We start from the raw sequence: 144,179 nt of genomic DNA on the forward strand, positions 1-144,179 counted from the left end.
ATGGAAGGATTGCTCAAGATAAAGGGGGCCATCAGAACAATATTGTGAAATTTCTTCATAATTACTTCAGAAACAGGGTCAATCCCTAACACTAGATGTGGAAATAAACAGTATGACACGTAAAACCCACAATGCACAGAACTCTTCTACAGATTTAAACACTAAACACAAAATATATCTTACAGATTGAAGAGGGCCCCATTTACCGTCCTCACATTTGACTTTCAAATCAAAACCCAGGTAGAGGATTTTACCAAAGTAACCAAACTACAAGGATAAACCACTTTAAATTAAGTGATTGGAATGAAGAGAAATCAGTTTGATCTCCTCCATTACTCGTAAATCCCAAAAATGAATCATGGCTGAAACTTTTCTTAACCAGATGATTTTACCAGCCAGCTAAACGCAGCTGCCTTTACTTTTAAGTATAAATAAAATCTCAGCAAACAGTAAGAATCATCAAACACTTATTAAGGCAACCAATTTTCATTTCCATTACTCAGAATTCGTGAACAAAAAAATACATTTTGGGCACTCACTCCTTTCTACTTTTTCAAACACAACAAACCAAAAAAAAAAAAAAAAAACTGATAGCTATAACACAAATCGAAATCCAATGCATCAATTTCCCACTTCATTTTACAAAAATTACAATCCATAACTACACTCTAATTCTCATCAAATAAGGGGAAAACACACAACCCCAATATACACAAAATCGTTCCCGATTTTCAAGCAACAACATATAACTCACTGACCTTAAACTGAGAATGAAATGGATGATACCCATGATTGCTATAACCAATTTTCGGCGCCACCACCGCGCCTACGTGGACACCGCCACCAATAACCTTCCCGGCATCCCCAGTCTCCTTCTTCTCTCCATCCGCTGCCTGCGCTGCATCTTCGCCCCATTCTTGCGCCTCCATCTCCTGATTCAGCTCCCCATCCGCCACAATAACCAGCGGATCCCCATCTTCATCATCATCATCTTCCTCGCCTCCAATTCCGCCTCTCTCCATTGCCATGGGCCCATGATTGTTATCATTCAACACTATCTGCAAATCGTCATCACTATCACTGTCCCAATCATTCTCGCCGCTGCCGCCACCACCTCCGCTGGCGTCGTCCTTTCTAGAAGCTTCCAGATTCACCGTCAAACCACGCACCATCGCGTCACCGCCGCTGCCGCTGCCGCTTCCGCCACCACCGGAGAGTCCTGGAATGATTGGCTCGGAGCCAATATCGTCGATTCCAGTATTACCCTCCTCAATATCAAAATTCACATCTTTATCCATCAAATCCACACCTCCTTCACCTCCTCCTCGGCTCAAAGCCTCCGATTCAACAACACCAGCCTCCGGACCAGTCCTTCTCGGTAATTCAACATCTCCGGCTTCCAAAACCCTAGCACCACCAGCTGAATCCTCGCGAGCGATCGAATTCGGCGCCAAATCGAGCTTGACGGCTTCGCGAACAGGCTCCTTAGGTTGAGGAGCTAGGGTTTGATTGGGCGCAGTGGAACTAGAGTGAGGAGCTCCGAAAACGATCCCATCGTCGTCGTTGCTGCTCTTTAGGTTGAGATCGATCGGACTGTGGAGAGACGGTGGCGCAGGCGACGGTTGGTGAGGCTGCGAAGCGGAGGATAGCGACGACGAAGAAGCAAAAGGCCTGAGCACGTCCGTGTACAGATCTCCGAACTCGTCGTCGTCTTCCATTAGAGAGAGAAAGAGAGAGAGTGTTTCTTTCTTTCTTTCCTTCTTTTTTTTCTAGAGAGAGAAACAGAAGAAGGGTTTCGAGTTTTTGTGAAAGGTTGTGTGAAGCAATGTGTTCGTGTTAAGAGTTACGCTTCTTTTTTTTGTTTTCTTTCTTTTTTTTTGTTTACGCCTAATAAATTGTGTGTTTCCGTTTCACAATTGTGTATTGACCCAGTGTTATTGTTATCTGCATTTGCTTTTAGGACACAATTTCGTTATTTCATTTCGGACAAACTTAAGGACAGTCCTTAACTAAAATTATACTTAAGTTTTATGGAGAAAAAAAAATCATATTGCTGAATTTTAAAAATGAAATTTAAGAAACAACACTTAAGATAATATACTTCAATTTTGTCATTTCATTTCCCTAAATTTTTTTTTTTTGTTGATAAACTTCATTTCCCTAATTTGGCGTTGTATTAGTTTGGTATGGAAATCAAATTGGGGGCATCTGGGCAATTTGGGATTTGTTAATTTGGACTGAGAAAGTGTTGGTGATACAATCTAGGGATGAAAGTAACTTCTCAATTTTTCTTATGGGTTGTGCTACTTCTATTTGTACTTGTGTTAATTCACTCCCAAAAGTGGCAAAGTCCAAACAAAACCAACAAGAGTTCAGGTACTTCAGGTTCTAAATTTGTTTACACTAAAAACTAAAAGGTCTATCGATCACACATTCTCCCTCTCTCGTTGTCTACCTAAAAAAACTTGTCTACCTAAAAAACACAAACTTGTTAACTTTATTGTTAAGTTAAAAAAAAAATATATATATATATATATATAGAAATATGTCTATAGAAATAATGAAATATTCAATTATCTACTATGAACCTATTGTAATTTAATATGGCACAATCCAATTCTCAAGTAAACAAGAATTTGGGTTCAACCTCCCTTGCCCACTTGTTGTAAGTGACGTTCCGTTTGTTTTGATGTAAAATATTTTCATATTTTACGGTATTTGTTTTACCGTAAAACATTTAGTCAAAAGTAAAATATTTTCAGTCAATCAATACAACCAAGGCAAATAAATATAAAATGTTTTACACTTAAAAAATTGGTAAAATATTTTACATTTGTTGTTGTCTCTCTCAGTCCCGATTAGTCCCTCTCTCACTCTCTCACGCTTTCAGTTTCTCTCCACAGGACCACAACCTAGCTCACCTTCACTCCTCTCCCACCCATCACCAACTCTACCTTCTCCAGCAATCCCTTGGAACTTTGACTCTCGGCATTAATGTTCCTAACTTGAACGTCAAGCGCAAGGACGGTATAAATCGGCGACTACTGCCTCTTTTGTGGTGCAAATCAGTGATAAGGTCGGTAGTGGGGTGGGTCATCGTCAGATCTAAGTGTTGGTGTCTCTCTCTCGGTGGTGGGGTGGGTTGTCAATGATGGGTTTTAGTGGGCTGGGTCATTGGTGTTGGGTTTTGGTGGGCTGGATTTGGTGTTTTCAAGTTTGGTTCTGAGGTTGGTGGTCAGAATTGCTATAGTTGTGGTGGTTCGTGGGTTTTGATGGTGGCTAAATAAGAGTGGGTTTCATTGATCTTTGACTTTGGAAATTTTGTTTTCATTTGGTATTGTTACTTCATGTTGGTGGTTGTTGTTGTGGTGGTGTGGCCGTGTGAGTGGTGGTGTTTAGTCACTAGATTTTGGTGGCAGCGGGGCGGTGGTGGCTTTTTTTTTTTTTTTTTTTTCCTTTCTTTTCTTTTTCCAATTTGGATTTTGAGTGGTTAGTGGTGGTGGTGGTGCTTGTATTTGGAAGCGGGTGGCTATTTACATTTTCAAGTGTCTAATCTTGCCAAACACTTGAAAATGTGTTCAATGAAAATATATTACAATAAAATTTTTTACATTGAAAATATTTTACATCGAAGCAAACGGAGCGTGAACAAATAAACAAAAGCAATTCCATGACTTATGAAAAGTGAAAACCTTTGACATCCTTATATGGACAAAATTTACAAAATAATATTATTTTAATAACAATTATTTATAAATCTATCCTCTCTTTTTTAAATTGTGTTTTTGAAAACACGATAAGTGTTGAAGTTGTGCTTCAAAAACACTACCTCACTTAAAATTCAACCAAATCCCGCTAAAATCATTTTTTGAAAACACAACTTTAAGTGATAAAATAGACATGATTTTTTTTTTAATTTTAAATGCTATACCCCAAGTAAATTCTAAATAATATCAATTTAAATAATTAATATTAAAAAATGTGTTATTTTGCAAATTTTGGCCCCTTATACAATTGATATTAATAAAATATCATGGGATAACAAAATGACACGATTCTTCATCTAAACGTTTTCTATATCAATGACTTGCACAAGTAAATAAATAATTGAAATATTGGCGCTATTGCTTGCAATTTAAGTCTTGAGAAATATTTTGCCCCCTTATATGATTGATATGAAAATATCATGTTGTAAAGCCTAGGCATGATATGCTTGGGTAAGTGTGACAAGTATTTATGAAGTTGTTTAAAAATTAGATTTATATATAGTCATCGAAAGGACCTTACGCCGAGATACATAAGAACCTCCTTGGTTGCTAAATACAATAAAGAGTCCATGACATGTGAAATATCAACCAAATAAAGCTTCCGGTATTTGCTCAATTCTCTAATAATGTGCTTGTTTTGGTTATGTTAATAGCAAATCCGGTGCATATGGAAATGCAATAAATTGTTTTTAAGAAATAGTAATTGAATTCTACTGTTTGTTTGTGAGTAACAGATGGATTCTACAGTTCACAAGAGTTTCATGCGTAAATCTCCATAATGAAGGTGAGATTTTGTGGTGCATGACATGATATATTTGTGCACACTTTTTTCTTTCTTTAGATGATGAGTATTTGTTATCACTCTTCAGTCTTCACTCATGTACACGACTAATGGCCTTAATAAATTTTTTAATTAAAATAGGAGATATTTACTTCAGGCGTTGTGCATTAGAAGCAAACATTCTGGAAATAGTCTCCATGAACATATTGAGAAGTATAATATGGATTTGTTTCTTTTTTTTCTTTTTAAAAATTTAGGAGTGATCACGGTCGAATAGGCTTGGATTGGCGGCGAGTTCGCCGTTAAATAGCCAAAAAGTCCTTCCATGTCAAGTGCAGAAAAATGAATTTTACTGCCAAGTGGCTCGAAGCTGCTTCTCAAGACTATTTATAACTCCATGGGTTGGTTGCCAAAACTGGTTTAAACTTGCTAAATTATGATGACAGTTGCAAAATTTGGCCCAAATGAGTGATTTGAAGAGCTTGTCAAAACTAGTGGCAACCGTATAGTTGTCAAAAATGAGTGACAATTGACAATTTAGATGAATCATGCTACAAAGGGCAATGGTACATGTAGATCCCATCCATGGACGGAGGGAGACTTTGACCTTGGCTGGCAATGGCCCCTCCTAAGGTTTTTGTAAAAAAATATTAGTATATATGTAGGTATAAATTTTAGCAATTTTGTTCTATAAAATTACACTTTACCCTTCCTTAACAATATTATCAATTCTTTTAACAGTAATACTATAACCACTGTCGGGGGCGGAAAAGTTTTCTTTTTAACAAATGAGATTTATGTTGAGTTGGGAGCCTAGACCGAAACTTGATGATGGGCTTGAAGCACAGCCCAAAAGCTATCGGTGAAGATTTGAAGACTTTGCCTTTTTTTATGCCTTGGGTCTAGGATGGGACTGACAAGGGTTATGAGATGGCCCAAAAAACACTCCCTACAGTAGACACGTTAGCACAATAAAAAGCATACTATAATAAAGAAATAGCCCAGCAATAAAATAATCCAGCAGTAAATATTCTAGCAGTAAAATACCCCAGAGCATAATGAAATTCCAGCCATTAATTATTTTACACATTAAGGAAAGTAGCTGCATCTTCAAAATCATCATCCGTTGGTTCTGGAGAAGAGTCCTTTAATACAATAACATGAGGGAAGAATTCCATAGTAACAATTACATCATAACTTTCAATAGTAAATGAATAAACAAATATCATGGGCTCCATTACAACAAATAATGAAGAAAATTAGTGTGAGATGAAGGGAGAGAGAGAGATTCTAGCTAGCGTAGCAAGATCATTATGATGCCAAGGCATGCTCATGGATATAGTATATGTAGTGAGCAGTGAGGGTCATTTTTTGGTAGTATGAGTAGTGAGTGAGAGTGAGTATTTAGTGAAGTTGCTGGGGCTTTCTGCTAGGGTTGAATAAGAACTTATAAGTAGGGGTGTGAGGGGTATTCATGAGCTAAGGGCTGAAGGGCTTAGTTTCTAAGTCTAAAACTAAGAACTCAGAGACTCAGAACCTCACTAAGAGTTTAAAGAAAGAGAGAGAAGTTTATGGGAGAGTCCTTCTCTATTAGTGTATCTATTGGTCTATGTTGGTCTATTTTGAAGGATTAGTGGAGAGTTTCATTTATAGTTGAGTTTGAGGGGGTAATTAGGAAATAATTTCTGCTAAATCTTCAGAAAATCTTTGGAGAATCGTTCCTAAGATTTGGCCAAGATTGATAAGTTCAGCTTTAGAGTATTCTTTGTTGTTTTGGGTAATGGCAGCTGGAGTTCTGACTTAGCATTAAATGCTAATTGTCCTTAGCTGATGGGATTAGAGCACGTTTTAGGCTAATGATCTTGATTTTGCTGCTACAAGAATCAGAGCTCCCTAGGGCAGATTGTATCACCCCAAGCCAGGTGTCAATCTTGGAGCCTTTGGCTTGAAACTCTGCTGGAGATCCCTTTGGGGCCCTCCAAACCACATTTTTCTAAGTTTTCCCATTTGGGTTCATGTGCTTGGTTCATAAACCATAAAATACACGTTTTTGGCATGATAATGAGTTGTTTTCCAGTTATTTCAGAAGTTTTCATGGTCTGGTTATGGCTGCCCTTAGTCTTTGACTGAATGGGTTGGAGAAGAAAGGGAAGATAGCTTGCTGAAGCTTCCCAACTTTATGACATGTCACCTCAGCTTTATGTCACATAAGAAATGATGAAAATCAACTTGGCAAGGAAGGGTTTAATCCCTGCTGGACACGTGTCCTCTGATCTGATTTGACAAGTTGGAACTGATGGTAGTGGGTCCTAGCTGTCAGGTTGTGTTGAACTTTGACTTGACAGCTCACATGAGCTTCAGCTGCTGAGATTTGTATATGAGTTGGGTTGGCTCAACTGGGTCTTGTAGTTGAGCTTCTTTGGGCTTGGTCATCCCTGCAAAATGAATAGTTTTGCCATGGGTGATATACGTGGGCTTTTGTAGTTATAAATATTGTAAGAGAAGTATTTTTAAGGGATGAGTAATTTATATTTCCCATGAGTTAGGGACTTTAGTATATGAAAATATGTTTTTGCAAAGATTAGTTTTGGGCTTTGAGTATAATGTAATTGTTTTTGCCAAAATAAAATTTGGGCTTTGTAAATATGTGCCAAAATAATATTGTGCTTTATAAGTAGTTGCCAAAATAATATTGGGTTTTTATAAATATGTGCCAAAATAGTATTTGGGCTTTGTAAGTAGTTGCCAAAATAATATTGGGCTTTTATAAATATGTGCCAAAATAGTATTTGGGCTTTGTAAGCATGTGCCAAAATAGTATTGGACTTTTATAAATAGGTGCCAAAGTAATATTTGGGCTTTGTAAATATGTGCCAAAATAGAATTTGGGCTTTTTGAGATTTTGTAAAAAATATTGCCATGTAGCAACGGACTTTAGAAATGCCATGTAGCAACGAGTTTTAGGGTGCCGTGTAGAAACGGGTTTTAGAGGTACTGCGTAGCAACATACTTTTTTTAGAGGAGTCGTGTAGTAACGGGCTTTAAGAGGTGCCGTATAGCAACAGGTTTTGTAAGAGTGTCATGTAGCAACGGGCTTTTAGAGGTGTCGTGTCGTAACGGGTTTTAGAGTGCCGTGTAGCAACGAGCTTTGGGGTGACGTATAGCAACAACCCTTGTAGAGAGTTTTGTTGGGCTTTTTGGATTTTGCCCATGAGGTAAATGAGTTTGGGCTTTTTATAGAGATGGTATAATTTTGTGGCTTAATATGGTAATAATATGATAAGTATTTTTGTGAAAACCCAAGTTGGATAATATATGGGATATAATGGGTAATATTTGTGAAAGGGCCCAAGATAATTTGTGGGGCTTATATGAGAAATATTTGTGAGAGTCCAAGTTGGGTAATAATATGGAGAATATTTGGGTAATATATGGGAAATGTGTAGGAAATATTTATGTGGGCCCAAAATAGTTTATGGGCTTGTGTGGCCATTTTTAATGAGTGGGCTAATGAGATTAAGGCCCGAAAATTTGTACCTCAATAACCACAAACTGTTTTTGTAAGATATGTGCTGAAGCAAATGGAATGCTATTGGATAATTGATGTGGCACTAAGGGCTGCAATTTACTGCTGAGAGTCACACAAGAGAAGGCTAAAATTAGAAAATGCATTGTAGTAAAGTCCAGCTAGCACTTCAAATGTATTGTAATAACATCTAGCTAGCACTTCAAACTTATCTCAATTTCTAACAAGAGATACTTTTTCGGTCAAGTCAATTAATAATTTGTCATTTGACTAAACTTTTTTTTTAAGCACACACCCATCAATCGACCACCCACTTGGTCAAAATTGTCCAAGATCTTAAATAAGAGTAGAGGGGAATAGTTACTCATTCACACTGTTTTGATGTTTTAACAATTAAGTCAAGGGACGGGGTATAGATATTCATCCCCTTTGTTTGGATGTTTTAAAAATTAAGTAGGGAGGTGAGAGGAGAAGAGAAAAATTGACAATTATGACCTTATTTTATTACTTTTAAAGAAATAAATATAAATTGATATTTCAATTTTTTTTTAATCCCTTCCCCCTCCAAATCTTTCTAATTTTGGGGAATTAAAAATGGGAGATTGGGAGGAGTAATAATAAAAATACCTCTTCAAATCCCTTCAAACCCTGCCCTCTACCCTCTTAAAGTATATCCAAGTATGGTTCATTAAATCATACTCCTCCAATTCACTCTACTCTCATCTCATCCCCCTCCATCTAAGAAAACTTTGGCAATTAGGTGGATCAGTTTAATCAGATTACTAAAACCCTAAGTGAAACTCATCTTTTTTATGACATTTTGAAGCAGCTATTATTGATCATTATGGAACCACCACATTAAGATTTGAAATAAGATTTTTGGAGTAAAGGACCGATGTCAAATCACTATGAAACTATAATATCAAAACATAATGGTATTTTGGCCTAGTGGTGCTTCCAACCTTGTGGTGGCTCAATGTAACAACTTGATTCCCAATAACTTTACCTAGCAAAATGAAGAACATATTAAACACACACACTTTTATACATCCATGAATATGTGTTTGTGTACAAGCATTTGTCAATATCGGATTCTAGATTAACCCCTTAGCAAGGTCTTCAGTTTGGATGGATGACTATAGTTACCACCAATCACAAGGGATTCTAAATGTGAATGGACACCCCATGTCTAATCAATTTTATTATTAGTTTTAGGTAAAGAGCATGTGATGTCTCCCATCATAAGTTAGGCAATAAAATGTCTACTATCTATTAAAATAAGTTTTTAAACTCATTTATGTGTGGATAAAGGGTTGTACACCATGAAACATATGCTTGACAATATATCCTCCCATTGCAACTAACTCTTTAAATAATTTACCATGTGCATAGGATAAGATCACCTATTTATGGCATTATTTAGACAACATCATGTTCATAACATGTCAATGTGTTTGGATTTACCAAGAAATTAGCTGAGTTCGTGTCTGAAATTCATAAGGGTACGAAGCTTTCCCTTATATTAAGGTCAAGTCCTAAAAGATAGTTTTTATATTTATGGTTTCAAGAATCAAACCATTATAAGAATTGAAAAATGTAGAGATTTAGGTTTTAAGTTGCAAAAATACTTTTTTTTTTTTTTTTGATACAGCAAAAATACATTTTGTTGCAACTTATATAAAGCAAATAAACAATACTTAAACATGTAAAGAATAATAATAATACACAAAGTAAATAAACGAAAAACCAAGAACAAAGTTGTATTACCAAATAGCCTCAGCAATCCTTGTGACTAAGGCTGTGTTTGGTTCCCGTAAAATATTTTCCGGAAAGGAAAATATTTTTAAGTGTTTAGTTGCATTATGAAAATTGTTGTAGAAAATATTTTCAAGTGTTTGGTTGCATTATGAAAATTTTTGTAGAAAATATTTTCATGTGTTTGGTTCTATTCTGAAAATGTTATTTTCCTACAAAATTTTCACATTTTCTCGGTTATTTTCTCAGCATCCAAACAAATTTTATTACAGAAAATTTCAAAATCACAGCCAAATCCCAATCCACAGAACAAATCACAGCCAAATCCTAACACCACACACCACCGAAACTCCAATTCAACCCACGGCAGCAAACTCCGGCAATCAAAAGCCACAACCACCAAAACACCACTACCACACCACCACAACAACAACAAAAATCAAAATCACAGAGAGAGAGAGAGATCGGTGGGTTGAAGGCTCTGGGTCGAAGGCGAGATCGCGCGGAGGCGAGATTGAGCGGCGCGGTGCGATTGGCGCGGTGCTGCAATCGACGAGACCAGTGCGATCTGGTGCGTGCGATCGTCGGACTAGAGCTCGCGAGATCGAGCGGCATGGTGCTGCGATCAACGAGACTAGTGCGATCTAGTGCGTGTGATCGTCGGACTAGAGCTCGGGGTTCGCCGGCGATGTCGAAGGTGTGATCTGGGATCCCTCTTCTTCCTCTCGCTCTTTCTCTCTCTCTTTCGGTCCGGAAACCATTTGAAGTGAAAATAGGAACGGAAATGAATTTCCGTGGTCAAAGCGTCTTTTTTATGGTCAAATGAAAATGATTTCCGAAAAATTCTATTTTCAAAACCAACCAAACACCCGCATTTACGAAAAAGCATTTACGGAAGTGATTTTCACCCAAAACAAACACAGCCTAAACGGTACAATCTTTATAACAATATGAGCGCACATAAAAAATTTGGTGTTGCTTGAGCTTTTAGTGATGTACGATGGCTCATGGTGGCATAACTGAGTTCATAGCTTCATGGCGTGGCTACTGATTTGAGTTGCAACAAAAGACAACCTCACATTGCTAGATTCAAATTCAACATGGACTCAGATTAAGCATCGCATTGCCCATATTTAGCTAAGATCCTTATTTGCGTTATGCATCCTTTATATTTGGCAAGATCTCAACATCAATAGCATTGCTAGAACTATTCAAGCCTGCAAGTGGTTGGCTGAACCGACTAGTCTAACCGTGGTTTGAATGCCTCCAACATCAATTTGGCAAGATCTCAACATCAATAGCATGGCTACTGATTTGAGTTGCAACAAACGACAACCTCACATTGTTAGATCCAAATTCAACATGGCCTTAGATTAAGCATCACTTCACCCATATTTAACTAAGATCCTTCTTCGCATTCTGCATCCCTTATATCTAGCAAGATCTTAACATCAATAGCTTCACTAGAACTAGAAGTGGTTTGCTGAATCGGCTAGTCCAATCATGGTTTAAATGGCTCACAACATCAATTTGTTTTACAGTTTTTGTTTTGTTTTGAAACCGAACTAGCGGTTGATTTTAGGTTAACCTAGTTCAACCAGTCGATTCAATTCGGGTTTTCAAAATCATAGCACCATCCATACCTAAGGCATGTGCAGGGGCGAAGGGAGGGGGGGCGATGGGGGGCAGGTACCCCTCCTGAACTTTCAAAATTTTCACTAAAAATAATATTATATTGAACTAAAATGTCTTATTTGCCCCCTTAACACAAAAGACAAAAAAAAAAAAAAAATTCTCAATTCACGGCAGCCTTTTCTCAGTAGACTTTCACTCCTACTACAACTCTAACATATAAAATCAATGGGTCTCACTTAGTAATGATTAGAAAAAAAAAAAAAAAAAATCTCTATATGGAATAGGAGTCAGAACACAATAGCCTAATGGATTTTTGAAAACAAAAACATACTACGACTCTAATATAAAACTATGGGTTCCACTTGGTAATGATTAAAAAAATAAAAAAAAAATAGCAACCTACTGCTACACCTGCACGGAATAGGAATCATTATTAGCATAGGACTCTGAAAAAAGAAAAAAAAGAAAGAAAGAAGGTGTATATATATAATGTAGGATTTTGAGGGCACACAATAATTAATCATTTTTGGAAATATTTTATCGGAAATTGAAAAAGCTGTTATATTTTTTCAATTTCCGAGAAAATGTTTCAAAAAATGAATAGTTTAATGTGTGCCCTAAGGGCACACATTAACCGAACCCTATAATGTAAACAAAGCACGCCTCCCATCAAAAAGAAAAAATTTCTTTTGAAACCAGTCTCTTTCGGTTTAGACCTCAAAGTTTCTGTGGAGTTTTTAAAATCCTACAAGCTGGGTTTTTAAGTCATGTGTTCAAATATTCACAGGTATGCATACTCTTAATACTTTTATTTTGATTTTTTTTTTTGGAAGAATCAAATTATATGTTTAAACTGTTTATATTTAGATGGATCTCTTAATTTGACTATTCTTAACCATAAATTTATAATTCAAATTATATGTTTAAACTATTTGTATTTATATTGATCTCTTAATTTGATTATTCTTAACCATAAATTGGTAATTATTTTTCTTTATTTTAATGATATGACATATACATTTGTAGTTAATTGAGATTATGGAGAATCCTGATCATAATAATGAGTCTGGATCAAATCCTAAACGAACTAGTATCGAAGTGGATGTTGCAAATCTTCCCACGGATCCTAGTTTAAGAATAAAAATTTCTAACTATCATCCTAATGAAAGAGATCAAATTAGAAGGCATTATCTACAAAATAAACATTGTCAACTAGTTGACCATGATTTTCCACAAAGTCAATTTGGCAAAACAAAGCGTCAATTTAATCAATTGTGGTTCAAAGAATATCCTAGTTGGTTGTAATATAGCATTATGAAAGATGTTGTATATTGTCTATATTGTTATCTTTTTCGACCTGATACTGGTGATTAAAGAGGGGAAGACTCATTTGTTACTGAAGGATTCAAAAATTGGAAAAAAAAATGAGAAATTACAGAATCACGTTGGGGATCACAATAGTGCACATAATATAGCTCAAAGAAAATGTGAAGCTTTGTTAAACCAGAGACAATGTATTCAAATAGTTATAAACAAGCAAATCAGATGTTGAGAAAAGGGAATATCAAACTTGTTTGAATGCATCAGTGGATTGTATTTGTTTTCTACAATAGCAATGATTAGCATTTCGTGGCCATGGTGAATCTAAAAACTCAAATAATCAAGGAAATTTTCTTGAATTATTACGGTTTCTTGCAAAGCACAATGAAGAAATTGATAAGGCAATCCTAAAAAATGCTCCTGAAAATCATCAAATGACCTCTCTTGATATCCAAAAAGAAATAGTAAATGCTACAGCCGTTGAGACAATAAATGCTATTATTAAAGATATTGGAGACTCATTATTTGCTATTATAGTTGCTGAATCACGTGATATGTCTATTAAGGAACAATTGGCAATTGCTTTGCATTATGTAGACAAATTGGGGCATGTGAATGAGTGTTTTTTAGGCATTACACATGTTAATAATACAGCAACAGTGACACTAAAGAGTGCAATTGAGGAAGTATTTAATAAACATAGCTTAAGCATTAGTAGATTTGCGAGGACAAGGCTACGACAGGGCAAGCAACATGCGAGGTGAGTTACATGGACTAAAAACTCTTATTTTGAAAGATAATCCTTCTGCCTATTATGTCCATTGCTTTGCACATCAATTTCAACTAACATTAGTTGCAATAGCAAAAAATTACATCCAGATTGCAACCTTTTTTTAACTTGGTTACAAAGGTATTCAATATTGTTGGAGCATCATGCAAACGTCGTGATATTCTTCGCGAAAAACGTAGTGCTGAAGTTATAGAAGCACAAAAAAATAATGAAATTTCAACTGGTCGTGGTTTGAATCAAGAAATGAGTCTAAAAAGACTTGGAGACACACGTTGAAGTTCTCATTATGGTGCACTTGTTAATCTTCACATGTTTTCTTCTGTAATTGATGTGATCGAAACTATTATAGAAGATGGTTTATATTCTGATCAGAGAGCAGAAGCAAATATCTTAATTGGTTTATTCCAAACATTTGAATTCGTGTTTGATTTACATTTGATGAAAGGTGTGTTGGGCATAAGTAATGAGTTGTAACAGGCATTACAACAAAAAGATCAAGATATTGTGAATGCTATGAAGTTGGTTGACATTTCAAAGCAACATTTACAGGTCATGAGATATGATGGGTGGAACTCTTTGCTAGAGAGGTTTCTACATTTTGTGCAAAAAATAATATTGATGTCCCTGATATGGATGATTTATATCAACCTCGGCCACGACGAAAAGCTCAAAACATGAAAAATTCACATCATTATCAAGTTGAGCTTTTTTATACTGCTATAGATATGCAACTTCAAGAACTTAATAGTCGTTTTGAAAATTCTGAATTATTACTTTGTGTTGCGTGTTTGAACCCAGATAACTTATTTTCAGCATTTAACAAAGGATAAATTGATTCGGCTTGCTCAGTTTTATCCAAGTGGTTTTTCAATAGTTCAAGTCTCTTTCCTGGATAACCAACTTGAGACATACATCCATGACATGCAGTATACTGAAGAGTTTCCAGCACTTAAAGGAATTGGACAATTTGCTGAAAAAAATGGTAGAAATGAAAAAGGATGTTTCATATCCGTTGGTTTACTCATTAGTGACCTTGACATTGATCTTACTAATTGCTACAACTACTGTTGAAAGAGCTTTTTCAGCAATGAACATAATTAAAAATCGATTATGTAATCGAATAGGAGATCAATGGATGAATGATTGCTTAGTCACATATATTGAGAAAGATATATTCAAAACTATTGAGTGTGAAGAAATCATGCTATGGTTTCAAAATATGAAAAATCGTCGAGGGCAATTGAGTAAATTAAGCTAAGTGTGAAAAATTAAATTAAAGTTTACATTTTATGTTAGATTCTGTATGACAATTGCATTAGCATATAGTTGTTTATTTATTTTGTTATTATTATTGATTATTTTTTTTAGATTAATTTTTTACTTTCAATCCTGTCTTTTAATCTTGCCCCTGACCTAAATTTTTGACTTCGTCACTGAACACGTGGTCTTGTTGTTGCGCTCACTATAATTTTGGCAAGTGCTAAGTGAACACTCCAACTTCGGGCCATAATAATCTTGCTCTTAAAATATTAATAAGTAATATTTTTTTTGGCACTGATTTTTTGGAAATCATATGGCTTGTAGTAAAAGTTCGGACCTCAAAAACACGATTTTGTGAGTGTATCTTCACGTTGTGGCAAGTGTTATTTATTTAAAAAATTAAAAATTAAAAACTATACTACTAAAATAAAACTCCTCACACATTCTAAGGAAGGGGAAAAAAACTTTATATAAAATACTATTTTTGGCTTCTGTGGGGGCCAGTTATCTAGAAGGTACTATTAAAACTGTATAAATTGGGCTTATGGTCCAATTCGAGGATATTAACCAATTCGAGGATAGTCAAATAGGGTTATAATGGGAATGAAATAAGAAGAAGAAATAAGGAGTGTATGTGATAGTCCAAAATATGTCCGAGGAGAAAAGTCATCTCGGAAACAAAGATCCGAGGTCAGTAAGAATGTCTTATCATCCAGACATCCTTCAAGATTGCATCACGATTAGAAGTTAGATATTGGATAAGGGATGAGTAAAGGAAGGCAACAAATATCTTCAAAGGCTGTTACCTCCACATTAAATGCATCATAACTAACTTTCTGGCCGTATTAATGTGGAGGTGATATCTGAACAGTGGTTAAGCAGCCTTACAACTGCTAGTTGAAGGTTCTAGGAGGTGTTGGATAGGACAATAAGGAGTTCTTAGAAATTAATATACACGTGCATGGTAGTGATGATACCAAAATTATAGTATATAGCATGGAGAAGTGGCCCAAAGGAAAGGGATCGAAAAATTAAGAAATCTTGGTAGTAATCCTTTGAACTCTTGTAACATTGATCATAAACTGGATATTATAATATAGCTCCTCGGATTGTGCCGGGGACAAATTTTCTCATTTCACCAGTATTTGATTCCCTTAAATAAACAACTGTTTTTGTCTTTCTTACCAAATAGAACTAGTTCTTTTACCCACACTCTATAAATTCATTGTTTGGGCTTATTGGGCTAAACCCAATCCTATATTGGGTCTAATCCAAATTCTGTCCTCACAATTGGCGCTGTCTGTAGGAAGAACTTGGTCTATTCTAAGAGTATTTCGGGTGCAACGTTTAAGATGGAAGAAGCAGGTTCAAACCAGGCAGCGACAGGTCCACACCAAGCGGATGCGAATCTACACCAAGCAGAATCAAGGGGGTCTCAACATAGTAATCCGCGTAGGAGCCCCAAACGGAGAGGAGATCATGAGGGAAGTGTGCACACAACTCATACTAGTAAAAGCCAGTTTCGAGGGAAGAGTCGCGTTTCCATGCAAAGAACGATAGGGACATGCAATGTGAAATTGATGAGTTGAAGAGGGAATTGCGCCACGCACGACGAAGACATTCATCACCCAACTCCGAGCTATCCTCTGAGGAGACAGATGGTGCTAGTTATAGATGAAGATCTAGAACTCCGCCTAGCGAGTCTTTCTCCTACAACGAGGAGTACCACCATGGACATAGTTACAAGAGCCCGCCTAGTAAAGGATTGAGGAACGATGCCATGAACAAAGCGTTGAGTCAAGTTTCTAAATCACCTTTCACATGAAACATAGAAGGCGCGAGTCTTCCTCGGTGATTCCATCAACCTACATTCACCATTTATAATGGTCGAACAGATCCAGTGAAACATGTTAGTCATTTCAATCAAAGAATGACCGTTCATTCCAAAGATAAGGCTTTGATGTATAAGGTCTTTTCATCTAGTTTGGGCCTAGTGGCGATAAGGTGGTTCAATGGTTTAAAGGCGAATTCCATTGATTCCTTTAAGAAGCTCACCAAGGCCTTTGGTGCTCACTTTATCATTTGTAACAGGGTTCCTCCGCTTTTAGGATCCTTATTATCTATGTCCATGCGGGAGGGGAAGACTTTGAAAGCCTACTCAAATAGATACTGGGAGATGTTTAACGAAATAGACGGAGACTATGACGATGTGGCCATTAGTACTTTCAAGTTTGGCCTCCCAGTCGAGCATGATCTGAGGAAATCTCTGACTGGTAAGCCTGTTACCAATGTGCGTCAACTTATGGATTAGATTGATAAGTACAAAAGGGTAGAAGAAGACCAAATGCAGGGGAAAGGAAAGGCTAAGGTGATCCCTCAAGAGATGAGGGATTTCAGGTCGGACCGGTACAATAATAACCAACCTCGAAAAGACTTTGTTGGGCAGCCAGGATTTGCCAACACCCAGGTGGTTAATGTTGTGTTCCGAGAACCAATACAATAGGTTCTGGAGAAGATTAAAAACGAGCCGTTCTTTATATGACCGAACAAGATGGCAGGAGATCCTATGAGGCGTAATCAAAACCTTTACTACCAATATCATCAGGACCATGGACACACTACCGAGGATTGCAAAAACTTGTGGGACCATCTAGACCAACTGGTCCGGGAAGGGAAGTTAAAGCAACTCTTGCATCATTCCAGTACCGGGGAAGCCAAACGGGTTCGGAGTTTTGGGGAAATGCTTCTTCAAGACTCCCTCTTGGCACAATAAATGTTATATTTATTGCCCCAGGGAGGATCAGATCTTGTCCCTCTAGAGTAATGTCAGTATCCTGTTACCCAGCTGAGGAATCTAGGTCAATGTTGAAGAGAGTCAAGATAGGCATCCCACTGGTGTTAGGTTTTTCTGTTGAGGATAAACTTGGAACCATATAGCTTCATGATGATGCTTTGGTGGTTACACTTAGAATTGGTGGGTACGATGTAAAAAGGGTGATGATTGACCAAGGCAGCGGTGGAGATAATGTATCCTGACCTATATAAGAGGCTAAATTTGAAACCTAAGAACTTAACAGCTTACAATTCTCCTCTGGTGAGTTTTGAAGGTAAAATGGTCATTCCGAAAGGTCAGATCAGATTACCCGTGCAAACTGGCCCAAATGTGGTGGAGGTGGACTTCATCGTGGTAGATGCTTTCTCTCCATATACGGCCATTATAGGCAGACCCTGACTTCATACCCTAAGAGCTATCTCCTCCACTCTTCACCAAAAGGTGTAATACCCCTTTGGAGGCCAGGTTTTGGAAATATTAGGAAGTCAGTCTACAGCCAGACAATGCCAGGTAGCAGCCATCCAACATCAGCTTGAGGCTGAGATCTCGGCCACCGCTGATAATGGTTTATAGCAATCAGAAACTCCGACGTTGCCCTTTAATGGACCAGTCAATGAAGCGAAATGTAAAGATCTAGAAAGGGTAATTGTTGGCAATGATCCGGAGAAGTTCGTTCAGGTCGGAGCTCAACTGCCTCTGCAATAGAAGGAGCAATTGGTTGAATTTCTTAGAAAAAACGTTGATGTGTTCGCTTGAAGCGCATACAAAGCCCCGGGTATAGATCCAAATTTCATTTGTTATCATTTGAATGTTAACCCTTCCATTACTCTGAAGAGACAACTACCTTGACGTCCGTCCAAAGAACACGTCGAGGCTGTCAGAATTGAGGTAACAAAGCTCAAACAAGCAGGGGCTATCAAGGAAGTTTTCTATCCTCAGTGGTTAGCTAATACGGTGGTGGTGAAAAAGAAAACTGGGAAATAACGTGTGTGTGGACTTCATAGATCTCAATAAGGCTTGTTCCAAGGATCCTTTCCCTATACCTCGGATAGATCAGTTGGTGGATGCGATGGTAGGCCATCCTCGGATGAGTTTCTTGGATGCCTTTCAAGGATATCACCAGATACCACTAACACTGGACGATCAGGAAAAGACAGGTTTTGTCACTCCTATTGAAAACTATCACTACAAAGTGATGCCCTTTGGTTTGAAAAATACAGGGTCTACTTATCAACGGATGATGACTAAGATGTTCGAATCGCAGTTGGGCGGGAGCATTGAAGTCTATATTAATGATATGGTTGTAAAGAGTAAGGTGGTGTCTGAGCATGTGGGAGAGCACATGAACATTTTTGAAATTATGAGGAAGCATAAATTACGTTTGAATGCATCCAAATGTTCGTTTGGTGTAGGTTCGGGAAAGTTTTTGGGCTACATGGTGACTCACAGAGGAATTGAGGTGAACCCAGATCAGATTAAGGCCATTAACGGCTTGCAATCACCTCAAAATCCCAAGGAGGTCCAGAAACTGACCGGGATGACTGTCGTTTTGAATCGATTTATATCCAGGTCAGCACATAGGTGCAAACCCTTCTTCCTTTTTCTGCATAAATGGAAGAGATTTGAATGGACCGAGGAGTGTGTTGTAGCATTTCAACGGCTTAAAGAGTACCTATCACGGCCGCCCATCATGTCCAGCCCTGAGGTGGATGAGGTTCTGTTTGCCTACTTGGCGGTAGCCTTTCATGCGGTAAGTTTTGTTTTGATACGAGTAGACAGTGGCATACAACGGCCAATCTATTACGTAAGCAAGTCACTTCATGAAGCCGAGGTGCAGTATTTACCACGGGAGAAGGCCATATTGGTGGTAGTGCATGCTACAAGAAAACTTCCCCATTACTTCCAGGCACACACCATGATTTTAGGAGTTTTTAATATCAAGTATATGCCTCGTACCTCTGTAAAAGGCCAAGTCCTCGCCAACCTTGTAGCCGAGTTTGCTAAATTTCCTGAAGAAATAGATGTAAAACAGTATGGCATGGATGAAAAATCGGTTGGCCTAATCTCCACACAATCCCCCTCACCCTCGAAAGTATATGTGGATAGAGCAGCAAACCAGTGGGGATGAGGAGTGGGGCTGGTTCTGGAATTTTCTGAGAAGATCACCATTGAAAAATCATTGAGGTTGGGGTTCTCGGCTACAAACAACGAAGCAGAATATGAAACTTTGTTGATGGGAATGACGATGGTCCAGAAAATGGGTGGAAAGACAGTGAAAATGTTCTCATATTCAAGACTGGTCGTAGGCCAGGTAAAAAGGGAATTGGAAGCTCGGGATGCAAGAATACAGGAATATTTAGGTCAAGTTAGGTGTATACAAACAAAATTTGAATTCTTCGACTTATCACATATCCCTAGAAGTGGAAATACCCATGTAGATTCCTTGGCTACCCTTGCCACTTTCTCGGCATAGGATTTGCCACGAGTAATACTTGTCGAAGACCTATGCACCCCTACCCCAATAAAGAGAGACTTGCTCCAAGTCCATCAAATCAAGGTAGGGCCGAGTTGGATGGATCCAATACTGCTATTCCTTGAAAATGATATATTGCCTGAAGAGAAGTCAGAAGCTGAGAAAGTACGAAAGAAAGCTCCTCGGTTTTGGCTGTCCGAGGACAAAAAGTTGTACAAACGTTCTTTTTCTGGACCATATCTGCTTTGTGTACATCTCGAGGCATCAGAATTACTCCTAGAAGAACTATATAAAGGAATTTGTGAAAGTCACACAGGAGGAAGATCTTTGTCTCACCGAGACATTACTCAAGGATACTGGTGGCCAGACACACAAAAGAAAGCACAAGAATATGTTAAAAAATGCGATCAATGTCAGAGATTTGCGCCAAACATTCATCAGCCTGGAGGAGTTCTTAATCCTCTTTCTAGCCCTTGGCCTTTTGCTTAATAGGGCTTGGATATTGTAGGTCATTTCCCTAAGGCAATAGGAAATAAAAAATATCTGCTAGTCGGCACAGACTACTTCACCAAATGGATTGAAACTAAACCTTTGGCTAATATCAGAGATGTGGATGTCAAGAGGTTTGTCTGGAAGAATATCATTACTCGATTCAAGGTTCCCCATACTCTCATCTTGGACAATGACCTTCAATTTGATAGCAAAACTTTCAGGAAGTACTGTTATGATCTTGGGATAAAGAATATATATTCCACTCCAGCCTATCAATAAGGAAATAGGCAAGCTGAAGCTGTCAACAAGGTTATAGTGAGCGGACTTAAAAAGAGGCTAGATGATGCAAAGGGAAGATGGGTGGAGGAATTACCATATGTCCTTTGGACGTATTGAACAACACCTCGCCGGTCAACAGGAGAAACCCCTTTTTCAATGACATATGGGGTTGAGGCTGTAATTCTTCTGAAAACTGGTTTCCCAACGCTGAGAACAAATGCATTTACCTCGGACGGCAATGATGGGTTGCTAGAAAAGAGTCTAGATTTGATCAAAAAGCGAATAGAGAATGCAATGGTCCAACTGGCCTACTACCAACACAAGCTTAAGTAAGGTTATGATACCAATGTAAAGTTGAGACCGTTAGCCCCAGGAGATTTGGTATTGGGAAAAGTTTTGGGTACTACCAAGAATCTAGTCTGGGGAAAGTTGGGGCCTAATTGAGAAGGACTGTATCACATCACTTCGGTGGCAAGAATAGGTGCGTACTATTTGGAGGATCTAGATGAAAAAACTGTACTTCATCGTTAGAATGTAAACAACCTAAAGAGGTATTATTATTAATAAAAACAGTCATGTTTAGTTCTTCTTTAATTCGTTCTAATCATGTATCATGTGTTTCCCTATCTATTGAAGTATTAAACAGAAACTAAGTCATGTCAAGTTCCTTAGACTACAGACTTAGTGGAAATTAATACCCCTTGACATCTATTGAAATATTAAACAGAAATTAAGTCATGTTAGGCTCTTCGAACCACAAACTTAATGGAAGTTAACACACTATGGTACCTATTAAAGTGTTAGTCAAACATTAACTCAAGCATTTAAAGGAAATAAACTCCTAATTCCCTCTCTCGGATCATAAGGTTTGTTATCACCCAGTAAAGATGTAAACCGCAGTAAGCCCATGAGCATCACTTAAAGCATTTTAGGGTGTCCTAGACTTGGCTGTTATTTGGTCAAACATTAGAACATTTTCTTAAAGTTAAACTTGTTAGAGTTGATAGATTCAAAATGTGTCTTAATAGTACTATGGATTCAATGGTTTTGATCCACTCCGATTACCAATTAAAAATATGTGTAAACTTTGTTCTTCTCTTGTGTAAGCAACTTTGTACTTTCATGGCATATGATTATGTTCAAACAAAGGACAGTCAAAATGAAAATTACATAAATAAAGAAAATAACTCATACAAATTTGAGAAAGTAAAAATGCATATTTCATTAAAACATGTCTTGGAAAAAACAAATTTCATTACAGAAATCGTAACTACATTACAAAAGTGAAGATTTACTGTTCCAATTTTATCTGAAACTTGTCCTTGGAAGTCTTGCTAGCTAGTTTAGCCACTTCAGTAGGAATCTTTTTTTCTTTCTCTTTGGGGGCTCCCTCGATAGGCATAGTAACTGAAACTAAGGCCTGTTCAAAACCTTGGGAAGCTGCCCCCATCTTGGGCAACCTCTGCGGCCTTGTCCGAGGATGTTTCATTGGAAACTTCAGGTTCTTTGGTTTGCTCCTACTGATTGGGAGGAAGAGGATCCTAAGGCTGTGTTTTTTCAACCGGGTCAGCAATTGTAGAGGCCACTTCACCTTGAGTGGAAGGAAGGTCCGAGGCTCGTATGACTGGTGGGAAGTAGATGTTTTCTGGCCTTCTCAGCTCAGAAGAAGCCTCAACCCCAACTCGGTTGAGGGCTTCCTCCCAAGTCTGAGCACAGTAGGTTCAACACACGGCAGGGACCTCTGCCTGAAGGGCTTCCTCGATCTCGGCTACGTCAACGTCGTAACCATGATGTTCAGCCTCGTCCCGAGCCTTTTCGGCCTCTATTTTTACCTTCTCGGCCTCTATTTTTACCTTCTCGGCCTCAGCTTTCAACTTCTTAGCTTAATCTTTGAGTTTCTGGGTTTCTTCTAGTTTCTTCCGGAGGGCGGCTATTTGCTCTTTGGAAGAAGCCAGCTGATCATTGGCATCACGCAAGAGCTGCCTCTGATCCTCGGCCTGCCTCTAAGCGCTCTCCAGAGCCGATTCAACTCTCTTCTTTGCCCTTTCCTCCTCAATCAGCTTATTCCTTAGATCTTTGTTGGATTGATCGGCAATGTTGAACGACTGCACGGCTGCTACGCACCTAGCCCGCTTGTCATCCAACAGCCGATAGCAAGAGTTTGTTATCTCCTCAACCCTGAAAGTGGCTTGGATAGCCTAAAGAAAAAAGGGTTAGTAACTTAACAAATAACAATAAAAAAGGGGGGGGGGATAGTATCATACCATACCCAGATAGCTTTTGAGGTTAAGGAAAACCTCATTCTTCCTGATAGACCGCAGCTCGACCATATCAGTAGGGAGTAATAAAGCCTTTTCCAAAGTCGAGGCCACATGGCACCCAACACTTCCATTGAAATTCCTAAGTGACGCATCATCCCTCAAGGGTTCACCATTGAGCATTGTAGCTGGAAGCCAAGCCTGAGGCTTAGTTGGCTGATTATCTCCCTTCTCTGAGGCTCTCTGCCCTGTTTGGCCAGTCTTTTGCTGCTTTGCAGCTCTTTGGGTCTCGTCTTCATGAGCAGGACTAGACCTCCCGGCCTCCACTATGTCTTTGCCTTTCTGCTCTCTCTTCCTTTTCGGATTAACAGGTTCAGGTCTGGATGGCAGAGACGGCTGAGGAGGAGGAAGAGGAGATTTGGGAGGAGGAGGAGGAAGTTTGGGCTATGTGGATTTCCCCGATGCACCTTTTCCGGGTTGAGATTCTATTAATTCCATCAAACTTCTTTGGGATTTCCTTTGGATACCCATTTCGTCCGAAGTGATGATGTCTGCTTGTTGCTGAAAGTCAATGTTAGCCGATGTATTCTCGAGGGATGGAGGTTGATTGAACACTTCAAATTCATCCGAGGAGTCTGACAAAGTCACAATCCTCTTTGGATTTTCTTCTTCTTCTTTTTTCTCTCTTTCTTCCTCCTCTTCCTTAGGAACGAGTTGGGACGATGATGCTTCTACTGAAGGGATTCCCACAAAGAGTGATTAAGTAAGGGGTGTACCTTCAGGAATTGGAATACCCTCAGGAATGACAAATCCCTTATAAGCTACACTAATACGGTGAAGCCGAGGATCGTTGGCTTTTATCACACACTTGGGGGCTTGAAATGCCAAAGAAATGGGCGTGTACCCAAGGATTATGTGTGCTGCTCGTAATTGACCGTCGATTTCGTTTACGAACACCTCAGACTGTAAAATTCTATCTAGGCTCTCTCTGTTGACTAAGCTGAGCCGAGGTTTGGTAGAACATTTGTTTGCAAAATCATTAAAAGTAAAAGGAAATTTTGTCAGAAGCAGAGATAATGTAAAACAAAAGGGAAATATAAGCTAGGGTGCATAAATTTATGACTGTACCCCCACCTGGTGCTCCCTTCTCAATCGGACAGGGTAGGCCATCATGCCATTCCCCAGAAAAAAAATTAAAAAATCCTCCTTTAGCCCTTTGTTTGATGTAGGGAGGCATTGGATTAACCTTACTTCGGGATACCTTGACTTAAGGTAATATCCCTGCCCTGTCAAATGGTGTAGATTATATACCCAATTCACATCATGATGGGTCAAATTTAAATTCATTCTCTCGTTTAGGACTTCTATACTCCCTAATACCCTAAACATATTTGGGGCGCATTGTGTGGGAGATAGTCTAAAGAACCTAAGATAGTTCCTAGTGATGTTACCCATGGGAATGGTCATCCCTCCCTCTATGAAGGCGATCATTGGGATGACCACCTCTCCTGTTTTCCTGGCATCTACCTATTCCCCCTGGGCAGCGTATCTCATGCCCACTGTTGGTGAGATCCTATACTTAGCCCTAAACCTTTCTATACCCTCCTCGGACTCAACTAAATGCTTGAACTTACCCATTTTCTAAGAAGTTTTGAAGAGAAATTAACAAGTTTGAAACAAAAACTAAGAGGGTTCAAGGAAACTTACAGGTTTGAAAAGAAGGTCCTTGGACAAATTTTTAGTATTTGTAGACGCACAAGGAAGTGAGAGAAAGTGACAAGTTTAGTGTATGAGCTCTAGGACTATGTTATTGTTGAAAGTAGGAAAGCGAATTGATTTGAAAAGCTATTTATAGTGGCACAGAAGTTACAAGCGGGAAAATTCCCACTTGTAAACCTAGGAAAATCCTACACCGTTGGATTTACATCTTGTCGTTGAACATGGGGGACAAGGGTGCCGCCAAAATTTAATGATGGCACGCTCTGGATGCCGAAGCGTCAGGAGCGTGCCTTGAGCAGGTAAAAAGGCATTTGGGAGTTTGGGTAGACAGGGTATAACCATAAACGGGATGGGTTGAGGATATCAAAATCCTCCTTTCCTCCCGAGGAGTCGAAAAGTAAGATTTTAAGGGGCTATTGTGGGGGCCAGTTATCTAAAAGGTACTATTAAAATTGTACGAATTGGGCCTATAGCCAATCCGATGATGGTCAAATAAGGTTATAATGGGAATGGAATAAGAAGAAGAAATAAGGAGTGTATGTGATAGTCCAAAATATGTCCGAGGAAAAAAGTCATCTCGGAAACAGAGATCCGAGGTCAGTAAGAATGTCTTATCATCCTGGACATCCTTCAAGGTTGAATCATGATTAGAAGTCAGATATTGGATAAGGGATGACTAAAGGGAGGCAACAAATATCTTCAAAGGCTGCTACCTCCACATTAAATGCATCACAACTAACTTCTTGGCCGCATTAATGTGGAGGTGATATCTGAACAGTGGTTAAGCAGCCTTATAGTTGCTAGTTGAAGGTTCTGGGAGGTGTTGGATGGGACAAGAAGGAGTTCTTAGAAATTAACCTACACGTGTATGGTAGGGATGATACCAAAATTATAGTATATAGCATGGAGAAGTGGCCCAAAGGAAAGGGATCGAAAAATTAAGAAATCTTGGTAGTAATCCTTTGAACTCTTGTAACATTGATCATCAACTGGATATTATAATATAGCTTCTCGGACTGTGCCGGGGACAAATTTCCTCATTTCACTAGTATTTGATTCTCTTAAATAAACAATTGTTTTTATCTTTCTTACCAAGTAGAACTAGTTCTTTTACCCACGCTCTACAAATTCATTATTTGGGCTTATTGGACTAAACCCAATCCTATATTGGGTCCAATCCAAATTCTGTCCTCACAGCTTCTATCTCATCAGTAGAATATATACTAGATTCTTTAATAAGGTATTAAATTAACTTATGCTTTCTCTCTAGATGAATTCAATAATTTTAGCAAACAAAATGGATTCAATAATTGAGCATAAGTAAACCATGTAAAAGAAATCATCACTAACTGGTTCGTTTTCATTTTTTATTTTATTTTTTTTATGTTGCAACTTGGTAGAATTAGAGAGATTGAGTTGTTGTTGTTGTTGTTTGTTTGTTTGTTTTTTTTTTCTTTATTGTATTAATTATCTTATTAAACTCAATTTAAATTGATTTAAGAGTAAATCCATTGGTGTATGTCTATTGCAAATTGTATAATTTTAATGGATGAAGTTAGAGGTAGAGTTAATTAGGGGTGGCAATTTGTGTTCACGTGACGGGTTCGTGTTGTATCGACTCATGAGTATTCGACTATATAGGTCAACCCTAACTCGACATGTTTATTAAAGAGGTCAGGATTCCTTAACTCTAACATAACCCATTTATTAAATGAGTTAGTCATGTTGACCTATTTATCAGATTTTATCAAAATGAAAAAAATAAAATAAAAATAATTTTAGTATTAACCAAATTGATATGAATTATGAAAAACCAAACAAATAAATATTTTCAATATAAAATTCAGAAATAATGAGTAACTATATCACAAATAATCATTCAAAACTAAAACATTTATCAATATCATAAATAATCAATCATAATATGTCAAAGAAAATAAACCACAACAACTAATAAGTTTATATACCTGGGGTTTGAAGGGTATATTGGTAAAATGTCATTTAATTAAACGGGTCAAACATGTTAAACGAGTTTCATGTGATGGACACTAACCCAACCCGTTTATTAAATGAGTTAGTTGTGTCAACCTGAATATGACATAAACCCATTAAGTCTCAACCCATAACTTACTAATTTCGTGTTGTGTCGGGTTCATGGGTCGTGTCAAATTTTGCCACCCCTAGAGTTAATGCAAAGTTAGAATTTTAATAAGACGCTTTAGAATTTAAAGACTTTTGATTAAGTATAATTGAAATAGAATATGTGGAATCTAAGTTAGTAAAAGTAGAAACATAGATGAAGAGGGTAGTAAGACTTGAACTTGATGGTCAAGAAATATCAAAGAGTGAGAGCTTTTGATATCTTTGATCAATAATTTATAAAGATTAATAAATTGAAAATGATGTGAATTATATGTTAAGAGCAATGTGGATGAAATGGAGAAGTACATCAAGAGTATTGTGTACATGATCATAGATACCTATTAAGTGAATTGGAAGATTTTATAAGACTCCCATTAGATTATCTTTGCCCTATGGTATTGAGTTTTTGGTTGTAAAGAAGCTGTGTACAAGTGAAAATACACAAAAATATAGGATTCAAAATGAGGAAATCGCTTAAAGATAACGGCAGCTCTAATTAATGAAAAACTGAGTGATAGTAAGCTTGAGATGATTTGGTTATATTAGAAGAGGGTGATTAATATATCAATGAAAAATAGTAAGTTGATTCAAGTTTTTTTTTTTTAATAAGAAGTTGATTCAAGTTAATGGGACAAAAAAAAAAGGGACAAAAACGAAGAATAACATTAGTACAACTAGTAAAAAAAAATGACTCAAAAAAAAAAAACTAGTAAAAAAATAACCTATCTATTAATTAAGTAACATAAAGTCTAACTTCAAATCTAATAAAACAATAGAAAAAAAAAAAATACACTTAACTAATCATGACCGTTCTTTTCCCCACACACACACAAAAAAAAAAAAAAAAAAAAAAAACCTAACCATTACTAATTTATTGAGAATCTATATTAAATCAAAAACAAATTTGGGAGTTTGGGACTATTCAATTTTAGAACATAATATTGCTAGTCTTCAAAAATGTTATCAATTTTCAAAATCACCAAAAAAAAAAAAAAAAATTAAAACATATATATTGCAGCATTAAAAAAAAAGAAAAGAAAAAAAGAGTGACCATTACACAACTCTAGTTAAACAGGCTTCTTCTCTCGATCTGCTGTACGTCCTTTCTACACACACACACATACACACACACAAAGAAAGAGAAGATTACGATGATCGGAGTTGGGAAGATCAAGCAGTACTCGAACGTTCTCGACAAGCCTCTCAGCAAGGGCAAGCAAGAGGTCTCTCTCTCTCTCTCTCTCCCCAACTTTGCTCATTTTTGTTTATTTAATTCCGAAAATGAAGCCAATTTTGAATTTCATTTTGTTTTTGCTTTCTCTGCTCTACAACTTCCATTTCCTCTTAGATCTCACTCAAAACCTTTCAAAGTATTTACACTTTTTTTTTATAGATTGAAATAGCGAAGCAGAGACAGCGAATTTGGAATTTTATATATTCTTTTGATTATCTGTATTTTTCATTTTTTACTTTTATGGATTGAGGTTTTTTTGTTTGGTTGCAGGTGAGTTTGAGTGCGTTTGCGTTCTTGTTTTCGGAGCTTGTGCAATACAATCAGACGCAGGTGGACAATATTGCCGAGTTAGAACGAAGGTTTCATTCTTAATTTTTATAATCAATCGCCCAATTTTGTACTACTTTTGCATTTTGTGTTTGATTTGGAGTCATTATTACATTGCAACATGTTTTTGAGAAACATTGATGAAAATGAAAGTTTCTAAGGTGTACCTTCCTAGCGCTAGGGTTGCACCCCTTTTTGTACTATTTCAATGAAAAAATCACTAATAAAGAAAAGAAAAAGAAGAGAGTGTAAAGAAGAAAGGAAAACCGTAGGAATTGTATGATCGGAAGATTAGGAAAACCTTATACTAGTTACTTACATTGAATTTTTCATTAAATTTTGGCTTGTTCAAATGGATCAGGCTGGAGGATGCTGGCTATGCTGTTGGGGCTCGAGTTTTGGAACTTCTTTGCCATAGGGATAAGGTATGGCATGCAACTGAAAGTTCTTCTTTGGATTGATGTCTTTCTGAATGCATTTCTATTGGTATATTACTTTGATTTTACTGGAATTGATTTATCATCAATCAAAGTAGGCTATTATTGTTGGGGTTTATAATGCGTTAGTGTATGTGTGATATGTATGTCTTCTTTGATGAGGTTAGCATCAATAATATGGTGATATTCTTCTTGATATCACAGGGAAACAGAAGGGAAACACGATTGTTGGGCATTCTTTCGTTTGTACACAGCACAGTATGGAAGGTGTTATTTGGAAAGGTGAATGCTGTTGTTTTTGTTATTGTTTATATTTTTTTCCGTAATTCAATGGTTAAATGTTAAAGATATATGTAAGTGCATTTTGTTTGTCAGCACTTAAATCAAATGCTTTCTCAGTAACATTGATTTTTTTTTTTTTTTTTTCCAAATATTTTTTTGTCACTCAGTTTCTGTATGTCCTGATTTTCTGGATGTTCTGATAGTTGGATTACTAAGTGTTTGAATGAACTAAAGTTAAGGAAATTTGAAGTGCCTTTTCTTTCTTAGAGAAAGGTGCTTCTTTACATGAATTACTTGCTACTTTAATATTATTAGTGTGTGCGCACACATCAGATTATCATATGAGCCTTATTGTAAACTACGTCCATTTTACCTCCTTGACTCGAAAGCTTTGCCTTTAATCGTCATAAAATCTGAAAATGGTATGTTTCTTTATGTGGTGGATATATGAAGTATATTTCATGGCACCAAACTTACAAGTTGGCTGTTTACTTGTTTTTATTTTCTCAGTTCTGTTTTAATGTAGTGATAGAATGAAAATTCATTTGGAAATGGCACAATTGTTTTTGAAAAGTTTTGTTATTGCTGTATCTTGAGAGAGAGAGAGAGAGAGAGAGAGAGAGAGAGATGTTTTGCCAATGAGCTATAGCTCAAATGAGGGCTATTCAACAACCCATGCAACCTGACCCAAACAGATTTCAATGGCTGTTTCAGTTGAAATCTTATTTCATTATGACAAAGTCCAATTGTCATTGGTTTAAGTGACAAAACCAAACGACTGATCTCTAAGACTCTCTCTAATAACACCACCATTTGTAGGTAAGATGATGCCAAATGTGTCTGAGGGAGGCCAGAATCTGTTGTGGGATGTTGAGATCTTGTTGTGGGAGGCTGGGATTTGCCAGTGGCCAGCCCCTTCTCTCCCTCCCTTGCCATCAATTTCCTCGTCTTTGTTGTTGACTTGCCAAACTGACTAAACTGTCAGATTTGATTGATAACTTGAAGATTCTATTTAGTTGATAACTTGGACATTGCAGGTCCAACATTGGTCATTGATTTTTTGAACATGATGTGCTTAGTTCAAGTGGTAGGTCAAACAAAAACCTGGCCCATGAATACTCATAGCTCTAATGTCACTCCCTTCTCCTTTAAGAATGATTGAAAATGAAGTGAGAGGTGCCTATCTTTAACATCCTCAATCCAGAGCTCCATGGCTCTAGCCAGTTGAAACAGAGCTGGAGTTGAGTGTCCTAATTTTGTCCTCAAAGAGCATATTTTGCAGTCTTTGTTTGATTGAATGCGTGCATTAGGAGGCATCTGTTCAATTTGTGATGGTAGATTTTATTGATTTCCTATCCAAGAATGGTTTCAGTGCCATAGAGAAGCTAAGGTGTGGTTGCCATGTCTCTATTTGTTAGACTCTGCGGTATGAAATAAATAAGAGGATTTTTCATGGAGTTGGGTGTCCTACTTTTGTCATCATAGAGCATATCCTGTGGTCTTTGTTCGACTGAATGCATGCACTAGGAGGCATTCCTTCAATATCTTTTGTAGATTTATTGATTTCCTTTCTTTGTGATTTGTATACTTTGGAAAGTGCCTGTTCACATCTATATACGTGGTATTTTATTTTCCTTTTCTAATAATAATATATATTTTGCATCTAATTCTCTAAGTTCCCACTTTTGCGGGGTCTAGGAAAGTTGATTGGTAGGCAGCATTAACCCCTTTTTTTTTTTTTGGAGAGGCTGATTCCCAGGTTTTAACCTGTGACCTGTCAATGTTTTGGAAGGCACCTGCCATCACAAGGCCCCACCTCTTCTAATAAGATTTTTTACTTATAAAACAAAAGTGCTGGTATTAATGAGGTTCCTTATTGTAGGGATGGTATATGTGGTATATTTACTGTGAAATGTGGTTATGTAGTACAAACAATGAGTTAGACAAATTCTCTATCTAATATGAGGATTATTTTATTTTATCTTTTTTTTTTTTGATGAATTATTTTATCTTTTAGTTCATCTTAGCATATGTAATTCTAACACTTGTCTTCTTTGGTAAGTAGGATTTTGGTTTTAATCTTGCTACCACAATAAGGGGAAAAAGTTGCACGTGATTATAAAATTATGTATATCAAGTATTTGTGTTAGCTTTTTTTAGCCTTTATAGTAATTGTGGATGATGCTTGTGAGAATTCAGAACTACACTAGATAATCACTGTTATTATTTTTGTTCCTAGTCAATTTTCACTAGTATGATGGTATATTTATGGATGTTGTTCTTGTTGTTATCAACTTATCATCATTATTTCTTATTCATTAAAAAAAAAAAGCATTACTTGTGTGCTGGTCAATTCCAATTATATTGTTTGAAGATCTGGTGCACTCAATGTTGAACAATTTACTTCAAGACTGTGGAACATTTAGACAGTGAAGGTTACTGCTTAGACTTCATGAATGATATAAATGATGATATTGCATGAATCTATATAAATATGGGCTTTGCTTAGTCATTGATTTAGCAGAAAATTCAGGGGTGTATTTCTGTTGGATATCTGTCCCTCTTCATTTTAAATACACAATTCAGACCAGAAATTCTTCATGCTGGTGTGTATTTCTGTTTTGTCTGCACTAGAAAACTTTAACTCCATGAAATACTCAAATTCAGAATCTTACCATATCTTTTGTCATCATATTAGGTGGCTGACTCACTTGAGAAAGGCACCGAACATGAAGATGAATACATGATCAGCGAAAAGGAACTCCTTGTGAATAGGTAAGAAATTTCGTGGCTCTTGTAATTTATATTGCTAATATTACAACTAGCTGAAAATGTAGATTTTTACAATATTTTCCAGCTAATACACCAATTTGGGTTGTAGATTTATTTCAATTCCAAAAGACATGGGGACATTTAACTGTGGGGCGTTTGTTGCTGGAATAGTAAGAGTAAGTGCTTCATTGCCTTTGTTCCTATTAATTGACAGTCTAGATGTTGGAGGCTCTAATGGGCTTTTTCTTTATCTTTGAAGGGTGTTTTGGATAGTGCTGGTTTTCCAGCTGTTGTAACAGCTCATTTTGTGCCCATGGAAGGTCAGCAAAGGCCTCGAACAACCATTTTAATAAAATTTGCTGAGGAGGTAAAAACAACTAATTTCCTTTTCAAATATATTTGTTTGCAGTTACATAAGTAAAGCTGTAAAAGACTTGGCAGAAGGCCTGGTTAGGACCCAGAGGTTTTAAGTCACAGTGATTACAGGCATAGTATAACAAATTTAAACAAAAAAACTGTTTGCAGTTGACAAAATGTTTTTTTTTTTTTTTTGATAGGTAAATAGGGGGAGGGGATTGGTGGGGTTCGTACCTCAATTTCCAGATACCACAAAAGGTGTTGGAACCACTGGGGTTTCCCTAGAATCCCTTGATAAGATGTTTTCCACACTCATAATGCATTTCTTTCTAAACAAAGCTGATGTCATCCTCTTGAAACACCCCCTGCCCCTACTCTTCCTCATTTATCTTCCTTTTCTTCTCTCTTCCCAAATTTATACCTGGGCTCATCTTATTCATCTCAACATGGAGTAGCCTTGATGTCCCAATAGATTCGAACTTGCATGTGTTTGCCACTGCAGTTCGCTTAATGTAACCTATACATATATATGCTTAATTTGGGAGATGATGAATGCTTGTAAGATGTGTTGTAGTTGAAGAATGCTTTGCAATTGCATTCAGATGCTGAGAAATTATAAAGTGAAAGTTCCTTGCTACTTTCTCAACTAGACTACCATTAGATCATTGAATTTCATAATAACTACCATTAGTTGCATACAAGTTCTAGTTTTCCAACAATTTTTTGTAGTTATGTCACTTAAAGAATGAATGAGTCTCAAAATTCCTTGCAAAATTATTAAGTATACCTACCTTTATCCTTGAGATATTTAATGCTGCTAAGGGCCATATGATGTGCTTAGGGTTGCCTTTAATACATAAGAGATTACGGTTGCCCAGAACTTTATGTTATCCACCCAGAAAGATGTTCACAACCTCTCTAGACACTTTTCATTCTGTTTTGTATCTCATTCTAGTTCCGGCTTCCAAGTTATGAAGACAGTGTTCATATGACAACTCTCCATCGTAGGAATGCCTTGGGTGATATTTTCGAGGCAAACAACTGTAGTTACCAAAGTTAGATATGCATGAAAAATCATAAGAAAAGTTAAGTCTTGATCCTCTTGTTCAGGGTTCATCATATCGCATGTTATGTGGATTAAGGAATGTAGTGTTTCAGCTAAGAGCCTTGTAGATACCTGGTCTCCCTTATGAGTTATGAGGAGAACTAGTTTCGACTCCCCCATTGCTCACTTGTTGTAACAATGATAAAAAATGAGTGTAATGGTCCAGATCATTAATATTTGAGAGTCAACCCCCAGAAAAATGGAACTGTGACAAAGAACGTGCCATAACAATTGTTCGATTCTTCTATTTTTACTCAAGGACTCATGGATATGCTCTTTTTTCGCCTTTCTGCATAGGTCTCTTATCATTAATCTTTGTAATTTGCCATTTTTGGTTAAAGATTGGGATGAGTTGGGATAGGGTGTTTTTGGTTGGTTCAAAACTAAATTGAGTCAAAGATAGAACATTGTTGGAGCCAGGAGAGGCAACTGGATGTCCAAAAAAGGAAGAAAGAAAGACCAACTTTTAGCATGGTAAAGTTTGGCATGTGCTGGAGTACATCCACATGTATTTAAAAAATGGTGATAGCTTGCTGGGGGCCTTCATTGTGAAACTGGATGGTGTTCTCTGACATTATTTACCACGTTCCTCTTGGTCTACTGATATATTTAATCTATGTCAATTCAACCTGAACAGGAAATGCATGGCATGATGGCCATTAGCATAGTTTCTAATAACATTGAACAACATGCCTAGATCTGTAAAAGTAGCTAAATAGGTAAGGGGATCAGCATTTGATTGCTCTGAATTCTGCTTGAATTGCGCGCGCTTATGTTTGAGTTACTATTCGGCCATAAATTGGGTTTTGTTCTTCTGGCTTGAGCTCCTGAGTGGTATACAAAAATGTAAAGCTGGTCTAGATTAGAAGGTAGAAGTGAAAAAGGGCATATCCACTGCGTTACACGTCATGCCACTTAAAATTTCTAACATCTCTTTGTTGGGTGACATTTTCCTTCTTCTTTACGAGGGGCTTCTGATCTGTAAACGGGCCTTTAGAGTTCACATTAAAATTTTGTGTGTGTTTACTTCATCCCCAAATTTTGTGTGATACAGCATATTTGATTATATAAACTTTTATAAGCATAGGTCATATATGTAGAACACAATAGAATGTTTTCTATCTAGGTTTAAAATGTGTATAGAGTCTATAGACCTGCTTATTGCAGCATGCTCTTTTTCTGACTAGTGAGTATATGTATATACACAATTTTTCTCATCTGCTTTTGGCCTTTCATCTAGGTACTACGAAGAGAAGCAAGGTTAGGTTGATATATGTGCCAGGACTTATTACATGTAATGTTTATGATGCTCAGCAAGAACATGATGAATGTGTTAATGCTCTGCAACAACATGGTGAAGGATGGTGAATTTTTTAGCTGGTTTGTCAAATTAATTAGGATTTTCACCTGCCAATTCTGTCGCTTGGGCCAAATGGAATTCCTATCATTGATTTGTATTGTTGTATACTCTATTTCATGGCACAGTAACTATGTGGATCTAGAATTAGCAATTACCATCGGTCAGTTGATGTAGAAAAGGTACAAATGAAAGAAAAAAAAATTGTTAATTTCTATGTTTATTTGAACTCAAGCAGATTGTTTAAGCAGAGAGAAATTGTTTTATGATTTGTAGTTAAGTGAGAAACAAATAGTCTTACTATAAATCTGTGTATATATGGGCCTGATCTCTGGGTGGATGGATGTTTGTTCACATGCATGGGATATCAAGGGCCCGTTTGGTAAAGGAATTTGAGTAATGTTGTTTGTATTTTTTTGAAATACGTGTGAGTGAAAAAATGTGTGGAAATGCGTATAATGTTGTTTAAAAACTGAAAACATGTGTTTAAGATGTTTTACCAAATGAGGCCTTGAATTCTTGTATGCATTGTTGCAACAATGGCAGAGCACAGCTTCATTCCCATTGAAGTTTGGATTTTTTAATAGTTTAGTGGAAGGGTGTCTTTCACTTGGTAGGATGTTCAATATTTTTGTTTGAAAATATATTTTTACTTCATAAGTTATTTCGGCTAATAACCATATGTGACGTAGGATTTTGGTGAATTTCAATCAAATATTGTAATTATGAATTTGCCTTGTAAAATCCCAGACAGCCATTTCTAAGAAAGGCTAAAGGGGCTCTCTGGCAAATGCAAAAATAGTAGATAGTTGTGCCCTTCGGTTAGGTGTATTGGTACATACAGATTGAAACAAAGTCTTAAAATGTATTGAAGTGGAAGTTTCATAAAGATGAATAGCTTGTAACCTGAAGAGGCTCTGAAACTTCAGAACATGATCAAAACCACTCTATAGGTTGATGTTGGATATCCAGGGATAAGGAGAGAGATGAAGGAGATTTTAGAGGAGAAGATGAGAGGGATGGTGGGCTTTTCTCCCCTTTCAAAGTTTAAAACATGGTCTAATCTCAGCCCTACTCAAGAGGCATAGCACCAGTAGTTTAAAAAAAGCAATAGGTTTTAAGTTGAATCAGTGTCAGTATTCATCTCTAGATTTCTCTTCTTTTAGGTCATCTACATGCTTTTTCTAAGACAAAATCAAACCAATAAATTCATGGCGCACTCTGTTATTATAGGCGTCAGAGTCAAATTAGGTAGACAGCATCCTTGAACATACATGCTTCCGTTATTGGTTTTTCTAATTATCAGATTTCATTATATTTTTTATAATTGGTATTCAGTAGTAGCACTTAGGAATTTGTTTCGTAAATGAGATTTAAAAAAAAAAAAATTATTACTATTATTATTATGTGTTTTTGGAGGAGACACCGGTCACATGAATGAACTGAACTACATGACTATTTTAATTTTTTGAAATTTTTTTTGCCAATTTCAATTTTTAGGAGGCCAAATATATTTTTTTAATCCAAAATTTAAAAGCTCTATATATGTACTATTTAAAATTGTTAAGTGTTACAGGCTGGCAAGCAGCATTCATGTCTTGGTAACAAGATTAGGCGAATTTTTAGAATAACTCCATCATGGAATTTTCAAAATCTTATCCATTAATTTTAAAAAGAATATATTGAATTTTAACACATCATCAATAATTTAAATATATATGAAATAGAGGATAGTTAATAATGTTGATTATGCAGTAAAATTTAATCTATTCATTTCAAAATAGGTAAATAGGATTTCAATTTTTAAGAAGCCCACGATAGAGTTATTCCAAAAATTTTAGAATATTTTAGCCCTTGCTAATGTGTCTACACATTTAATTGCTTTATGATAAATATGGCAAACTTCATAAGCCACAGTGATGAATCTAGCTCATCAACCACCTGCAATTGCGGCCAACAATGTCAGCAAAGGAATTGTTAGGTGAACGTTGGCTGAGGAGCATGGAGAAAGTATCTCTCGTACTAGATGTCCATAGACTCACATGTCAGTGAGACATGTGATGAATCTGGCTTATCAACCACCTGCAATTGCGGCCAACAATGTTAGCAAAGGAATTGTTAGGTGAACGTTGGCTGAGGAGCATGGAGAAAGTATCTCCTGTACTAGATGTCCATAGACTCACATGTCAGTGAGATGTGTGTCACATGTCCTGCGCATAAAAGATTTTTCCAAGGAGCATAAGAACAACCACGTCTGCACCTCAGCATAGATGACAAAAGAATAGTATATATTACTACCAACTTTAGATTGCCAATATTAGATCATGAAACATTGAAAGCTTTTTATGGTGTAAATGTTACATAGTCATGTCAATTTCTTGGGCACCAAAAGCATAAAAGTTGGGTTTGAAAATTTGCATTTGGCAACTTATCAGTGATTGGTATGCAATCACTCTCCACGTGAAATCACTATTACTATCATTTTTATTGCCCATCAATTACAGTTGTGTGCCGATAAATTATTTGAGACTTGAATGGGAAGAAAATCCTTTTAAAAAAGGAAAGAAAAAGAAGAAGATTCGGACAGATCCAGCCTTAATTTTGTCAAGAGAAAGCTCTATCCCTTCAAAAGTTGTGCCTTTTCGGTCTACCCTTTATGATCATTTCTTGAATTATCAGAAATAAAACCATTTAAGTTCAAATATCCTACTTAACCATGAGACCGAAATAACCACTATTAATTACACCTTCTTTGGCACATGCTTTAGCCATGAGAGCAAGATTGTCATTTCCTATTCAATTTGGTTGGAATTTGTTCCTCCGGACATTTATAAGCTTTATGTATCTGATTTTTCATCAATAAAATAAATTGGCCAACCGGCCTGCTTCTCAAAAAAAAAAAAAAAAAACATGTTCTTGTCTTTTTATCACTGCTTTCTTTGTAAAAATAAACAATTTAAATTTTATTGCGGGAAAAATTTTTGTTTACACCAACCAATTCAATTTGATCATATCAGACAATTTATAATTGAAAAATATGTTTACGAGAAATAATATATCTACAACATTTTCATAACAAATTATATATGGCGAGTTGTTACAAGTTATTATTGGTGGGGTAGAAAAGTAATTTCAGTGGTAGACTCAAATTAGAACTAATAACAACTAACCACTTATGATTTGTTGGAAAAATATTGTGGATGTAACATCTCTCATATGTTTACTTAAAAGATACAACAAAATCATACCAATGAGCCCTAAAGCGTGAATGGTACCTCTGCTTAGCGTAGTAAACAAGTTGACCCAAGTATTGAAAGTTTAAGATTGTTAATTTAATTTATATTGAACACAAGCTGTGCTCGAGTGTATCAATAAATGAGATTATATATTTAAGATCTCAAGCTCGACCTTGCTTATGAGCCTAGCTACTTAATTAACTTCTTATTTTCTTGTATATAGTAAACACTACAACTAAAATTTGTTACCCCTTTACATATATATGTTAATAATTAATAACCAAATTATATTTGAACTTTATTATTTGAGTTAATTATATATAATGATTTCCTATTATGAGCTTATAAAATTATATTCAATAACATTGTATTGTTAAGAATTATATTTGAATTATTACGAAATGGATTATTTTTATTACCAATAATTTACAAATAATAATTGGATATTTTATTAGCTTATTTCCAAACTTATACAATCTAATCTCCCATCCATATAAGAATATTGTATATTTAAACATTTAAACATTAATACACATAAACATAAAATATAATATATACATCATTCGAGCTTCATGATCATGATTTTGTTCATGAGAACATTATTATGTTTGAGCTTGGCAAGTTAGATATTTGAGCTAACTTAGCCTTGAGCTTGATTCATTTATTAAATAAACGAACATAAACAATATTTTTACCAAGCCGAACCTGAGCTCTTTATAAACAACTAGATTTGAACCAGGAGTTTAATCCCTTGGAACTATATATAGGAAAAAAAACAACAACAACAAAATCTCTCCAACCTAAATAGGTCGGTTGAACTGTCATGTGTCTTTTCGTTTCTTCCCCCTTCTCTCTTAATATCCATCCAGCTTCTATGATTAATGGTCCTTCCATATCTTTGTGTCCATAACAGGAAATGAATCTCTTAATTCTAATACTAATTCTCTGATAAGTTTCTAACTTATAAAACAGGTCTCATTCCTTGCATAATAAGCTATAAACCAATAGGCGATCCTTTTTACCTTGTTTAGTGTATAACTGTATATATATAATTCTAAACTGTCTCAGAGCATTCAGCATAACTGATTGGTCTCAAAAAAAAAAAAAAAAAAAAGCATAACTGATTGGTCTGAACTTTAGGCTTACAAATAATCAGGTAAATCATCTATTCTTGATTACTTAAGTGTGTTTTTTTTTTTTTTTTTGAGAAATTCTTTTATTTATTTATTATATTGTGTCTGTTGTTATGGCTTTGATAGAATAATATCACAGGTTTTGTTGAGAAACCAGGCATTTTATTGTACTATTTGTAGTTTTTGAATGGTCCTGATTGAAGAGCAGACATCTAAAAACATTGCAGTTCACTGTAGAGGTCTGGTTGTTAAGAATTTTTGCTTCCCTAAGTAGAAAAATTAACATATTTTTTCTTAGCCATAACCTTACCTTTTCAAAATGCTCAACTAAACAGACCCTTGGTTGCATAACTGAACAATGCACATGATATAGATTGGATCTATTTTGATAAAGCATGCCATAATATGCATTAACCATGGCATTTCCAAGCACACTACCAAATTTAAAGGGAAAAAAAAAATGCTTTCAACGTCACCAACATGAGAAAGACTAAACCAATTGCACATTCATCTGATCATAGATGACATGCCATGACCTAAGGAAACACTAGCCACATCTGTGCAATACCCCAAAAGAAAAATTCGAGTTACAATTAGAACTTGATTCTCAAAAAAAAAAAAAAAGGTTACAATTAGAACTCCTCATTTTTTTTAAAGGAAATTAGAACTCCACTTAGTCACTTATATAATCAATTTGACCTAGTAAACACTTGACTTGATATAGCTCATGCCTACACAACACGCACTTATCCAACTTAATCCTTATCACATGAAATCTCATTCCATCTCAAAATTCCTGTTTGTCAATTTTTCAGTTTTCCTTTTCATATTCATGGACAGGTTTGATGGGCAGCAGTTCAGAACAGTCAGATTTAAGTGATTCTGAGATAGAGTACTACTTAGAGAAGCCGTATAAACAGCTAAAAGCTGGAAATTACATAATCCAGAATCCAAATGCCACCTTTAGATGCCCTTTCTGTGGGAAGAAAAAACAGGAATATCGTTACCATGAACTTCTTCAGCATGCCTCTGGAGTTGGAGCAGGCTCAGCTAATAGAAGAAGTGCAAAAAACAAGGCAAAGCACCTTGCGTTGGCAAGGTACTTGAAAGAAAACCTTGTTGATGATTCACATTCAACACTGTCTAAGGCTGAGCCAGGACATGTCATTGAACAGCTCAAGCAGGATGAACTCTTTGTCTGGCCTTGGAAAGGAATTGTTGCTAATATACTGAGGCAGCAAAAGCATGAAAGAGTTGTTAATGAAAGTGTGCATTGGCTGAGAAAGTTCATTCAATATCAACCTGTAGAAGCCCAAGTCTTATGCAGTGTCCAGGACATTTCAGGGTATGTCATATTAGATTTTGGTAAAGGGTGGAGTGGACTTAGTAATGTCAGGAAATTTGATAAAGATTTTCAAGCTGTTCAACATGGTAAAAAGGATTGGGATGCTTGGAAAGAGTATCCCGGTTCAGATTTATATGGATGGTGTGCAAGTGCGGATGATTATCATTTAAAAGGGCCAGTTGGAGATTATCTCCGTGAGAAAGCTGAGTTGAAAACAGTTGCTGACGTAATGAAAGAATCAACAGAGGAAACAAACACAACAGTGGTGAATTTAGCTAAGGAACTTGATATCACAAACAATAATTTGAATGAGATGGAGCTGAAGTACAATGAAACAAGCATGTCCGTAAGTAAAATGATGGAAGAAAATGACAGACTTCACCAGGTTTACAATGGAGGTATCTGCCTCTAATCTTTATTCATGATTTGATGGTTAAGAGTAGAAACATTCCTACCTTTAAAGAGTCATCATCACATCTCATCATCATCTTAACGTATGCTAACTAATTTTTTTGGTAAGAGTCTTACTAACTAATTGAGGGCAATATAATCAATTACTCTTAGACCACATTGAACTTCAAAACCTGCCACTTACTTTAAGTCATGTGGAAGCTGCTCGTTATGTGTAGGATGAATGTGTATAGTATCCAGTTTCCTAATTATATGAGGCAGCAACATGACTCCTATTTTGCAATGCGCCAATGCCTGTCTCTATGATAAGAAAGACACTATTAATTATTAAATAATAGCAGAAAAGAATAATATCTATTGAAAGCTAGTGGCTTAGTTGACTACAGGCTCAAGTTAGCTCTTCAAGACTCTAATTGAGCCTCAAGCCACAATCCTGTCAGAATGTATGTAGGACATTTTAGAAATACTTTTACATGTTTCATGGTCTCATGCATTCAAAGATGCATTGCCTGCATATACGAGTCTCTAGTTTATGGAAATACACATGATATTATGATCATTACATGTCATATTCATTTATCAGAATTGGAGAGGATGCAGCGTCTTGCACAAGATAATGCTCGTAGAATTATAGAGGAGACTGAAAAGTTAAAATATGAACTAGAATGTAAGAGAATGAAGCTTGATAAATGGAGCCAACAACTGACTGAGCAAGAAGCCTTAACTGTAAGTGAAAGACAAAAATTGGAGGAGGAGAAGAAAAGGGTACGTAATATCCTTCAGTCTTTTAAAAAAAAAAACTCTATAATACACTAGGAAATCATGAAGGGTGCCATTCACCCACACATGCCATACTTTAAAAATTGAATATATATTAGCCTGATTATAAAATTCTCACAAATTGAAGTTATATTCACAAAGCTCAAAGATGCTTGAAAAAAAAAATTTATTAGACAAAGATGCTGATTTCTTTGTTGCCTTTCATAATGTTAAGAAAAATGAGGTGCTTCACTTGGCTTCATTGTCGCATGTGGAGGCCAGTAGTAGTGTCTTGAGACTGCTTGACGAGCAACAGGTATGCAATGCTATTTATCTTTGAACAGCTTTATAAATACCCAAAAACAAAATTGACTGGAATAATACATATGCAGAGAGAAAAAAAGGCTGCATTGGACACAATGCTTAACTTAGAAAGAGAACTGGCTTCTAAACAGAAGCTGCAGTTAGACATTGAAGAACTGAGAGGGCAACTGAAGGTCATGGAGTGCATGGGAGGTGAAAATGACAAGGCAGTAAAGAAAAAGATGGAAGAGATGGAGGAAGAATTGAAGGAAAAGGTTGAAGAACTCCAAGATGTGGAAGCCTTGAATCAAACTCTTATTGTGAAAGAACGTGAAATTAATGACCAACTACAAGAGGCTCGCAGAGAAATGATTGCAGTATGATCTCTTTTCCTTGTATCCCCTATATTATAAATAATATCTTTGAAGTACTGAGAGTAAAGCCATGGTCTAAGCAATATGGTTGCAGACTTATCATATTCCAAAATCTGTGTCTTACCATGCACTTGTAAGTGACTAATTGAAGGCCTACTTCTTCACCTTAGGGTTTGTCAGGGCTCCTGAGTGGCTACACTACCATTGGAATCAAGAGATTGGGAGAGATTAATGTAAAGCCCTTCCAAAAGGTGTGTAAGAAAAGATATCCAGGAGATGGAGCATTGGAGAAGTCTGCGATTCTATGCTCCAAGTGGCAAGAGTATATTCAGAATACGGGATGGTATCCATTTAAAGTTATAGAGATTGATGGGAACAAAGCCAAGGTATCTCTTTTGAGTATCTCTGTCATTCTCTCAATGTTATAATTCAATGTTTTGCAGTGGTTCTCATCATAACTTTTGCAAATGCATAGCTTCTATTTTTAGAGTTGTCATCTCTAGTCATATTTTGACTGCAAAGTAGTTGCTTGGAACTATAAAAGGGTGGACTTTCCAAAGATTTTATAAATAGTTTTAATTGAAACGCAGAATTAATTTATCCAAATTTGAGGTCCCTATCTAGTTGGAGTAGCATTCATACTAGAGTCAAAAAGTTAACCGCCTATGTCTGACATATTAACTTCAAAAAAAATCAATTACAACCGAATTTTGGTGCCTGTAATTGGTGCTCGTTGAGCATGCCCCATTGTGTTGACCAAAAGATGCTAATATAAAAGTATTACTGTGTAGGTTACAGAGAAATCTTTTTTGATAAGTGTAGGTTACAGAGAAATCTTAGATACATTTTAGTTCTAAGAAATAAGTTCTATACAAATGGTTTTTCTTTATGCAGGAAATAATAGATGAAGAAGATGAGAAGTTGAGTAAATTAAGGAAAGAATGGGGAGAAGAGGTCTATATGGCTGTAGTAACAGCTCTGACGGAGATGAATGAACACAACCCTAGTGGGAGATACGTGATACCTGAGCTCTGGAACTTCAAAAAACAACGTAAAGCCACATTGAAAGAAGTTATTGCTTACATATTGGAGAGAACTTCTAAGAAACCAAGAAGGTGACCGGCAAAGGTTAGAATATATGCATCTTGTATTTCAAATTATGGCATTGCAGCAAAAAACCTAGACTAATTGCTGCTACATTTTCAATGCTAGGCAATGCACGGAGATGCTGAGGAAGTAACGAAGAAATGAATCAAAGACATGCAAAGATGCAAAATAGGCAGGCTACAAAAGATGCAAAATAATTTGTTTCTAGATGATTAATATTCCTACAAAATAATGCACTAATGCTTTTAAATGTTTGGTGGTTAGTTGATTTTCTCCAATTGTGCCCTTCATTTGAAGATAAATGTAGTTGTCCCTTGGCTGATGAGAATGGACTTATTTTTGTAGTTGAACATAAAAGTAGGTGTGTTGTCCACGTTATGCAAATAATGTTAGAAATCCAGGCACTAAAAGAAATTATCAAAATCATAATGAGAGTATTCCAAAAAAATATTGCCAATGCAAACCAATTCGATATTCACCAGATTTTAATATCAACCTGCCAGAATGACAAAATGGCTTTATACACAACAATGTAAAATCAATTCTATGCTTAATGCAGCTGATAGAATCCTTGGATTTCCCAATAGGCTTATAATAAACAACAATTTTTCTCATACTAAATGCATAAAGCCAATTCAGAAATGTCTTAAATTGTATGCACAGACGACTTTAAAATTGTCACGCAGAATGAAGCTTAATTGCTAACAGAGATTCTGCTGATGACTTAGGAGTCAGGTTTGCGCGTCAAACTTTTCAGAGCCCACCCCTTCTTTCACAGTACACTAATTGACCCTAAAATCAATCTATGTTTTATTGTTGACAATGTAAGGGTTAGCAGCAAAGGAAATAGGTTTGAGAACCAAACTATGAAGAGAGTTAAAAGTGGGGATTCATTGAGAGTCTTGGTACCTGAACAAGGACATTTTGGCTTGAAAACTGGATAAATTATTGCATAAAAAATTATTCCTCACACTGATGTAGTTGTCGGATTAAACTGCACCACAAGCAGCTGATAAAGGATGGACTAGGTCATAAACAACTGCAGAAAAAGTTTTTTAATTGTATCAGGTCATGGCCTAGTCTTCTTAAGGGTGGGCAAAACTGAGTTTTTGTGGTTAAAGAGAAGAGAGGGACTCTTCCTACATGGACAGTAAGACTAGCTTCACTTCATGTACGATGTATATTTTGTATGATATCAAGTTTATAAAGCAAATTTTCAAGCATGTGTTAGTGTTAGGGTGTCATAGGTCAGGTTCTGTTGGGTTAAGGATCAACCTCCCAACCAATCCAATCAGCTCATGTTTGGCCAGTGCCAACCAAAAAGGGTGGGGTTATCAACCAAAATGCAGCGTTGGAGTTGACAGTTGGATCACAGTTCCATCAATTTCACTCATCAAGGATGTCAAAGGAGGTGATGAGGTGGAGATTGAGCAGGTTAGAGGTAAGGATCTACTAGATCTCCTAAGAGTGACATCAATAGGCTGAGGCCAATGAGGATCAAAGAGAGGGAGGGACGGTGGTGAAGGCGAGGCAGATGACAAGGTGAGGGATGGTGGTGAAGGTAAAGGGCTAACAAATAGGACTCAGTTGGGTCAGGTTCACTTGGTTGAGGGGAAGAGAACCCAGAGTGGCTGAAACAAGTCAGATTTTGAGTTATAAAACCCAATTCAGACTGAGTTTCAGGCAAATCAGAATGGTCTGGGTGGGGTGGGTACTTGGGTTATTAACACCCCTAACTTTAATACAATGTTATTGTACCTATGAGAGAATACTCACCTAAAAAAAATAAGTTGGAGAGCAAAGAAGATTGTAGTCTGCTTTTTAAACTTTTTTTTTGGGATAATGGAAATTTTATAGATATTTAAAAAAAAAAAAAAAAAAAAAAATCAAGTTTCCCAAGTATATAGAGAGTATACAACTGGGGACAATACAATCAGCAACGCAAGTTACATAAATCAGTGAAATCAATAATAGAACATATAGACTGACCACACAAAACTGATATCCAATATAGCAAAGTTCTAAGGAAAAAAAATTTGAGATCAGGCATAGTTCCCTCTGTATCTTTGAAACTCCAGTTGTTCCTCTCCCTCCACAAACACCACATCAAGCAGTGCAGGCCAGCCATCAACAAATAACCATTCCGGTGATGCTGAAAACGACCTGGCCAACAAGCTAACAGCTCCACCGGCCTTCGACATGACCCAACAAACTCCAAATAAACCCAATACCATAGACCACAATTCTATATCAATAGGATAGTGCAGTAATAGATGGTCTACTGATTCACCATTGCATTTACACATATAAGTATATAATACCAATCCAAAAGCCACACATTCCACACCAATCCAAATGGCACACATTCTCTCTCTGTAAAATGTCAATTGTAAAAAATTTCCCTCCATAAATTGTCAATTGTCAAAATTTTCCCCAATACATCAGTGCAAACAAAGAAAGCAACTCCAGAAGGGATCTTCGGTTTCTAAGGAAAAGATTGGTCACTAATGCAAAGTAAAACCCAATAGTAACTACTTACAATAAATCCATTTTTCTTATTTGTTCTGTAGCACAATTTATCCTCCCCATTTCCTTTTACTGATGCCCCATTGATCACATCCATGAAATTCAACAAAGACTCCAACTCCTAATCCTGCACAGCTCGCATGAAATTTACATCCCAATGGAGGATCCCATTAGTAAGTTGCATAAGATCTGCCACACTTGCATCCTTGTTACGACAAATCCTAAATAACTCAGGAAGGTACATAGCAAGAGAGTTTTTCCCCACACCATCAATCTTGCTAACATTTCACTCTAGATCCATCCCCTATCTCATATTGGAGATAGCTTGACAGAGTAGGTCAACCCCTTCTAATATACTTCCATAAACCATGAGAACCAAACACTAAGTTTGAACACCAGCAAACCCCCCCCCCCCCCCCCCCCCCCCCCAACTCACAACCATATTTCACCTCTATCACTCTCCACCATAACGCATCCCTCTCAAGCCCAAACCTCCACAGCCACTTCCCCATTAATGCTTCATTAAAGCACCTCAAACTACTCACATTAGGTTAAAATTTTACACCTTATGCTTGAAGCTTAGTCAAAGCTAGTAATGAAAATTTTACATAAATTTCAATTAGGTTAAAACCTTCCTCCACTGAGAGATGCACCTTTTGCTACTGTGCCTATCTCCTGAAACCTCTTACACTTTGATCACATATTCTTCTACTTCAATCAGATCCTAGTGTGGTCCCTAACTAAACTACACACACTTACTAAATTTCTTAAAATCATATTTTTGACATGCTATGAATCATTTGGTAAATACCAAACCATATCCTGTTAGACTTTTGATTCGCCTGCGAAGTTACATATTAGTTTCTTTTTCAACAAGTAAAGATTCATTCATTGAACCAAAAAATGGAAGGGAAATACTCAAATACAATGGCAGTAATCCGGACATAGACCTAGACTAATATTGGCTGTTCCAGCCAATAGCTAATCCATCTCCAGATAATGCACGTCTTGCCAAAGAAACCTTTTTTAATAAGGTAATTTGCAATATAAGGCTTATATGTTTCTTTGGTACAATGTACCACACTTAAGACTGCACCAATATCCAAGACCTTTAACCCTCCCAGCCTACAGCCTGAAAGAACCATGGCATTGGCAGTGATGATTGGACCATAGTGCTAAGAACCAACACGAACCATCACTAGTAGCTGTGAGGATGAGAACTAAACATGAGAAAAACAAAAAGAAGACAAGTCAAGTTTAGGATAGAGAGGATGTTTGAAGTAGCGCTAAACAAATTGGGAAAAAAATCTAAAGCAATTGTACCAATGACCTAAAAATGCTGCCTATTACTGCTTTCAAGAAACAATATGCCAGCAAAATGCCAATATTGGGCAATCTGAGTATATCACGCCTATATTGCCAGAATTCCACAGGAGAGATTGCATCTATAAACAAACTAAAATAAGGAAACAAAGCAACAATTGCTAAACAATATTCATCCAGGAAATAATTTACAATTGTTCAAGTGGAGGCATGTGTGGTACCAGGAAAATTAGTAAGAGAAACAGATAAAAGACTATGCATACCTTAAGCCACTGTCCACAACTAAACAAATCAGTCAGCTTTGAGTAGCATCTGTACTTTTAGAACCATAGATCTATCCTTCAGTCTACTTCTATAACCTAGTGATCCTAAGTTGTAAAAGAGAAATGAGTTGCATGATGCTAATAGCCACTGTAAATTTAGAACACCCCAATATTATGACCAAGCCATCAAGGATCCTTTGTTACTTGGGAAGTACGACAAGAAAGAAATGAAGAAACATAAAATGGCTTCCTTTCTTATGCAATTTTTGAGAATTTTAGGCATTTTTCCGTCCCTCACCCTTATATGATCCAAAAGACAAAAGAGCAATAAATTAACAAAGAGAGACATTTGCATTTTATTTTTATTTTTTCTGACTTTACAATGATGCTACTGGTTTGCAGGAAATGCAAGTTCTTAAATAAAGTTCATCTTTTGTCATGAATTATGGTAAGAACTTTCACTGTGAAAACTGTAAACAAAATGCACAAGAATTGCTGTAAAGGAAATGTAGATGGAAAGTGGAAACTGATACAAACATGTACTCTACAGATAGATTTTATTTTTATTATCATTTCATAATATATATATTTTTTTCTCTTTTTTCAAGGAGTATTCTGTCCATTCTCAACACCGAGACCATACAAAACACCAGCATATTTCTCGGTTGAGTCATTAAAGAAACTCTCCTTCAGTTTCATGAATGTACAGCAAGTAAGCAAACTATCCGATCCAGCTTGGTGACAAATACCGATTCTTTCCACTTCCAAGAGCTCTGCAAGCTTGTTCAACCCACCATGAAGACTGTTGCAGAACTTCATCAGATGCTTGATATCATAAAGTGTAGGGAAATAAATCTTGATCAGATTAAAGAACCCCACCTGGGTATCGGGAAGATTCTGGCAAGTAAGCAACTTGAGCAAGTACCCAAAATCATACCCACTATGGAAAGTAACCCAATGCACGGTATCATTTAACACAATCCCCGACGACATCAACAACTCACTAAACCGACGAGCATCAACACCCTTCTCATTGTTCTTCATGAAATCAAAACCACTCTGGGATAACAGCTCAACAGAGTCATTGGCATACACATCCTCATTGGGATTAAACTCCCGGAAATTGAATTGCCACACACAATACTTGTCAGTCCCACAAGTGGGAAGGTTCCCTTTCTCATCAGATAAAGTAAGACCCAACTGAATTAACTTCAATAGATCCACATTGGCCTTAAGAGTCTGGTAATTATAGTCATAGCTGTTCTTGAAATTCCCTATCGGTCGAAGAACAATACCCGGAAACTCAGTATCCATTGCAATGTAAGGGTAATCATCTACGATTCCACGAATCAAAGCAAATTCATGTTCAAGATTATTGTTCCAAACGTCCCGGATGTGAATCGAATCACTTTTGGGCAAAATCGACATATTCTTTTGCAGATACAACAAAATTTGGAGCAAATGATAAAGACCCAACAAGACCAAAAACCGTAAATCTGCAAAAAGATCCCCAATAAAACAAACCCCAAATCAAAACAAGAAAAACCCATATCTTGAATAGCTAAGAAAAGCCCTAAAAAAAAATCCAAGCAATACAAGCATACAATACCAGGAACACCTTAAACGAAAGATAAGAGACAAACAAGAAAATGAGAAAGAGAAACCATGAAATGAAAATCTTACCTGAAGACTCAAAATGGGGATTTTCTCTGCAAAATGATGGGATTTTCTAGGGGATTCACAGGAAAGTCGTGGGTATTTTTTGAACAAACGAGGGGTTTTGGTTTTGCAATGAGAAAAGAAGAAGAAGATAAAGAAATCGGAGATGAAGGAATGGGGCTATGGCTATCTACGGATAAAGAGGTACGAGGCCTTCCTTTGCTTACATCGTAACAGTAACAGCATGGAATGTTTGAGGCAAAGCTGGCTTCTGGTTATGTGGTCCTTATATATAGAGGTTTTTTTTTTTTTTTTTTTTTTTTTTTTTTTTTTTTTTTTTTTTTTTGAATTTATATATAGAGTTAAAAACCCAATTTTCTTTTCCTTCATTCATATTTTATCCCCAAGTTTTTTTTTCCCTCTCTCTTCCCTCTCCTTTTTTTTTTTTTTTGGTGGTATATAGTATTGGGGCCTAGAGGGTGGGCAAACAATCAAAGGACCCAACTACCTACCCGACCTAATTAGTTTCGGTCGATTTCAACATTTTGTGACAATTGACGATAGGTTAGAACCAACAAAATCTAAATTTATTGAGCCTAGTGTAAAGTTTCCCACATGGATATCTAACATATCCTACCTTATCAAAAACTTTTGTTAGTCTGTTTCCCCCCTAATTAGCATATGCTAGAATGATATTGCTCCTCTTTGATAAAGATTTCGTCGATCTTGAGTTTTTAAGGCTCGTGATCTTTGTCATATATAGCGAATATCTTGAGATCTTCATCAAATCTCCACCAGATTGTGACACCCCAAGCCCTTTCAAATCCAAAATTAGCAAAATTGCTAGTGTGACCAATCTTATTGTTGATTTTAGCTCACCAGATAGGTCGACAATTCATGTGTTAACGGTCGGCTTGATGCAACTAGGTTAGACGATGAGTTTTTCACTAAACTTAAACCTGACCAACTTAGTGTAATCAATCTTATTGTTGATTTTAGCTCACTAGATAGGTTGACAATTCATGGGTCAACGGTGGGCAGCGATTTGAGCTTTCTCAAACTTGATGCGATTGGGCTAGACGATAGGTTTACACTAAACTTAAACCTAACAGACTTGTATACACCCCTAGTGTTCACTGTCATGTATTAGTTTGATTGTTAAATTTTTTTTAGAAAATTTAAAATCGTTATTTGTATAAAATAATTAGTTTAAAAGTAAATTAGCTTCAAATAACTTATTTTCATGTTCCATGTATTATCATGATCGTCAAATAGAAATTCTTTAATTAAACCTTTATGAAGTCCTCTTTATTAATGTATTCCTATACAATATACCCAAAACCCTTTAAAACAAAATCAGATAGCATCCTCGATATCATCTTAAGAAGCAATACATGGCCTTGAACCTTAGTGAAAATTTTCAACTAGACAAAATCTCTCTCTCTCTCTAAAAAAAAAAATGATTTAATTTAGGCTTGACCAAAAAAACTAACAAGTAGCAGGCCTATACCGATCTCTCTCTATACCTTAGACCACCAAGATTGAAATACTAAAGATGAAAGTCTAATTTAATTATGAAAAAAAAAAGCCCACCGAGCTATACAGTGAGCAAAAACCTTACAACCTTTGCCTTTGTTAACAAAAGAAAATTCACCATCATCGCGCACCCTTTGTGTGATGGTCACTCTACAAGTACAAGTTCTTGTAAGGTCAGCGAGGAGCAAGGGTCGAGCTTTAAGTTTCTAGAAGGGAGTTTCACACACATATATTTAAATTAGGTTAGAATATGATTTCTATCTCAAGATAATTAAAAAAAAAAAAAAAACAAAAAGAAAATTCACAGTTGTAAATTTCTTTTGCTCTATTAAGCGCATCCTCCACAAGAGCCACATATGACAAGTGTGTAGAGCTTCCCAATTCCCACTTCACCAAAGGTTTGGTAGCATTCAAGGGTCGCCTCTTTCCATAATCACACTTTTAAAACCCAATTCTACGACATGTATTAGTGCAACAAAAGAAACACTCTCTTCTCCCCCATAATGAATCCCTTGCAAAGACCTGTTTTGCCCATGCCATTACCACTTGGCTTTGGCCATTCATTCCCAAAACCCCCCATTTGATACCTTATTGTATGTAATAGTTGCATCAAGATTGCATTTCATTTCACCTAACTTGCTAGAGGAGGCAATAAGGATTGTCCTTTACTTGTTGACTTGCTAGCACCTAACTCATTTCATACTTGCTTGAATATTTGGAGTTGAAATTATATGTGAAATTGATCATCAATATAATTCTAGGAACACAAAACACTTTACAACTATTGATGTGGCAAGTTGTTAATGGTAAATGATAAAGTAATGTAAGTATTGAGCCCAAATGAGAACTAACAAACACCTACCAGCTTAATTGTTGGAAAAATAGTATTTATAACATTACTCATAGATCATTTGTCATGTGGAATTAGAACTATACCATTCTTCCCATTTGTTATTTATTGGAACAAATTATTGAAACAAAATTATCGAGTAATGCACTATCTTGTTAACAACTTTGTTTTGCTGCAAAAACTTGGTATGGAGGTTTCCTGGGCAGTGATTAGGAGTCTTAGAATCCGTTTGAGAACGACTTATTTAGCTGAAATTGAAAACTTTTTGCTGAAAATACTATAGATAAAGCTAAAAAATAGCTGAAATAGTACAGTGAGACCTATGAATAGTATTAAAAATAAGCTGAATAGTATAAAAAATAAGCCAAATAGTAAAAAGAGCTGACTTTTTAAGCCAATGGCAAATGCAACCGTGTTTGATGCTGAAAAAAATCTTAAAATTTTATTTTATTTTATATTTTTAGTATATGTAATTTTATTTTATTTTAAATACATTTTTTAATTTTTTTCAAAGTTTATCTCTGACCTACTAATTAATTGACATGGAAAAATTAAATTGACATAACATACTTTGATTAGATCAATTAACATACATGATAAACTAATGTGATATTTAATGACCACATCATTAAATGGACGAAATGATTTGAATCCACATGCTATATAACGTTCTAAGTTATGATTAAATTTTAAAACTTTAAGAGGCAAAAAAACAAAATTACCCCAAAATGTAAATTGCAATTTAGGGAAAAAAGATCCGAGCCCTTTTTTATTTGGAGAATCAAGAATGTACTCAAGAAAGTGGGCCGGGGATCTAGAATTGACTAGATGTTTCGTCAAAAAGTGACCAAACCAAATAACCATTTCGTTTTGAGAAAATAGTATAAGTAAAAGCTTTGAACACGAACTGCTTTCATAGCTCAGTTGGTTAGAGCACCCGTTTAGTAAGCGGGAGGTCTTGAGTTCGACTCTCAATGAAAGCATTTCTATTAGAGGATTTTTGAAGGTTTTGCAAAATCATCCAAAAAGTCTTCTGAGTTCTGACGTTTTGCCTCGGCCTACAACGTTTAACTGTACCCGAAAGAATGATGTTAATCGCTTGTGTTTCTCTATTTATTTCCTAATGAAACGCACATTGTACCATTTGTTTTTTTGCATTAAGATCAGAATAAACTGCAACTACAAGAGAGGTGAAGCATCACAGATTCTTGTATTTGGCAGAACCCCATTTTTTTTTTTGGCAAATCCATCCCTTCCAGCTACAAATATCTTTTTGTTCATCATCTGACCTGATTAAATTTCATATATATTATTGTGAAAAAAACAAGAGAGCATTCTTCTTGTGACATCTCTATGTTATTATTTTATAACTCTATGGGAATGTATTATGAGAGGCAATGGCGACTCCAGGAATATTTTTCAGGGTGTTCCTGGGTGGGCTTACTCTGTTACAATTTTTTTTTTTCTTTAGATTCTCTATTATAATTTTTTCTTTTTTAGATTTTTGTTCAATTTTTTTTTTTTTAGCTTTTTCTTTTTGCTTGAAAGCAATGTTATGAATACTGTTTTGGACATTGTTTCGATTTGTTTAGTGGAACAGAATATTTCGGTACTGATATATTTCGATGTATCATTTCAGGGTATTTCGAGATTTCTAAAAAAAATTAAAAATAATATATATTTATATTTATATTTTCTTATATAACATAAAATTATTGATCCAAATAAGTAAACCTCAAATAAAACAAATCGTTTAGTTTTTCTTTTTTGACACTCAGATCATTTAGTTATTACATAACAATTACTGTTTTATAATATTAAAACATAAATATGTAATTAAATAATAAAAAACAACAACCAAAAATAGTACAATAAGAAGAAGAAGAAAAGGAAGAAGAAGAAGTAGGGGCGACCTTTGCGATGGCTAGATTTGTTTTTTAGGCATTCGACGCAGGTAATGACATGCTGTGCTGACGAGTTTGTTCGTTTAGGGATTTTTCTTTTTTTCTTCTAAAAACTGGTACCGGCCGAAATATAACAAATAATCCACCAAAATTTAATTTTGAGAAATGATATGTCCATGACATTTTCACAACATTTTTACAACAAATTCTAAGTGGTAGGTTGTTACTGGTTATTATTGTTGTCATAAAAAAATAATCTTAGTGCTAGGTTCAAATTTGAACTAATAATAACTAACCATCTATGATTTGTTATGAACATATTGTAAAAATGTTGTGAACATAGCATCTTTCTTTAATTTTATTGGCATAAAAAAATTTTGAAAGTATTCCTAATTTTTTTGAGGGTTTTCCTATTTTTTTTTTTTTTTTTAAGGGTAGATAAGTAAAAAATGTTTAATTATTACATATAAAATTTTTTTTTTTTCAGGTCAGGGTGGTCCTGGGACCACCCTGACCTCTATGTGGCGCCGCCACTGAATTGAGAGGCTTTGTTCTCCTTACACTTCTGTTTCTGTTTAATAAACACGATCCTTTTCCACCTAAAAAGTAGGGATAAAACTGGGGATTATATGTTCATTAAGGGAGAAATCCTGCCCCTCATATAGCTTGGTGTAAAATTCATTAAAGCTTTAGTTTTTGTGTAGCTTTGCTCCGAATGGTAGGGGCGAAGAATCAGTTACCGGTCCAAAAATGGAGAGAGTTGGTCTTGGGGATGATACATTTGCTGCTAACCCAATCCATTTCAGTGTCTTAATTTGTACTGGATGATACTTTTTGATTCACATTTCAGGCATTGAAATCTGTTCAAGTAGCTATTTCCAGAAAATCTCACGCATTCGGTGATCAATTCGATTATAAATAACATGGAAGCGTGTAGATTTTTTTTTATAATCACTCAAATTTTGACTCCCCATCATCTTTGAGAGAGCAACAAATCTAGGGCTCGTTTCTTCAGGCCTTCAAACTAACGAAGAATGGAGTTTTAGAAAAGCTTTTTCCATGCTTTCCAGCCTACCAACTCGGTTATCTTCTCATTTGTAGTCAATGAATGCGGACACAACTTTTAGACTTTTAGTACAGTAGTGTTCTTCTGACTAATAAACCTTGAAATGCAAACTTTTCAACATCCAGTTATCCAAAAGTTGCTCAACACTTGCTGAATATTGTTGCGTTAGAGAAGAATGATATTACAAAGCTAAAACTCTTAAAAAAAGAAGTGATGAATTGCACCCTTTCCATAATATACCACACTGCAAAGTGATGTGAACAAAGAGTGGAAGTTCAATATCTCAAATTCTGAATGCAATTTTAGCAAACAACACAAACATAATTGATATCTTAGCCTCGAATTTCATTTCAGCATTCTAGTTTTCTACCATTACACCAAGAAAAATTAGAAAATATCCAAGGAGTTATTGATGGGCAATATGCACCCCACTCCCCCCTCCTGTGTATATATACATATGCATACCCCTCCCCCCTCCTGTGTGTGTGTGTGTATATATATATATATATGAAAACAGAAAAAATAACCGCTTTCAAAAATTTAAAAAAGACAAACATTTCAAGCAAAACAAAATATTAAAGAATGGGTTCATCCTTACAATTCTTGATAACTTATTCATCTACACATATACACAATTGATAGATAAGCCTGCACCTCCACCAAGGAAAAAAGAGAGAAGAAAAATACAAAATATCATCATTGTTACAAATGCTTCATCAGGACCTAAGAAATCTTTATTCTTTAGTGGCTAACTTCCAACTTGCAAAATGATAGGCTCCTATGACATAGAATGACAAATTAATCTGTATCAACAGTAACATAAACCTATCTCATTATCTTGTCCTACTACATGTTCATTTTCCTCTAAGCATTCTGTGCAGATGCCTCTTCTTGGCTTACCCAAGATGATGATCTGAATTACAAACCCTGCACTTTTGCCACTAATAAAACACATTACTGGACCAGCAATGATTCACAAGTTGTATCTTCCTTAAAGAAGATAAAGCCCAGGCATTAGGCAGCAACCTTCATCACAGTCCTACTCAATCCATTGAAAGAAGAAAATAACTTTTTAAAAAAATTAAAAAAATCATCATCAAACCATTTTTTATTTTTAAACCCAAATCTTTTGCATCAGCTTCTATGGAATCTTTCCCCTGTATCATGTCTTTTGTATCAAAAAAATGGTCCAGAGAAACTTAAGATGATATCCATATTCCATTAATTTCAGCAACTACTGCCCTTGATGTATCTTGACCAAACTTCTGTGATGCCATCCACGAAAAATCATTGACTAGGCAGTGAAGAAGAAGTGGAATAATAGGCTCTTCTGATATACAATAAGAAATTGGTCCAAAGCACGGTGCTAAGAGAGGGCATACAATCCTCCGAAGGCCAGAACAGAAGTACCTCAATAAGACTAGTTAAAGGCTACAATATGGAATCTTCAAGATCCAAGAGACTTGCCTGACTTTCTACCACCATCAGGCACAACAGTGAGAAAGGGCCAGCCAAATTCATCTAATCAACATACATATATAATAAACTGATAAAATACAGCTAATTTAAAAATCAATTCAGTAATATAATATGGCTTCAATGGACCTTATAATTGAAGATGAAATATTATCATAAACGTAAAAGATGAGTAAAATATTACTCTTATAATATTTCAAGATAATAACAAAAAATTTTCCCTAATATATTTACATGCCCATGGCTTATGCTGGGCATGTAAATATAGATATTTTGATGTGAACTGTACCCCGTTACTTTGTCAACTAAGCCGATTGAAATTAAATTCAAACCAGAGATTCGACCAATCACTCAAACCTCATAAGGAGTAATCTGCTAATGCAAAGGTCATTGAACAATATTATGAAACAATTGATCAAAAGTATCATTGTACATCAAATAAGACTGATTGAACAGCAAACCAATAAGACATGAATACAAGGATATAACAAACTTAAGAAATCCACGTTTTCTACAAATGATGAAGTTCTTCATCCAGATTACAATAGAACATTAATAAAAAAAAAAAAAAAAAAAAAAAAAAAAAAAAAAAAAACCCAAAGTTACCATAAAAAGGAAGACACCATCATACTCCATACAACCAATCAGTTCCTACCAAGCGGCAGTGATCTACATGAATACGTTTCCTTAAAATTCGACTTCCTTGACGATGTAAATATCGAAGCATACACTTCCTTCGTAGCATTAGCCGGTGCCAAATCCACTGCCTTAAACCGCTTCACTGCGCCATTACCAACTCCCTTAACACCAACCTCACCATTCACAACCTTCCCATTTCCCTCCACTTTACCCGAAACCTTCTCCACAGCCTTCACATCGATCCCATGCTTCTTACCACTCACCCGTGAAGCCTCCAATCCAATACCCTCTTCTCCATTCAAACCCATCTCCCCATTCTTCACCTTCTTTGTCTTTTTCTCCCTTGTCTTCGCCTTCTCCTCCTCCATCCTCTCCCTCAACACCGCCACCTCCTCTTCACTCCCATTGATCACAAGCTTATCTGATTCCTTAAACTCCTCATGGCACACAAGGCACGCCGAGGACTTAACCTCCTTCAAAGCCTTGGCACTCAAAACATGCCCACAATTCCTCAAAGCCAAAAACTTATACTTCCCATTAAACGCAAGACCCGTAATTGGGCATTCAAACCGCGTCCCATCATGCACATTCTCATCTAATTCTGCCCCGGGAATCATCGACAGCTTAACCGTAATCATATCCTTCAACCCTTTGATATGCCCAAATGCCTTGGGCAACTTCTTCCCCAACAAAGCCTCAACCAAAGCTTCCTTGTTGAACACATTACCGAGCTTATCGATAACACAAGGCTCCCTCAAGGGCTCATTGGAGAGAGCACAATTGGACCACTTGGAGAGCCTCTGCTCATTCGGGTCAGCCTTATCAGGTTTCTTTTCGTCGTACATGTGGAGATAGCAGTCGCGGGACTCGGCCCCAGTCGCACCACCATCGCCGCCTCCGCCGGGGAGTCTGGGGTGTAAAATAAGGGTGGAGAGAGGGGCAATTTGGGGAACTTGGAGAGGGGTTGAGTCAGGGAGGGTTTTGCCATTGAGGGTGAAGTAGAAGGAAGAGAGGGATTGGGTTGAGAGGAGAGAGAGCTTGAGGTTGTATAGGGTTTGATTTGGGGTTGGGGTTAGGGTTAGGGTTTTTGTGGGGATTTGGGGATCAAGGGATTGGATGAAGATTTGGAGAGTCATTGTATAGATGGGAGATTAGGGTTTGAAGATTTGGAGGGGAATTGGATTTGTTAGGGTTTGGGAATTTGGCAGAATTGGATTTTCTGATTTGTGATCGCAGGGTCGGTGACGAACTGGGTGTGAAAGAAGTTCGGTTAGCCGCGCAGCCGAAGCTATTATATACGGGTCCAGCTCCCCTCCCTTCTTGTCTAGATGAGTGACACCTGGCAAATGACACAATCAAAGGTTCAAACCCACCCAAGTCAACTATGGGTTTTCTCTTGATGCATCAAGATCAGAACTTGAGTAAACGTGAATTCTGAATGCTAAGAGAAAACCCAAGAATTTTTTTTTTTTGACAAAACCCAAGTTTGCTTTATTTTCAATCTCAATAAACAACTGAACTTGAGAAAATTTGACGTTGAATAGATTTAGCCATTCGGTGATAACGTGTTGGGTCTTCAATAGCCCAAATCAACAAGCAATATCCAGTAAATAAGAAAAAAAAATGATAAAACAAAATTAAAGAAATTTAAAACAAGAATGGAGATAGAAGAGATGATGGTTTTACAAGCAGAATGAAAATGGCTTTACATACAAACAGAGGACAATAAATAATCTGCACACCCACCATGCACAATAGAGCTTCCTTGGCTTTTACCTCTTTTTTTTTTTTTTTCCAGAAAGTAATGATCTTGGCGCCTTTGATTCTCAGCCGAGTGTGACGATGTTAGAGAGATAGGGGCAAAAACTTTAGAGGAAAGAACAAGAGAAAGAAATACCAAAAAAATTGAGAGAAAATCATAGTTAACGTGGGTGGTTTTTAACTTTTGGATGTGTTATTTGCCACGTGTCACTCACTAGATAAAAAATTGGGAGGGGAGCCGGACTCGGCTGCGCGGCTTGTAGAAGAGAGAAGAAGGGTATTTTAGTAAAAACGGAATTTAGCTAGGGTTTTAGGGTTTGATGTACGTAAGTCATCGTTGACATATAAAAACGCCTCCCAGTCAACAAATCTCTTCTCCGCGAGCAGATTATCAGTGCAAGCAGCTCCTAGATCTACACCACCACAATCTTCAAGGTCAGTCATGTCCCCTTTCTAAAATTATGGGTTCGGTTTTTGAATTTGAATATTCTACTTGGTTTCCGAGATTCATTGTAGGAAACCATAAGAAACGATTTTTTTTTTTGAAACCCTTTAGCTTATTATAATCTGGGTCCTTAGTACAACTTTCCTTAGCCAATTACTTCTCTTTTAGGTTATGTGAATCATTAGTTTTCCCCAGAAACCAAAATACTATGTGCCCATCAGATTATTTTTTCAGATGATATATAATATTGTTTTATGCTAAATTTTAATTAACTAGACAGACTATTTTCTAAATCTAGGAATGATAATTGAAAATGTTGGGCTTTGCTTTGTTTGTTGCCTTGAATTTTTAATACTCTGGATGTGATTCTTCAGGTGGACTAAGAGCAGTACAGAAGATTTGAGCTAAAAATGAAATGCTTTTAGTTGTTTTCTGAGAAAAAAAAATGTCGATTTCTTATTTCAAAATTGATAAACAGTACTTCAGAATTACAGACACTATCATGAATTTAGACAAGGGTGTGGAAATGTTTAGCGGGTGTGCGTAATATTATGAAATTGTAGTCAAGGTTTTTGATGTGATTTTTCTTGTTTTTTTAGAAGTTGATTCAATGCAATTGATTAGATCTATCTCCATCAAGTTTGAGGTTGTTGATTGATGATACTCTTATTAGTTATTTGGATTTTTTCTCCAAATATAGATATCCACTGTTCTGATGTGTTTTTAAGAACCCGTGAAATAAAGTTGCATGTGTCCATTAATATGATGACTGAGGAAAATTTGAGTTGGACTTGAATGTTAAACTAACGATCGCCTTTTGAATTAAATTTACACTTTCTTTTAATCTTTTACAATCTTGTTGACATTTTTATTTCTCTTTTGGAACCAGGAAAGTGACTTGTAATCTGATCGTCAACCAGAAATGTCAGGGTACGTATATATGTCGTTCCACTTGTTTTCTGTCTTCTTAATACTTGCAAACAAAAGAAAATAAAGGGGTGGGGGGCCAATAAGCTTACTTGGGCCTGCTCTTGTCATTTTTTTACTGCAATTTAAGTACCATACAATTTGTTGAGCCAGAGATCCCAATTTGGCTATAGTGGTTTCTCCTATTTCATACATGGCTAGTTGGATTGCTGGTTGATTTTGGCCCCTCTTATTATGTTTGGAAATGAGGAGATATGATATTGCTAAAATACTGGGAACGTGTAGTAGTGTCTTTTGTGTTCTGTTCTAGCATAATACTTTAAAAAAATGCCATTATTTTGGTGCTGCATTAGCATTTGTGCTTAATGTAAACTAATTCTGATAGTGGTGAACGCTGAAAATATGTTTAAGTGGGTTATAGCTATTTTTAGCAAGCATTGCGGGCTGTGTTTTTGGCCATATGGATTAGTGCTTTTCATGTGGTAGATTAGGTTAAGTCCTAGTTTGCTAGAAGAGTTTGTTGTAGCTAGAGTCAATGAAAGCTCAACTTCTCTGACTCATGAGTGATAAATATGGATGTCGTACTTCTGCACACTACTTATGTTTCTTTCAATCTTGATTTTAGACGAAATATATTTTTTTCTGATTGATAAGATACTTGCATGTTTAATGGGTTTTGAATCTATGACCTCACCCTCCACCCGTTCTTGTGAGTGAGAGGAGGAACTGTCTTTTGAACCAGAGCTTATTGGCATTTAACATATAGTTTTATTGATATTGAGAAAACTTCTGAAGCTGTAATAAAATGTTTACATTCCTTGACCACAATGTTTGTATTTAATGTATGATTTGAGCAAAAACTCGAGACTTTGGATTGAAGTCCTTGGTCCCTTAAGGACCATGTTACATAATTGCTCCTTTTATTCTGTAATATGTGTTTTTTTACCAGTTTGTTCTTGGTTATGTCCTTCAGTGATCAATGCTTAATTCTAAACGTGAACCTCCTCTCTTTGTGTTGGACATCTTTACCACCTTTTTCCTTTTATGGCTAATACAGAGAAGAAGCACCTGTTGCACCTGTTGCAATTGAGACCACTGAAGCACCTCTGGGTGAAGCCATGGACATCATGACTGCCTTGCAGCTTGTGCTGAGGAAGTCACTTGCTCATGGTGGGCTTGCACGAGGACTCCATGAAGGTGCCAAGGTGATTGAAAAGCATGCTGCACAACTCTGTGTGATAGCTGAGGACTGCAACCAGCCAGATTATGTTAAATTGGTCAAGGGCCTTTGTGCTGATCATGATGTTAAATTAATGACAGTGCCTAGTGCTAAAACACTTGGCGAGTGGGCTGGTGTAAGTGAAATTTACTTGTTTAACTAGTTAGTTAATTTCAGTTACTTAGAATGATTTCACTTGCAATTATGTGGTGAATTTATCTCTCTTTCTCTCTTAATTGTTGTATTCTGTTGTTATATGTGAGATTTTGGAAAATAAATGAGTGCTTTAGACACCTAAATAAATAGACAATGGTTTTTATTTGAATATTTTTTTTCATCTAATTTGTCTACCATTTCATGGCTGTATCTTTAGTATTCATGCGTTTTTTTTGTGTGCAAATAATCTGAACATAATTTATAAGTGAATTGGTCTGCCATTTGCCATGTACTTACTCATGGTCGATTCTATTAATTTAATGGAAGCCTGCCTTGTGTTCTTTTGGTATTCATATTTTTTTTGGCTAATATGTCCATTGAAAACTGATATCATCTTTTAGCTTAATTGTTCTGTTTCATCTATGGATGCAGTTGTGTAAAATTGATTCTGAAGGAAAAGCTAGAAAGGTTGTGGGTTGCTCCTGTGTTGTAGTGAAGGTAAAGACACATCCATGGAATAATATTATCTCTTGATTGGTTCTCTTCTGTTTTTATTTTTATTTTTATTTTTTTGGGAGTGGGTGGGGGGTGGGAATAAGGGGTTTCCATAAATAAACTAGGGTAAATTATACCAACCACCCTTAAGGTTTCATGAAGTGACACCCCACCACCCCCAACATTTCATGAAATGATACTCCCCCTCTCGAGGTTTGTCTAAATGCAACAGTTAAGTTTTCACTAACAAAACAAACCATTTTTAAAGAAGTTTCCTATTAAATTATACATACTTAAGGGGGGAGTGTCATGTATCCACAAACCTTAAGGGAGGGGAGTCTCATGTATCCACAAACCGTAAGAATCTTTTTTAATAATGGAATGTTTGACTTAACTCTTGCATTTATACAAACCTAAAGAAGAAGGGGGTGGGGGGGGTGCCATTCCAATAAACCTCAAGGAATGGTGGTGTAATTTATTTATTTTTTCAGTAAACTAAATAACTTCTCTTTGACTACTTCACTCTTCTATGCAATAATTCTTTCTTTATTCTTTTGACCTAACCTATTTATTCGACTGTTTTACAGGACTATGGAGAGGAGTCGGTGGGTTACAATATTGTTCAGGAATATGTTAAGTCCCATTAAGTTAAGCAAAATATTGGAGAGTGAGGCCCATTTTGCATTGAGAGATTGTTCCTTAGGTAGCACTGAGCTTTTCTTTATTAATGGATTTTGATACTTGATAAACCTCAATGACAAGGTATATCATTTTTCTTTTGAGTAATGCAGTTTGTATGTCAAATTCATGTCACAAGTAATTTATTATCTTTTCCAATTATTAGTATTGTGTTCATAACATGGGTAACCCGTTTAATCACCAATTTTACTTGTCTGAGATGCCTTAAATGGATTCCACATTTGACTTGCTTTGTTCTGTGGTTGACATTTTACATTATAGTGAGGTGGGTTTTCTCCAAAAGTTTTAGCATTGAGTGGGTCCAAAGAAATTAGGGAGTTTAGTAATATTTTGTAGAAAAGGACCAGGTAAAAGATGTATTTTGGCTGTTGAGGCTATAAAAGCTACATTTAATCCAAGAACATGCAATTAAAATCATCAGTAGAAATTTTCAACCATTCCTAGGGCTAGGGATCCCTTGTTCCCTTTCTGTCCTTGCGGATATAAACCACATACTGCCACTTATATGTTTACTTGTATTTATATCGAACAATAGCAAAATGTGTGTATCTATTGTAAAAATTATGTACACAAACAGCATAACATATAAAAGAAAAGGGTAAAATATCATTTTCGTCCCTAAACTTTCATAAAAGTTTGTTTTTCGTGCATAACATGGGTAACCCATTTAATCATCAATTTTACTTGTCTGAGATGCCTTAAATGGATTCCACATTTAACTTGCTTTGTTCTGTGGTTGACATTTTACATTATAGTGAGGTTGGTTTTCTCCAAAAGTTTTAGCATTGAGTGGGTCCAAAGAAATTAGGGAGTTTAATAATATTTTCTAGAAAAGGACTTGGTAAAAGATGTATTTTGGCTGTTGATACTATAAAAGACACATTTAATCCAACAACATGCAATTAAAGATCATCAGTAGAAATTTTCAACTATTCCTAGGGATTCCTTCCTTGTTCCCTTTTTGTCCCTGCGGATTTAAACCACATACTGCCACTCATATGTTTACTTGTATTTATATCGAACAATAGCAAAATGCGTGTATCTATTGTAAAAATTATGTACACAGACAACACAGAGCGTAACATATAAAAGAAAATGTTGACTTATGCCAATCTGGTTTTAGGAATCCAACACTTTTACCCCCAAACATTTGGGGCGAATCCCAAAAGCCCAGTGGATTGCAAGAGCCTCAGCTGCACCAGCATTGGAGGTGTTGATATGTTGATATGAGGCTTTCAATTTATTTGCTTCGTAATCCCAAGCAGGCGTATAACCAAAGATGCAGATTTTTCTCCCAGAGACTTGAAATTCTTACTTCCTCGACTTTCTACTACAGGTCTTCAAATGTTCTTCAAACAAATCAACAGTATTTAGAGATATCCTTGTGCGAAGGAACTACTTAATTCCTTAAGACTCCTAAAAAAATCACACCCGATTGCTGCAAACATAGTAAGCTGATCCTGGGGGATTCGGAAAGACGACCAAAGTTTTAACTAGATGTAAAGGAGAGTCCACTTGAATGGCATCTATCTTAATATCCCCAAGGCAAATATGCATCATTGTAATAAATGCCCATTCGATTCTTCCTCAACTCAACACAAGGGACATTCCTAGTGTTCCATATTCAAGATGTTGGAATCAAATCAATTCTAATACGCCAAAGCATCATTTTGTCTCTCTCATGCATGTGCGTTCTCAACAATTCAGTCCACATTGATTTAGCAGCTTGATTAGAACTGGAGGCTTTGCTCCGACCAATAGGGCAACTTGACTCGACCGAGAAGCTTCCATTACGATTTGATGTACAACAACATTTATCTGGCCTTGGGAATAAGGGCAGCAAAATTTTCTTATTAGCTACTACCAAATTCACATAAACACAAAGCTAGTCATAGCTATTAGTGAATGAAGGATTTGTTTAGTAAAGCTTAAGTAAAGCACCTCCCTGATTAACAGTGATCTCCCTACTTCAGCCAATTCATTGGAAGTTAGCCTGGCAGACAATTCCATATACATGCTGTGTTTACCCCGTCTATCAAGTTAAGCACCTCCCTGCTCAAGTAAAGCTCAAGTTCGATTTGACTCTATCAATTCTCCCCACTGAAGACTAGGATGCTAGATTGTAGACAAATGAGAGATGAAATGCAGTTTTAATGATGCCGTGGTTTCTAAGATTTTTTCTTTTTTTCTTTTTTTATGATGGGAAAGGGGGTTTTTGGAGGAAGTGAATGAGTTGTTTTTTGTTTTTCGTTCGTGGTTTGGGTTTGGGATCTTTGGGTGGTGTCTTGAATGGTATTGTGATATAATTTCAGCAAAGTAATAGTAGGTGTCAAAGGCAAGGGAGCCAATTTTATACCAGATGCTATTTTGTTATCGACTGATATCGGTGCAATTACGGGATTACCGCTATTTATATACTTATATATATATATATATATATGTTTATATTTATTTATTTATTTATTTGCATGTTTATAAATATTTAATTTAAAATTCACATAGTTTACAGCCTCAAATATTAGCCTATGTAAAATAAGTCAATGTATTTTAGCCTAAATAACATGTTATATATATATATATATATATATATATCATTATTTTTTTATTGTACATGTTGAAACATCAATATCAACCAATACACTCGACAAATCTTCAATATAACCCAATATTTTATCCAGTACATTTATGAGGAGTATCAATACTAGTTCAATGACTAGTTTAGTATATACCGTTAGTATACTGGTATGGTATTGACTTCCTCGGTCAAAAAGTCTCTTCTTCTCAATTTTCCTATTTTTAAAATAAATAAATAAATAATTCTAGGAGTTCTATGACCTCAGGGAAGGTCGTGAATTAAGCCTTTCATATGATTAGATCTTATTTCTAATCCTAGGAAGGCTCTAGAAAAATTCCATGAGAAAACAATAATGAGAATGTTCAAATCAACACTCTGCCATCTAGTCAGAGTGCAGATCAACAGGAGGGAAGACATGAGAGATCTCATTTGTTCTTTAATTGAATATCAATGCCACTTTCAATATGGTCAAGTATCTTGGATTTCCCATTATTAACTTCACATGTGGGTAGTCTTGCGAGTAGGTACAATTGTACAATTTCATAATAGAGAAAGTGCAACTTAAATTGGTTGGTGAAAGGCTAGTAGAGTCCTCTCCATGGTTGGAGGGAGAAATTATTGGTTCCTCAAGGAGGACCACTGATGTGGTCCTCCGATTCCTGCCAGCCAATAGAAAAATGTCACGTGGCCATTTTTCTGATTCAGCTCCACATCAGCACTTACCCATTACCTTAACTCTTGTTAACAAAACCAAACCAAGGTTAAAACTCAGCTCCACACTTACCCACAGCCGGAAACCCAAAATCAAAGACTTGTTCTACCTCAAGCTCTCACTTCTTCTTCCTTCTTCTTCTGATAGTCACTCTCAACTCACTCTTTCCTTTTCTTTTCTTTTTTCTCTTTGTGGAAATTTTTTATTGTTGTTGTTTATTGTGATTTCTGGGATTCCGATCCACCATTGCCAGAAACCATGGGTTCTCCAGTGAGTCCTTCGTGACTCCACTCTCTCCATGCATGATCCAAGTCACCGTCGTTGCCTCCAGATTTCTCTCCTCGACCATGGCTTTCTCAGAAGGTACTTCCCATTTCCAATCTCTACGTCTTTTTAACTCTTGCTCTCCGTTTGGTTACCGAGAAAATATTACAGCAAAGCAAGTGAAAAAGTAGAACTGAGTTTCTTTTTTTGAAAAGATTTTAAGTGGTTTTGGATGCATATCGATTAAAGTTTCTCTCTCCTGTTTTCTCTACATTTTTTTTCTTGTTTCCTAAAGGATTTGGCGTCTTCAAGTTCGTTTTGGTGAGGATTCTGGATAAGGAAATTTACTTTAGTTCATTCGGAGAAGCGTCTCTCTCTGTTGTGGTGGATTCTCTAAAAAAAAAAAAAACTTTATTTGTGAATGGATTTGAATTTCAATTATTTTTGTAGTATAATAGTACAAAAGAAAAGAAAGAAAAACTTGCTTGTGAATTTGGAATGTGCTAAAAAAACGTGCCATTAAATACAAAGATGAATCTCTACCGATTTGTTGTTGCCTTTGGTTTTTTTTGCAGTAGTATTGGCATATTAGATGTGGAGGACTGTATTTTGATTTTGATTTTGGGTTTCCGACTGAGATAAGGTAATGGGTAAGTGCTGATGTGGAGTTGAATCAGAAAAAATGGCCATGTGACACTTTCTTATTGGTTGGTAGGAGCTTGGAGGACCACTGATGTGGTCCTCCGGAGGAACCAATAATTTCTCGGTTGGAGGAGCCATGTGAATGAAAGTGGTCACCATTCACCAATTACCATATGCAAAGGGGTCATCCTCCCAAATAAAATTATAAAAGCTTTTGTATGTCACCGACTCACTCGAAAAACTTTTTTTTTTTTTTTTTGGTAAAAAGGAGATTTCATTTAAAACTAGAAAGCAGCCCCAGGTTCAAAACAGGACCTGTTGCAATACAAACCACTGCTATCAGCCTCCAAACAAGAAAATAAGTCCACAGGCGGACTAGAAATCAGCTTTTTTTTTTTTTTTTACTCACTCGAAAAACTCACCTTCTCCCATTTGTACTTTTGTAGTGTACATCCTTTTACTATTATTTTTTGAACAAAGTGCTATATGGCACTATTATCATGGGTGTACTGCCAATTATCAAGAAGGCTATCTCATCTTTTTTTTCTTTTTTCTTTTTTCTTTTTTTAATCAAAAAAAAAAAATCCATTTTACAATACCACAACACCATTTTGTTATTTTTTTAACGAAGTTCTATGAGGCATGGATGTACTGCCAATTATAAAGAAAGCTATATACATGGATTTTTAATAAGTGGAAATAAAATTTCGAAACTTAGGGTATATACATAAGAAAGATGGGACATTGTACAAATTGTTGAAATAAATTAATGCATATATAGAATTTTAAAATTTTTTTAAGATATAATGCCAACTTTTTGATGCTTGGATTTTGATTTTTTTTCCTCAATTTACTCTTAAGTAATCAAACTATTTATTCAAATCTCTTATATATGTCGTATCATAAAAAAATCTCTTATATATGGATTACTTTTCAAAGTTATCTAGTTCATAAATATATAGTAATTATTTTATTAATATATTTTAATTGACACAAAGCATGAAATATAAATTGCACTTTATATTTACGTTTTATTTTGCGTGATAATTAATTTTTTAGCTTATTTATTTTATTATTTATATTAATAAAAGTTTTTTAAATCAATTTTATTTTCGATTTCGTCTTTTAAGATTGTCTCCTTTATTTGTCACTAATTATTTCGATGTTGGGTAATTATTATCTACTTCTGGAATATGATGATGTAGAGTTTTATTCTCTCACATTCATGGTGGATCCAGAGCCAGCTTGACCAATTTTGGGGCCTAAGGCGAAAACTTTAAGTGGGGTCTTTTGACTTCTCATCTTATATTTAAATATTAATTAAGTAATATTAATTTTTTTTTGTATTTTTTTTTTTGTGTGTTTTCTTTAATGCTAGTAACAAATTTATCCATAGTTCATTTTTGAGATTTAATTTATTTTTCAATTTTATCTCTCTCTTTTTTATATCCAGATGGACATTTTCTAGTAGGCATTTGTAATTTAAAAAAAATATATAGTTCTTTATATCTAGATGGATATTTTCTAGTAGGCATTCATAATTAAAAAATATATATGACTAAATAAAGCACGATTTATAATAAAAAATTATGATTTAATTAAAATAAAATTTAAAGTATATAATAATAGAACCTGACTTATCAAAAGCATGATTGCAACTTTACTAAATCCATATATCTAAAAAGTTTATTTATCACATAACTCAATAAATTAATATTGATACCAAACAAAATTCCAGATTCATATTTTCATTATATTAACTATTATACAAATAGTTAGATTTGATTAAAATATTTATTATTTAAAAAAAGTAGAATAACTTATGAAAAAATATATAAAAAATACAAAATAAACTATTTAAAATAAAAGAATTGGGTTAATATTAACATAAAAATAAGAAAGGAATTTTTTTTTTTTTTTGAGAAATAAACATACATGTAGGGACACGGTTTTTAACGACCCATGAACGACGTTAGGCTCGCATGCAAAAGGTCCCGACAATATGATTTGTAGAGAGTGGGCTTGAAAGGTATGACCTTGGGCATAGGTTAACGATTTAGTCGCAGTTCCTACGGGAATTTCTGTATGGACGGGCTTGGCTTCACTAGCTAAACCCTCCATTAGCATGGGTTGTGAGACCCCCCCTCCTCCCTTCTTGCTTTGTTTTCTTCTCCTTTTATACTGGTGATCCATTTCCTTTTTTGCGTCCACGTGTCAATTTTACTTTTGGGGTGCAGGCTTGTCCAGTCGACCCATACCTAGAGTGGTCGGGGGTTGCTGGAAAAGCGCATGGGCATGGGTTTGAGTATGGGCTTGTCAGACGCAGAATTCCGTGTTACTGTGCTGGCGGCTTTTTCCTTGCCCTGCCCTTACACTCGGTTTGCTCCTTTCTTTGGGCATTTAGTGGAGTGCCGAGCAGGAGGTCGTCCTCGGCAATGGCTCTCCTCGGCTTGGGCCGTGGACCCTAAGATAAACTGGGCCTGGGCCAGGGCCACAATTTCTTTGGCCCCACAATACACATACAAGGGAGAGAGAAAATGGTTCTAACATAAAAGCACGCCACAACTCTACTCAAAAGTCACAATAACTTTTAAATGAGGGTAAGGTAGGTTATATTACATACAAACTAAGAAAGGAAAACTGTTAAAACAAACTAACAAAACTGGGTCAATGTGATATCACATCAACCCAAGTGTTAGGACATATGTGTTTCACATGTTAAGAACATATGTCATAATTTTATGTAATTGGCTTATCCTTTGACAAAACGCACTATACTTGTATTTCGATAGATTTAAGATGTTTTTAAATACTTCAAGAAACCATGTTTCAAGATGAAGTGTTGAAGCCTTCAAGTCTATCCAAGAAAGCAAGCTGAAAGTGCAGAGTTACTAAAGCTCGATAGCTAGCATGTGTCGAGGTTTAAGGAAGCTGTTCAGCCCGTGTGCTTGACACCTTCTCGACAGCTGCTCAACATCTCCTATCTGTCAAGGTTTAAGAATTTCAAAATTTTGATATGATTTTCTTAGAATCCGTGAATGTGTTTTTGGGTCTTCTTTTCTCCTAACCCTAGACATATAAAAGAATTGTTTTAAGGGTCGTCAAACAGTTCACAAGTTGCACAAGTATTGAGCAAACTCTGTTCAAGCAAATTGTGACCGGAGACGAAGTTCTTACCCTAGTTCATCTCTTTCTCTTGAAGAAGTTGCTGTGTATGTGCACTGTAAGGTTTTGTAACCAAGTGCTTCTTGATCTTCATTGTTAATGAAGTGAAGAATTTTGCAGCCAACATCTTCTTCTAGTTGATGATTTAAGTCACGTACTAGGATCCGCGCAATTGGTTAGTTACATACTGGGATTCGTGCATCAAAGGGTGGCGTTCATATATTGAAAAGTTCAGAGGTTCTGAAGTGGTACAAGGTTTCTGCTATGAGTTCATCTACGAGGATTGTAGAGTCTAGGGACAAATGTTTTGTACTAGATCTAAAACTTCTCTTTTCTATAAGGGATTGCTTTTCGGGAAGGTTTCCTCCCAGGGTTTTTACTGTGAAATTAGTTTGTTTCATTGGTTTTCCTGGGTCATCATATCTTGTCTTATTTATTTTTCCGCTGCATGATTTTGACATGATATTGATGTTTGTTTGTTTTAACAAGTTTTATTGATAATAAATCTAATTAACAATTTGGATTTAAAACTTGTTAATTCTATCAATCAGGGTCTAAATTTCCCAACACCAAGTATGGCTAAGAGCTAATAGATGTAGTGCTATCAAATAATTACTATAGAGGCTAAATTGTAAACGTGCGTCAGTTTGTACATTTATCTTGTCTTATTTATTTTTCCACTGCATGATTTTGATATAATATTGATGTTTGTTTGTTTTAACAAGTTTTATTGATAATAAATTTAATTAACAACTTGGATTTAAAACTTGTTAATTCTATCAATTGGGGTCTAAATTTCCCAACACCAAGTATGGCTAAGAGCTAATAGGTGTAGTGCTATCAAATAATTACTATAGAGGCTAAATTGTAAATGTGCGTCAGTTTGTGCATTTATGTTGGTTTATAGATCTCATTCATTATTATATTAGTTTTTATATTTTATGTAGTAAAATTTATAATAATTTTAACATTTAATTTTTTTGTTTTGTTTTTTCTATGATAAAATTTTATTTTTATTTATTGACTAATATTTAGGGTTTTATTGGCTAAAATTTGGGGTGTTCCTTCACTTGAGGGCCTTAAGCGATTGCCTAAGTCGCCTAATAGGTTGAGCTGGCCCTAGGTGGATCCTGATGATGCACGAATTGTGTTGTCAGTATGTTCCTCGTTCGGACTGAATGGAAGAGTTATGTTTCCTGCCAAGAACAAAGAAATGGATAATAAGTAACATTGGGGTGGTGCCCTGTCAAGGACCCTCTGATGCTTTAAGTTAGATAATCTTTCTTAGGAAATCTCAGTTATGTATTTTTGCTGAGATTGTGTACCTTTTCCTCTTGTTGATTCTAGCCTTTTATAGGCTTGCTCCATATAAAATTATAAATGCTGACAACCCTTGGCTTTCTGGCGTTATCACTCCCTTGTAATTTGCTAATGGCTATTGAAGGCTCATTAAGGCATTTGTAACGCTCTTATGGCCGTTGCTCAACCGTTAGTTACAATTGAGTTATTGCTAAACATAAATGCAGTTAACATCGTACACAGATATATATATATATATATATATATATATATATTTGGGTAAACTGCAATGCATTAAATCAAAACGAAGAAATACAAGAAATGGTATCTTCCAAACAAACAGCTGCTAAACAAACAGCTGCTAATCGTACACAAATATTAGATGGCCATTAATGTTGTACTCATCCTACGTAAGTACCCAATAATTTTTCTTGAATGTCCCTTTATTGTTTTTGACTAACTGAATAAGCTTTTATTGCTAACCAAAGAGAGGGATACAAAGGATCATCAGCTAGCCACTCTAGGCTGAGCTTCCTAATTACAAATGAAATTTATGATGTCTCTTTATTGATTTCTAAAAGACATTGATGGTGTGTATTGCACTTGAACTATAATGAGAAGTAATGGTCATACTCCATTGTAATCTGCTAATGGCTATTGAAGACTCATTAAGGCATTTGTAACGCTCTTATATATGGCCGTTGCTCAGCTATTAGTTACAATTGAGTTATTGCTCAACATAAATGCAGTTGACATCGTACACAAATATTGGATGGCCATTAATGTTGTACTCATCCAACTAGATGAATTTATGGTAGAATTTACTATGAATGAAAAAAAAGGAAGTATTACATCATTATATTACATAAGTATCTAATAATTTTCCTTGAATACCCCTTTATTGTTTTTGACTAACTGAATAAGTTTTTATTGCTTACCAAAGAGAGGGATACATCAGTTAGCCACTCTAAGGCTGAGCTTCCTAACAAATGAAATTTATGATGTCTCTTTATTGATTTCTAAAAGACATTTATGGTGTGTATTGCACTTGAACTACCATGAGAAATAATGGTCATACTTGAGACTAGATCTCTAATTAAATTGTAGCCTTTGATTACCAAACAAAAGAAGTCCACATTCATGGGGTAGCTCATGAGCTTTATCATTATGAGACGATGGATGTGATCCACGAATGAATACAGGCAGGCAGGTCATTTTGGCTAGAGAGAAATTATTTGTGGTCCATGCATGGGAAGATGATGATGGAAGATGGAACCTTAACCACCCGAACTGCAGACTAAGAATTTGTGGTTCCCAAGGCTTTGTTTCAACACTTAACCTGCACCAATCAAGCCCGGTACCTCTCAACCACCGCTCTGCTAGCGACCCATTCATGCTTTCAGGTTTAGCTACTCCGTTCTGGGTGGTGGGACACTAGTGGTTGGTTGAGACCATGTGAAATTTCGATCCTTGTCCTATCTGACACGTGCTTCTTTTAATCCGTGCGTAGCTTATTGAAAATAGATAATTACTAGTATTATTATTATTTGATTATTAAGGCATGCATATTTTAGGGAATATACTTAAAAGTCAACCATCTTAATTACAAGTAGGAGTACTATAAGGGAGATTCCAATGAAATGTGAGAATATTCCCTTACAGAGTCACAATGAATAATGGCGGAAACTACAATTAAAGAAGAGAAAAGAAACAACAGAAGGGGAAACCCAGGTAGGATTTTTTTTTTCTTCATGTTCTAAATAAGTCCCCACAAATAATTTTTATTCACATTTTTTTGGTCAACTATTTATCTTATTCTCATCTTAAATTTATTTATTAAAAAAAAAAAAGGAATTGAAGTAGGTTTTAACTAGGGGAGGGGGATTGAGGCACACCATTTTATAAGAAGTGATATATAAGGATAACAATTCTGGGACTATATAGCTGAAAATGAGATGCCCATACTAGACTCTATGATATAATGATAACAAGATACAAGATATGGTCGACCATAGTTTGTATGTTCAAATTTTTGGTTACATGCGTGATTTCAGTTAGTTTAATTGGTAAAATCTTTTGTGGTCGAATAAGAGATCTGTAATTCGATTCTTGTCTACATAAAAAACTAATTGATATCTTGATTTGATGATAAAAAGCAATTATCAGGAGTGAACGTCATAGGTTGTGAAACTCTCCTCACACCAAAAAAAAAAAAAAAAAAAAAGGTTATGTATGTGCAGCTTTGTTTTTATTTATTTTAAATAAAAATTGGAATTGCTTTGATGTCTCCCAACTGAAATAATACAAGTGGACATTTTTTTGGTTGTGCAAAGAGAATGTTCGGTGAGTCCTTTCAAAAAAATAAAAAAGAAAAAGAAAACGAAAAGAATAGAAGCAAGTTTAGACTCCCCCAACAAAGGAAAATAATAAAAAAGACAAGAATTTGAATTTGTGTAGTAGTTACACTTTTTATGTTTATACGTACACGAGTGTGCAACTCTCAACCGAAGATCAATATAAATTTCTATGAATTTTATAAGCTCTGAAGAATGCGTAACCCTCAACTAACATAAATATAATTTTAATAATTTTTTATATATTCATATTCTTTTTAAAGAGTTTTTACTTATATTGTTCACTCATGATGATAATTCTTTACCATCAAATCAAAACACCAATTAGTGTTTAGGTGTAGGCGATGATCAAATCTCTTATTTGATAATAGAAATTTTATCAATTGAGCTAACTAGAACTTACTATATATTCATATTATTTAGCTAACAACGAATTTAATAATTTGACATTTTGACCGTTATAGATATGCTTTTAAATGATAAAAATGCCATTAATCATTAATATATATATATATATATATATATATTTCTAACATTGACATTTCTTACATAAAATTCTCTTTGTTTCATTAGAATTGGCGCGTTCATTTGGATATTGTATAATTATTGAGAATTTTAAAAATTTTCAAGCAAACAATTAGATTTTCATGAGTTTTCAGGAATTAACAAGTCTTATCTTAAATTTTCAATTTTGTTTGTAAGCATTAATATTGAGGGTGTAAAAACCCTTCAGTTGCTATTTTATCAATCAACACCTCAAATTTCCCCTTTATCCGGGTATGTATTGCCATTTTTTTTAGCAACCATGAATAGTGAGTTCTCAAATATACAACCTAGTATTCATGGGTTGTAAACATAAAAAAAATATATTATTGGAGAGAGAGAGACAAAGAGAAAGAGAGATGGAAGAGAAGAGAGGGAAACAATTTTTTTTTATATTATTTGATTGTGTAGTTTATATTATTTGATTGGGTTGTATGTAAAAATAAAAACTGGAATGTTGGGTGTTTATAATGTTATCAATCAAATGTTTAACTTTCAAAATTTTGTAATTAAACTTATGCATAAAAAATAAGTTTATAAACCAAATAGTAAATAACATCTGATTGACACAAAATTTGACATGCGTGTTAATAATATAAAGAACATGCAATCCAATAATTAAATTTTCAAATATGTAACCATGATTAGAAATTTAGAATAAGAATAAGTGATTAGCTCATTTGTAGCTAAACTTTGTCTAATTAAAAATGTTACAACTTCATTAAAAAAAAAAAAAAAATTAAATGGTAATTTTTTTTCATTGTTGTTAAAATAAATTATTTCAAAGTTACCTCATTTTTTTTAACCTGTCCCGCAGAAACTCCATCTGTGATGTGTACAATTACATTATTAATAATTTAATACTAGATTGATAAAAGGATGAAATTGCTTTTAAATATATAGAGACGAAACTATAATTTTTTTAATTTTGAAGGATGAATGTCGTACTTCTATATTTTTTTTTTCAAAAGTAAGTCGAACTTCTATTAAATTTTAGATACAAATAGTTTAAAGAGTGAACAACACGTATCATTTTATTTTAAAAAGAACTAACATCATCTATTTAGTATTTAATTCAGTAGCCATTATAGTATAATTATGATGCACTTAAATGACTCGAGATAGAGTCATGAAACACTTTTAATAAAGCTAATTCACATTGTTTGTCGTTACCGATCCAAACCGTTCTTTCTCTCCATTTGTGTGCGGAAAATGCCATCCATATGCTAACCAACTTGAAAAAAGAAAAAAGAAAAAGAAAAAGAGAGAGATACCCATTTGGAGGCACCATGCATGGAATAGATCATGACACTGAAAAGTACATTATCTATCGCAATGTAATGGGTTGCTGGAAATTTTCTTTAAACTGGTTTGGAGCAACCATTGAAAAGGTCATGCTACACATAACATTAGAATTTTGCTCATCAGGTAAATTGTATTTCTAGACTTGAGGTGAGTATGTTATTCTCTTTTTCTCTCTTTAATTATTCTTAATTTCTATGTGAGTAACTTGTCTTGAACAATGAGATGCATTTGGTTTTGATAAATTTTAACTAAGAAAAAAAAAAAGGAGAGATTTTAAAAGGTTGTACCTAACTGAATTGGGAAAAATAAGCTAGCTAATTAGTCATTAGCGCTTAGTCTTTACCTCTCTCATAAGATGAAGCTCTAAACCTTGCTCCTAAGTCATTCTCACAAGTCAAAGCTACACCACCACTTTTTATTTTATTTTTTATTTTTTATTTATAAATATATGAGATGGCACTCCCAAGGTTACTAGGATCAAGATCCTACATGAGATTGGTGAGAGGATTCGGGGATCAGATCGTAGGATCGGTATAAGTATTGTAAGATCCTTCTTTTGATTAAAAAAACCTATAATTATAATTCATAAGATATATATTAAAGAAACATTGAACAAAATTAATTCTTCACACACACACACACACATATATATTAATAGGTAAAACTTAGAGAAAATCCAATTAGATTCTACAACTGAATCCAATTTTGCGTCATGTGTCCTAAATTATTTATTTTTAGAGAGAAATTTTATTTCTTAATTATGGAGTCAAATGTGTAACCACATCATAAATATCCATCCAAGTGAGTTATTGTGTACAAAAACCAAAGAGTTTAGAATTAATGAACATAAATTTTTTTTTTTTAAATGGACAATTTACATTTTTACCTAATAATATTCTTATAAGACTTTTTAAAGAGTTAAAAAAAATATTTATTTTTAGAAAGAGTTTTATTTCTTAATTTTGGAGTCAAATGTGGGACCATATTATAAATATTCATTCAAGTGAGTTATTGCATACTGTGGGGCCCAAATGATTTATGGGCCAGGCCCATCTACCCGAGGAGAACCCAAAGGCCCAAGCCGAGGAGGGCTATGGCCCAAACTCGACAAAATATCCTTTAGATACCGCCGAGGGCAGTTCAGTCCTCGGCAGACCCAAAGTACCCCCAGAAAGAAGGGTAAAAACGGTATAGGACTAAAACTTGGAAAAAAGATCTAAAATATCAAGGGAAAGCTGCCCTTACTGCCATTCAATGCTCTGAACCTAACAGAGCCGCATTCTTTGGCTTTTACAACCACCCCCAACGACTTTGAGTATAGGCTGATGGGACAAATATCAGCCTTGGAAATGTTGACCCTATACGTGGACGAAGGACAGTGAACACAGGCGAGTATAAAAGGAAAAATCAGTAACCTAAAGGAGAGGCTGGGAAAAATGGCCAAAAACCAGAGCCTCCCAGCCCACCTCTAGGAGAAAGACTCCAGGGGTGAAGGAAAACTCAGCCTTGTATGAACACCACGAAAAACCCACCGCCTGTCGATCAAGGCCTAGCCTTCCAAACCCACGCTCTACAAATGATATTGCTAGGGCCTCTTCACGTGCGAACCCAACACTATTACGGTCCGCCACGAATCGTGTCCTTACAATTGGCGCCGTCTGTGGGGAAGGGCTTGTGTGTTGGCATAGGCGGTAGGTCGAAATAGTTCCTTTTTTATTTCTAACAATTGGTTATAGAGTTTCAGCATAAAGTTCCGTTAGGGGCTATGCTTCTTGATTAGGGGCTACGTTTGTCAGCGTTAATCGCGTGAATAATTCTAGGGGCTTGGCCGAGGAGCTAACTCCCGTAAAACCAAGTTCCAGTGCCAAAGAAAACTAGGTTTTGGACAAAACCAAGGCATTGCATAGTCCACGGACTCAAGCCTATGGGAAAACCAACTACCTGGATGTGGAAAACTAGGTTTTAGACAGAACCAAGGCATTGCATGGTCCTCGGACTCAAGCCTATGGGAAAACCAACTACCTGGATGTGGAAAACTAGGTTTTGGACAGAACCAAGGCATTGCATGGTCCACGGACTCAAGCCTATGGGAAAACCAACTACCTGGATGTGGAAAACTAGGTTTTAGACAGAACCAAGGCATTGCATGGTCCTCGGACTCAAGCCTATGGGAAAACCAACTACCTGGATGTGGAAAACTAGGTTTTAGACAGAACTAAGGCATTGCATGGTCCACGGACTCAAGCCTATGGGGAAACCAACTACTTGGATGAGGAAAACTAGGTTTTGGACAGAACTAGGGCATTGCATGGTCCACGGACTCAAGCCTATGGGGAAACCAACTACTTGGATGAGGAAAACTAGGTTTTGGACAGAACCAGGGCATTGCATAGTCCTCGGACTCAAGCCTATGGGGAAACCAACTACTTGGATGAGGAAAACTAGGTTTTGGACAGAACCAAGGCATTGCATAGTCCTCGGACTCAAGCCTATGGGGAAACCAACTACTTGGATGAGGAAAACTAGGTTTTGGATAGAACCAGGGCATTGCATAGTCCTCGGACTCAAGCCTATGGGGAAACCAACTACTTGGATGAGGAAAACTAGGTTTTGGACAGAACCAAGGCATTGCATAGTCCTCGGACTCAAGCCTATGGGGAAACCAATTACTTGGATGAGGAAAACTAGGTTTTGGACAGAACCAAGGCATTGCATAGTCCTCGGACTCAAGCCCATAGGGAAACCAACTACTTGGATGAGGAACCAACTATTTAAAAAAATAAAAAACTATGGCACATAAACCTCAAAATCCATCCGAAGAGAACTCCTCGTTAACAGATGGGTTAATACCTTGACTGCACAAATTCCTCGGTCTACCCTCGGATCCTCAGTATCAAAGGGGTTGATGCGGTACGGTGCAATATATTATCCAAAAGTACAACCAAAGTCCCTCGCTATTCGGCTACTCTCTCGAACGAATTATTTAGAGTTTATCGTTCTCGGACATCGCTCTAGCATGCATCGCGCAGCACTCAGCGGTTACCCCGGTTAGTTCCTAGAGTTTAATTTATTGAAGATTAACCTTGTTATGCTTGATAATATTTGTAAGTTTAAACTAGTAGGAATCTGTGTTAAGGCATTTTTCTGCCTGGAATATCATTAAGAGCAAGCTTATATTTAATATTCATGCATAAAGTAGTTGTTACGGAGAAGAAAGATATGTATAGAGAAATAGACACATATTTTATTAAGACAAAGGAACAATACAGTGTACAATGAAAAGCTGAAACAGAGCTTACATTGAAGCTAACTACGTAAGTAACGAAAGATACAAGAGGGTGAAGATAAAACCGAGGAGGTAGCATAGAGGAGAAGTTGGCTACTGCCTCGAGACCTTATTCCTCTTCAATGCTTTTGCATGCCCATAACTCAGGCAGCAAAAGAACCCGACTTAAGCCTCACACCGCTGAGAGAAAGGTGCAGGGAGCCGGAAGCTGAGGAGCCTTCACCAAAAATTTGCCTGCAACAAGGCAGAGGCGCTGGGGGCGGAGAACCTTTCTTCTGACACACCAAAATTCTGGCATGAACAGAACCTGCTTCGGATTTTGACTAAAAGAGGGAGAAACCCCCTTTTCCCCTCTGTCAAACTAGAATATCCTTTTGAATCCATGCTTCCTTTGCCCGTACCTCACTATCTGGAGTCTCAGGAGGACACGGTGCCTTTGTGGCGGAGAGAGTTCCTTTACCCCAATCCTCACCTCAAACATGATGTACTAGGAGAGGAGACTGAAGGGTTTGTGCGAAAGTAAAGCAACTTTCTCTCCTATTTATTTAAAAGATAAGGTGGTGGCATTTAATTCACGCAGCGTCCCAAGGAACACTACAGACAAAACGTCTCTGGCTCGATTTCCAATGCCATCTGCAAACCTGAGATTAAAGGAGTCTCGCGAAGGTGCGCCTCGAACACTGGGACGCCAAAAAGTACCGCGTGACCAAAGACCACAGAAATGCCTCTTAATTGGTGGGCTTAGTAAAATCGCGGCCCAGGCCCGTTCTGCATGGGGGTCCTCGGACTACGGCCCACGCCGGGGAATAACCGTTGCTGAGGACAACCTCCTGCTCGGCAACTTGTGAGATACCTGAGGAAAGGGATAAACAGAACCAAGGCCTTGCATGGTCCTCGGACTCAAGCCTATGGGAAAACCAAGTACAAAAAATTATAATTATTCCAAGTTTTGGATAGAACCAAGGCCTTGTATGGTCCTCGGACCCAAGCCAATGGGGAAACCAAATACTTGGATAAAAAAGGGTTTGAATTTCGTAAGATGGGCTACTTGATAAAAATGTCAGGTCACTTCATCCACGGCTTAAACACCATAAAAGGTTAAGGCCAATAAAGGTGTAAGGAAGGTGGTGGAACGCCCCAGCATTCAGTCGTATAAGAAGGCTGTTCATTTGGTGGGTGATATATCTCCAAATGTTTATTCCTCACACGGCATCAAACCTTCGTTTTTCTCCTCGGCTAGCATGGGGTAAGTGTTACTTTTCACTGGTCGGCCTTATCGTGCCAAGCACTTCTATTAAAGTTATAGCGACATCTTTTTATTATCAAGTATTTTGGTTTTAGTCGTCATTGATTTAGATGCTATATTATTGTGCCGAGCAGCGCTTGCAAATTTATAAAAACATAGAGACATAACATGCGAAATGAGATAAACAACAATTTTTATTAATATGAAAAATTATTACAACATACAAAAAGGGGCTCAAACGAGCCTATACAAAATGTGAACTGCCTAAGCAACAATTACATCCGTAGTACAGATAAGTAAACTGTCAGGCGTCTTTTAAACTCGTCTTCAAAGTCTCTCCAATCTCTGCCTCAATATTGCTCATATTACGATAAGAACCTTCTTTTGGAAAAAATGACGGAGAAGGAAATAGTAAGGAAGAAATCAATGAAGAAGATGGAGGAGATGAATGAAGAAGATGGAGGACATGAGTAAAGAAGGAGGAGAAGAAGAGAGAAGAAGAGAGAAGAGATGAAAAGAAAGAAAAAGGAGCAAAAGAGGGAGAAGTGAAAGCACCAGGATGGATCTGGTGCTGGGAAGACTAAGAAAAGGAGACGGAGGATAGCACCAGTGAAGGAAGAGAGGAAGAGGTAGAGACACTTAGTCCCTGCCTCGATCCTGACTCCCAACACACTGGAGCCATACTAGGTATGCTCATAGGAGAGCGGTTGGTACTGATGATGGGTGTTCTCGACTCAGTCACGCCAAAAGTTTGACGTGACAAGTCCCTGCTTCGGATTTTGACTGAAAGAAGGGAGAGGTTGATTTTGAGTTTTCGCCATCCCTGTCCCGATCGAGCCATAATGAGCTTTATCGGAACGTGGCGTTTATGGGAGGGGTTTGGCTCCTGCATCACTCGTTGTTATGGTAACGTGTATCACGATTTAGTGTATAAACCAGTGGGTAAAATGAACCTTAGGGGGGGGGGCAAGTATTTTAAATCTCAGAAGGATGAAAATGGATTCTTTGCAAAAACAATAACCTCCTCCCTTCCTTCTTATACAGAGGGCGGAGTGGGAGACATTTAATAGGTTCAGATATCCAAAGGAATCTGCCAACATAAACATGCCGGTTTCGTTTCTCCACCCCATCAAAACAAACCGCCGAATTAAAGTAGTCTCGTAAATAGCGGCCATTAAAAGCGCGTTTTGGATACCCAAACGATGAGAACGCATCAAGCGCGAAATCAAAAAACTGTTTCGTAGACCGGTGCATTTCTTGGGCAGATGAAGAGCCGCCAGCATTATTAATAGGTCGAATTGATTGGGCCGTAGGAAGAGGTTCGGCATCACCAAAACCCTCATTTCCAACCAAGAGGTTGGACAGTCGGGTTTTGAGGGGCTATTGTGGGGCCCAAATGATTTGTGGGCCAGGCCCATCTACCCGGGGAGAACCCAAAGGCCCAAGCCGAGGAGGGCTATGGCCCAAACTCAACAAAATATCCTTTAGATACCGCCGAGGGCAGTTTAGTCCTCGGCAGACCCAAAGTACCCCCAGAAAGAAGGGTAAAAACGGTATAGGACTAAAACTTGGAAGAAAGATCTAAAATATCAAGGGAAAGCTGCCCTTACTGCCATTCAATGCTCTGAACCTGACAGAGCCGCATTCTTTGGCTTTTACAACCACCCCCAACGACTTTGAGTATAGGCTGATGGGACAAATATCAGCCTTGGAAATGTTGACCCTATACGTGGACGAAGGACAGTGAACACAGGCGAGTATAAAAGGAAAAATCAGTAACCTAAAGGAGAGGCTGGGAAAAATGGCCAAAAACCAGAGCCTCCCAGCCCACCTCTAGGAGAAAGACTCCAGGGGTGAAGGAAAACTCAGCCTTGTATAAACACCACGAAAAACCCACCGCCTGTCGATCAAGGCCTAACCTTCCAAACCCACGCTCTACAAATGATATTGTTAGGGCCTCTTCACGTGCGAATCCGACACTGTTACGGTCCGCCACGAATCGTGTCCTTACACATACAAAAACCAAAGAATCTAGAATTAATGAACATAATTTTTTTTTTTAAATAGACAATTTATATTTTCTACCTAATAATATTCTTACAAGACATTTTAAAGAGTTAAAAAAATGACTATCAATAATATTTAAATTATATATGTAAGAATTATACTATACATCTTAATGTATATTTTAAGTATATTCATGCGTATGCATGGTGTTACAAGCTAGTTACTAATAAAAGGCAAAGTACTTCCTCAAAAAAAAATAAAAGGCAAAGTACCAAACTACAAATACATAAACAGTTCAAAGTTCAAAAATTACAACTCACAAATACCAATTTCTAAGTTTCAACACCACAAACATACATGATGTCTCACATAAACAATTCAAAATAAATAACATTTCCTAATGTCTCACATAAACAACACAAAACAAATAACAATTCCATATTACTAAGATAGTAAGATTCACCGAACAATCTTTCTAACGTTGAGAAATTATAATAAGTGAGTGCTTGTTGAGAAATTATAATCAATGAGTGTCTGTGTCAAACAAGTAACTAATCAACACTATAATTTTTTTTTTTAAAAAAAAAACTCACCATTGATGTTGATGGTCTCTCTCACAGTGGCGCCACCGTGAACGCATTCACTCTCTACTCTTTAGTTTCTTCTCTTCTCTTATATCTTCTATGATTTTGTTGATTAAATTAAGCAGTTAAGGTGGCGTGAGACTTGGGGCCTTTTGTGCATTTTTTTAATGTTTTTATTTATTTTTAATCAATTTGGGTTGGGGCTACTAGGCTCGTCTGTTCATTACTTTTTTTAATAATCATTTTGGGGTCTTTGGGCTCCATTTAGAGGCCCAAAATAAGTATTAAAAAAAAAAAAAAGTAAAAAAAAAATTCATTCATAGCACAATATCTTTACTATAGCTATGGAATCGAGATCCTAAGATCTGGATCCGCACACAAATTACACTTTACTAAAGATCCTAGTAAGATTCAAGATGTTTTAAGGATGTAGGATCTTAATAAGATTCTAAGATTTGAATCAGAATATTGATAACTATCACCTCTCCATACTTCTTTTATTTTCAATGTGGAACTAACTATTTTTAATATAATCAGACCACCTTTTCATTATTCTTCTAACTGATGTGAGATTCCAAAACTAATAAAGATTACAAAACCAATTGCTTTTAAATATAAATATAAATAGAATTCATAGGAGTAGTAGATAAGCTCCTTGGACCTCCTAAAAAAAATGTAAAAGAACAAAATAAGCTCCGGACAGTGAGGATCTAACCTTGTTTCAATTTGACGGAGTTGACTACGCCAATTACTAAGGGTACGTTTGGTATGCTGTAATAGCTCCTGTAATGGAATAGTTATTCATGTGTAATAGTAATTCGGTCATTTGGTTACATCTTTATTACATGGATTAGTTATTACATTGGAATGACTATTTTTTAAATTGAAGAATAGCTATTCCTCTTTAAAATGAATGTAATAACTATTCCTTAGTATATATAATAGGTTTTAAAATTAATATATTTCCAAAAATATAAAATTTCCTTATACATCATCTTTTACAAGCTTTCCATATGTAACAACCAAACTTATGAGTAGTAATAGTTATTCCATTACAATGTCTTCTATTCCCAGTAATAAAGATTACTATTCCTAATGTAATATACATTCAGTGTACCAAACGTACCCTAAGTGCGGTTATGATGGATAACAATTAAGACTAATAAAAGTAATATTTTTTGTTGGAATATTTATAAAAGAAGGGTTTTGCTCTTAGGGCACTTATTAATAATCCACTTTAGAAAAGTTTTGATACAATTTTTACGGGAAATGAAAAAAACTGTCAAAATATTAATTACTTTTTTTTTTCATTTCCCATAAAAACTTTCTTTATATAGATTATTAACCAGTGCCAGGACACTTGTTAATATTTACCATAAAAGAATTTTATCAAATGTGAAAGAAGAAGCAGAAGCACGCTTCAGCAAGAATGGCCCAACTTTCCAATATTCAAGTTTTAACAAATGGCGCCAATATTCAGCAAAAAGTTTTAACAAATGGCAGGGCTTTTCAATTTTCAGGTATCAATCTTGTTAATTTTAAAATAAATGCTCTAACATCTCTATGCTTTTAAGTCCTTCCCTCCTAATATCAAGGTTTCATTGCTTGCATGTCATCTGCCATGCAAATTCGTGCAATTTTAGAGTTTTTATTCTTATGAAACAATCTCGGATTAAAAAAAAAAGAAATAAAAGAAATAAAGAAAGAGATTCTATTTTTCTACTTAAAAAATAAAAAATAAAAAACATTATATTGAACTTGGTTTTTAGTCACTAGGGTAGTACAAAATTACAAATAATATCTTTTCGCCTTAGTTTTTTTTTTTTTTTTTTCCCTTAAACTTTCGCATTTACTTTACGCAGGTATTGTTCATCCATCTTACCATTTGCACACGAATTGTGTCAGGTCGATCCACTCATGACAATTGAATTCAGGTTCAATCCACTTCAAAAGAAAACATTTACATAAAAATCTTAAAGATTTGAAAGTAATTTGACAAATTTTGTACAAGCAGTCTGAGCTCTCTATCTCTCTTGAAACATTTTTGTCTTGTTTGGAAGACCCCTCAGTTATAGTAATTCATAACAACTAATCCGAATTCACTGCATTTTAATTTGCACCCAATTGGCATTGACAGTGTGGCACAATTTGGGTGGTAATGAACTAAGTCATTCATAAACAGCTCAAGTTTCGCTCTATAAACAGCTCATTATACTTGTTTGTTTATAAACAAGTCAAACTTGAACTTTAGTTTTAGGCTTATTTAATTAACGAGTCAAGCCGAAGTAAAAACAATTATTTATGAACAAACTCATGAACATTAGGGCTTGATACAAAACATGTTGAGCTTAGATTTATTTGTGGGCTTAGTAATAAGTTTAATATGAGTTTGACAGTAAACTCACTAGTCGCAAATCTATATGATGTGTGGGAAAAGATAATTATTTTGTAATTGTGGTGTACTATATACTAATTTGTTCTCTAAAATTTGTTGGAGATAATTTGTTCTTCCTAAAAATTAAATAATTTTTAAAATTATTTTTCATCTTTCTATCTGTACCAATATATCATCATATTATTTTTGGTTTGTTTGATTGATATTATTCATTATTGACATGATCTATTCTTTGAAATTATGTTTATAGTGCATTATTCAATTTCCCCGTTATCTTAAAGGAAATTATCATGATAATTAAAACTCATAACAAAATTATACTTGATATTATTCAAATGATTGATAGGCACATTCAAATGCATAGCAAAAATTATGTTTTCATATAAATTCAAATTCTCATTTACAAAATAATTAATTATTAACTAAAACAAAAATCAAACCAAGCCTATAAGAGGGAGAGACTATTCGTGATGGGGAACTAAAAAACACAATACCAAAATGTATTAACCCAAAATAGAGTTATTAAAAACACAATGATTCATCAACCTAAAGTAGAGTTGTTAGAAAGATTAAAGAATTGAGAGAGAGAAAGAGAGAGAGATAAATAACAATTTGTTTGTTTTTGTTTTTTTGTTTTTTTTTTTTTTTTTGGTGGGAAAAATATGCATAAAATGAGAGAAATAATGACAAATTTATAATAAAATGATGAGATAAGAATGGCTAAAATAAAAACTGACATTAAGGTAGAGATTAGTGGGGAGATGAAAAGGTAAAAGAGAATGAAAAAGGTTGGAGAAAGTATAATAATAAGTTGAGAAATTAATAAGATGAAGAAGAGTTAAAAATAAGAGAGAAATAGTTAAAAATATGTGGATGATGTGGCACAACAAGAGAGTAACAACTAATAAAAATAAATACAATTTATTTATATATATATATATATATATATATGTATGTATGTATGTATAAAGATATCTTATTAAATCTTTAAGTAATTGGAAGTTAGGATTACTTGTCAAAACCAAATAGGCATGATACTAAGTTTGATATGGGCATGACAATGTACTTGTGTTTTTACTCAAGCTCAAAAACTTGATTAAGTTTGAACTTTGCTTGACTAATGAATCAAGCTGAGCGAAGCCAAACTCAAATTTTTAGACTTTTTGATGAGTTTAAGCTCGAATATCATTTATAGATTTGTTTTGAGCTCAACCAAGTTTAAAACATTATACATTCGTTTTCAAGTTGAATTTAAACACTCACTACTCGATAAAACTCGGTTAGTTTACAACCTTAGGTGTCATCTAATACCATAATGTCATTAATATCTTCCCTCTAATTAATTAACGGTCAGGGTATAAAAAGTTGTGAATAAAACCAGTTATTTTATTCTTTTTCTTATAAAAGATTTTTAAAAATTATTTAGAGTATCGGTTAATTAATTTTTTTTTAAATTACTTTCAAAATGGGGAGAGGGATTACGCCCTGCCATTTGACCCAGTTTTCATTTGCAATTAATCATGCGTTTGAACTTTGAACCACTGTTCATTGAACTCCACATGTTTCCCGAATATTCGTCCCACTGTGCACTTTGTAAAAAAAAAAAAAAGTTTTCAAATACTGCACTCTTATTGATTCTTGAATAATAATAAATAAATAAAAACTTGGATAAATTTGCTAATAAAAACTTTGGATGTGTATTTAAATTGATTTTTTGCTGATTATTTTTTTTCTGATAATTAATTTTTGTTGATAACGATAACTTATTTTAGAATTTGTACACCTTTGGGAAAGGGAAGGCACCACTCAATGGGCAGGGTGTATAATTTTTTTAAGTGAGTGTACAAAAAAATTTATAATTACCGGTCAACAACCCATTCCTTTCAAAGAAAAAAACGTTAGCGTGCGAAAATTCAATAAAATATAATTTTATTTGAAAAAATAATTTTATCTTTCTTTTATTTTGTTTATAAATATAAAATTTATTAATTATGATATGTAGTTATTAATAAACATTTTATTTTGATTTTGTTTGTATATAAAATATTAAATATGAAAGTTGATATTTGAAATATTTATTATATTTATTTATAAAATTGTTAATGATAATTACTAATAAATAATATATATTTACTATAATTATGTCTATACTTTAAACTATCTATTTTTTTCATTTAATTGAAGATTCAAATAAAGAATATAATTTAAGTTAAATAAAAAAAAAACATTAGAATATATATATATATATATTTTTTTTTTGAGAAGAACTATTAGAATTTTTTTTTTTTTGAGAATCAAACATATTAGAATATGGATGTATGAATTATGAAATTGTGAAAACAAAAATATACACGTGACAAACTATTATAAGATTAACAAAAAGTTAATTGTTAGGTGTTATAATTGCGTGTAACATGATAAAAAATATTTTTTCTCAAAAATAGAAGAAGAAGAAGAAGGTAATTACCGCTTATTTGGCACGCTTTGAACCACCTAACTAACAACACAGCTATGTTTGGTCCCTAGTTGATGGAACAGAGCAAAGCGTGGCTCACCTTCTTCTTATATATAGATAGATTACATTACATTACCCACCAAACCATAACCAAATTTAAACCTCACCAGACACTCCTCACTCCTCTCACCTTCACTTCTTAAATTCTTACACTCTTCTCCGACTCTCAAGGGAGTGGAATCTCTAAAAGGGTGTTGGTGAAGTTGCTTCTTTTCTTTGTTCACAAACTAAAACTATGGCTGGGACTGGGTTGTTTGCAGAGATTTTGGATGGAGAGCATGTGTACAAGTACTATGCGGATGGGGAATGGAAGAAGTCAACTTCTGGGAAAACTGTTGCTATCATCAACCCAACTACAAGAAAGACTCAGTACAAGGTTCAAGGTGACCCAATTATGATCATCTTTCTTTTTAGACTTGAAAAATTGGTTTTTGTTCATGTGCTAGCCAGCTAGCTCTTTGTTTGAACTAAAAACTTAGAATTATGTGACATATACCAAGTGATAACTAAGTTGATGACATTAATTTGTTTTAATTTTAGAATTGTGAATCTCAATAACCTTGACCATATTTTGATTTGAAATAACTGGTTTCTTCAAAGAAATGTTATACTCCCTTCTGAAACAGAGTAAATTGTGAGTTCAACTCAGTTGAATGGAGGATTTGTTTTCTTTTTTGCAAATAATGAAACTCTGTGATCAAATTTTTATAGTAACCAAACTACTTTATGGTTTTGCTACAGCCTGTTCACAAGAAGAGGTAAATAAGGTCATGGATTTGGCAAAAACTGCACAGAAATCATGGGCAAAGACTCCACTTTGGAAGAGAGCAGAACTCCTTCACAAGGCAGCTGCTATCCTCAAAGAGCATAAAGCCCCAATTGCTGAATGCCTTGTAAAAGAAATCGCAAAGCCAGCTAAAGATTCAGTAACTGAGGTATCAATATTGTTCTGATTTTCATGTTTTTGTGGTATCACTATGAAGGTAATTGATGTGAATTTTTGGATTTGATGAAGGTTGTGAGGTCTGGGGACCTGGTTTCTTACACTGCTGAAGAAGGGGTTAGGATTCTGGGGGAGGGAAAGTTCTTGGTCTCTGATAGTTTCCCTGGAAATGAGAGAACCAAGTACTGCCTCACTTCTAAGGTAAAATTTTCCATTCTTACTTATGAAATTTCTTATTTGCCTTACAATAAATTTCACAACTTCTTGTGATTGTTGTACACTAAAACTAGTGTCAGCCGTGGTCCATGCAAAAGCGATGTTCCATTAATTGTAGTCAACCACCTCAACAAGTTGTGAAAACAACTATGAAATTTGTTGTGTTTGTAGCATTGTTACTTTTTCTTACCAAATAATAAATTTAAATTATGAGAGTGAGATATGCGGGAGTAAGGAATTTTGTTCAGACTTGGTCACCTAGCCCCGGTAGTCAGATGAGATGATGGGCTCAGAAAATAGATAATCTGGTGGTACTAAATTGGTTTACTGATGTAAGTTAAAAAAAAAAAAAAAAATTGTCACGGTTTTCAAAATCTGGTAGAGCTTCTGAGCATGTCAGGAAATGAAAAGCTAACTACATGTAAGGTCAAAATTCACCCTACACATGTTGATTCCTGTGTATCCTATGATGATAAGCCCACAATATGGAATTTACAGACTGCTCTGGTGATGGTATTATAGGCATACACCCTTGCATTTATAAAGATTGTTAAGTGTCATGCCATTGTTATTTATTGGTGACGTTTTTTTGTCCCATTTGATGACATTGGAGATAAGATATGGGCAGGTAGAAGGCAATCTTTTAATACAATTTCACCTAAAACCCAATCTTTTAAAACTATAATATGTTACAGATTTTTTTCATACCCTCTCTTTAGTTTACTTTGTTGGTGATATTGTCAACAATTCTACAATATGGTATCATCATTTTTACCAGGTCAAACCTGCACCAGCGGCCTAACAAACCGCTGGTATAGTAGTCTGCCCATAGTACTGCACAAGAAAGCACCTAATTCATTCAATTTTTTCTGTATAGTAGTCTGCCAATTTCATTTATGGTTGATTTGATAGCTAGGAAGACAAGGAAAAAAGAAAAAGAAAATTCTACTCTTATATTCTCCAGGCTATTCTTATCTAAAATTTTATTTTTTTATTTATTTTTTTTATTTTTTTTCATTATCTATAGGTAACTTTGGAAACCACAAGAGGTAGTACAATTGGCTGGTCACTATTTTTAATCTCCTTTTTGCCCTCCTCCTTGAAATCAAAATTTACTTAGAAAAAATGAAAAGGAAAAAAAGAACTTGGAGAAACAAAATGCTAATGAGATCTTAAATACAGGGTACCATAAAGGTCCTACATATGATGCAGCAGACAGTAAATTGGCCATGACAGTCTAATGGAGAAGGTTATGGTTTACATTAAGGACATATTTTTCTCATAAATGTGAAAATGCAAAACTATAAGAACCAGAAACATGTCTTGCCCTGAGGTTCCAAGTCATCTATTCATTGAAGATAGAATATTGCAAATATGAGGTGCATATGGGAATGATAACAGATTAAAATTTTATCTAGAAAATTATTTTTTGCTCCACGGGGGGATGGTAAGCGAGGATATGAAATAAAAAGTACTGAACAACTGAAAGTGTTAACCATCAACCTAATGGTGTATCTTCTACATCAGCTAGCAGATCTGTGAGCTAGCTGCTTGGCAAATCCTGTTTAGTTTTATGAATATAGACCAAACAGTAACAGATGCACACACATAACGTATATTTTATATATGTATGTATACATCCTTGTGATTTTGGAGTTTGGACTTTGTTTACATATTATGTTTGCATTGTGTTGCAGATTCCACTTGGGGTGGTTTTAGCCATTCCCCCATTTAACTATCCTGTCAACCTTGCTGTGTCAAAGATTGCTCCTGCACTGATAGCTGGAAACTCCATTGTGCTCAAGCCTCCAACTCAGGTACTTTGCCCTATGAATAAAATTATGAGTTATGTTGCCAATTGCTCATCATAATAGTGTATATAATCTCCATACATCCACCTCCAACCCTCATTACTGAAACTGAATGAAGAGATCTAGAAAAAGTAAATTTATCCACAGCATTTGAAGGAGGAAATCTCCATCCTTCAAAGGGATTCTGTGCCAAAGACTGAAGTCATGGCCAAAAATGAGTAAAAACTAAGATCAAAAAGTGATCCTGTCTGTAACGTGAAGTAAATCATTCGAAATTAGATGGTTTACTTTGCTGAAAACAGAGGAATATTTACACTTATGTATGAGGATCCAACATTCCCAGGGATGCTTCTTGAACATTATAACCCTTCTGAATTGTTTCAGTCTCTTAATCTCATCCTCAACTTCCTTTCAGGGTGCTGTTTCTGCTCTCCATTTGGTGCATTGCTTTCACTTGGCTGGTTTTCCCAAGGGTCTTATAAACTGTGTCACTGGGAAAGGCTCTGAGATTGGAGACTTCCTTACTATGCATCCTGGGGTGAACTGCATAAGGTAAATCCAGTTCATTTTCTATCATACTAAATAGATCTCCCCTTCCCTTGTATGGTTTATAATCGGTCATCCCTAACTTGCTTTGTTGCTTTGCTCAGCTTCACTGGTGGAGACACAGGAATTGCAATTTCAAAAAAGGCAGGCATGATTCCTCTTCAGATGGAATTGGGAGGAAAGGATGCCTGCATTGTACTTGAGGATGCTGACCTAGATTTGGTAGCAGCAAACATAATAAAGGGGGGCTTTTCTTACAGGTGAAAGGATTTTCCATAAATGTCCGTACTTTGTACTTTTTAGTGTTGCATTTGGCAAGAGAAAAGAAGAGTTGGGGACTGTTTCTATGAAATTCCAATTGCTCTTCTTAATTAAGCACAAAAGGAGTGAATTTTTTTCAAGCTACAATCTATGTTGTCAATAACAAAGGAAAACTTATTTACCAATGTCTGCAGGAAGTCATTTTCAGATATAAGGTGGCTATAAATGCATCATTCATTTTATAATGTGCATCAAACATCAGACCAAGTTCTGATTTGACAACATTATTTGCTCCTCCAACTTCATTATTTTCCATTTGTTTTAGCTGAAAATATAGTCAGAAACAACTAGCAAATGAGGTTTTATCATAATGTTGCTAACTATTATTAAAATATTCAATCTAATACATAATGTGAGATGAATGTGGCTTGCATGGATTGGGCTTATGTCTTACAGAGTCAGTGTTGACAACTATCTCTGAAGGATGCCATTCTCCTCCATTTTAATGGCATATGGAAATTGTTCTCAACATAGTTTTCGATGTTTATTGTATTTAAATAAAAGGTGGATAGAAGCATTATGAAACCACGTCTCATGATCTACTTCTCTGTAATACATTGAGCCTAATTGTTTCTGCTACATTTTCTAATTTTGGCTGATAAGACATACTTTTTAAATGATTCTATTCTACCAATATCTATGACAGTGGCCAAAGATGCACAGCTGTTAAGGTTGTCTTGGTGATGGAATCTGTGGCTGATTCCTTGGTTGAGAAAGTGAAGGCTAAAGTGGCAAAATTGACTGTTGGGCCACCTGAGGATGACTGTGATATCACTCCAGTGGTGTCAGAGTCATCTGCCAATTACATTGAAGGATTGGTTAAGGATGCTAAAGAAAAAGGAGCTACATTTTGCCAAGAGTACAAAAGAGAGGGCAACCTTATCTGGCCTTTGTTGTTAGATAATGTAAGGCCTGATATGAGGATTGCATGGGAAGAACCATTTGGACCAGTTCTGCCAGTTCTTAGGATCAATTCTGTAGAAGAAGGAATCCACCATTGCAATGCTAGCAATTTTGGACTCCAGGTATAAATTTCTTTTATTTTCTGATATCGGTATTCTAGTTTTCCTCTACTGTGTGTGGTCAAGGGAAAAATGTGGTGTTATACTCTCATTACTTGTTAAATTCTATCAAATTCAATTTAGCGCAGCCCTGTTTTCCTTGATACAAGCACAGGCCAATTTATTCATTCAATCACTGCCTTGTAATTTTGTTGATAGCTGGGAAATGGTTTTAGGGAGCTCTCACTGATTATGTCTGGAGTTTGCAGAAAATGAATGCCTTTTATTTATTTGTTAAAGATTATGCATAGCTCACCAATATGACAAAAAAAAAGTTTAATTTTTTCTAAAAAAATTTAAAAATTGTGGTAATTGCTATTGTGGATTATTTTTGGCTCTAAGTATCATTCATGTGTGTGTTATCGGTAATAACAAAAACTGTACATCAGATAAATTTAAAGCAGTCTTTGCATACACCCCTACTCAAAATTCACTAATGTGTAATTATTTAGTGTTAATCATTAAACTAAATCTTGGAGGGGACTGGGGAGTATTACTCTTGAATGGGCATGTACTTGTTCTAATATTACTGGTTAGTATGCTATGAGACATGGCATCAATCATAAGTCCTGGAAAGGGACCTTATTGAAAATGAATTATCAGCTTCCTATATTTCATATAATTTATGATTACTCTCTCTCCTCACATTGGCTTAAACTTAACTCATGAATGATGTGCAGGGTTGCGTCTTCACTAAGGACATTAACAAAGCAATGTTGATCAGTGATGCAATGGAGACTGGGACGGTTCAGATAAACTCAGCACCAGCTCGTGGACCAGATCATTTTCCTTTCCAGGTAAACCAAATCTCAAAAAACTTACCAAAATGTTACTTTCAGAAACTGCATTCTTCTTAATTAAGGTCATTATCTCAATGAGCACTAAACAAATGCTTTGCTGACAGGGTATAAAGGATAGCGGAATTGGGTCTCAAGGAATCACCAACAGCATTAACATGATGACCAAGGTCAAGACCACTGTTATCAACTTACCAACCCCTTCATACACCATGGGCTAGTATTACCAATAATAAATGGATGATCACAACTATTTGTATTGTAGCTAGTTAGAAATATCTGAAAACGGAATTTATCAGTAGACTTTTAAGTTTGTATCTTCTTTGTCAATTGACAATCAGATGAATAATGGGGATACATTTATGAGCAATTACAGTGTGTCTACAATATGCAGTCGATTTTGCAGAAATATGAATTTGGCTTTATCTAGCACTTTTGTTTGCCATGTTAACTATAGAATAAGGGTTTTTTACTGACATATCTGTGTTTGTTGCTTTCACAAGATTGGAAGCATCTTACTAGAGACACACATGAAAGTCTTAAAACAACCAAAGCACCTCCATCTTTCACATATTCCTATAAGTGGAGTGATGAATAACACTGACAGACCTGTTTGTTCATATGGGCATTAGGGTCTGGAGGCCAAAATGTGGTGCATGTGCTCTATCACCCTAAGGCAATGTTAGTCCAATTTTGTATGCTGTTTGTCTTATTTGAATATCTCTGTTCAACTTTTAAAAGCGTTTCAGTAAACAAACATAAAATATCAATGAGCACCTATCTTTAAAAATTGCATATATTTGGCTCAACTTGTAAGTTCAACCAGAACAGTTTGCAAATCAGTTTTACCTACGCGACATAGTGAAATTGATTCATTGACTGACTACCCATCTATAACATGCACAACATTATAGTACAAATCACGAGTTTACCATTCTTAACCATAGATGGAAATATATTTTTCATATATTCCAGTTCACTTCTTACTCATCCTTTAAGAATATAAATTTTTAACAGATGTTCAATTAGTACAAGATGATTAGAAAATTAAGTTATTTTTGGGACTACGGTGTAATGGCAAGTGCCCTCCACCCAAGTGATATGTTGTTGGGTCAAGTTCATGTATTAGGCTCTTCAAAATTGGAGATAAAATTAGTAAATTACTTACACTAATGGCATTTACATCTATGTGAAACAGATATTGTATGTAATTGTTACACAAAATAATAAATCGAGGAAAAGATCATTGCTAATGGCTATGTGGAAGGAAATGTGGCTCATTAGAGTTGTAGAAAATTGAGGAAATGTTGAAATGCATATTATAATTTTTCCAAGTATGCACAGGAAATTGACAACCCAAAGTAGGCACAGGAAACTGAGAAATTCAAAGTAGGGAAGGGTACGTTGTGTTGGGCCCCCTTACAAATGGTCATCCATAAATTTTGAATAGGCCCAACGTTCTGTTTGATCTTTTACTGTATGTAGTTTTACAATTGTGACCAAACTTGTTTATTGTCTGTTGCCCTCACTTCGAAACCATTGTTACAAACTCGTTTTGATGATCCAACCACGCAGACGAAGTCACGAAGGCAGGTGTCATTTTAAAGATCATTGCTAATGGCCATTCTCCTTGACTTTTCCAAAATCAATAATGCTCTCTTAGATTTTTGCTAAAAACATGTAATGCATTTATATAGTTGACTGATTTAATTTTTATTCTTATAATTATTCTTATGTTACTAATTTAAATAAATAAATATTTTATATATGTGTTATTTTATGGATTTAATTTTTTTTATTATATATTTGGCTTGGCCCTTGAAAAGATTTGTTGGCTCCGCCAGTTACTACTAGTCTACCACAACATGAATTTATAAGCCATACTTCATATACATTTTAAAACTCACAAAAGAGAATCCATTACTATGATTTTTTTTTTTTTAATTTATATATTCCATTGTTAATAATTTTAAGTCCTAATTTAATAATGATAAGAACATTTAGGTCAAAAAAATTATCTATTTCATTGTTGATTATTTTAAGTCCTAATTTAATAATGATAAGAACATCTAGGTTGAAGTGGGAAAGAAGAGAGATAAACAAAACAAAGGTGTAACCCAAAAAGAAAATGGTATTTATTTTAATTTTTTTTGGTAATAAATAAAAAAAAATATTTTTTAATTGAAATGATTTATTTGTTGGAAGGAACAGTGAAAGATTGGGTTATCGAAGCAATTCTCTTATCCGTGCTGGGAAAAGAAGTTGCGTAAAAAAAAGTTGTAAAAAAGTATATATATGCGTATTCCACAGATTTGCCAATAAGGTCAAATATGATTCTTCCCACAGCAGAAGCGCATTCGACTATTCACCAAGATTTGAAAACTAGCACAGACAACCCAAGTATCCTCATCCTGTATTACGTAAAAGTGACAATATGAGAAAATATTTTCTATTAACAGTGAAATAATTATGGAAATAAATATATAGTTTGGTCTCCTCCAATTTCTCCGATTATACATTTCCTGGATTATATTTTTTTTTAAGAGAAAAAATATAACCATATTATCAAGCACTCTAGCCACAATTCTTACAAGAGAATTTTGTGTGGACTATCACAAAAAATGAAATACTATTTTTTATTATATAATATTTAGTAATTTTAATATCATGATTTTTCATTCTTATCGCATGTTTCTCATGTGATTGGTAAGTTAAGCAAGAATAAGCAAGATTACAATGATGGACATTATAGAAACCAAACAGCAATAATCAATAGACTTAAAGATATTTAGAACAAAAATGAGTCATATAAAAATTTTATGAATCTTTCATGTTTACCTTTTTAGCCTTTTCAAAAAATACAATTAAAACTCAAATGAAATACAAAAAAGAAAATAAATAAATATTGATAAGGAATATTTTCGACTCCTAAAAATTCAACTAACACCCTAGAGTCTTAGGCCTCTATGGGGTCTTTGGCCACTAAAGGATCTTTCGCCTCTAAAGGCATCTTCGGTCACTAACACGTGAGTTACCTTGTTACCTAGTCAAAACTCCGTTTAAGTTGTCAGGGTTGCTCAAGCATCGTCGGTGTCTAAACGGATTGTCATGCCTTCCAAGCCTTTAGGGACCTAAGAAAGTAGGCATGACTCGTCTATCACCTTGTGGTCATGACGATCATATATGTACCGACGAATCTAGGTACTTAGTCCCGCACCATTTATGTGTTCTCCACTCCTGCATTCCCATATGAAAAGAACTTGGATACTACACCCAAAGATCTTTCCACATACTTGTATTCTCTAAATATGGGAAATTAAGCCCAAAGATCACATAACATTAACATTTGTATTGTCCCTACAAGGGAAGATCTATATTCATGGGATCTCAGTTAGCCCTACACCACTATATAAGCACCAAGTCTCCTCTTCTCCAAGGAACATGAAATTCTCTAGCTCTCATACTCTTAAGTTATTGGAGATCATTCAATCACTAATTTAACTTTCGGAAGGTCTTTGGCCAGCACTCCACAAGTACTCTTTATAGGTTCTGCACCTTTCATTCTTCAAGTACCTTTAGTTGTTGCACGTGTGGACGATTCACTAGCTGATGATTTTGTGCATTATCAAATATATTAATCTCTTCACATGCGCTATACACGCATGTTTAAAGACCCTTCTCTCTAGCTTTGTTTCTATATATATATATATATATATATATATAAGTTGTAACAGTAAGTATTTATAGTTTATGCTAAATGTGAATTCATATTATGGATTGTGAATTTCAATTTCAATTTTGAATTTTGTAATTTACCTTTTTATCATTAATTTGTTGTATTGTAAAATCATTTTCAATTTGATAATATTTTGAAAGCATTGTAAAGTGAACACTAAAGAATAGTATATTCCAATCATATAGAATAGTATATTCGAATATTCATACTTGCCTGGTCATCGAATAATTATAAAATCTTTAAAAACTAAAAATGAAATTTACGTGTCTTGTAGACTGTATTATTTGTGATCCTATTTTTCTTTCAATACAAGTGACAAATATAATACCATCATTACCTTTTTCTGATCATCAAGACGGAGATTTCTTTTGCTAATTATGTTTGTTCACCAACACCTTTTAGGCACAATGATCTACTGACAACTGCAACGCCAGTTCATTATGTGCATTTGCGTGCGCATGCTTAAGAAGTCAATCTTTGCTTATGCAGAGTAATCGTGTTAAACCTTTAATTAGGATTAGCTTTACAATTAGTCAAACTCTTGCTTAATTAAGCTCCAGCAATAAAACATTACTTTGAAACTCATTCCCTTTTGCCTTTTTTTACCTTTCACACCAATTTGGAATTTTCTTTCAGGCTATAGACAATGTTCCCTAGCACAACTTTTTGTCACCTAAACTAATATTTATTTGCCCATTGTATGATTGTATCTAAGCCTACTGTCATAGACTCATAGTGTTAGTGATTGATACAACCGCACTTAAGCCCATCAAGATTGGTTGAATGATTTTTTCCCTTAATATAAACCCAAAAGAATTCTCTTTTTGTTAATCAAACATTGTTATTTAATTACCAATTTGATAAAGTTATCTCTTACCACCTAATTCCCTATTATTGGTCTAATCCTTCTCGGATTCCAACTTGTTATATTATATCATATATGAACAAAAATTATTAATTAACAATGTATAGGAGCCTGAGTTAGTCAACATAGGTCATATAAATTGCATGTCATACAAATGACTAGGCAGATCAATTTGGGGAACCCATTTTAGAATGCTCTGTAAAAAGTATGATATATGTTAGAATTGGTACTTAAGGGTTTAATAGGAAGCCCATCTTCCTTTTCGTGGAGCCCATTAAGAGGTCCTGATTTTTTTTTTTATGCATTTGATTCTTTACCATTTGATAGAAAGTACGCATTTTAGGCTTTTCTAGGTATTCTTTTTGAAGAAGATAATGTACACCAGAAGTTTGCATTAGTTAATTAGTATATGGAAAGGAATTAAGATTGAGAGGATCATTAAACCCTAAAAAATTGTCTAGTGTGGGGGCATACAGGTTCGGCACTTTATAGACTAGCTGCTCTTTATGCTTAGAGACCCATATGAATTTCTCTTCTTATCCCCCTGTTCTTTAATGATACATTAAAATTTTTATTAAACAATTTTCCTAGAGTTGACCAATCTATAAATTAACTAGTATTTGTTAATGAACGCCTCCCTCTCTCTCTCTCTCTCTCTCTCTCTCTCTCTCTATATATATATATATATATATACACACACTCAATGAAATTTCAACCTATAGTATTAGCTCCAAGATTCAAACTTCAAATATATTATTTGATGACAAAAAACTTTATCAGTTGAATTAACTAAAAATCTCTTATAATTCAATAATTAAAATGATGAAAGATGATGAATTTAAACCCTAGTTCACTTCATAAAGGAAATAAGGCTATGGGATATATCATTGCTGGCAAATTGCTTATGGGTTTTCTTTTTTTTCTTGGGTTGTGAAATGCTTAAGAATGGAACGGCTTATAAGTTCATTTTTTGCAGGCTTATCTCTAACTTAAGAAAATTGTTGTTTCTAACCCTTGTATTGTGTGAATTTAATTAACAAAATCAACTTGGGTGGATTACATAGTACCCTCCTCCTCCTCTCCCAGTTCTTTTATTCTCGGAGCTAGTTACTATCAATTGTTCTTTGTGTAACATTTGTGGTAAGCCCTCATGGATCCATTACATCAAACACATTAAGTGTCTGTTTGGGAATAATTTATTTAACTAAAACTGAATTTTTGTTGTTGAAAATACTATAGATAAAGCTAAAAACTAGCTGAAATAGTACAGTGAAATTTATGAATAATATCAAAAAGTGTAGTAAGACCAATGAATAATAGCAAAAATAAGCTAAATAGTAAAAAAAAAAACTTATCTTTTTCAGTCAATGCTAAACACAACCTAAGAAGGGAAATAGAACTAGGTAGCAAAAAGCCCTTCTATCAGTTCCATTGCAGTACTTAATTCGACATAAAATAATGGATATAGTTGAGGTCAAATTATTAATCCTAATACATCCTAAAAGGTTGGTGAATAATATTTGGGAAAAGACATAAAACCCTCTATGAGGTAAGTTAACACTAGAAGTTTTATCCATAAAATACCTCTTGGACACACATTTCAAAGTACAAGAGAGTATTCCAATAAATGCACACATAATCACTTTAAAAAGTTATTTAAGAGTGAATTTTTCTATTTAAATTCAATGAGTTCAATATTTTCTTACTTGCCCAATTCCCTCTGTTTGGTCTTTGGCTCTCTTAGTTAAAGATTTACTAATTCTTTTTTGTTTGTGTGGTAGATCAACAGGAAGGAACAGTCAAAAGACTCAAAATCAAGTTCCGACTTCTTGCAATCAAGGTAGGAATTTTTTTTTTTATTTTTTTTTTTTTATATCTTGAATTTCTTTTAATTCTTGTTTTATTTTGAATTTTTATTGCTCTCAGCAAAATACACAAATATAGAAGAAATCCACTAAGAGGTAGGTTTGAATATTTTTCTTTTATTTTTTGTTTAATTTTGAGTTTTTATTGCATTCTAACAACAAATATACATAGATAAGAAATTCACTAAAAAAAAGGTGTTCGGGTGAGACTCCAATTAAATAGTGAATATAACATATAAGAACGCCACTTACATCAAAAGTTTAAATCTATAATTTTTTGTTTAATTATGTTATATTAATTATTTACTCTTGTCATTATTATTCTATGTGGAACTTTACTCATTTTATTTATTCACACATGCATACCTAATATAATCAGTCCAAAAGATTAAGGTGGACACGGGGTAGGCCCTTCTCCTTTTAAGGGTGGGGCCAAAAGTTTTATCGACATTTAACAGAGTAAATTTTTTTCTCGACCACCCTGACTCCACTTCTTTTTTTTCTTTTTCTTTTTATGAGAAAAATGTAAGAAATTTTATTTATGCTGAATAAAGTCTTTTCTAAATACATACACCAAATCAGAGGGAACGTGGAAGAGATTCTATCTACACATCTAACTCTGCAGCTAGAGCTTCTATCCTATCAAGGGAATGGGCAAATCCATTATCATCCCTTCTAGCATGCTTGAAACAGTGCCATTGTAGTGAATTGCTGACTGTCCTCTATAATAGCGTATTGGGTATATATTATTAACCTCTGCATAAATTACCTTTCTATTTTTCAAATGACCTTGTTTTACAATGCTTGTGTCCAAACTCCAAACCAACGCCATGTGTGTTTAGTGCGAGCACCAATTGTTTGAGAGAGACCCACATACGAAGAAAATGCTTTTCTATTTTTAAAGCAACGTCATTTTATCAATTATCACATGCCAATCCAATCCAATTGATGTTGTGCATGGTTGAATGTGCACCAATTTTTTGAGAAATATTGATATATTGGTTTGGATGTGGTTGTCATTTGCTACTTTTGCCTATATCTGTAAGAGATGGATCACTTGTTACAATTGTATGAATTGACAGATTGCTGAAAATTAATATGTGTGCTTCCGCTAACAATATCTTTACAATTAAATAATTGTATTCATTGTATTTATAATTACAATGGAAGACTTCGATGGGAATACAAAACCACGAATTCAAAAGTGCTGCATGGTTTAACACACAAATTTATATTCAAAAAATATAATACCTACTCTACAAAACCTATAAAAAATATACCAATTATTTATAATAAAAAAAATGTGGATATTATGAGATATTTTCAATGTATATATATTCTATAATAATGTATCTCTCGTAACAGGACTATTTTCAATATATATATATATATATATTCTATACAATTTTTTTTTAACAAATTATAAACGTGGCAAGGTATGATCCATATAATATTACCTTTATATATGTTTGAACTAACATTAAATTTACTGTATATCAATCACTGTTATTCTTTTAATAATTTAGAAAAAAAATAATAGAAAATTTTGAATCACTGTTCTTACTCGACAAAAAAACTGGATTTCATAAAAGCAAAGGTGATGAGAATCGGAATTTGGATGTCCAGTTGCAATCCCACCTCTGGTAATGTCAACATTGACATTTGGATAGAATTGATGTTAGGTGATTGATTGACAGAATAGAATTGGAATGGATTTGACTGTTAATTGGACAAACAGACGCGTTATCTGTGTCATCCTATTTTGTTTCTTCAACTTAGGGTTTTCCAATAATTTTCCCATACAATATGTTTTTTTCCTTTAAAAAAAAAAAAATTATGATTACAAGAAAATTAAAATGTTTTAACCTAAGAAGATATTAGCATCTTTGCGATTTCATCCTGTAAACTACTTTGTCAAATCTTGCTTCCTTAATTCCAAGGATATTAAACTCATAGACTTCTTGGACAAAGCTATTCATTCAACCTATTTGTTTCAAAGAAATAGTTCATGCTTTTAATAACTTACAGTTCTATTATATTACTAGTTTATAGCATTGGTGGATAAGTATTTCGATTAATGTTGTCGTTTTCAAAAGCAGTTCCAGGAATCCGCTTAGTTTAGGCTTAGATTATGTTAAATGTAGGATAAGTCTCTCATTTAATGGAACAAAACAACATAAGCATATTTTTTGAACAGGTTTTAAGGCTTTTAAAGATAAGAATTTGCATGGCATATTACGTGTAAAAGAATGAGTGGGACGAGGTGTAAAGAATGCCTTATCACCTGAAGAAAAGTGAGGATGTGACTGGTGAAAGATAAGGACATATACCTACATTTTTGACCTGCAGGAGAGCTTTGATAAAAGCTTGTTTTCGAGTCTCTCAGCAAATCTGATCCCTAGTTAATTACAAAGGCATAAAAAATAAAAAAAAATCATTCACTTTCTTGGTAAGGAATTATGTACATGCATGTAAGCCAACTTCACTACATCCCAACATATGAAGTTCATGAACTCAAATCATGTCACAGATTGAACTTTGGAGCTATAGTAAATCACACATAAAAATCTAAAAGCCATCAGTTTCCTTCTAAACTTTTGTAGTGTTAAACTATATATTACGATGTAACAAAGGAAGCACTCGATTGTGATTTAGATAGTTACTACTGAATTTTTTTTGCTCATATTCATACATGGTTATTGTTGGAACATTTTAATATTAATTAATTAGAATGAATAAATATTACAACATAAATATAAAGATGTGGAGATAAATATGGAAGATAGGGAGTTAGTGAAAATGTTTAATCACACATTGAAAAGGAAAGTGACTATTTTGTTCTTTTTAATTGTGGTGATTAATAGGCTAATATGAACTGTCTTAGATATTGGGTTAGATACATACGCAAGGGAGAGGTGAAAGGTGGAGGTATGTCCAGCAATTAATCTTGTAACACCCACTACATCAGAATAATGATCCAAGTTTTTAATTATTTCCATTATTATTGTGTTTTCACCAACAGTTATGTTATTCAATAAGAGATTCGGGCAGAAAAGTGTTTTTTTTTTTTTTCCATGAAATAAAGCTTCAAAATTCCATAAAGATAAATTCTTTCTAACTTGGTCGAAATTCACTAATTACAATTGCAAGAATCTTGTAACACCCACTACATCAGAATAATGATCCAAGTTACTCATTATTTCCATTATTATTGTGTTTTCGCCAACAGTTATGTTATCCAATAAGAGATTTGGGTAGAAAAGTGTTTTTTTTTTTTTCTCATGAAATAAAGCTTTAGAATTCCATAAAGATAAATTCTTTCTAACTTTGTCAAAATTCACTAATTACAACTGCAAGAATCTTGTTTAAGTTTTATAAAATTTAAATGATTTAGCACAAGCCATTTCCATTATTATTGTCAAAATTCACTAATTAATCTTGTAACACCCACTACATCAGAATAATAATCCAAGTTACTAATTATTTTCATTATTATTGTGTTTTCACCAACAGTTATGTTATCTAATAAGAGATTCGGGCAGAAAAGTGTTTTTTTTTCCCCATGAAATAAAGCTTCAAAATTCCATAAAGATAAATTCTTTCTAACTTTGTCAAAATTCACTAATTACAACAGCAAGAATCTTGTAACACCCACTACATTAGAATAATGATCCAAGTTACTAATTATTTCCATTATTATTGTGTTTTCACCAACAGTTATGTTATCCAATAAGAGATTCGGCCAGAAAAGTGTTTTTTTTTTTTTTTCCCCATGAAATAAAGCTTCAGAATTCCATAAAGATATATTCTTTCTAACTTTGTCAAAATTCACTAATTACAACTGCAAGAATCTTGTTTAAGTTTTATAAAATTTAAATGATTTAGCACAAGCCATTTCCATTTCAAATTCAAATCTTTCACCCTGCAAATTTTTTTTTCCTCTTGGTTTTTTTTTTTTCTTGAGAATACTAAATATTTTTAACATACACACAGGAAGAGAGGAGAAGGTTTTTTAAAGAAATTTACAGTGGTATATATTCAAAAGAGTCTCTCTTGGTTTTCTTTTTAGTGTAACTTACTAAATTATAATGTTGATGATCCATTTGATATAGCTTACTTTTATTAGTGTATTTTGATTAAAAAGTAAGTTGGATAAAAACATAGTTATATTATAAACAGTAAAATTTTAAAAAGCTATACATATAGTTAAGTTGGTGATAAAAATAAACAAAGTATTAAGCTTATCCACAAACTTAGCTTGCATTACTAATTTGCCAATAATGAAAAAATCCCACAAATGTAGCCACCAAGTCAATTCTATTTGTTAGAATATTGATTAAATTAATTATTTATTATTAACTAATTAAGCTCTAAGGAGTGAGGAGTGAGAACTAAGGGTAGGTTATCACCATTTTACATGACATTGTGAAACATGTAGATGAAGGACATACAATGATGTTTATTTGGAATCACTTCGTTTCCAAAATTAATGTGGAAGGAATTCTTGGCCCTAATGAATTTTGTCGTGGTCGGTCCATAAGAAGAAAGTTGAGTTATCATATATCTTTTCCCTCAACAATTTATCCTTTTGGAATATATAAAAGTAAATCTGTTTTAATTTATTCCAATCAATCCAACGCAGAAATTTCATATTTGACGTTTTAGAGAAGATCGAAACTCCTGTAAATAATTTTGGCCTGAATCTCGAAAAATTATAATTGAAAACTATACTGTAATTTTTTTTGCAACACTAACCATATTCAGAAGCTTGTACTATTATTTTAGCCTAATGATGTTTTATTTATATCGATATATACACTTTCCCAAATTAGAAATATTGGTATGACTTAAAATTTGTTGCCTTCTAGTACTGCTTCAAACCATTGGTACTATATATAGGTGGAGTTTTTTTTTTTTTTTTTTTTTTTTGAGAAAAATACTATAGGTGGAATTGAAGTATATAGGTATATATAGGTCCTTTTGGCATTGATTTTTTTTTATACAAGATAGAATTTTTACTCTAACCTAATCTAAGTGTATATGTGTGTGAAATTCCTTCCTAGAGACTTGAACCCTGACCCTTACCCCCCACACCTCACAAGCATTTATATTTTTGGCATTGATTCTTAAATCTTAATTGAGCTGAAGGATGAATTACAATAATCACTTTCAATGGCAAAGCTATGGGTCAAGAGAGAGCAATTGCCCTATGACCCACCAAAAATTCCAAAACCTCCTTTATGCAACAATTTTTTCCCAATTTTCTTTAGGTATATCTCTTTTTTTATTTATTTAATAATTAAAAGATTAAATATATATTTTTATTTCAAATTTCATCTGGAAAAAGGAAAGGAAAGGAAAGTATTTCCTATTTTATTAATATTTCAAAATTACAAATCCTATAAAAGGGGAAAAGAGGTTAAAAAAAATAGTAATGCTAGAGATACAAACTTTTTTACAAAAAAATTTACAAATTGCTGATGTAGTGAGTAATTATTGATAAATAAAAAAGTGGTGTTAATAGTGGGCCTAGATAAAAACCAATGAGAAATTAGTCACATTAACAGTTTGTAAAAATATAGTTGTAAGGACGCGATTTGCAACGAACCTTAACAGTGTTGGGTTCGCACATAAAAAGGCCCAGACAATATGATTTGTAGAGCGTGGGTTTGAAAGGCTAGGCCTTGGTCACTAGGCGGTGGGTTTCTCGTGATATCCATACATGGTTAAGTTGTCTTCGCCCCTGGAGTCTTTCTCCTGGAGGCGGGCTGGGAGGCTCTGGTTTTTTGCCCTTTTTCCCAGCCCCTTCTACGAATTACTTACTTTTCCTTTTATACTAGCCTGTGTTTTTTTATCCTTCGTCCACGTGTAGGGCCGACATTCCAAGACTGATACTTGTCCCATCAGCCCATACCCGGAGTGGTTGGGGGTGGTTGAAAAAGTTGGAGAGTATGGCTCTGTCAAGTGCAGAATATTGAATGGCAGTAAGGGTAGCTTTCCCCGGTCGTTACACTTTCCAGCATACCCTTTTCTATTGGCACAGATATTTTAGATTTTTTCCCAAGTTGTTTCTATACCATTTTTGCCATTTCTTCCGAGGAGACTTTGGACAGGCCGAGGACTGAATCGTCCTCGACTGTATCCCAATGCTATTTTGTACTTGCATTACCGTGCCTGGGCCATAACCTTCCTGGGCTTGGGCCTTTGGGCTCCAACGAATAAATGGAGCTGGCCCAAAAATTGTTGGGCCCCACAATAGCCCCTCAAAACCCTGCTGTCCGATCTCTTGGTTGGAGAGGAGGGTTTTGGTAATACCAAGTCTTTATTATGACTTATTTAATTCAGCATTTCATTAATGTTGGCGGTTCTCCATCTGCCCAGAAAATGTACCGGTCTACGAGACATTCTTTTGAATTTACTCCTGACGCGTTCTCGCTGTTTGATTATCCGAAACGCGTCTTTAATGACTTCTATTTACGAGACTACTTAAATTCGATGGTTTGTTTGATGATGTGGGGAAGTGGAACGGGTACATCCTCGTTTACAGATTCTCTTGGAAATCTGAATAAATTAAATACCTTCCGTTTTGCCCTTCATATAAGAAGAAAAGTAGGAGGCTATTGCTCTTGTACAGAGACCCTTTTTATCCTTCTGAGATCTGAAATCCTTAGCCTCTTCTAGAGTTTACTTTACCCGCTAGTTATACATTAAATCGTGATACGTTCACCATAATAATAAGTAATGAAGGAACCATACCCCTCCCAAAAACACCATGTTCTAATAAAACTCGAAATGGTTCGGTCAGGGCAGGGATGGCAGAGACTCAAGATCTGTCTCACCTTCCTTTCAGCCAAAATCCGAAGCAGGGGCTCGTCACGTCAAACTTTCGGCGTGACTGAGCCGAGGACACCCATTATCAGTACCAGCCGCTCTCTCATGAGCATAGCTAACATGGCACCAGTGTGTTAGGAGTCAGGACTGACGCAGGGACTAAGTGCCCCCGCTTCTTCCTCTCTTCGTTCACTGGTGCCTCCTTTTGCCTCTCTTTCTTCTTCTTTCCACCGCCAGATCCATCCTAGTGCTTTTCCTTCTTCCTCTTCTTCTCCTCCTTCTTTCTCTTCATCTCCTCCATCTTCTTCTGAAGAAGGTCCTCCTCTCAATATGGGCGCTACTGGGGCAGAGTTCAGAAGGACTTTGAAGACGAGAGAAAAGGATATCGGACTGTTTACTTGTTATATTGTTGTTGTTTTTCTTTTATTATTTTTGTAATCCACCTTTTGTATAGGCTTGTTTAAGCCCTTATTTGTACGTTGTAATACCTCTTTTTATTAATAAAAATTGTTATTGCTTTACTTCATATGTTCTATCTCTTTATTTCCGAAATGATTACGCCGTGAATAAATATACAGTCTTGTAAATTCTTTTTATTTTTACACTTTGACCGACGTCTAGGACCGAAATCCTAGTTCATAAAAAGGTCTTGTTTTATGTTTATAGAAACTATCCGACTTAATAATACTGAATCGAACAAGTGATACTTAGGGCTGAAACCCCTATTAGGAATAAAAAGAAAGGACATTATGATGAGTTTATTGAGTCGGCCTGGCACAACACCGCCGACCTTAGAGCACAAGACTTAGGGCTAAAATCCCTTATCAAGGAAAAAGGCGCTGTTATGGACTTTACGACTGCTGTTCGACACAATAATGCAGACTTGAACTAATGACACTTAGGGTCAGAAACTTTTGCTAAGGAAAAGTTATTATCATGAATTTAATCAAAGTTGCTTGGCACAACACTGCCGACCTGTGAAAACAACACTTACCCCAAAATAGCCGAGATGACAACTGAATGCTATGTGCGGTGCAGGAGGTAATCATCCGAAGACATATAACCCGGAAATGAACAGCCCCTCCAGGTTGCTGAGTAATAGGGTGTTTTATCATCCTCCTAACAACTTTAATAACTTTAACCTTTTATGGTATTTGAGCCGAGGATGAGCAACTTAGAATCTTTATTAAGTAGCTGACCTTACCACAGGTTTGAGCTCATCTAAGTAGTTGGTTTCCCCATAGGTCTGAGTCCGAGAACCATACAATACCTCGGTTTTGTCCAAAACTCAGTTTTCTCATCCAAGTAGTTGGTTTCCCCATAAGTTTAAGTCCGAGGACCATACAATACCTTGGTTCTGTCCAAAACTCAGTTTTCTCATCTAAGTAGTTGGTTTTCCCATAGGTTTGAGTCCGAGGAACATACAATACCTTGGTTCTGTCCAAAACTCAGTTTTCTCATCCAAGTAGTTGGTTTCCCCATAGGTTTGAGTCCGAGGACCATACAATACCTTGGCTCTGTCCAAAACTCAGTTTTCTCATCCAAGTAGTTGGTTTCCCCATAGGTTTGAGTCCGAGGACCATACAATACCTTGGTTCTGTCCAAAACTCAGTTTCTGGCGTGGGACCTTGGTTTTAGGGGAATTAGCCCCCAGGCCAAGCCCCTAGAACCATCTATGCGATTGACGCTACCGAGCGTAACCCCTAGTCAAGGATCATAGCCCCTAGCGGAACTTTGCACTAGAACTCTATAACCAGCTGTTAGAAATGACAAGGGAACTTTCTCGACCTACCGCCTATGCCAACACACAAGCCTTTCCCACAGACGGCGCCAATTGTAAGGACGCGATTTGCAACGAACCTTAACAGTGTTGGGTTCGCATATAAAAAGGCCCAGACAATATGATTTGTAAAGCGTGGGTTTGAAAGACTAGGCCTTGGTCACCAGGCGGTGGGTTTCTCGTGATATCCATACATGGTTAAGTTGTCTTCGCCCCTGGAGTCTTTCTCCTGGAGGCGGGCTGAGAGGCTCTGGTTTTTGGCCCTTTTTCCCAGCCCCTTCTACGAATTACTTACTTTTCCTTTTATACTAGCCTGTGTTTTTTTATCCTTCGTCCACGTGTGGGCTGACATTCCAAGACTGATACTTGTCCCATCAGCCCATACCCGGAGTGGTTGGGGGTGTTTGAAAAAGGTGGAGAGTATGGCTCTGTCAGGTGCAGAATATTGAATGGCAGTAAGGGCAGCTTTCCCCTGTCGTTACACTTTCCAACATACCCTTTTCTATTGGCACAAATATTTTAGATTTTTTCCCAAGTTGTTTCTATACCATTTTTGCCCTTTCTTCCGAGGAGACTTTGGACAGGCCGAGGACTGAATCGTCCTCGGCTGTATCCCAATGCTATTTTGTACTTGCATTACCGTGCCTGGGCCATAACCTTCCTCGGCTTGGGCCTTTGGGCTCCAACGAATAAATGGAGCTGGCCCAAAAATTGTTGGGCCCCACAATAGTAAAATAGTTTGTGACTGTAGCATTACTCTAAAAAAAATAAAAGTTTTAATTTTAAAAAAACATCACTTTTACTTTTTATAAATGATGAAAATAAATAATTAAAAAACACAATTTCTAAATGGAATAATTTATTCTTTTTCAAAATTTAATATATATATATATATATATTAAATAAACTTTGAAGTTATGTGCATATATATATATATATATATGTTCACAATATAATTTTATCATTTAATTAGTATCAACCAAAATACTATATTTCACATGAGTTGTACTTTAAGGTTCGATATACTATTAAAAAATCATTTGATATGAATTGTAAGTGAAAACACCAAGAGGAGTTAATTGATGTAAGGACGTATTTTGCTCCACAGCTCATATAGTTTGGACAATGGCCCAATGAGTCCAAAACAATAAATTTGTTAGAGAGTGGTCCTGATATTGAACATTCAATGAGTTAGGATGATACTAATCACAGTAGGCTAGCTAACATTGGAATGAAAAAGATAAACAATTTGAACAAGAAAAGTTCTTCTTGATCAAGTCCGAGGAAGGTCAATTCTTATATATTTCTCTTAGACTTATACAAAAATTACAGTTTCTGGTTACACAGTAATTTTTCTCTAGTTTTTCTGATGATCCCCACTGTAAGGGAGTTCATCCCCTTTATATTCCCTTCTCTCTGTCATTTCAACCCTCCACATGTAGATCAGATTGCCAGTCTTGATACTTGTCCCATCAGCACCTTCTTGAAGTCTTTGTAAGTAGCTGCAAGACTGAAGGTTGCTGTTCAAGTATCACTTTCACATTAATGCGGCCAGGAGATTAGATGCAGAGCATTCAATGTGGTGGTAACAGCTTTCTACATAGAAATTTATCAATTCTCTGTTGACTCATCCCTCTCTAAGGCTTATCCTTCCCGGCACAGTTGCTTACTGCCCAATTCTTGATGGGTGGTCAGACATTAGGCCTCCACTCTATCAGTCGAGGAGGGATTGCTCCTCGGACAACATCTCCTACTCATCATGATCAGACCTCTTCCCTGGCCCAATAATCTATTTGTCTTTGCTAGTACTTATTTGTCCTCGGGCTATTTGACTTCCTCGGGCACGGCTCACGACCCAATATCTATATCTGGACCCCTCATCCCTACAATCGAGATATAAGATTTTTGGTGATTCAAATCTTATCAAGAGATGTACTAAATATCAAAAATTTCCCCAAAAATGTTTCTTGCTCTGAAAGTGTTTATTGTTTAGAACTGAATTTTTCTATCCTTTAGCCTTTATGTATTAACCAGATTATAAAAACTTCTAAAAGAGATCCATAATTTGTAAACTCTTGAAAACATATGGATTCTCCATAATGGTTACAATAAAAACAATATTTCAAAAATTAACAAGAACTTCTACTTTTTTTAGTTTGGGCACTCAATTTGAAGGCTGGAATAGTATTGAGTACCTTTCTTCACCTGTGGAATTCCCTCTACAAATTCTACCATGCATCCAAAAATTTTGCAACTGCCTGTTCTTCTACAAACACGTTAAAATATTCAACGTTACCTCTTTGCTCTTTTTATTTGTGTAACTTCTGCAATTTTGTTTCCATTTCTTCTTTCTTCCTAGTAATCTTGGTGTAATTCAATGAGTTGATTCTGAGTTTTGAATTCTTCAAAAATGATATTTTTCAATAAGTAATTAAAATGGTAGTTGTCATTATTATCAAGTGTTTAAATTTTGGTTCGTGCAATCCAGTTCTTTGAGTGAAATTCATTTTCTTGATTCCAAAATAAAATGAGCAAAATTCAATCCATGCAGTTATATGAGCGAAATTATTTGCATCTTCTAAGTTAAAGGCTCAGAGTTTTTAAGACCTAAAATTTTTATATTTTTTTACATTAAAAACTTAGAAAAATGTTTAGTGTTTGAAGTTTTAATTTGACCATGCGCAATGCTTATTTGAAGAGGCTATTATTTATTTATGGATTAGGACAAGTTGAACATTAATTGTGTAACTTTATTTTAATGTTACACCATTTAATACTAACTAGTAAGTTGTCTGTGGAATATACGGATAATGTTATAATATTTTATGTAAATTTGTTTTTGGAAAATATTATACATATATTATAGCATATTTATTATAAAACTTTGTTAGTAATGAGTTCATCATAAAAAGTAACAATTATAAATTGCACACATACATCTATTACAATTATTTTGTTCAAGTAATGAGCAATAATTAAAACAACTTGGGAGTAATATTGTATAATAAAAGTTGATAAAAGCATATTAATTCATTCTATATTATTGATTTTTATTATGTGATGTAATAAAAAGCTTCATTATGAAATATATATATATATATATATATATTGTTTCTTCAATGCTTTGTTATTGCGGTATGGTGATGCTTGTTATCATTATCACTTTCTCCATCTTCAACGTTTGAAGTTTAGTCTATCCATATTTATTCAATTTTTGAGTTTTCATCACTTTTTACTTTTGTTGCATCATTTATGTTAATTACTAATGAATTGACACCAGCAGATTCTTGATTGGATTTTACAAAGCTTGGACTTTGTCGCTAAAATTTTTCGTAGGTATTTGCATTTATGTTAAATTTCAATGTTGTGATAGTTTTTTGTAAATGTTTTTATTTTTTTATTTTTCTTAATTTTGGAATAGTGCAGTAAAAAGAATTAATATAGCATATTGGATTGTGTAATTTTTTTTTTTCTTCCATACCTTTTTATCATTTGAAGGTGCATCAAAAATCTTAGCAACTGTATAATTTTCAAAACCATCTTTTAGATTGAATTCATTCAAATGAAGTAGGAAAATCCTTTTTTTCCTAATTTTTTTTTTTAAAATCACGTGGGATTCCTTCTCCAATATCAATAGTTTTACAATAATTTAAATAAGTTGAACCTCAATTTATTTTTCAGCAAAATCTCTTGTAGATTTATTTAGGATTTTCTCGGCATTTCGATCAAATATCACAAAATTTGTTTTGTTAGTTGCATCAAAAACTTCATTTTGAATCAAGTATTGAAGTAGTTTGCAATTGTATATATATAGTAGTTATAGTGAGATAAATATATTATAAATATTTGGAGAATATATAGTTAATGTGAGTGTCTCTAACTTTGGGATAGAAAGATTTGTTTTTGTTCCACATTTTGCACACCTAAATGATCCTGCTTGTGGTTTGACATTCCTTTCACAAAGTACCTACAAAATGTAATATCAACCCATTGTTGTATCAATGTTACTTATTGTTGCAATACCATAGCAGTTCACATCTTGCAATGAACTTTGAAATTAATATGTTTTATTTTTCTAATGTAAATAATATGATGTATCATTATTTTTTTATGTAAATGATGAGTATAATCTTAAATGATTAACAAATTTGTTTCGTAGGATCTCATTCAATACATTTTATCTTTACTATTGTCTTCATATTATTTAAAGAAAAATCCTTCTATGAAAATTGTTTTGCATGTACTTTTGGTATTTCTTGTATAGGATCATGTTTTTTACCATTCTTATCATTCAATTTTTTTTAAAGAAAATATTAAGTTAATGGCATTTAGTGAGATAGTATATGCTATTTATTAGACTTCCTTGTTATTATAAATGATGATGAACAAAAAATCAGTATGCTAAATGCTCTGGGCTTCAATGGGCTAATAATAGCTTGGAAGGCCAGAAAAGAAAGAAACACAAGATCAAAGGTGACCGGAGTGAACTGGCCAAGAACCCTCCAATGCTTAAGTTAGTTTTCCCTCTTAGAGCTCGAGAATTCCAACTTTAGGAGTAGTGAAAAATTTACCTTCATTTGATGTGGATAAGTCCTTATATAGTGAGATTTGGAGTGGTTACTTATTTGGTAACTTTCTCAACGTGTATGAAAGTTAGAAGGTTCAAACTTAACTTCCACAACGTTAGAAGTTAGAAGATTTAATCTTATTTTCTACAACTGTCATTATAAGTTAAGAACTTAGTCGGAAGTTAAAGTGATGAACAAGGATTTTGTTCATACTTCAAAATAGTAGAATGTGGTTCGAATTATAAGTTTTTGTATATAAATTCATTTTGAAGATTTTCTAAGTGTTGAGGGGTCATCCAGGTGTTTCCATGTTGGACGACCTTCTTTAGTTTGGATGACCTTTTTATATTAGGACAACCTTTTCGGACTTAGACGAACTGGAGATGACCCAATTTTTGGTTCACCGTTAATAAATTTTAGAAATATGCACTTGTCAATTATTTCAGCAACCTCAGGGATCTCAAGATTTATATATATTTTTGTTGCACTGGTCGATGACAGAGAATTTGTCTGCATAAATTGCGTAGAACATTATTAATAGAAAAAGTATATTGAGTTGAAATTGGGGAAAAATGGAGACATGATTTCATGAGAATGAGATTTTCTAGAAGTATCAAGTGAGGAAGGAGGAAGAGAGTTTGTAAGAGGGTAAGAGTTTTTGTTTTGATTTACACGTGGGAAGGGTCAAACTTGGGTCATGATATGTAAGGTATCAACTGTCATTATAACTTTTGGTCTAATTGGTCTAATTGTCAAGAATAACCCAAATTTTATATAATAGTAAAAAGAAGTTACTATGATATATTGAGTAACAGTAAAAAAAACTTAATAAAAAGAGGTAATAATTGCTAAATTTATATAATAGTAAAAATAAGTTACTATGATCTATTAGGTAACAGTAGAAAAACTTAATGAAAAGAGGTAAAAAATGTTAAATGCAACATTAAAGTACCACGTGACAAGACTTCATGCACTCTCACATGAGGTGTCTTTTTTTTATATATATTGATTGATTGATTTTTTATTGCATAAATATTTTAAATTGCATACTTATAATTAGCTTATACATTCTTTTGATTCTAAATACACACATCAAATTTTGAGTTAATTAGATGTTATTTATTATTTGATTTATAAACTTATGTTTTATATATAATAATATAAAAAATATGAAAGTTAATTTTTTTTTTTTTTTTTAAAGATATGATAGCTTTTGATTTCTAATCACATTAAAATTTTGTAAGTATGAAAAATATATGGTAAAAATGTAATGTAATGGTACATTTGCCAAAGTATACATTAAAAAAAAAGGATAATGTTAGATTACCAAAATGTAATGTAACAGTGCATTAGATATGTATATTTATGTATGATAATTATTACACTTTCTAATAATTTCAATGGAGTTGTAAGATTCAAATCCCCACTTCCTAACTATCAATCAATTATAAATAAATAAAATTATTAGTAATGTGAAACACATTAAAATACAGGATTCAAAAGATTATATATACATAATGGAGTGTTTCAGGTACAATTTTATGTATTTATTAATTAAGTAACATCCAGCTTTATCCTTTGTTTATTGTTTATATATTTTATAATGCTGAACCGAATCTTGAACAATTCGTTAGTGTGGTCCATGTTGTGGTGAGTCATGAGACTTAGAATTTGTCTGTTTAGCTATGTTGGAAAAATAAACAGGTAAAATATTCAAGGCATAGTGGTATAGTATTATTTTGAGAAATTGCACTTTGTTATGAAATTCGACCTTCTCTGAAATTTCCCATGGACAAAAATAATGATGAGAGAAGTCATATATACTAGCATGTCTTTCTAATTCCAATTTAATTGGTTTAGCAGATTTTCAAACAATTTTCAATTAATTTTTTGAGATCTCTCACCAAATAGTGTAATCTATATATATTTCATATACAATGAATATGGTCTTGAACAACTAAGATCGTATCCAAAATGGGATATGACTATGACAACATTGCTCAATTTTTAGTTAGCTGTAGTACTTAGATCTCATGGTAGTCATTATTCTATTGTTACTATCAAATACTATTATCATTTGGGTCGTGGTCTCAGCAAACAAGGTTCGAATCGAGCGGCTAAAAATTCCCAGAGATTTCTATTTGTATAATCTATTTGGGTTTAGTAGTACTTATTAGATCTTATATATGGTGATCATTTGTACATAGACTGAAATCTTGTGTTATATCATAAATCTCGAGTAATTCGAATCTTGATTTTGTTTAATTCTCTTGTCCTTGCCTTCATACGTAATGACTTAGAAAAGAGAATCATTGTCAACGAACGAAGATGTGTAAAAGAGAGCAGGGATTGGGAAATCATTTCCAGTCACTCTTGCTAAACTTTAAATCTAATATGCAAATCAGGGTGCCTAAAGGAGACCTTGTGTCCAATGCATTAGTTGCACTAAACACGTTAGGATACAGATACATGTCCAGTACACTAATGCACTGGACACAAGCTATGTCTGATGCATAAATGGTCGGGTTGGGAAAGTCATTTTTGAAGTTGGGAATAGCAGAATACGACAATACCTTGAGTAGTTCCAACATCCAACGTATTAAATGCTAAACTTTTTTTTTTTTTTTTTTTGAGATCGAAAATACTAAACAATTGGGAGAACTTCCTTTGTCTTGTCTTTATACCTACCATAAAAATATTAAGAAAAATAATTATAATATTAACATAGCATATGTCATCTATAGATCGAGTTTGCCAATTATACAATATGATATTTAAGAAAAAGTATTACAGACTATTTGTTTCGATAGAAAACTGTGAATTTTTATGGCTGTCCGTAATTTAAAACATATTGATTTCTCTAAAATTATTTTGGAGGGTGATTTGCTTATTGTTATTGATCTGATCCTCTTTGAAGCTCCTCATTGCTGCCTCGAGGGTCGATGAAATTTTGTGTATCTTGAATTCTTTTTCTTTTTGGAGAGAAAATCATGTTTTAATAGTTTTTAACTCTAACTCATTCATTAGCCTGGTGGGCCTCTGCTTGTAATTTGAGGGAAAAAATCCTAGTCTTCTAAATTCCTTTTCCTTGCTCTATGTTCAAAGCATTGCAAAACATTGTTATTTGTTCATCTTCTTTCTTTGTTTAATAAATATCTAAATTTTAAAAAATATTTTTTTAAAAGAAATTGAGAAAGAAGTGCATTGTCATTTATCACGCATACTCATAAAGAGGGCATTTCCTGGCCCAATATTATGCAAACTCGAGTATTATACTTTATTATATTTGTATTAAGTTTTAATCATGTTAAAGAACCCAATTAGCCTGCATTGCCTAATCTCTCTCTGGCATCAATGTTTCCTACATGTATGGAAAATTATTGTTTCACACTAATAGTATATACACACTCTGTACATATTATGTGTAAAATGTGGACATTCTTAAAATGTGAATATTGGTATCCACATTTTATCCTTACTATTTCCGAATATATATATATATATATAGGGTTTATCGAGAGATAATCATAGTCCTTAATACTAATAGACTAATAGTAATGAATTTGTTACTTATATAATGCAACATTATTGCCTTGGTCCAATAAATTCGTATACTCTTGCAACTAGTCAACTGCATTAACCATAAAAAATCGATACTAAGGGACATATAATGCACTATGACAAAAAAAAAAAAAAAAAAAAAAAAAAATAGCAAGTGACATACAATGTACTATGACAATCTTCTCCACACACACACACACAAAAAAAAAGTACTATGACAAGTTCAAATTGAAAATGAAAGAATTGAATAACCATAATCATAGACTTTCTCTAGTCTAGATCTAAAATAGAGTCTTAGAAGGTGTACTGTTTTGACATATCATGATACCTGATCAGTTATGCATAATATAACTGCTTTTTAATTTTCAGTTTGCTTTTTTGGTTCAATTAAGTGCACATTCCCCACACCAAAAAAAAAAAAAAATGAAATTTTGATGTTAATACATGCATATTTCCATTAAAAAGGAAAAGGGGACAAAAAACTTGTTTCAGATTTGGTATTTTCTCATCTAAAATTCCACCAAATTGGTTCTAAAGTAAATCTAGACAAATTAGATATAAAATAATACTAATACAATTTTGAAGTAATTTTATTTTTTCCTTCTAAAAAAAAGTAATTTTATTTTTTATTCAACTTGTTAAATTAAATAATTAAATATGCTATTTTTCAATAGCTTAACTTTAGATAGTTTATCAAATATGCCATCAAAATGGTTAATTTTGTGGTTTGCCAAAGACACTAGGTATCCGTTTGGATGTTGCTGAAATGAAATGAATTGAGTGTTTGCGTTTTGATATGTGGGTCTCGTGCATTGTTCACGAGACCCGCAAGTACCTTTTTTCAGCAAAAACAACTTTAAAATTGGGTTTCACAGCACTATTCACACATTCAAAAATTATTTTACTATAGTGTTTTCAGTAATAAGTGGTATCTAAACAGACCTTAGGTTTGATTAAAGTAATTAGGATAACCCAAATAGTTGATCAATTAACTAGGAACCACGTCTCAAGAAACATGTCACTAGCTTGAATCTTCCATTTCTCCTCCTCTTGAGACCAAACTCACTTTATAGCAGAAGCCCCGCGTTCATTTAAGCCCTTTAGAGAGTTAATTAAATTTTTTTATTCCTTTTGGCTTTGGCCCCCCAAACTTATGAACTTCTTCATCTCAAAAGAAAAGGAAAAAGTTTTAAATGTTTTAAATTTTAATATTCAAGATTTTCAAACTTTTAAGGAAAGTAAAAGTTATTTCATAAATAATGAGAATAAAGCTATAAGCATATTATAAAGAAAATACAATTGTTTTATTTTTATTCATTTTTTTAGTACAAAAGTTAGGTCTTTAAAATTCTCAATTCTGTACGACAATTTCCTATGGAGTTTCATACAATTTTATATGAAAAAATGATATCCAATTACAAATAATAATATTAAGAAGCTACTTATGATAAAAGAATATAAAGTTAAGAGGTTCAATTCAAAAGAGAATTGAATCAATAATCTTCAGATGTATTAGTCTACATCAAAAAGCATAATATTTTTCACTAAACACTTTTTAAGCAAATATATACATATTCCAATTCATAATTGACTCTTCTTTTTTTTTTTTGGATAGGAATATAATTGATTCCCTTGAATACAGATAATGACAATGTCACCAATCTCATTCCTATTCATAGGATATAGCAGAGGAAGGTATAACCCTAACTCTAAGAGTCAAACACTTTTTTTTTAAATATTTATTTTTAGTGAGACTAGTTGGAAAATTATTAGCTATATGAAGATAATTTTGGCTTTTTATGGCCTATACAAAGTTATACATTCCAGAATGGACTAGACAACTTCTTGTTTGAGCTAATTATATCAGCAAAAGAAATTCTAAATCCATGTTTGACCTTGGGCTGCCTAATTCAACTCGTCATCCCATAGTTCAAATAGTCAGCCGCACTTGTCAATTAGTAGAGCCACTTAATTTCTTCAAACTTTTGACTCTTCAAACATAATTTTTAGTTTTACTTTGTAAATAAGTCTACTCCAAGTTGTGCATATACAAGCAACTAATATGAACTAGTGTGCTAGTCCCTCATTTTTATTTTGCGTCTCAATTCTAATTTCTACGCTTCCACACCAACCAATGGTCGCTGACTCAATGAAAGTATTGTTATGTTGTGGTTATCTCTCCTCGTGGTCTCACTGAGAGTGAGAGTTTGATCATATCCATCGGCCTCGCCGAAATTGGAGCAATAGTTTGAGGCAAAAAGAGAAAAAAACCAACTCGTGTGTGGCGGCTAAATATGTGGGAAGTGGGTCATGTTAATAACCCCACTTGGCCGATTATATTAGGAGTGGTTTAAGGATGGCAAAACATTCAACTTTTTGCCATAATTTTTGACTTGAGTGGTTATTTATCACTTATACATGAATTTACAATTTTTCTTCGAGAAGTTCTACGTATACAATATTTTCACATTATTTTTACAACAAATCATAAGTAATAAGTTACTATTAATTTTAATTTTTTTTTTTTAGAGAGAGTTTCAACCTATGGCGTCCGCTCCTGATGATAACTCTTTATCATCAAACCAAGACACCAATCAGTTTTTGGTGTAGATGAGGATTGAACCCCAGATCTCTTATATAACCATCAGAGACTTTACCAGTTGAGTTAACTGGAACCCACATTATTAATTTTAATTTAAACCTGTAATTTAAATTAATTTTTTACCTATTCATAATAACTAATCATTTAAAATTTATTATGAAATTACTGCGTATTTTTTTTTTTATCGCCATTAAAAAAAAAATATTTTTTCTTATATTGGCTCGTTTAAAAAAGGTTTTCTTGCTTTAGCAAATTGACACTTCATCACAGTTCGTGATTAACAGTAGATGAGTAATTATGAGGTGCTTGTCTGTTATAAGAAAAGATCCTTTTTCAAATAGATGAGAAAAGATAACTATAACTATTCGAAATGGCCGCGTGTGACATCATGCGAGGGTGTTTTTGACCATCAACTATCAACTATCAACTTCGAAAGCGAAACCTAACGGGACTGGCCGACCCATGCGAAACCCTTGGTAGTGAAGGAAAAATATACTAAGGCCCACGCGAATATTGTGGGGCGTGAATCAAGTTTTTAAGGGGCCTCGAATATGAAATCTTGATATTTCTAGTGGCTATAGTTTAAATTTTCAATTTACCAATTTTTTTTTTTTTAATTTTCATCTCTAATTATCAAATTATCTAATATATATATATATATATATATGAAATTCATGGACCGATTGTTTCTATGATTTCAACTTAGCATTATATTTATATGGCAAATAAGATAAGACTATCAAAAAGCTATATTGAGTATTAAAAGTTTAAGTTTGTTTATTTAATTTAATTTCAAATATAAGTTGAGTTCAAGTTCATGATCAAACTAGACTATATGTCCAAGATTGGTTATATTCTTGTTGAACAAGCTCGAGTTTGTTTACTTGATTTTTTTTTCTCATATATAATAAACACAACTTCTTCGTTTTCTTATTCTTTAATAATCTTTTCTTACATCATCCTAAGATGCCAATTAGTCATGATTTGACTAACATTAATTTCACAATCACACTATTTATACTATTTTTTTATGCTCCAACCACAATATGTCAGTTTAACATTTATGAAAATTTTTATATCATTAACTTATTGTTACAATTTAAGATTTAAGACCGTATTGAATGCAAGGAATGCCATCAAACCATTAAACCATCAGCCTCTTTAAATTTTAAGTGAATGCATTATGCATATAGATATTTTCCTTTTAAAAGATTATTAGCATTAAGAGTTGCATGGTCTAAAATAACCTATACGCATCCTCAAAAAAAATTTAAAATTAATATATAATTTTTTTTTTCCAAACAGAACCCAAGCTATTCACAAATGCTTTCTCTCACTTGTAAGTTACAAGTGAGAGAAAGCATTTGAGTTTGAACTTGACTCTAAATAAAATTAAATAAATAATCTTTTGATGAACAATTAAATAAATAATCTTGAAGCTTTAATAAAGGGAAAAAAATCAACTTTCCTAAAAAAAGCCTAACCCAATCATTTTGTTTGATTGGAAATTAAAACGCTTGAAGAGCCAATGAACATATTAGTAGTATTTAGGTTCATCCAAAAATATATATATATTAGTAGTTTTTTTTTTTTTTTTTTTTTTTTTTGCTGAATATATATTAGTAGTATTTAGTACCCACATATGACCCTTGAGTATGACCAAATAGCCCAAAATTCCCAAACCACACCTTAAAAAATATAAAAGAAACAAACAAAAGCATAGCAAAGCAAAACCCAAACAAGAAGACATCTGGCCAAAAAAAACCAAAAACAAACAATCCCTAGCTACTTTTGCTATTTAATATCCCCAGACAACAACATCCCAGGGAAGAGAAAGAAAAAAAGAGAGACACAGAAACCCATCCATCCATCACACAACACAACACAACACAACACAACAACTTGGATCAGCTCCCCAAAACATTCATAAACCCAAAATGCCTTCTCTTTGTTTCACTCACTTCTCATTCCCCTAGAGACCCAGCCAAACATTCACAACTCTCTCTCTCTCTCTCTCTCTCTCTCATATTCCAACACAAACAGTTTCTCAGATATGCAACCTTGTAGCAGAGAAATGCAAGGAATGAACTCCCTCTTAAACGCAACTCAAATCTCACTCCAAGACCTCCAAAATCATCATCATCAACAACAACAACAACATCAACATCAACAACAGCCACAACAGATCCAAAACTCTCAGATTCAACACCTCCAGAACTCACACTTCGACCCCAACAACACCCACGATGACTTCTTGGAGCAAATGTTCTCTACCATCCCTTCGTGTGCTTGGCCTGACCTCAACCCCAAAACCCCGTGGGACCTCAAGCCCAGAGACCTCTCCGACGAAACGCCACCGTCTAACCCTGACAACAATGTTCCTTACCAGTTCGACCATGACTCTTCCACCCTCGCTTCCAAGCTCCGTAACCACCAGATTTCCGGCGTTACTAAGACCTCCGCCGCAGCTGCCGCCGCTGCCATCATGCTCCAGCAGCAACTCTTCATGTCTCGCGGTGCCGGCGAGTCCGGTCTGATTCAGATGCCGCTTTCTTTGGGTGCCTCCGACGACGTCGTTGATGGGTCCTCCTCTTTCAAGTCTCCCAATACGGTGAGTTTTGACTCTTTTGAGTTTGAGTTTACAGTAACCGTTTGTGCTTTGAGTGGTATTAATGTAAAATAGTGGTGAATTATGAGTGTGTTTTTGTTTAATTTACCAGGGAGGTGAGGGTTCGGTTCAAGCTCTTTATAACGGGTTCACTGGATCTTTACACGGGCCGGGTCAGACTCCGAACCAGGCTCAGCATTTTCACCATCCTCAGGTACGTTCACTTTTTAAAACATAGTAACAATTTAATTAGTTGATTTTTATTTATTTATTCATTTAAAAAAAAAAAAAACTGGTTATTTGAATAGGGTGGACAGGTTCAGGGTCAGAACTACGGGGCTCCGAGTGGAGTGATGAACCAAGGTCCAGCAAGTGGGTCAGCCGGAAGTGCACCGGCTCAACCAAGACAGAGGGTTAGGGCTAGGCGTGGTCAAGCCACTGACCCACATAGCATCGCCGAAAGAGTACGTTTTTTTTTTCCTTTCCCTGACTGACTTTTTGGTTGTCCTGAAAATGAAAGCTAATAATTGAGTTTTTTGTTTCATCTCTTTAATACTATTAACCACCACTGTTCACTGCTTTACTAAAAATAATAAAGAATATCGTATTTCTTTTTGGTTTTGGTTTTTTTTTTTTTTTTTTTGTCGTACAAATGAAAAGTGTGAAAATACATCAATTTTTGTTTTGTTTTCTTTTACGTTATTCTGAGCAACAAAACGGAAACACATTGGGTTTTGTTTTGTTATTCTTCTCTGAAACTGTGGGTGGGTTTTTTGTGATGGTGGCAGTTACGGAGGGAGAGAATTGCAGAGAGAATGAAAGCCCTGCAGGAACTGGTTCCCAATGCCAACAAGGTAATACTAACAAAACCCATTAAATTATTTTATTTGTTTATTATTTAATAATTAAAGATAAGCATATTAAATATCACAATTTTTAAATATATATACATAGCTTCTCAGTTCCCAATTCTGACTATGGGCTCCATAACCGGCGGTAACAGTGAACTTCATGGGAATATTTATTGAGATTTTATTGGGTCATTTTCGTCATTCAGTTTTAGTATTCAGTTTCGCATATAATAAAACTTGGCTTTTTTCTTTTTTCTTTTTTTTGTAGTGATGATAAATAAAGCAAGTATTATTCTTGTCATTAACTTTTTTTATTTATAAAAAACTTACTAATGAAGTAGGCTTAGCGAAATATCTTTTTTATTATATTTATATATTTTCAATGCATAATTCAAAAAAAAAGAACCTGAAAAGGTGTGGTTGGTTCCTAACCCCTACTTGAGGGCTAGATTAGTATTTGAAGCATTAATTGACACTTTATTATTTGGAAAAGAATATTTTAGTTTGTTTATATTGTTCTTTTTTTCTAAAAAAATTCGATATGTGATCTGATTAAATTAAATTAATGGAATTAAATAAAAAAAAATAAAAGATATTGATCTGGGGTTTTGGAATGACAGACAGACAAGGCTTCAATGCTGGATGAGATCATAGACTACGTGAAATTCCTCCAGCTTCAAGTCAAGGTTAAAGGATGCCCTTCTCTACTTTCTCCTTCTTATATTCTGTACTTGTTGTGTATATTATATTAAAATAATAGGGATGATTCCCTGTGTTGACATTGTTTTTTAGATGATGATTAATTTTTTATTAAGTTGTATGTATGGGTTTCTGAAACTAAAAAAAATTCCATAGCTTTAATTAAACTTTCTTTCCTTATGTGTGTGTCTCTCTCCCCGGATACAGGTTCTGAGCATGAGTAGATTGGGCGGTGCAGCTGCTGTTGCTCCCCTTGTTGCTGATATGTCTTCTGAGGTATTTCAATCAAAATACCACTCTAAAATTCCTATAATTCAACTATTCAATTACATTATCTAATAAATTATATCATTTTATTTAAGAACTCTGGAAAAATCACACTATTTTTCGCGTATAGTTTTTTTTTTTAATGAGACACTATAACTCAATACCATCATATAAATGAATTATTCAATTAAAGCTTAGGTTATAGTACGTAAGGAACAGAACTGTATAGCTCAATACAATCATATAATTGAATTATTCAATTGAAAACTTAAGTTATAGTGCGTAAATACAATCATATAGTTGAATTATTCAATTGAATGCTTAAGTTATAGTACGTCAGGAACGGAACTGTAAGGAACGGAACTGTAACTCGATGATGGATGATAATGTCATATAGTGGTTTTTAATTATGTTGGCAAACCAAACCTAAACCTTTTTTGATATTTTAAGATTTTAAAAAAAGAAAAAAAGAAAAAAAAAAAAAGAACATAAGATGCATTCCAAAACAAGAAATGAATAAAAATGCGGAAAATGTTGATAAACACAAAACAGTTATGGTTCCTGTAAAATAGCACCCACCACCACATTACCCACCACCTAGCTCTCCACGTTGGCAAACTCTCCAATCAATCACTCAACACACCACAAAAGGACAAAACAAAAGTAGCACGCGTGCCCACTTTCTCAGATTCCTCTCTCTCTCTCTCAACAAATAAGCTTTTCACACTCGAACCCTTTTTTCCCTATCTATCTCTTTTTCATTTTCCTTTTCCTTTTCCTTTTCCTTTTTCCTTCTCTAACTAAAACTCTAATCAATAATCATACACCTTTGGTGTTTTTTTTGTCCTTGTAGGGTGGCGGTGACTGTATCCAAGCGGGTGCCAATAGTGGGGCCCTCGGTCGCAACTCTAACGGCAACCAAACGGCGTCATCTAACGACAGCCTAACGGTGACGGAGCACCAAGTAGCTAAGCTCATGGAAGAAGACATGGGCTCAGCCATGCAATACTTACAAGGCAAGGGTCTTTGTCTCATGCCCATCTCTCTTGCCACTGCTATCTCCACGGCCACGTGTCACTCCAGGAACGCCATGATCAACAACCACAACAACAATAACAACAACAACAACATTAACAACAACCCACTTCTCCAATCCAACGGTGAGGGACCATCCTCGCCAAGCATGTCCGTGTTGACCGTGCAATCAGCTACTATGGGTAACGGCGGCGGTGACGCTTCCGTTAAGGACAACACGTCAGTTTCCAAGCCTTAAAAATGGCGTTAACTGACTTTTCAACTGCAACAACAAAAAAAAGAAAAGAAAAAAAAAGGATTTTTCAATGGCAGTCTTAAAGTCTACGAAAATAAGGTTTCAGCTACAGAGTGTTCAACGACGCCGTATTTACGTAGACTTTGGCTAAAGCTAACTTCACCAGTATCACCACCTCTTGTTTATCTTTGTTGGGTTTAGGTTCGTGTTAATTTTATTTCCCTTTATGTTTTTTTATTTTTCCAATGTAATTTTGTTTTGTTTTGTTTTTTTTTTAATGTGATACTGATTTGGTTCTTCTATCATGTTCAAAACGTTAAATGGAAGCGTTTTCAATACGAGGCCATGATGTTATTATGAAATCATCATTAGAGAATTTAAACTCATCAAAGTAATAATTACGTTTTAATATTTTATGGATCATCAGCAGGGTGTGGTCTTTATCTCAAAAGGAGTGGTGTCTTTGGTTTTAATTTATTTGGTTTTTGTTTTTAGTACTACTACCACTTTGCTAATAAAGCTGTTTGCTTTGTGTTTAGTTATGGGTTGGTCTATGAATAGAGAAGTTAATTATAAGTGCAAGGGGTGAATTAGAGTTCAAGTCAACGGCGTGTCGCTTTTGGTTGTGTTCGTTTGTGATAAACAAATGGGGTTTTGAAAAGCCATCGGCAGAGAGGTACAAAAGTTGGTTTGTTTGTGAGGTGAGGTGAGGCTCACTCTTGGCCACGAATGCAATTCCTTATATTATTATATTGTCTATTTGCTTCATCTTCATGTTTTTTTAAGGGCAAGGTGGGGTTGGGGCATCTCATTAGCTCATATTTTTTTGTTTTATCTGCCACCGAGTGTCGGAGAACTCATCAACTACACAAGGATTGACCACATCATTGTAGATAAACTGATTGAAATATATTATAAATTCAATGGTTAACAACAAGAGGTGGAGGATTCATTTGTTTTTTATATTGAAATACTTTCTTTTCTTTTTTTTTAATAAATTTGATGGTTACAACGAGAAAGCTGTTGGCCAAATTAAACTACGGTCTTATAACTTAAATTCAGTAAGTCAATAAGCTCATATAAACTAGTTCACCTATAAACAAGCCTGAAATGAAGTGGTTTACTAACCAGGTTTGGGATTGGAAATCTTTATTGGGTTGCTGACGAGGAGGTCTAATAGCTTCAACAATGAATGAAGCAGTTCAATTGGAGTTGACTAGTATGTTAAAAGAACAATGATGTCTGTGCCAAAAAAATTGAGGAAATCTTTGTAACATACGTTGTATCCAGACAATTGCATGGGTAAAGTAGGTAGGGAGGCAGATATCACATACCTCAAGGAGAAGTTAGAAAAACATTAAAGATTGGTGGTGGTATGGTTTACTAAATCCATTAGTCTTTGTTTCATTTGCTTGATTAAACGGATGGAGATCATTTTTTATGGTCAGCGATGGAGATCATTTATGAACAGTCTTATTTCATGTGCTTGAACAAATAGATGAAGGTCATTTTGATGTTTCACGATGTGGAATATAGAACTAGGACTTGTAATGTTCACAAGTTCCAGAGTCAAGATTTGAATGGAGAAGAAGTAAACATTATAAATGACACACATATGAATGCGCATGACTTTTGTTAACGGGTATCATCATGCTTTCGTTAAGGAGGAATCTATTAAGTCTCACTATATTAAAATACAATAAAAACAAATAAACAAATACTTTTTTAAACTGATTGATTACAATAATAACTTCATCCTTAATTAATCATTACCTTAAGACTTGTTAACCGAACCCTATGGCTATATATATATATATATATATATATATAATATTTGGCACTAATTTAAAAACAAAAAAAAATCCTTCATTTGAATACTAAATGGTATTTTAGTACAAGCATGGGCAAAGATACATATATTATCATTGAGTTGACAAGGTGCTTTTTTTTTCTTTTTTTTTTCCTTCATTTCATTTTTTATGGTAACATTTTCTCTTATATTAGCTAAAGTTTTGAATCATTTGTGGTTTCAAAGATTTCATTGGTTCTATTAATTTTTTAAGTAAACAATTTGGTAATTTATAATGTAAATAAATTTTTTAAGAATTTCACTAAGGAGATGATAATAGATGAACTTTATTCTATGAAATATCATTATTGAGTGGAACTTTGATTTGAGATTTTAATTTCTTATTTAATTTTTTTACATGTCTAATATCAAACTAAAAATATTTGTGTACTCACTACAATTTAAAATACCATAAGTGATCTTTAAACTTATTTAGTGTGTGTATATATATATAGATATATAATGATAAAGGAATTGCAGCCAATAATTCAAAATTTTAATCTAAATATAATGAACTTTAACTATTTAAGAGAAAATTAAGAAAATAAACCAATTTAGTAGCATTGAAAATCTATAAATATATTTATATGTGCTTTGATTTATTTTAAAAAAAAATTCACAATGCTCAATATTTTTTTTTCTTATAAAGTCCGTAACTTTGATCTCTAATCATACAAAATATGTGTATGAGAGGGCTAAAAATGGTGCTGTGCGATTGCCAAAATAATTTCTAAAAAAAAAATGAAAGGAAAAAAGAACCGGATAATAATAATAACATTTGTAACAATTAACAGTTCACAAATTGATCACAAATGTGAGTTGAATCCTAAATATATAAAAATGTAGTAGAACAATTTGTTGGGTTTAGTTAAAAGAGAGAAGTAGTATTTAAATCCTACTACTTAAGTACTTATAAAAGTGATGTTAATAATTCTAAGAGGGTTTTTTATATAATTTTTTTTAATAATTAATATAAGAGTTAAGAGTTTTGTAACGCAACTAGCACATCTTAGTATTTCCAATAAAAAAATTTTAGGATTCAAATCAACCATTTCCTAAGGTGTTGACTTAGTAGTTCCTAAGGTTTCATGATATTCATAAGATCCTAGGTTTGAAACCCTTTGTCAGCACCTTGAGATCACCCTTATGAGATTCTTCCCTGTAATAAGAAGACTAAATACACTCAAATAAATAGTCAGATATTCGAAGATGTCTAGATACCCTCGTTTGTCAAAATATATAATAATAATAATAATAGATGTAAGGGGACAAGGTTTTACTTTTTACGCCCTAGGGGGTGCAGGTGCAATTTCCTCTTTGTCTTTGCCCTTGTGGATCAAATAAAATTGTGATTATAAGCATAAGAATTCTTTGTTTCTCTTTTTTCTTTTAAAAAATAAATAAATAAAAAGAAAGGAGTTTTGATGAGCATGTTTTCAGGTTTATCACTTGAGGCATCAGGCATGTATAGCAAAAACGTAATCTCATTACGTGGAAGATAATACCATTAAGGAAAGTAACACCATTTAATGATTACGAAAAAAAAAAAAAAAAAGTTAAATTGGGTTGCTGACGAGGAGGTCTAATTGCTTCAACAATGAATGAAGCAGTTCAATTGGAGTTGACCCGTATGTTAAAAGAAATGATGTATTGCCAAAAAAATTGAGGAAATCTTTGAAACATACGTTGTATCCACTATCCAGACAAGTGCAGGAGTAAAGTAGGTAGGGAGGCAGATATACCTCAAGGAGAAGTTAAAAAAACATTATAGATTGGTGGTGGTATGGTTTACTAAATCCATATGTCTTTGTTTCATGTGCTTGATTAAACGGATGGAGATCATTTTTGACGGTCAGCGATGTGGAATATATATATATATATATATATATATATATATATATATATATAACTAGACTTATGAACAGTTCTTATAAAAAAAAAGAAAAGAAAAAAAAAGACTTATGAACAGTCTTGTTTCATGTGCTTGAACAAATAGATGAAGATCATTTTGATGTTTCGCCATGTGGAATATATAACTAGGACTTGTAACGTTCACAAGTGCCAGAGTCAAGATTTGAATGGAGAAGAAGCAAATGTTATAAATGACACACATACGTGCATAAACACATGACTTTTGTTAATGGGTGTTATCATGCTTTTGTAAACAGGTGTTACTATGCTTTTGTTAATGGGCAATCTATTGACTCTCACTATATTAAAAAGCAATAAAATAAATAAATAAATACTTCTTTAATTAATCTACATGTGATTACACCCAAAAAGTTGATTGACTATAATAATAACTTCATCCTTAATATTACTACCTTAAGGCACTCGTCAACCGAACCTTATGACTATATATATAATATTTGGCACTAATTTAAAAATAAAAATTCCTTCATTTGAATACTAAATGGTAGTATTTTAGTACAAGCATGGGCAAAGATACATATATTATCATTGAGTTGACAACATGTCTTTTTTTTTTTTTCCTTGATTTCATTTTTTATGGTAACATTTTCTCTTATATTAGCTAAAGTTTTTAATCATTTATGGTTTCAAAGATTTCAGTGGTTCTATTAATTTTTTTAGTAAACAATTTGGCAATTTATAATGCAAATAAAATTTTTAAGAATTTCACTAAAGAGATGATAATAGATGAACTTTATTCAATGAAATATCATTATTGAGTGTAACTTTGATTGGAGATACTAAATTCTTATTTAATTTGTTTAAATGTCTAATATCAAGCTAAAAATATTTGTATACTCACTACAATTTAAAATACCATAAGTGATCATTAAAGTTATTTAGTGTATGTGTATATATAAAATGATAAAAGAATTGCAACCAATAATTCAAAATTTTAATCTAATATAATGAACTTTAACTATTTAAGAGAAAATTAAGAAAATAAACCAATTTAGAAGCATTAAAAATATATAAATATATTTATATGTGCTTTGATTTTTTTTTTTTTTTAAATCACAATGCTCAATTTTTTTTTCTTATAAAGTCCGTAACTTTGATCTCTAATCATACAAAATATGTGTATGAGAGGGCTAAAAATGGTGTTGTGCGATTGCCAAAATAATTTCGAAAAAAGAAATGAAAGGAGAAAGAACCGGATAATAATAGTAACATTTGTAACAATTAACAGTTCACAAATTGATCACAAATGTGAGTTGAATCCTAAATATATAAAAATGTAGTAGAACAATTTGTTGGGTTTAGTTAAAAGAGAGAAGTAATTTTTAAATCCTACTACTTAAGTACTTATAAAAGTGATGTTAATAATTCTAAGGGGGTTTTTTATATAATTTTTTTTAATAATTAATATAAGAGTTATATGTTTTGTAACACAACTGACATCTCTTAGTATTTTCAATAAAAACATTTAGGATTCAAATCAACCATCTCCTAAGGAGTGGACTTAATGGTTCTTTAAGTCTCATGATATTCATGAGATCCTAAATTCAAAACCCCTTGCCAGCACCTTGGGGTCACCCCCAAGGGATTCCTCCCTATAATAAGGGAACTGCATATATCCAAGTGAATAGTCAGATATTTGAAGAAGTCTAGATACCCTTACTTGTCAAAATAATAATAATTGATGTAAGGGGACATGGTTTTTCTTTTTACACCCTAGGGGTGCAATTTCACCCCCCCCCCCCAATTTGAAAAAAATATATTATTATATATGTGTATTAATTTTAGCACTTTTGTTATATAAATTACATTTTTGTTTCCCTTAAATAATATTATTGATTATTTTAAGCGTAATACTATACCCACAAACTTTTTTATAACATTTTTTCAAACTGTTTTGATAGCAAATTTTTATTAGTTCGCATAATGGACCCACTACTCACATCATTTTTTTACTTACTAATAACCACTTATCATATTAGTAATTTATAAAAATAAAATAAAAACTTGTATTTCTAACATTTTCCTCATTTTAGTGACCATAAAAAAATTTACAGATCTAAAATCTAAAACAAAATATACTAGCCCACAAAAATAGCTTAACAATAAAAATTACCAATAGTAAAACTAAAAAAATTAAGCTTAGTTAACCAATTTTATCCAAAATAAACAACCATGCCTTTTAAAAAAATTCTAAATAAAAATAATTTTGTTCTTATCCACACAAAAATAAAAAAATTTAGCAGTTAAGTAGTAGTAAAGTCAGAATTAAGTTGAAACTGCTGTACACAGTCAACAATAAAGTCACCCTCTTCTAATTCAAAGTTTTAGCTCCCTCCCTGCCTGCCCCCGCCCGATGCTCTTTGTCTTTGCCCCTATCTATCAAACAAAATAGTGATTATGAGCAGAAGAATTCTTTCATTCTTTTTTTTCTTTAAAAAAAATTAAAAATAAAAATAAAAAGAAAGGAGTTTTGATGAGCCTGTTTCAAGTTTATCACTTGAGGCATGTATAGCAAAAACCTACTTTTATTACGTGGAAGATAATACCATTAAGGAAAGTATCACCATTTAATGATTACGAAAACAAAAACAAAAAAAAGAAAGCTAATAATACCATTAAAGGAAAAAACAAAAAAAGGGGGGGTACGGGGAGTTAGGTGAGTGGAAGCTAATCTTATTGTAGCCCACTATCATCGATCTTTGAATTATTTATTAAAAGAAAAAAAGAAAAAAAGGAAAACTCATTGCTATTCTAAAAAAAAAAAAAACCGATTGCAGAGCTCATTGAGTATCCGTATTCACGATATAAGGTATCATTGGCCCTTTCTATCAGCTCAATCATATCAACTGTAATTTGATTACGGAGAGTACTGTACTTTTTCTTCTGGGTTTCCCTCTTTTTTTTTGGGGTTCAAATAAGTACAACATAAATGTTTCGACCTCTGACTTGCTAGTTATATGTATGGAGGTCTACATCAATTATTCTTTGATTCCAAACACCACCAGTATGACCACCCCACTTGGTACATGTTTCAGAAAACTATCAACTGGGATTGCAATAAATTCTTTCTTGCATAAACCTAATACTGACTGAGAAATGAAAATGTGCCGAAAGACAAGAGTTGCGTGTGGGGAAGTATATGTAGTTTGAGTGAGGTGGTGTGCTCTGTTGTCGGGCGCATGCAAGGGGGAGTGAGTGCATCTGATCTTCCTTATCTTGGAGTCATACCAGAACAGACAGAATTTACAAAAACAAAAACAAAATTATGGTTATTTATATATTTATCCTTTATCCCTTTGGGGTTTAACTGAATTGTTTAAAAAGTTATAATTTATTTAAATAATATAACATCATTTAATATTTTTCAGCCGAATAGGGAAAATTTGCATTATTGCCTCGCAAAATAACAATAAAACTTTTCAGCCATTTGTAATTCGTGGTCTAATTATATAACATTGTACGTCAAACATGAGAGTTGCTATGAGTCAAATTTGGAAAAAAATAGTTAATTGTATAAGAAATACTTTACAAAGTTACACAGGGGCACCCCATATTTGCTGAATAGAGCACCTACTTTGTATAGGTTAGGTTAGGGGTGGAGTCAGGACTTGAAGTTAGAGAGGTGGTTTTACTGTTGGTTGTGTGCGGTGACTCTAACCTCCGGCTCTATTGCTTAAAAGCCGATAATTTTTTATTTATTTATTTGTAGTTTTTATGTGTGTGTCTAGGTATGAACAAAATTATTTTGTTTCAAATTTTTTTAAAGGTCAGGTTATTTGTTTTTGATAAAATTGGTTGATTGAGTTTAATTGTTTTTAGCTTTATTATTGGTAATTTTTGTTATTGGGTAATTTTTTGGGCTTGTTTATTTTGTTTTAAATTTTAGATCTAGCCTTTAAAATGAGGAAAATGTTAAAGTTACAAACTTTTTTACAAATTGTTAATGTGGTGAGTGGTTATTAGTAACTAAAAATGTAATATAAGTGATGGACCCAGATATAAATCAATAAAAATTTACTACCTTACCAATTTGTAAAAATATTGTAGAAAAGTTTGTAACTATAATAGTACTCTTAAAAGAATTAATGATATTGTTAAGGGAGTAAAGTGTAATTTTATATAACAAAATTGTTAAAATTGGTACCTATATATTTTATTTTTTATTTTTATTTTTGAAAAATTAGGGGGGCACCCTTATCCAAGTCTCCCTCCATCCCTGGGTTAGGCATACAAGCATTCCACCCGATTTTAGTGGAAGAGTGTATTATTTGTTTACATCCAATAGTTTGTAAGAGATTCAATGCATATTTTGATGATGAGGATCAAATAGTTGACATTTCTTGGTGTTTTGAGATATTAAAATTTCAAATTCTCCAACTATAACTTAAAACACAAAAATCACGTGTTCTAAAAAGGAAACGCAAAAAAATAAAATAGCAAGCCCCATTATTATCTGAATACATTAAGTTTATGAATAGAAAACAAATATAATTAGACCTCATTTGATAAGTTTTAACCTTTAGAAATACTGATTAATGATTCAAATTAAATCCAAACCAAAGGTAAAGTAAATATTTATCTTATATTTGACTTGAATATGTTTAGAGGGAGAGAATGGGCAATTTCCTCTCACCACCCCCACCCCCCGTTGGGCTCCCCTATCTTTGCATGGCGTCCCTATGGGAGGGCGGTAAGTAGTAACATAGTGAGGATCCATGTGTTGTCAATGGAGGGCTAGTAGAAGGGATTCATATGGAGATGGCAGTACTGCTGATGCGGGCTTGTGAAATGCAATGATTGTGGGCTATTGGAGGTGTGTATAGTGCGGTAATAATTATCTCATGTATTTGGCATATACATTATCTCTCTCAAAATATATTGATCCCACAATTTGTAAGACTCAAATGGTTTGAGAGTGATGATACATATGTCAACACACAATTAGGGCAGAAGGAGGAGATTATGGGGCAATGCCTCCCTCACTTTTAGAAATACACCTCTCCTACTAAAGAAAATGTTATTAAATTTATCTATGACCCTCTTAAATTTTAAAAGATTGTACTAAATTCATGTAAAACATCGATGCATCATTTTCTCTTTTTATTACTCTCAAACCATACAGAACTTATTAAATAAAAATCTGTTAATGATACATGTTTTTTTTTTTTAATTTTAAATAAGTGAAATTCTTTAATAGAAGTCTTCTTTAACAAAACTCTATTGAATTTTGAGGATAGGGACATTGTATTTTCATTTTTTATTTCCAAAAGAGAGGACGATTGTGGTTTTTATTATTGACAGTTAGAGATCTTTATTGCACTTATCATTTATGAAATATAGTGTTTTCCTTGATTTTTTTTTTTATAATCATATTTAAATATATTTACTTAAATAGGTTTAGGCATGTAAAGTGACATTTATAATTTAAATTATTTCAAATTAATTAAACTTTTATATTTCAATCAGTTTTAATACTATATTAGACTCTTAGCATTGTAATCTCTAAATTATTTAACAAAAAAAAAAATCTTGATCTAAAATGTTTGAAGAATATTAACTATGATCAATTTGATTTAGAAGATAATTCACAACTTATTAACTTACTTGATGAAAAAGTGTTTTGAGTTATGTAAGGACTAAGTTGAAGTTTTTTTTTTTTTTTTTTTGGGTTATATATATATATGAGAAAATAACATCTATTAAATCACTTTACAAACATACTTTATACATATATTACGGAACATATTTTTTAGTGGTTTAAAATTTCTTGATATATTTAACTTGGTTTCCTTGAAATCTTTTTTGACTTCATTGTTATAATGGTGCTCAATTTCAATTTTTTGAAGTTTGGAGTTTGATTGTGAGGTTGTGACTTATGAAAAATGTATTTTTGATTTGATTTTAAAGAAACAATCTCAACACTAAAAGTTTTCATAAACCTTTTCACACTATTCATATGTTTTTATGTTGTGATGGATTGAGTCGAGCATTATCTCAAATATGTTAATATGAGTAAGACTAAAAATGTGAAAAACTCGATGATTTATTTATTTTTATAAATTTTTCTTTTGGATAAGATTTTTACAATTTTTACTTTTTATTTTTAGGGTAAATTCCAGAAAATTACCCTGAGGTTTGAGTTAATACCAACTAGGTCCAACACTTCCCAAAACTAACCAACTTAGTCCTTAAAAGACACTTTTGTCCCTAAATACCTAAGCCCTGTTACGTTCTCTTCTCTCTCTCTTTGACTCATCTCTTTCCCCTTTTTCTCTCTCTCATCCACCTGCAAAACCCATGAGCCTAACCACCTGCAAAACCCATGAGTCTTCACCAGAATCAGCAACTCTATTGAACAACCATCACTACTAAAGGTTAGTTTAGCATCAACTCTCACTCTTCCCTATTTTCTACCACCTAAAAACAGTAACATCAACTACAATCCATGGCTGCCACCACCTCTAACCCAGTGCAGCAACCAAAAAAAAAAAAAAAAAAAGAAACTGTGCGGCAACCAACCACGGTTGCCACCACCTCTGACCCAATGCAGTAGCAACCCACGGCTGCCTCCACCTTTAACCCAAAGCAGCCAAAAAAAAAAAAACAACTGTGCAGCAACCAGCCACACGGCCACCACAAATCTGAAAGGTCACCCACCAAAATTTAAATCCAAACCACATGCACCAGATTTGAAGACATCCATTCAGCCTAACCCCAAAACCCAAATCAAAATAGCAAACCCATAGATCTACAAATAGTATACCCAAAATCCAAATTTTCAAACCCACACCCAAATCATCTGAACCTAACAACCAAAGAAAATTTAGAGGGAGAGGGTTATGGGTTTCACCAATGACCAGAGTTCGGTGAGGGAGAGAGGGACGAGAGAGAAGAGATGGGCATCACCTGTGTGAGAGAGAAAAAGGGAAAAGAGATGAGAGTCAGAGAAGAGAGATGAGAGGAGAACGTAATAGGGTTTAGGTATTTAGGGACATAAGTGTCTTTTAAGGACTAAGTTGGTTAGTTTTGAGAAGTGTTGGACCTAGTTGGTATTAACTCAAACCTCAGGGTAGTTTTCTGGAATTTACCCTTATTTTTATTGTACCCAACAGGACTGGAATTTAATAGTTTTGAATCTCTTGAAATTTGCATAAGCAAGCACGGTCAAAGCGTATGTCGGGCACGGTCCCATAGCCTGCAGGGTGTACAATTTTAGCGTGTGGATCGCACTTTCATACTTTTGTACCGCGCGTGCTACACGCTTTACCTCTATTTTGGCCAAACCTTAAGCCTACACCTACACGTACGCTGGGAATGATGACGTCACTCTTACGTGAAATCCACCTGTAAATCTATACAAAACTTTTTTCTTTTTTCTTTCCTCCTCCAAAATTCCTATATATAGTTGGCACTTGTGGATAGGGATGGCAATGGGGTGGGACGGGGCTGAAGGATGTGATCTTCGCCCCCGCCCCGCATAGATTTTTTTTGCCCCATCCTCGTCCTGCCCCGTATGACGGGAAAAATTTCTTACCCCATCCCCGCCCCTTAAGGCCCCTCGAAGACCCGCGAAGCCCCGCCCTACACCATAAAACTTTATTTCTTGTTAATTTTCCCTACAATTATTACTATTTTTTCAAATAAAATGACATGTTTCAATAATAAAAATATACTTGAAATTATAAATAAATTTATTCTATTGAATCAAACTAATTTTTAGCAAATACTAAATAATATTATCTAAATATTTAACAAGATAATATCACAACAAAAATCTCATAGTATGACATAATAAAATAATCCAAACTCCTAATACATAACAAAATAAAAATTGCCTAGTTCTTCAAAAAGAATCTCCACTTAAATAAAATAAGATGATGATATTTTTGTTTAAATAGTAGGGTTTTAGGGTATGAAAAAATTACCTTTTAACCCTTCTTAATGCGTATTAATGCGGGGCGGGGCGGGGATGGGGCGGGGTGGGTCTAAAAAATGTAAACCCATCCCCGCCCCGCCCCGTGGTGCGGGTCTAAAATCTCACCCCATCCCCGCCCCACCACCTTTGCGGGGTGGGGAAAACCCGCACAGGGCGAAGCGGGGAGGGGCGGGTTAAGCGGGGCGGGGCAAAATTGCCATCCCTACTTGTGGACGTTCTAGAAAATCTTTTTTTATTGGTTTATTAAATGGGTTCGGTTTCTCTCAACCAAAAAAAAAAAAAAATTCCAGTTAATATATGTTTTTAAAGCACACATTAATCATTAATTTGAGAAAATTTTTATAAAAAATTGAAAAATTTATCAAATAAGTTAATCACTTTTTTTCATAAAAAATTGTTTAAAATAGTTTATTAACATATGTTTTAAAGATATATATAGTAAAACCCTTATTAAATTAAAAAAATAGTTATATTTTTATAAATTTACGTTGTGTTATCAATGTAAATTTACATTATAGACATATAATATTAAACATATTTTATGTGTTTATAATGTAAATTTACGTTATTACTACACTATAAATTAAGAATTTTTCTAAATTAAATAAGTTAAAAAGCAAATAAACTATCAGTCTCTCAAACTATTTTTCTTGTAAATAGCCCGGCCTCTAACAATTCATAAGGTAAAGTTGATTTTTTTTTTTTTTTTTTTTTTTTTGAAGTCAATGCTTGGGTAAGAGATCTTCAACAAGGTATTAGGTGTATTTGACATGTCAGAAAATTTGGTTTGCTAGTAACACTGTGATCTGTTTTACGGGTTTTTAGTTTGATAAAAAAAAATGTTTAGAAAATGAGTTCGAAATTGGACCAAATAGCAAACTTATGCCTATAAAAAATTAATTTCAAATGCACGTTCCTAGAAAAGTGAGTTTAGAAATTTTGGTATTTTTAGAGCCAACGGATGGGAACTAATCTAATTTTTTACAGGTTAGTGGAATCTTTATTCCCAAAACCCTACTTTGGGTTGTCATTTATTTGGTATACCTAACAAGGAATAGGAATTTCCAGAGGGGGGGGGGGGGGGGAAAGTAGTTCAATTTTAAACTGATTTTATTTTTGGTTTAGCTTATATAAGAGGTGTGTGTGATTGTTAGCTACATCATAAAAGTTATGGATGGAATAATCTATAGGTTAGATATGTCGTCCTGTAACTTATCTTGACGTGAGATTGGGATAAGTTTTTTTGGTATAAATAAAAGGAAACTTTTTTTTTTTTAAAGAATTAAATATAAGGAAACTTAGTCACCATGCAAACACCAATGGTTTTCAATCTGGCTCCATTTGCATAAGGTTTAGAAATTTTCTTTCCAAAAATCAATGTTGTCATGGTGGTCACAAGAATCCATAAGAGTATTCACATAAGCTCGTACAAATTTTTTTGGGTCAATTTTAGCATAAATTTTTTTTTTTTAATTTTTTTTGTTTTACTACTTTTCAAAAACATTTATATAATTATTTATTTTACACTATATTTTATTGAAATATTATTTCTTTATCAATTTTTATTTCTCTCTCTCTCTCTCTTTGAGTAAAGAAAGTATTAGAAAATAGATGCAAATACAATGGAAATTTTTACACAATTTTAGCTAAATTGATGTAGGCAATTTTTGGGGTTAAAGTTGCAAAATTGACCCCTTATGCTATTTATACATTTATTAACGTGAGTGCTCTTAGTATGTTCCTTTAGCCCTAGTAAAATTGAAAATGAAAAAAAAAAAAAAAAATTCAAATCCTTAAACTAATAAAAATTTTATTATGAAATTAATCATTAAACTATTCTTCTAATAAAAAGAACGCATCAACAACTATTATCAGTAACAAATTTCCTAAAAGCTGCCCTTAATTTCCACACACCTAAGTGGTTCAATAAATTACCATCATGTTTAGCAAAATCTTAAAACCAGTACCAAATTTTAACTTCCAATTGATATCTCAATTTATACTTTTTTCTTGTTCCTTAACTTTTTTCAGCTATGTATGACTTTTTTGTTATAATTGTTATCGTAACTGACAATGGATAGAAATGATAAATTGATAAATAATAGGGGTTATGGGCAAACCCCAAGTGCATCACAATAGGTAGTGTATATCTAGCATGAAAATGAAAGCAAACAAGGCAAGAAGTGCAAACTCCCAAAACAATGAGGTCGCTATCCAGACTACATAGTGACAAAGTTGTGAGAAATGCTTTTAAGCAATAAACAAAAAGATGGTAAGAATACCCATCAAAAAAAAAAAAAGTAAGAATAATAAATAAATGAAACAGTTGAGACTTGAGATCTGCAAATTTGGGTTTCAGCAAGAGAATATTAAATATATAAGAAACCACAAACAAACAACACCTCTAAAAAAGAACCTAATAACTCCAAAACACAGAGAGCATCAACCATGGGAAAAATTGTTTAAAAGAAGAAATAAAATAAGCAAAATAAAAAATAAAAAGCTCTGCCTCCAATTCAAAGGAAAAGAAATTTAAGAAAGAAGTAGATGGGAGACTTGTGTTGTGTTACATAGTTGTCAAAGACAAGTCTACCACTATAAAGTACTCTATAAGTAGGTGAAATGTTACTTCATTTATTGTAAGAACATATTGAAAAATTCACTGGAATATATTTAACAGCTGGAGACATCAAAAAACATTGTAGAATTGTTTAGATTATTGGATCACATAAAACAAAATTGTTTATTAAAAAAAAAAGGATCAAACTTCAAACTGAAATGAACACACATTTGACCTTAAGACTCTGCACAATTATGAGCCATAGCCTTGTGATAAATTTACACATAAGAGAGACATGTACTCCACTACTATCTCTTTTTTTCTTTTTGTGTGTGTGTGTGGCTAACTATGTATCAATGCAACGTAGAATATTGCCTGCCTCATATAATATCTGCCACGAGAAACTTTAAAATTTTTTTGCCCATACATTTAAATATTTAATTACTTCAATAAGACAGCTTAAGCAATTATTTCTATGTCATTCACAAAGGAAAATTTTAAACAAACTGCAAGTTCAGATCAAAGAAACAGTCTGCAAAAATTTATAGTGACTATCCAGAGATAAAGAATTATAACATGCTAGCTGGTATTTTGCTTTCTTTTTCAAGGTCAATAATAGTTGTTTAAGAGCTTGTTTGATTAAGCTTATAATTAAGTTTTTTTTTTTAATTAAAAACTTTCTTATATACTGCTTTTTAAAGTCTTACTTTTATTTTAGGCACAATTGTACTTTTACCCAACATATTTTTCAACTAAATAAGATAATCAATCAAAAAAATAAAAGCTAATAAATAAAAGCTATCCCAAATGGACATAATCTGTTGCCTTCTCTCACAATTATTTTTGGAGAAACTAAGAGATACATTAAAGGCCATGAAATTTGAAAACTAGGTCTTAACTCAAATATAACCTACAAATACATTGGTTTTTTTTTTTTTTAGCTTTATAATATTACTCTCTTTGATAATAAAAAAATGGAGGTAAGGAATTCAGCCTATTAATTAATGGATGTATATCTTGTCGGGTTGGAGATTTTTCTATCAATTTGCAAAAGAAAAAAAGTGTCTAGACAACTTTATTCGAGGCATAATATATAATAAATTAAAAAAAATTCAACTGCCCATTTCTTTTAATTACTAAAGTACAATGAGTCATTACCCAATGTTGAATGAGTGTTATTTGCTAAGAACAATGAGTCATTGCCAAATGTTAAATACCAAAAAGTGGGGTCCTAAGAGGAAAATTTTGAACAGAATTCTACTATAATTCTAAATTTCTAATATATTTCCATGGAATGATTGTTCTCAATTGAACCGTATCCATATGCGTAGCCCATTCACCATTACACTAGATAACACTAAAAATAGAAAATCTTAGCACCCTACACTTGGGGCAAGAAACACTAGGTCACATCATGTTAAATTTTTCTTAAAAATTTATACACATGGTACAACTACATGTGTAACACAGTTTTTTTTGAGAATGATGTGTAACACACAGTTGGTGCCTAAATTACGCAAATTTTGGACTACAAATCAAAATTACTTGCTAGTAAAATGCATTCCCTCTGTTCTAAAATATATCAGAGTTTACAAATGGCAGAGAAAAAGAATTCAGGTCAAATCAAATTTAAGGGTAATATGGAAAATTAAATGGGTAAATGTTATAATTAATTTTACGATGGAATAATCATTAAAAGGTGGCTGTATACCTGTAATGGGTTGACTATCATAATTTGTATGTAAAACGAGCCCAGATTTTAGCCCATGGTAATGCACAGAAGCTTTCATTGTTTCATGTGGATCAGCGAAAAGCCTATATTTGCAAGTGAGTACAGTCAAATGGCTATAACTAAATTGGACAAGTACAAAGAAAGAAGGCCCATTCTCTATCTCAATTTCTCAAACTTTAGGACCCATTCGGTAATGTTATTTTAGTAATGTTGTTTGTATTTTTTGAAAATATGTATGGGTAAAAAAGTGTGTAAAAATATGTATAATATTGTTAAAAAACTGAAAATTATTATTTAAGTATATGTACCAAACGGGCTCTTAATCGTCTAAACTTCAACCCAAACGACACTCTCTTACGCCATATAATACAGGCTCTTAAATTTGGGGTCCAAGAAAAAGGAAACATATCTTTTATACATACAAACAACCTCTAAAAACTCGCTTTGGGCCTCATCCTTGATACTTGAAGCCGGAAACATATCTTCTTTACATGCAAATAACCTCTAAAAACTCGCTTTGGGCCTCATCCTTAATACTTGAAGCCCTGTTAGGGGGAGCTGGTTATGAAAAGCAAAGCGCATAGACATCATAGATACAGACATGACTATAAATGAACCAAACTGTTTATGAATAACTTAAACTTGCCTTAAAATAAATAAAAAATAAAAACCCTTGAGTCTCAAGTTCCCAAATACATTATTATTGAGTTTGGTTTGTTTAATAATCGAGCCTAAACTTGAACTTAATCTTGACTTGTTTGTTAAATAAATGAATATAAATAAGTATGTTGTTGTTTTTATTTATTTATTTATTTTAAATTTAATAGTAGTTGGCATAGGGAAAATTTGAACTTGAATGATTCTATTGGAAACACTAGGAAATGTCAACTAAGTTAAACTACAAAGCTCTTGCCAAGACTCAATTAAGTATATATGTAATATTATATGTTTATATGTATATATGTTTTAAAGTACACTTATTTCATATAGACTTAATATCGGATTATGTACGATTGTAAATAAATTCATAAAATATCAAATATTTATGATTTTTTTAATAATATAAATAGTCCTATTTGCAATAAAAATTATATATAATTTTAAATAGGATGAGGTTAGTGAATCTAATTTATATAAATTCATAGACAAAAAATTATTCTATCTAATTAACTCAAATAATATAATTTCAACTATAATTTAGTTCTTAACTATTAGCATAGATTTTAGTGGGTAAAATTTTTAATGGCTTGTGAACAGGCTCGAGTTTGTTCAATAAGAAAATGAACTAAGTTTGAACATGTAATCTAATTTGATAATAAGCATAAGCTTTACTAGTATTTGAAATAAAATTAAATGAACAATCTTGAACGTTTGATACTAGACTTTATTTGGCTCGTTCTTAACCCTAGAGAAAGGTCAAATAAACAAATTAGTGACATTTAGAAAGGAAATAAAAGGATAAGGCTGCATAATTTATCTAGAAATTTACTTGTAAAAAAATTATCAAGAAATTCAAAACAATTTTTTTTCCCAATTCAACTAGAGAGTACCCTCCTATTATACCTCTACAACAATAATAACAAAGCCTTAATCCAAAATTTTGAAGTCTACTATGAATCCTCAGCAGATTAATCAATGTCGGTCATGTGTATTATTTTTTGTTATTCTATTCTATTATAGATCATACTCTCTATTGCTTCATCTTCTTTTTTCTTTTCTTTTTTTAAATAAATAGACTCTTTGTTATTTCCTTAATTGACATTTTTTTTTCTACCAGTTCTATACCCTACTGTATTACCACTCATGCCCCAATTATGCAACCCTTCTATTACATAAGAGTCCCCTAACAGTGGCAGGAGGAATTATGTGAATCCTGAGTCATTAATTTAGGCATTTCTGTTGAGTTGTCTTTCTTGACAAGCTCTATTCACCATCCTATAAATTAAATGCTGCAAAGAAAGCATGTTTTCTGTCACTTTATTAAGCTAAGAGCCTAGGACTTCTTAATAATCAAATCTTTTTTAATCACATAATTATAGACTTGTTTGTTTAAGACTATCCTCTTAGTAGAGCTGCCAAAATAAAACACCCAAGTCACAACTTCTATCAGGCAGGAAGAATTCAGTGTCTTCACTTTCAAATGGGTCACATTCAAAATCACCAATGCCTAATCAATTTGGAGAGCAACATACAAAGTTGTCATACATACTCAGTCTACATATTCAGTCTGTAGAGCAACATACAAAGTTGTCATACATATTGGTCGCATACCGCTCTTGATAATTTCTGAAAACGCAAGCTAGGCTTTCCATGTAAGTGTCACAGCAAGCAAATAAGTGCGGCTATGTCTAGAAGGAAAGAGTCCATCACAACTTTTTTAACATCTTCCTCAACAGCATCAATAGAGATATTGATGATGAGGTTTATATCTAACAGGAATTCCTAGAGTAACTAAGTGCATTCCTATGTCATTTAATTTCAACCTCAATAGGCAGCTGATGCTCCCTTCCTTGTGGTTCCTCCAGATAAGGAGTTAAGGACATCTTCCTGGTCCATAATCCCAACAACTTTCATCAACATGAAACCCCCCCTTGGTCAAACTCAAATTTTTAATCTCCTCATTTGTAACATAAGCAGACGTTTTAAACAACCTAACAAGGGCAGATTGACAATGCACAAATATTTAAAGTCCAATACAAATCATTAGCAAAGAATGTGTAACCTACCTAATCACAAAATGTGTAACCTACCTAATCATCAAATCCAACACTCATTCATGTCACTTTCATTAATTCCCCCCTCATGGCCATCATTAGTATTATTCATTACAAGCAATAGTATTGTAAAGAATGCCTTCAGCATTCTCCAAACCTGGGAATCTAAAAGAATTAGAAACTAAGTCGAGAAGTAATTGATGCAGCATAATATGTTCGGACAAGCAATCATCTCCCAAATAAAGTAATGAAAAATAAAAAAGAGGAAATTAAATAATATTACAATCATTTTGGAAAGGTTGGTATAATAGCTTTCTAGTTTCTACAGGAATTCCAACAATCTCTAGAAAGCAAAGTTCAATTAAACAATTGCCGAGTATCTATTTTTGATAAATTAAGGTAAAAAAGTGCACTACAATGCATTTAAAACTAGATTCTTTGCTGGAACTTTCCATAACCCAAAAAATTAGAAAACCGCAAAAATAGAAGCCTTACTCCACCCTCGCTTCAAAGTTCTAAATTAATATAGTGATATGGTCTATGCAACAAAACCAAATAGTAAAGTTTAAATAGAAAGATAGTTCAGATTATATCAAGATATATGGTGACAGTTTGGTTGGGCTTCCAGTATCATTTATTTTTTAGAACAAATTTTTGGCTTAAACCTAGACCATGTCACTAGATTAATTTTACCTCATAAAAGAGATCTTTTTTATTTTACTTTGAACTACTCACACTAATGAAATAGGGGGGGGGGGGGGGGGGGTGGGATGAGGAATGATTTCCACGAGCTGCATTTGACATTCAGATTACCTAATGGGCCAATGAACCCTGGTTCAGATGGTACTTCCCT

General features: G+C 34.2%; 8 protein-coding genes, 1 long non-coding RNA gene and 1 other non-coding gene across 12 annotated transcripts in view; 7 read left to right on the plus strand and 3 right to left on the minus strand.

The window, feature by feature from the left end:
• The window catches only part of LOC115977229 (FIP1[V]-like protein), a 12,882-nt gene extending 10,999 nt beyond the window's left edge, over window positions 1-1,883 (minus strand). For both annotated transcript variants that reach the window (XM_031098963.1, XM_031098964.1), the window contains exon 1: window positions 759-1,883. In XM_031098963.1, coding sequence (XP_030954823.1) covers window positions 759-1,718 — 960 coding nt within the window. In that variant the 5' untranslated portion in view covers window positions 1,719-1,883. The remainder of the gene's footprint in view (window positions 1-758) is intronic.
• Window positions 1,884-28,063: 26,180 nt separating this feature from the next.
• On the plus strand, window positions 28,064-35,208 carry LOC115977230 (trafficking protein particle complex subunit 5). The gene is made up of 8 exons (XM_031098965.1): window positions 28,064-28,253; window positions 28,535-28,623; window positions 28,953-29,016; window positions 29,233-29,310; window positions 32,009-32,085; window positions 32,192-32,258; window positions 32,342-32,449; window positions 34,785-35,208. Exons 1-8 carry the CDS (start codon window positions 28,182-28,184, stop codon window positions 34,812-34,814), a joined length of 585 nt encoding a protein of 194 aa, XP_030954825.1. The 5' UTR covers window positions 28,064-28,181; the 3' UTR covers window positions 34,815-35,208.
• A 4,907-nt stretch (window positions 35,209-40,115) lies between these two features.
• Window positions 40,116-43,581, plus strand: LOC115973851 (factor of DNA methylation 5-like). Its single transcript, XM_031094091.1, has 6 exons — window positions 40,116-41,013; window positions 41,610-41,791; window positions 42,021-42,101; window positions 42,178-42,465; window positions 42,633-42,848; window positions 43,357-43,581. Exons 1-6 carry the CDS (start codon window positions 40,116-40,118, stop codon window positions 43,579-43,581), a joined length of 1,890 nt encoding a protein of 629 aa, XP_030949951.1.
• Window positions 43,582-48,173: 4,592 nt separating this feature from the next.
• LOC115977231 (probable CCR4-associated factor 1 homolog 7) lies at window positions 48,174-49,632 on the minus strand. Its single transcript, XM_031098966.1, has 2 exons — window positions 49,365-49,632; window positions 48,174-49,177 (listed from the first exon to the last, which is right to left on the minus strand). The coding sequence occupies exon 2, from the start codon at window positions 49,107-49,109 to the stop codon at window positions 48,285-48,287; it is 825 nt and encodes a 274-aa protein (XP_030954826.1). The 5' UTR covers window positions 49,110-49,177; window positions 49,365-49,632; the 3' UTR covers window positions 48,174-48,284.
• A 3,003-nt stretch (window positions 49,633-52,635) lies between these two features.
• TRNAT-AGU lies at window positions 52,636-52,709 on the plus strand. The gene has a single exon. It is a non-coding gene; the product is annotated as a tRNA-Thr (tRNA).
• Window positions 52,710-56,572: 3,863 nt separating this feature from the next.
• LOC115977232 (replication termination factor 2) lies at window positions 56,573-58,698 on the minus strand. Of its 2 annotated transcripts, none has more exons than XM_031098968.1 (2): window positions 58,588-58,698; window positions 56,573-58,150 (listed from the first exon to the last, which is right to left on the minus strand). In XM_031098968.1, the coding sequence occupies exon 2, from the start codon at window positions 57,945-57,947 to the stop codon at window positions 56,817-56,819; it is 1,131 nt and encodes a 376-aa protein (XP_030954828.1). In that variant the 5' UTR covers window positions 57,948-58,150; window positions 58,588-58,698; the 3' UTR covers window positions 56,573-56,816. The 2 variants fall into 2 exon arrangements, with proteins under 2 accessions (XP_030954828.1, XP_030954827.1); XM_031098967.1 differs by having other exon boundaries at window positions 58,558-58,698.
• A 139-nt stretch (window positions 58,699-58,837) lies between these two features.
• LOC115977233 (40S ribosomal protein S12-like) lies at window positions 58,838-62,674 on the plus strand. The gene is made up of 5 exons (XM_031098969.1): window positions 58,838-59,007; window positions 59,907-59,947; window positions 61,002-61,299; window positions 61,752-61,817; window positions 62,402-62,674. The coding sequence occupies exons 2-5, from the start codon at window positions 59,940-59,942 to the stop codon at window positions 62,459-62,461; spliced, it is 432 nt and encodes a 143-aa protein (XP_030954829.1). The 5' UTR covers window positions 58,838-59,007; window positions 59,907-59,939; the 3' UTR covers window positions 62,462-62,674.
• A 3,165-nt stretch (window positions 62,675-65,839) lies between these two features.
• On the plus strand, window positions 65,840-66,454 carry LOC115957476. The gene is made up of 2 exons (XR_004084365.1): window positions 65,840-66,163; window positions 66,360-66,454. It is a non-coding gene; the product is annotated as an uncharacterized LOC115957476 (long non-coding RNA).
• A 20,960-nt stretch (window positions 66,455-87,414) lies between these two features.
• On the plus strand, window positions 87,415-93,529 carry LOC115977235 (NADP-dependent glyceraldehyde-3-phosphate dehydrogenase). Its single transcript, XM_031098970.1, has 9 exons — window positions 87,415-87,788; window positions 88,147-88,340; window positions 88,421-88,549; window positions 90,262-90,381; window positions 90,791-90,927; window positions 91,026-91,181; window positions 91,889-92,267; window positions 92,984-93,100; window positions 93,208-93,529. The coding sequence occupies exons 1-9, from the start codon at window positions 87,641-87,643 to the stop codon at window positions 93,319-93,321; spliced, it is 1,494 nt and encodes a 497-aa protein (XP_030954830.1). The 5' UTR covers window positions 87,415-87,640; the 3' UTR covers window positions 93,322-93,529.
• A 27,143-nt stretch (window positions 93,530-120,672) lies between these two features.
• Window positions 120,673-125,026, plus strand: LOC115977236 (transcription factor bHLH66). The gene is made up of 7 exons (XM_031098971.1): window positions 120,673-121,519; window positions 121,629-121,730; window positions 121,825-121,980; window positions 122,305-122,370; window positions 122,988-123,053; window positions 123,274-123,342; window positions 124,187-125,026. Exons 1-7 carry the CDS (start codon window positions 120,962-120,964, stop codon window positions 124,604-124,606), a joined length of 1,437 nt encoding a protein of 478 aa, XP_030954831.1. The 5' UTR covers window positions 120,673-120,961; the 3' UTR covers window positions 124,607-125,026.
• The last annotated feature ends 19,153 nt before the right edge of the window (window positions 125,027-144,179 follow it).

Source organism: Quercus lobata, chromosome 2 (assembly GCF_001633185.2).
Source record: "Quercus lobata isolate SW786 chromosome 2, ValleyOak3.0 Primary Assembly, whole genome shotgun sequence".
In the NCBI taxonomy this organism is placed as follows: Eukaryota; Viridiplantae; Streptophyta; class Magnoliopsida; order Fagales; family Fagaceae; genus Quercus; species Quercus lobata.

Bases quoted from the DNA above. Each gene is read 5' to 3' on its own strand.
- LOC115977230 (XM_031098965.1), top strand. From the start codon at position 28,182: ATGATCGGAGTTGGGAAGATCAAGCAGTACTCGAACGTTCTCGACAAG. The intron at 32,259-32,341 runs GTAAGTGCTTCA...TTATCTTTGAAG, and splicing joins TTGTTGCTGGAATAGTAAGA to GGTGTTTTGGATAGTGCTGG. The intron at 32,450-34,784 runs GTAAAAACAACT...CCTTTCATCTAG, and splicing joins TAATAAAATTTGCTGAGGAG to GTACTACGAAGAGAAGCAAG.
- LOC115973851 (XM_031094091.1), top strand. From the start codon at position 40,116: ATGGGCAGCAGTTCAGAACAGTCAGATTTAAGTGATTCTGAGATAGAG. The intron at 41,014-41,609 runs GTATCTGCCTCT...TTCATTTATCAG, and splicing joins TCACCAGGTTTACAATGGAG to AATTGGAGAGGATGCAGCGT. The intron at 42,102-42,177 runs GTATGCAATGCT...ATACATATGCAG, and splicing joins GACTGCTTGACGAGCAACAG to AGAGAAAAAAAGGCTGCATT.
- LOC115977231 (XM_031098966.1), bottom strand. From the start codon at position 49,109: ATGTCGATTTTGCCCAAAAGTGATTCGATTCACATCCGGGACGTTTGG.
- LOC115977232 (XM_031098968.1), bottom strand. From the start codon at position 57,947: ATGACTCTCCAAATCTTCATCCAATCCCTTGATCCCCAAATCCCCACA.
- LOC115977233 (XM_031098969.1), top strand. The intron at 61,300-61,751 runs GTAAGTGAAATT...CTATGGATGCAG, and splicing joins CACTTGGCGAGTGGGCTGGT to TTGTGTAAAATTGATTCTGA. The intron at 61,818-62,401 runs GTAAAGACACAT...ACTGTTTTACAG, and splicing joins GCTCCTGTGTTGTAGTGAAG to GACTATGGAGAGGAGTCGGT.
- LOC115977235 (XM_031098970.1), top strand. From the start codon at position 87,641: ATGGCTGGGACTGGGTTGTTTGCAGAGATTTTGGATGGAGAGCATGTG. The intron at 87,789-88,146 runs GTGACCCAATTA...GTTTTGCTACAG, and splicing joins GACTCAGTACAAGGTTCAAG to CCTGTTCACAAGAAGAGGTA. The intron at 90,382-90,790 runs GTACTTTGCCCT...ACTTCCTTTCAG, and splicing joins TGCTCAAGCCTCCAACTCAG to GGTGCTGTTTCTGCTCTCCA.
- LOC115977236 (XM_031098971.1), top strand. From the start codon at position 120,962: ATGCAACCTTGTAGCAGAGAAATGCAAGGAATGAACTCCCTCTTAAAC. The intron at 121,731-121,824 runs GTACGTTCACTT...TTATTTGAATAG, and splicing joins AGCATTTTCACCATCCTCAG to GGTGGACAGGTTCAGGGTCA. The intron at 122,371-122,987 runs GTAATACTAACA...TTGGAATGACAG, and splicing joins TGGTTCCCAATGCCAACAAG to ACAGACAAGGCTTCAATGCT.